We start from the raw sequence: 144,179 nt of genomic DNA on the forward strand, positions 1-144,179 counted from the left end.
GATGCTCCGGATTTGACAGATATGTTCATTCCTTTTCAACAATAAGGGCTCATTAGTTGTGTTAGTAACCCTGATGACATTACCAACCGAGGACACCTCCTGTACATGTGGCCATGCCATTCCCAGTTTCAACCTCATGTTGCAGGGGGAATCGAATCGTGGCTCAAGTGCCCATGATGCATCTTGCTGGAGCACGTTGGGAGTAACAAGTTCCACATAATCCCCAGGTAGCACTGATGTGGGGGACCGCGTAGAGCATAAGCCTGGGCTCGTCTTGCTGTGACATTACTGCAAGGTTGTTGTCCATAGTAGACGGTAGTTTTACCACCAATTACAATCTATTTCTTAGCAGGGCGAGTTGCAATGTCATTACTATCGAGGAAAGGGTTCCCGGCTAATACGTCGACATCTAGTTGCTTCACGACCAGAGCATCAGACTGAAATGTGTCGTCGTTCCTGGTCAACTGACAGTGAACTTCCCCCACTACATCCAAGGGTGTTATGCCATCTGCTTGACGAGCCATCTGCGAAGCCGGGCGTGTTGGAAGTTTGATAGCCTGGGCAACGGAAGCCCTGACCATGTTTGTTGTAGCACCTGTATCTAGAGTCAGCCTTACAGGGCGTTCGTGATAGAATGTATTGAGGAATGGTGACTGGATGACGTCGACACGACCAATAACAGGTAGGTCAAGCAGGACACAGTGGTCCTGGTCGTCGCTATCAGAAGTCCCCTCACCATGTACTGTGTCACCCTGCTCAGGGTTATCAACATCCACAAGACGAGAGCGACCATACATCTGTCGTCTGTCAATTTCAGGTACATATCTGCAGTACTTTAAGCAATGAGTGTTGTATGCTGGTCTGCCTGCTGTCTTGCACAAGATACAGGCTTTCTGTTGACGAGTCTTGAAATGGTTACTTCTAGGTTTGTCACTAGAAATAGCCGCGGCTCTCATAGCTTTCGTGTCCTGAATGCTATGAAGCTCATCCATCAATGAAAGATAGCCTGGGAGATTTCTGGTTTCAAAGATGCAAGCGTCTGATTCCTCAATTCAGCACCATATTTTTGCCTCACTAGTTGGGGGAGTTGAGGATGGATAAGCTGGAGCCATAACACAACAACCATGTTTTCTAGTGTCGGGGTCAGGTCTTCATCTTGGTCAATTTCTTCACCATGGTGAGTGATCTCAGAACGATTGGTAAGTAAGTTATCTTCTATAAAAGCCATCAGACGCTGATAGAGATCTTCATAGCGCTCATTAGGCTGCATCTTGATGTCAACAAGGTTGAGAAAATTAGCTCCAGTTGATTGGAATCCGTAGTGGAGTCTAATCTTTTGCCAGATATCTCGTACAGATGTTGAATTCTTGATTATTGAGTTCCTACTGATGACTGTACAGTAATTAGCTATCTGCCCAAGCATAAGTTCGAGGTGTATGTTTTTCTGTTCAGCCGTTTTGCGCCGGTTTTCCTGTACATCATCACCATCAGACTGCAATCCTCTCAATGGGTTAGTTGCAGTTTTCTTCAGCCAAGTGCCGCCGTCAGCGAGAAAGGGAGCAAAATTTGCATCTAAGGATAAGATATACACTAACTTCTGCCTCCAGTTTTCAAACGAGTTAATTGTCTCATTCCTTGTGAGTTGCCACTGCTTCGGGGCTCGGACGTTAGCCATGTCACTGAGATTTTATGAGCGCTTCTGTAAGTGAGGCTACACGTGACTTGAAGAAGCGATGCTTTGTTAACGGATAAATTCGAGGTTGACGCAACTGTACCTGATATGAGAGGGTAAGCGAACTTGTATCGTGATCTCTGGGTATTGAAATCCACACTAGCGTAGGTTAAAACCACTGCCACCACGCCAATCAGGACAAGATCCCTTTCTCTTTCAACGTGCGATTTTATTGCCACGAATTTACCTCCCGAAAACCAGAACCGGAACAACCGGGTAATACAATAATAGAACTGAAACAGCGAAACGAAACCCATATAATGGCGCTAAATCAATGTTAGATAATTGTAACACACTTAACACAAATTGTCTTTGTTCTTGATAATAATATCGTCTTAGAAGTTTCATGACATAAGAGTACACACAGTAACAAAATGTATCCATCCATGAAACTTCGTGTGCCTGATTCATTTCATGAAATCTATACGGGATGATGACATTCGTATTTTAATATTTTAGCCTGTAATCAAGTGACTTTCGGCATCAACTGTAGCAACTCCTGCCACTGTGACGGGGAGATGTGTGACCACGTGACTGGTGTCTGTCCCAGTGGAGTGTGTCTACCTGGTTGGCAAGCAGAAACGTGTGACATGGGCATGTTGTCGATAAAATACTGGAATTGTGCAATTATCTGCGTTTTATTTGAATCCCTTGATGAAATGAAATATATGTCTGTAGTTGTACAAGCACGTATGTAATAGTATTCATGTTTGATATTTCAGCCTGTGACCCCGGTACTTTTGGCACCAACTGCAGCAACTTCTGCCACTGTGACGGGGTGATGTGTGCAAATAGAAAGTGCAAGGGCGAAAACTCTAGCTGTGACCATGTGACAAGGATGTGTGTTCAGGGCTTTAAGACAGGATGGGATGGAACAGACTGTACACAGGGTAAGGCACGCTGAACAAATGGTTAAGTACAATTCGTAACTGTTTCCAGAATTTCTTCACATTCTGTAGTACAAAACACACATGCGTCATTTACAAACAGGTATAAAAGCATGGTTAGCTGTTGACATAGTTGTCGCTGATCTATGATACTGTTTCTTTGACGTCGATCATAATATTAAAATTAATGAGTAACGGCCGTCTTGAGAAACACGGCGTTCTGGAGAGAATAGTGGATGAAGAGCGTAAGTGGTGCTTCTGCTACACCTTTCCAAGTAGGGTTTTGTAGCTTGGTCAGGTCGATTTTGCGTGATAATGGCCATTTGTCTTAGGACATTAACGACCTCTAAGTGATGTAGACAGGACAACAGTAGGAAATAATTTCGATGTGCCTTTGGGATAGCATTACAATTGAAACCCCCAAAGCACAACATGTTTGAATCACTGTGTGACACTAACAACGTCCTGTACGTTAATAGACAACTATTTCATGCACAACATTGCAGCCAGGACAGAGTGGGGTCCATTTAAATGTTTCCACCTTTTTTTAAATTCTGAAAATCGCTCAGTCCTTTCCATGGAAGTTAGGATCAGTTTGAGAGCTGAACGGCTTTGAGCAGTATTCAAAATAAACGAGAGAAAGCATACGCTCTCCCCTCTGAAAGCCTTTAAAGCAAAGATTTTTACGAATGTCGACTGTTGATCAGAAGAATTTACTATTGATGTAATGTTACATATTGCCGTGTATTTTTCTAGCTAATGATGAACTGATACTGTTAAGGGTAACACTTTGTCGGGACAAAAGGTGTAGTACATCCCCTCAGAAACGGCAACATATAACACAGACAAGTCTAAAAGATTAAAAAAAATGTATTGAGCATAGAAGAGCAAAATAGAATGACATACAACAGAGGTTTCTAGTACAATGCAGCTGAGTCAAATCTAAAGTAATGGGTCACAAATACAATATCAACTCAACAAAGTCTTGGTTTTCAGTGAGAAACAGTTCTACTAAATTTTTCACTGCAAGCGATCTGTTTTGGATGTAGGTCAATGTTGATAATCAGACGAAGAGGCAGACAGATGTCGATAGGCCGAATGATGATACAACTCCTGCATTACATCCGAGTGAGTGTGTCAACACAACAAAATGTGTGATATATACACAGTCACTTATTCTTGAGCATTCCAGCAAAGTATTGAAGCTTCTTGATTGGGCCCGTGTTTACAAACACTCAAAACACAACAAAGGGAGGCAACACTAAAGCACTACCTTGAAGGCGTGCCATTAAAACACTATTACTATTGATACGAAATGTGGCCCATCACCTAATCGATGATAATTCAAATTTCAGAAAACATACTCTGGTAACAATTCCATTAGAACCTATGATTCATAGCGGGACAACGCAAAGACTATACCCCGCCAAAGTGATGGTGCTTAGAAACGCTGTGCCAAACCTAAAACAGTCTCAAAACCAAAGCCTGTATGTTGTGGAATTTTAAACAAAGTTGATAATCTTGTCAGAAATAAAAAAAGGTTTCCAAAAAACTACATTTCAAATTTCAGGAACCACCAACGTCCATTTCCTGTTAGGTACAACATTTAGTCCAAATTGTTAAGCAAAACACATGTGGTAGCTTATGATGCAGATTAATATATCTGAAGAGACACGTCATACTGCAACTAACTGTGTGATTGAATTACAGAATAACTCGCCTGTTATTGAGCACAACATGAGGATATATCTCGAAATATATCCCGATAAATGGATAAAAAGAGACATGCTGAAGTTTATCATGTTATGCAACATATAGATATGAATTCGCAAGAATATTCAGTATTCAGTACTATTGGTGATACTGGAATACTTCGATTAACATAAACTTTCCTGTATGGAAACAATAGGCCAGAGTGAAAACGAAGAATGAAATCTGCCCCAAACTATGCATCATGTTAGACATGAACACAAATCATACGGGCTAGGGACACACATGTAAACATTTGTAAACTTTTTGCTGACTGTAATTGTCCTGAAATATATTTATTCTAATGTACACCGTGCTGAAATTGTATGCTGTCACTATTTCACTTGACATAGAATGAAACCGTCGTATGACCGCATCATGTCTGATGATCCTAAAGGGTTATATTTCCGCGATCATAATATATTTGTTATTACATTTAGTAAAGGCACTTCATGTCTTTTTGTCGATTATTATGCCACACCGAGCATGCAGTAGGTAAATGGCACGCGCATATCAATAACAGAATTAAAGAAGTTCCTACACCATCAGTCTTGTTATTGGTGTTGGAGTCGTCCTGACACTGTTGCTGGCGGTTGAGGTACTTCTGTACCTGCTCAGGACAGGAAGGTAAGTATGAACTATATAAATTATAAGTGATTCCTTGACATTTGTGTGGTAAACAAAGTAATTTTATGATCCTTCTTAACCCTGCACTCATCAATATTCCAGCCACATGGTGGTTATCTGTACTTAATGGAGTCTACATGAGATAATCCAGTGATCAGCATCATGAGCATATATCTCAATTGGGATACGTAAGACACATCGGATTTTCTTTCTCTCGCTTCCTTCATTTCTTCCACATGATGATTTAATTATGAGTGGACATAGACCATCCCAAGAAAGATGCAAGGTTTGTTTTGTAAACATATTTCAATTTTCAACATGGTAAATAGAACTAAAGTTTCCATATAACGGTTTTCGTCTCTTACATAGTTTGAATAATACCTGTTGTGCTTTTTAGAACACCAACCCCTCTTTGAGCATTTTGTTACAAACATGTCATTTTTTCTCGAGTTTCTCGACCATATTAAACCCTAAAGAAACGTAGCTGGAACGGTCGCAAATCTTCATGGCGCCATTTTATGTATGTCACTCCCTGACCTACAAAGGTCACTCCAACCACAGCACAAGGCAAAAGGTACACAATTTCCGTACATATTCTGAACACTAAACGTCGGACAAAAGTCTTTGAGGCTTTGAGTGCCATTAAACATAAACAAGGTATCTCTAAGCTCCTAGAATGATTTCCAGCTATTCGCTGACATCAACATTCTGATAATGAACTGTGGGCTGTAACGTCTCATATTGCTCTTTGTGGATCCTGTCCAGCTTGGTGTAGTCATGTTCAGGCAACACATCATATATTGGGACTTCTCCCTGTGGAGTGACGCTGGTCTCAGGGGTGCCAGATTCCGGTGATGACGTCTTTGCCATCCTGATTTCAAAACGACGAAACCTAATGTGGAGTATGATTGTATACATCAGGCTTAAACAGTTACTGAGAATATCGTGGTCACAGGTACCGAGAATATCATCATCATTCGTATTCAAATATCTTGCACATCTGTAGTACCTGGTGAGAACTCGTGGAGAAAATACCAAAGTAAGTTTAATAAATCACACTGTGAACATTTAATAACTGAAAGAGAGTGTACCTGAAATCTCCTTTCTTCCATAAACACACCACACCAATCACAACCGTCAACATTATCAGCATTGCAAAGGCGCCAATAAATCCTGCTGCCAAGTGGGATATTGGCCCCGTTCCGTTCCCAAACAAACTCTTCACAGCTTAAAAGAGAAACAAGAATAGAATTATATTCTCAAAAAGACACTGTTGTCAACTTTTCTTCTATGGAGATGCAAAACCAAATCAGTGGATATTATTTTGGAAATTATGTCTCTCCCTTTCTGTATATGTTACAGAATTCTGTATATGTTAGCCTAAATCACTTCATGCGATTGGCCTCGTAATTAATTGATTGCGTACCTCCCTGGATTGAGCTCAATGTTCTCTTTTAAGTATCCTCGTAATGTGAGATGTCATGACTAGCAGCAAAGCCTGTCATTAAATTAAAGCCTTCCGAAAAGATATATAACGCGCCTGTATTAGTGTTACGCGACCACGAGGGGTCAATACGTTTATCAAAAGGTCTAACTTTGTGTGCAGGTGTGGTCAGTCCAGCCGTCACTGCATCCATCTGGACAGGCACCGCTGACATGATGGCAGGTCTTGGAGTCACGACACTGTCAACATTTCCCAGCACAGTTGGCATCAGATGTTCCAATACCACACACTGTACACACATACTTAGATATTAGTGCCTATATATCCTATTTGAAATGTAGTACTGTGCTTATGATTACACAACAAACAAACCTGTAGTACAGCCTTCTCCCTTCCATCCTGCCTGGCATCCATCAGCACACGGCCCTGTATCCTGGGAACAGATGCTCGTATCTCCCTGGCACATCCGGGTACTGCAAGTTTTAACGCACCCAACTCCATATTCCACACCGACGGCACATACTGTAGGAATATTCACACAGAAAATGCTTATACTTATTGGTTAAATCAAATCCTCTTGGACTGCATACCAACCTCAACTGCTTCTGCCATCCACACGCTATTGTCTCATTCCAGCTCCACAATCTTCAATGTCTGCTACATTACATTTAGTAATTTAGATTGATATTTTTAGATGATTTTCTAGTCTGACTTCTAGTCAGGCTAACCTGTACTGCAGTCTTCCGGCTTCAACCCGGCCTGACATCCATCTGTACACCGTCCTGTATCTCGGGGACAGGTGTTCGCATCTCCCTGGCACATCCGGGTACTGCAAGTTGTGAGACACCCAACCCCGTAATCCGTACCTTGGACACAAGCTGTACACAAACAAAACTGTGAGTGTCTAATGTCTGTTGTGTATATCTGAAAATGGTTTATTATTTTCTTTGAGAATTTCTCCACGGATGACTCATTCTGAAGTTTCAATGCTATGCCACGGAAAAAAACACACCATAAGAAATCTCTTACACGTTGTGTATTGTGAAGCTGCGAATATGAACCTTCTGTTCTTATTACCTTGAGTGCAGTCATCTCCCTTCCACCCAGACTGACATCCTAACTCACACCGACCGGTATCCTGGGGACAAGTGCCCAGACCTCCCTCACACATCCGGGCAATGCAGTTACCCGAACAGTTAGCTCCATACTCAACGCCCAGGATACATGCTGTCATTGAAAGAAGTACAAGCTGTGCACATAAACAAGATAATACACAGAAAAGTTGTTCATTAAAGACACTTGGTATTGTATAAGAAGCAGTTCCACCATTTAGAAGCGTCTGCAATGACCCTGCTAGAGTTACTTCATTTCAATGTCTCTAATATCCACATATATTCTGCTCCATATTCAACACCCTGGCCACCGCCTGTACGCGGTAATATGAACATGTGTTACCCACTATGTGTATGTTTGAGGAGCATTATTGTTATAACGGATGATCTAAAGTCTGACCTTCTGTGCAGTCAACATTCTTCCATCCGGGTACGCAGCCGCGTTCACACTTCCCGGTCACGTGATTACAAGACGAGATTCCATCACACTTCCTGGAGGAACACTGGTAAGCGCGGCCTTCTCCGTATGAGTTTCTACATTCTGAAGTAAGGACATGGCATCTAAACGTAGTGTGATGTGTGATGGATAGAGTCGCGTTATCTCTTATACTTCATCCACATAAAGTTCCTCCTTTACGATTCACTGTCTCGAACTGTATGAACAATTGCTTGTGAAAGTTATAGACTTAATCTGTGCCTAGACTGACATACTGCAGCTTGGACGTCCTCGTGTATTAAACAGAGAGGTATATAAAATTTTAAGTGACTGGCCATGTCACTGACTTCTAACCACAACAGGTTCACGTTAGAACCATACCCTGACGTTGAACGTGCCGACCATGTTGTATTGGCACATTGTCACAATAGCTGACTTACAGATAAACATGTCATTCTTGACAGGTATTTCTCATCAACAACGGTAACGTAAATTCTGTTCTCAAAGTTAAAAAGACATATTTGACTAAAATGTTGTTTCCCAATACACCTGTTTGTTGTTTAAGTGTCCGTTCAAACTGCATGTCTACTAATTGGAATAATGTGTGTATATGTGGCAGATGCAACTTTGTACATAGGGATTTATTATTTTAATGTTTTCTGTGTATATCTGTATATCTGTAGGGTAGTTAAAATATAGGCCATGTGCTCCTCAAGCCCTTAAGAAACCCAAGCTATGACTTGATCAACTGATTGGCCAAACGGAACCTCCAACTTAAAGCCTTTGTCTAACAGCCTGCACTCACTCTGCATGAAGTCACCTCATAGACAAGTCGACAGAAACATTTTGCAGATCGGGTTAGTTTGATATATCTCTGTATATTCATATCATTGCACTTATATGTTGCGATACATTAAACATTTCTATTAATTAGATAAACTAAGTGTCTGATAATGTCTAAATATCATCCATTATCTGTTTACATAAATATGCTAAACCAGACTAATCAGTTGTAAGTTTTTGTATTTACTAACAGCTTTTCTATATCTTTACTCTTGTGTGCATGAGATAGGAGTCTGAATGTGTTGTAGCATAGTCAAATTTAAATTCTGTTATGTTTAGGTATGTACATACAATATTCGGCATATATCATTTCACATAGTACATAAATTTTAAAGCGTGTTACTCTTAGTTACGAGAGAAATTATATTTAATTCAAATACATTCTGAATTCTGTTGCTGGTAAGCTCATTGTTTGTATATTGAATTTCAGATGTGTATAATGATCACATGTGTCATACTGTTTGTTCCATTAACTATTTCCATGTCATTAACGATTGTAATATAGATCGGTTAACCTCAAACCTCTATCTAAGTATGATTTGTAAACACGTTCATAAAATTATTGACATTAGAATATTTATACGTCTTGCTATATGCTTGGCAAGATTGGTTGTAACCTCACTGTGTATTTTACATTATCTAGTCTGTTTACAACTGCTCTCAAGAACTCTTGCGGATCGATAATTTTATTATGTGTACCATTAACGTATCATTATTTCTGTAAATGTTTCAGGGTAAATTAAATAAATAAATATTCCTCACACAATAGCTCACACCTGTAGCATGTGTTTGTAGTCATTTGCATTCACTGGCCTGCTGCATATATGCCTCGAGGTACAAGCCAGGAGAGAATATCGCACAAAAATAATCCGATTCTGATTACATGCCATCCTACCTTACAGTCGCCAACACACTGCCTTGTCACGTGGCCACAGCTAGAGTTGTCGCCCTTGCAGTGTCTCTCTGAGCAGTTTTCACCATACCTGCCAACACCACACTCTGAAACAAACATGTTTTGCTTTAGAAGATATATTTTACTGCTGTGTGATTATTATTTGTTCTTTATACAAATACTCAACCACGGAACTTTGGCATCAGCAGCTGACACACCTGTGGAACAGCATGTTCATAGTTTGTATTTTAAAGTAGGTAGATAATTCAGGTAAGTATGGAAACTGCTCTTTACACTAGCCCCAGAAGTCTTTACTAATCACCAGATAGTTATGTAGGGATTCCATTTGCCTTCTATATGAGCCCGCTGATGGTTCAACAGCGACTGTATTTCAGTTGTTTTTGGAGCGTCTGACCAGTTCAGAGTGTTATGTTTTCTAGAATTTCTCTTCTTTGTTCACCCGCTGCCATCTTAACTCTTCAGCATTGTTAACTATTATATATTTTAGATGTATATGTGTAAAAACAGTTTGCAGTAGCCACATGTGTAGTAGTATAGGGAATGATAGTTTTAAAACACTTTCAAGAAATGTCTCTACAAAGCCTTATTTAGTAAATAAGGCTTTGGTTGGGACCTTAGCTCTTGCTATTATTACCCCTACTATAAAAAAGTTGGCGTGCCTATGTCACGTTTATATCGATGAAACAGTTTAACGTGAACCGCCTACGATCTCTTTGGTGTTCATAATAAAGGCTTGCTGGGCTTTTTGTATCCCCTGTGCTATGTACTTTTTTTTCTCGTCCTCGCTGATAGCAGACTTACGAGACTTGGATCGAATATCTTGTTTCATTCCGTTATATTTTGTGAGTTCAGAGAGGATTGAACGAAACTCCTCTTCTGAGATCTTACTATCAGAGAGTGCCGTGGAAATACGCTCACTCACTGTGTTGAGCTTTGCTTCGGCCAGAACCCTGATCTCGTCGTGTTTCAATGCCTTACGATGCAGTCTGCGTGATACTAACTTAAGCGCCAACCCTAACACCCCTGCCACCCCTGCCGTTATTTCAAACCCTAGCACTATAGGTGCGGCCACGATGGTAGCCAACAACCCAACGCCTGCCGCCCCTAGTCCCATGCTGGTTGCCATAAGGGTAGTGTCAGCCCCGTCCACGATATTGAAAGCTCTATTGTACTTCTTACATAGTGCTTTTCGCGTGTCACGGTCTTGTTCTAGTTGACGTTTTACATCACATAACTGCCTCAAGCGGAACCCATCTACGGTTTCCAGCGTCTTCGCTACTTCCTCTACGACTGGGTACAGACCCATCCTATAATATATATTTTGAAAGATATTTTAATTGGGTTTCAGTTAAAAATCTATTAATGAATTTGAAGTCTACAAGATCTAGACTATTAGTCAGGGTAATAGGTGAGAGTCTAATAGAATTTCCTGTTGTAATAAAAACCCCACTGAGGCTTATTAAGCGGTTTATAGGGTCCTCGTAGGTATCCTGTTGTATAACAATACGACAATATTGGTCTAGGTGTTCGTCAAACCAGTGTATTGACACCCCGGGTAAAATTTGGTGTACTCTTGAGGTGTTTTCATTACCTAAATAAGAAAAGAAGACTTCTATGATGAGTGTGAAAGGGAGGAATATTCTATCAAGATATCTGCTATAAATATTTTTGCTAAATGTTAATTTATTTTTTGCTACAGACTTTAACATATTTTTTTCGACACCAAGAGTTATCATACGTAATTCACTCTCCGGAATGAAATCCCCGGGCCAGATACCGTTATTCCTAATCTTAGAGACCAACTCCACCCCATCTTTTAATGTGATATAAGGTGAGGCGAGTGTTAAGTTGATCAGCCATTTGGGCTCTTTAAAATCTGATAACGACACCCGTCTGTACACGTTGTCTTTGAAGTGCAGGATGTATAATTCATCTTCCTCACCAGGCTGATCGAATCCCTCCGTATCTCCCAGGTCGTTAAGCGTAGTGTTGGGATGATGACTGGTCATTATTATACTATTATGATATAATTTCCAACTGGTTTTTTGATAATAGTTCAGGGGTGAACTTCATACCCATGAAGTGTATGTTGGCAGGCAGGAAGATATTGGTTAGTGATATCTTGTTTTCCACGGTCACGTTGACCCCCTGCAGACTGGTGTTGGAGCCGACACCCACCCGCACGTAAACGTTGCAAACTTGATACTGGTGTCGTTTCCCCCACCCGAGTTTGATCCCCTTCACGATCTCGACATCATTCCCCGATGGTTCTCCTAAGTAGACTTTGATGATCAGTGTTGAGTTTGCCGGCAGACTCTCTAGTATACTGACCACGCCTTCGAATTCAGACACCAACTGCAATTTCACGTTTTGTATGGTTGGTTTACTCGATAGCATATGAGCTGCCATAGTGTCGAGTGGGCTGATGACTATGCTACGTCTCTGAGTTGGGACGTAAGCCACGAGTATGGTTCCATTGTTCACGACTTTGTTTAGGTGGTTGTCTTTGTTATCCGTGAACACGTAGGGAGAGACGAGTCTAATATTGAGAAACCAGTCGTCGTTATCGGGTAACAACACCCACTTGTCATCTTCGGTGAAGACGAGCATATATGGCTTGTTTCGGGCGACGGTAGTGCTCTCAACATCGTCTAAGTCGAACAGTTTACCCCCGAATGATGGGTATATTATCCAGTTATTATCACCGGTGTTGACAAGGGAGTACTTAGTGTTGACTGTTGCTCTTGTGGTATCTATCATATCACTTAGGGCTCCACCGGAGGGGATTTCAACGCGTTTGTAAATGTTGTTTTTCAGTTGCAAGGCGTACGATGTACCATCTACTCCGGGAGCGTCGAAACCGCGTGTGTCTCCTAGGTCGGAGATCCCGATATTGACGCATTTTTTCACTCCGGGTCCTTGTGCGCTGGTCATTTTACATGAAGCGTTAAGCTGAGGTATCCTATATTTACAGGATTATGATTTATATCTAACACCGATATTGTCAGCTCAGGTATGTTGCCCTGGGTTAATCTCTTATACTGCCGTGGTGAAAACGACTCGGTTCTACCGTCGTTGAATTTCTCAGTTTTCACCGGCACTGCTCTCAGTATAGTGGAAGGGTGACCTCCTTGAATGTTGTACGTTGTGCTCACCTGACCGAGATGAATGCACAGCTCTCGGTACGGTACTAGATCGGGTAACTTCGTGCCTGTGACGGTTGTTGTTGGTTTTATCTCGTCAGGAGACATACCGAGTATCCTCGCTAATGGCCGGCCTAGCCTCAAGGGGTTTCTTCCGTTGTTGATTAACACCACTGTACCGTTTGAGTCGTTCATCTTGAGTTCGGCTCCCAGGGGTTTGAAGACCTCGTCGTTTAGAGAGCACACGCTGTAGTAGCCGTCAGTTATCTGGCTGCGAGTTCCACTGACGAACAGCTTATTGTTGCTGACGTTGATGTTAGTCCATTGCGGTAGGTAGGTGATATCGCAGAGTGCGACTTCGAGTTGACCTGACGTGTTATCGATCGCGTGCGTCAGCTGAACGGCCTCACCGCTCGTTATTCCTGGAAGTGTTATGTACATATTATAATATATAATTCATATATTATAATATGGATTTAGCACACTTGAAAATCGTGGTGAATGCAGATGGCACGGGTTTTAAAACAACCTTTATTAATATCTTTGAAAACTATGTCGTGTCCGTTAATAACGCGCAGGCGGTGGTAAACTGGAATCAAAACCCAATGCAGTTTTGGCAGAACCAACTCAACTTTGCTGTGTGGTGTGCGACGACAGGGTCGGGTGTGACACCAGACTACGGTACAGACGAACTGAGTAAGGCAGTCATTTTGTTTCGTATTTATTATCAAACGAGACGAATATTGAAGGAAATAAGTGCTCCTCTTCCCCAAGATAAAGCGTGGAGTATGACGAATAACCCCTATGATAAACGCGCTTATGAACGTGTTTGTGGGGAGTTTGAGATTCCAACGAATAAAGACTTTCGCCTTCCTGGTGTGAACCATGGTCTCGGTATAGTTCTCGTGTACTTCTACAGGTCCGGAACATATCAAGCCGGTTCTAAAGATGGTTCATACAACCCACACCGTCATACATTTACAGGCCCCACAACGAATGAACAGATCCATGTCAGCTGTATAAAGCAAACCAATCCTGATGCAGCCACAGCCTGGACTAAAATGATCTCAAAAACATCGAAAGAATTCACTCGTGCTGGTACAATACGCTTGAACGACTCGATTCGAACGTACGTGTGGGCGCTGTTGGGTGCGCAGTCTATGACGCGTTCCAACATCCTCGGTAAGGGAACTGCTTACGACGCTCAGAAACAATTCGTTTCCAACGTTGAGGATGCTATCAATTCTCCAGTTGATCTCCCGCGGGCCATCGAACGCTACCAAAACGTGTTAGAATACGCCAGATCGAAAGTCAATTACGTGTTCGGCGTGGGGTTGTACATGGCTCCGAGTGATATGCAACTGAGAGTAAAAAAAGTGGTGGGTTATAACAACAAAATAGTCATAGCCACGAAGGATCAAAAGTTGGGTATCAACCCCGATATTAACACCACCTATATCCCACACATCCCACCACGTGAAACGGGTATAGTGGCGCCACCCCCGGAGCCTAAAGTTCATGTGCCCCCCACACACCCCCATATTCATGTGCGCCCCACACACCCTAATATGTATGTGGGGGTACCCCCCTATCAGCAGCATATTGATAGTAAAACGGCCCTGGTGGTTGGTGGGGTAGCTTTGGGACTTATTTGGTTAAAGATTTTTTAGCCGCTACTTACACCAGACCCGCCACGGCGACGATGGCTGCCCACAGGTTTTGACTGAGCCACATGGCAGTTTTAGACAGAGCGCTCAACAACCACGAGACGATGCTACCCAGGATGCCGGGAAGGGCTTCGGCGGCTTTACCAGCCAGTTTAGCTAGGCCTTCCCCGAGTTTTTTTATCCAGTCTTTAACACCTCCATCGCCACTTGGAGTTCCCCCGCCGGCAGGTGTGGGGGTTCCCCCTACCAGTGACACCACCAGGGTTGATATGATGAAACCCAATGCAGTCAGAATGCTGGCGATGGTGATCCCTTGCTCCCGGAACAATATCCGAATCCTGTCTGCTAACGTGGTGTCTCGGTAGCACAGCAAAAATAACCTGGTTTCCGCAGTGCGGAAACCTGATGGAAAGTGGACTGAAACTTAAGTTTCCACCAAGAATCCAGTGAGTTTCCGTTCTTTTACACTGAGTTTCCGCAATGACGGAAACTTTCAATTACCCACTTTCTAAGGGTTTCCGCACGATATCCGTTACCCATGCTCCAACAAGTTTCCGTTGAGTTTCAGTTAAGTTAGAGATCCATCAGGTTTCCGCAGGGTTTCAGTCACCAAGACTCCATCAGGTTTCCGCAGAGTTTCAGTTATCAGGACTCCATCAGGTTTCCGCAGAGTTTCAGTTACAAACTGACCTACATAGTTTCCGCAGAGTATCTGTTGCCAGAAAACTTTCCACAGCATTTCATTTACTCGGGTCACAGGAGTCATTCAATGTGTGTCATTGCATAAAACATTCTTGTTACTCCTGGTTGGCAAAGACAATATAAGGAGTTTGTGTACAATCATCGAGTATACAGAAAGAAAAACAAAAGATACAATAAGATTCACTGTTTTATTTTCAGACAAATATGGATCAAACATATATCTAATAAATAATAAAAAGATATAGCACTAGATAACAGATCAACATTTGTAACTTATGACAACAATATTTCTAAAAACATGCTATAACAGTTGCATCCCTTGACTCCTCCTGCACCTCCTCACGCTGACACAGAAAAACACACCCCAGTCAGTCAATGCTAAACATATAATAACACACACCATGCAGTACAATACAACAATGAAATGAAATGCAATAAAGAACTTAGGTTAGTACAAAAAATGTATTTAAAGTAAATAAAGGTCTCTTTGAAAATAGATAAAAATTAAGATTGAATAAAATTGTATTAATTGAAATACAATCAGAATATCAAAACTATTAAAGTTTTACATTGAGAATAATTCAAATTTAATTGATCACAGATAAAATTGCGTTCATGTGATCGATTAGCTATTTACTAGCCCACTTGGGCATCCTTGAGCGGATATCTCTGTCATTCTGGTTGGATGCCGCATCCTGGTCTTAGCTTGTTGGCCTTAGCTTTGGTGGTGGCGTTGAAAATTGTGACTGAGTCCAGTGCAGACGTCTTGAGTTAGGTAAAGGGGTAAGAGAGCAATAAATTGGCATCTTCTTCATCACTCACAACTAGTGAAGTCATTTCCAAGGTAAGTATAGTTGAAACCCTTTCCTTTCGTCGATCTGGCCAGTCAATAGTTTTCAGGCTTTTCATGCGCAGTGCAATTTTCTGAAAATTAAACAAAAATCAATCAACAGATAAACCATAATGCCAAGATGGATTGCAAATTATTAAAAAGGAAGTGTCGTGAAAAATCATTTACTTTATTAATCACCCCAACACAAGTTAAGCAGTTCATCACATTTAATGGCATATCCTATTTTCTTATGGACACACAATCTGTTGCTCTGAAGTGGCATGTAGTCACTGACTTAGAATCTGTCATCAGACATTGTAATGAGAAGAGTTTCTACATGTTAATATTCGAATAGATATACTTACGGATTTTTGGGTTTTTTTTTTTTGTTTTGTTTTTTTGCTGCTGCTGTTCTGTGTGACACTTTCTTTCCGGTTTCTTGTCTACTGAGATCATCACGCCTGTTCCGCCACACTCTACAAAGCGCTTCTGAAAATAAATGTTTAAAGTACTATACAGCATGTTTCACACATTTTAGTTCATCTGTTAGGCAAAGGTATTTATATATGCCATGCTGGCTGGGTTACTGAAGTTAACACCCATAAATCTGTCTTTACACTGTTAATTAAATCATTAGCTATTTATAATGACAGGCAGGTGAGTAAAAATTACCTTCACAAGATCCTATTGACCATCCTTGATCGTGATATAGTCACTTGTTTCTTTGACTACTATATTCATAGAGTCCTCGTCATCGGCTTTACTGAAATAAAAACAAATGCCATTTCCTTGCACTTCATTCAATCATGCATCCAACACAATGTCTAATTAAAATTAAAGATCGTCAGTGAAAATTATACAACCAAGTAAACTACAGATTTGAATACATATATTGTTCTGAAAGTTTACCATTTTGTAGTTAAATGATTTAAAATAACCTCCAAAAAGGCTAACCATCCTTTGTGTTATTTCATGCAAATTCTATGTACATCCTGTTTGCCAAAGTTATGCAACCGGTAAGTGAACAACTGACATAAAGATCATGATAAAAGAAGTTTAGTTATATCACATGACATAACCTTGCAGCAATTAAGCATTGTAAAATCAAGGGGTCAGTTTGATGGCAATTTCACACAGGTGTAATGTTAAACTGATTTAGTTTACCGGCTATTCAAATCCATTTGCAAATGATACTTTCATGTTTTTTTTACATTTTGAGAAAACGTACGTAGGGAAGTGAATTAATGAAATATTCAAAGTGAAATTACCTAGTAACATGAGCACATACCTTCGATAGACAAGGGTGATCGTCCAGGAGCAGTCGTGTCAAGATTTTTCTCACAACTACCTGAAAGATTAAATCAAATACGTTAAATATAACAGGTATATATATAACAGGTATATATATGATTAAGCTCAACACATATGTATTGAATTACTGAAAAATTACATGAAATTTCAAATGTATCCTACGCAAAGCTAACAGTTTCTTATATGAATTTAGTGTTTGCCTCAAATAGTTCAGAAACACATCTGACCCCTCTGAGCGAATTTGGGGGTAAACAATTTCATTTCACTGATGATCCAGGATTGCATTTAAGAAACTACACCGAAATGTTGCATTGTAAAAGCCCATCATTTTTATCATTCTTTAAAATATATCTGAATTGGTGAAATATATCTTGCAATAGCCAGTAAACTCATGAGTGAACCACTACATATGGCGGATCTTTGTGATGCAGATCGTAATTCATCCCCACCCCCCCCCCCCCACACACACACACCTTTTGTACAAGTAGTAACCGAGTTGCAACGCTAAAATTTGCAAACTATTAACAGGAGCACCAAAATCAAAAGTCTGCCCCTTTAAACTTAAATAAATACTTGTGGTTAGTACTAAGATAGTTACTTACAAATACAAGCTTGGTGTATTCTATACCATGTCGATCTATTGAAATGGAATATAAAAAAACTTATTTTTCAGGCCTATTTTACTTAGATTTTACGATAACATTTAAAAATAATACGAGCGAAAATATGCATTCGCGGGATAAACTTTAGAATCTATCCGGATTTCTGTCATTGACGCAATAATTCTTTAAACGTTATTTGACAATAAAAAAAACCCTCGGTCTTACCTGACACATCCGAGGTACTCCGAGTTCCTCGCATCCGTTCTCTGCTTTCTTCTCCAAGTCGCGAATTCTTTCGTCGAGTGCTTTTGGGGAAAGTGAGGTGGCCGTGGCAAAGTTTACACGACGCAGCCATCTTATGCTTAAAGTTTTGAAAATAATTGCTAGGAAAACAAATTTGTTCCTACCCGCCAAACAAGATGGCGTCTCGCTAACACTCACGGGAAATACACAGTTTTGTCATTGTTTTTTTTAAAATAAATCTAATGTGACCATTTGACAGTAGATTTCCGCGTTCTACAACAAAAGAGGAGGGTACGCCCTGTTGTGAGTTGTTTTTGTAACAATTAGATAGTCTCGCGTGGACGTGATCCTGTCGCCATTCGTTTATTTGTTTACATTGCCGACATCAAAGGGAATTGAATGTAAGTACTCAAAGTGACAACAGTGGGCAGTTATGGTTTTAGCAGTCTTTTCAGTTTTTTAGCGTCACTGATTGTTTTTTCTCAGTGTCAAGCATCAATATGTAGGCCTTGTGATTAGTAACAGTGATTAATTGTGAAAACGTGTTCACCATCCTTTAACAGGCCCGAGTCCTACTGATTTAGCACTCATGGGAAACTTTATTGTGGCAAATAAGTTATTTTCTAAGATCCTGTCAGGAGAAGGTAGTATCCGGATATATTTCTGCTGGATGGACCCCCTCTCCCCACGTACCATGTAAGTAATCTACGCACAGTGCTCACGGGGGTTAGAAATATTAACATAGTTTGCTCTTTTCAGTTATACACCCAGATCTACTATCCCTATCTACCCTTTACGTTAACTTGATGAATACCTTTACTACTATTACTAATATAATTTGGTGATGTGTCACAATTTCTTTCAAACCTTAATTCATTTGTCAATGTGAATGAAGAATAAAGTACAATCCCACTGACCCTTTGGCTATGATTTGTACATGCATAATTTCTGTAGACTATTCGTGGCACTTTCTGCTGCAGGGACACAGTTCTTTGTGGACATTGCGACAAGTAATTGTCAAGAAAGACAGCCTAAAATCACGAGAAATAAGTTTCTGAAATATGGTTGGTTTCTACAATGTTTGTTTTAACATGGGTACCCAGAGATATTCCGTATATATGTCTTCGTTATATCTATTCATATAATCTGTACTCCAGAAATATTTCAACCATGTCACATCATACATTTATTAGTTCATCAAATTATCTAGTATCTTATGTGACAGTTCTGTGTATCCAGTTGTCCCAGTTAATCAGTTTGATTTGATATTTGTTTTATAACCATTAAAACCTTGTCCATCAGTACATGTTGCATGTGTTAGCCCTACAATGCATTGACATTATCATCACACCTCAAGTTTCATATTTCTGAAGGAATCATTGTGTCAGTTATTTGATTTACAGATATGGATTGTGGACCAACAAACTCGGAGAATGACAAGACGCCTTCATTGGTATTTATAATTCACGCTATATTATCTGTTATATGCCCGGTAAGGGAATCTCTATTATAACAATATTATTCATATAGCTTTATAATGAAGAAGCAGACACTATGTAAGTGCATACAACAAACCTTTTTGACCTCACTCAAAGTGTAAAGCGTAATATATACATATATTTTAAATTCCAGGAGAAATACGGCTTTTTTGTCCTCACTGCCACACGTCTGTTTCAAGAAAAACACGTTATCTCCATCTCCGTAACGACAAGATGTTTGTTAGTTTGTAAAGATTTTTCGGGTGAATGACAAATGTTTCATCAGGTAAGTCATCCAAGAATTTTTAGATTTCACTAAAAATCGAGTTTGCACTGTCACTTTGCTATCCATGTTTAATATATTTAATGTATGTATCATACATGTAACTGTAATAACTGAAAGTGAGCAAATGGTAATACGTATTTAATATTTGTAATACATGTTATCTGCATTATCATATATATTGCTGTTTCATTCATTGAAAATGTTACGATTTTACAAGCTTTTCTTCAGTGAATTGTCTTTCAGTTGAACTGATGGTTCAAACTGAATGTCCTTTTCCTTTCCAGACACTGACAGTGACCAAGATACAAACATCTACAGAAGAACAAAGCACTTTGTGTAGTGACTAGCTCGTCTTCATTCAGTGTGCCAACTTCCTGAGCAATGCTTGTGTGGAGAGAATTCTGTTACTCTTCTCTGAGCGCGCCAGTTTCTTAATACAGCGAATTGTGTACTACTGCAACTGCCCTGTTGCATTAAAATGTGACCTTTTCTAAGAAATGAAACAGTTGAATCATAACATTTCCAGAGTTTGTTTTTTGTTCAAATAAACATGTAATAAATATAACAAGATAATACAACATATTTCAGCTTTCTAAACTAACCGAACTCTCATTGTCATCTTCCTTGTACAAAAACCTAGCGGGAACCTACATTACCCAAGATCCACAAGGTTTCCGCAAGACCAGAAACTTACTCACTCCAGCTATAAAGGTTTCAGTAAACTGAAACTAAAGGGAAACTTCCAACTACAGTTTCAGTGGACGGAAACATGACGGAAACTAAGACTTGTTAGTTTCAGTTGTGGAAACTATGCGGAAACTCTCATTGCGCGTTTCCTGAAACTGAAACCCAGCGGAAACCTACATTACCCAGTATCCATCAGGTTTCCGCAAGAACGGAAACCAAGTTATTTTTGCTGTGTAGAGGACTTGATTGATGGTTTCCCGCACACGGTTGACCTGGGATCGAAGCTTTTCTTTGTAGCCGGACGCTGTCTCCAACCAGACCTACCTTTCATCTTCCAAATTACGTATTCGTTCCTCGATGGTGGCTTTCATAGACTCGTCCTCAGTTTCACCGAGTTTTTCCTTTTCACGGGCGATGTGGTCGTCTATCTCACTCACTTTGGCCGTGATTTTCCAGAGCTGGCCACGAATGGTTTGCATCAACAGGTCCAACCCCTTCAGTTCCCGAAAGGTAATTTCGAGGCCCGGGAAGGGCTTGTTCTCGTAATCAGCCAACACCTTTTCAATATCATAAGTCATGTTTTGAACCGATGTGGCGTCCCTGATGACTTCCAGATCTTGATGGGCCTTCGGGGGAATCTCAGGTCGCGCGCGACCATACTCTGTGAAACCTAGTTCCTTGCGGACAAAGTTAATCTTATGGTCTCTTCTCAGTGTTGATAAAGCAAGCGGTTCTCTCGTTGTTTGATGAAAGAGATCGATCTCCGGGTGATCCTTCAAACGCAGCGTGCCATTGTCATCGATGGTAAACTTGGTATAGTCTCGCCCCAACGGCTTGATTTTGTCTCTTTCTTCAACTGCGTTGTAATAAGCGTCGACGGCGCCCCTCACGAGTGTGGTCCTTGGTGAGAGCTCGACAGCCGGCTGTAGGTTGAATGAGGTCTCCTGGTCATCATTGAATGCCTGGGCACTATCGTCCCACATATCATTCATAGGTATGTCTTCATCCATTATTTAGTATTAAAAATATATTTCGTTTATATATAATAATGTACGGCAGAAAATTAGATCCTTTCAGAAGATTGAGAGAGCCATTAGGAGCCAGAGCCGTGCGTCAGTCGGTGACCATCACCAACAATCCCAGCAAGATAGACCAGAATCAAACTCTGCTGGTTAGATTTCCAAACCTTGGTGAAGAATGACCTCATTGTACCAGGCACTGTTCGACTGGCGTCAATATCACGTTGACCTCCGACAACGACAAACGCGAGCTAGTGCGGAACGTGGGGCGAGCTATCATCAAGAAAACGACCGTCAAGATCAGCGGTAACGAGGTGCTGAGCATCGACGACAGCGACGTGTTTCACTGCTACGGGGATCTCTGGAAAAGCGAGAGAGAACGAGTCAATGATGTGTACCAGGGTATCAGCAAATCAACCCGGTCGCGCATAGGGTATGCCTTCACGCCAGACCAGCTAGACAAGCTATCGGACGGTGAAAAGGCCATCGCTCGAGCATACGGGAGTCGATTCTGCGTGCCGCTCGACTTTGAGTTGCTCACGGGACACGCGCCGTTTTACCAGGCCGCGCTGGGTGATAGGCTCGAATACGAGCTCACGTTTAACGACTATAGCAAAGTAGTGCGTACGCCGAACGGTGATGAGGCCAGTTATGCTATAGACAACATCTCTCTGGAGTTCGACATGGTCACTAGCCCGGAGCTGGCCAGGCAGGTTCGAAGTCAGTACTCTGGGAAGATGGCTATCCTGTACGATCGCGTACTGAGGCATAGATCAGTCGTGCGAGATAAGAGCGACACTGTGTGGAATATCAACCTGAACGTGCCGGCGCGATCGATGAAAGGTATCCTGGTCGTCCCAGTGGAGGATTACGATCCATTCCGGAGGGACAGCGAGAAGTTTTTCAACCCCGAGATTGAAAAGGTGGAAGTGACCATCGAGGGCGTGCCCAACCAGCTGTTCAGTCATGGTATGAGACCACACCAGCAGTGGGATGAGATAAAAAAGCTACCAGTGGGGGATTATATAACAAAGGACCTGGACCTCGGCTCCGTGCAGATCGGTGAATACCTGACCACCAAGTACGCCCTATGGTTGGACATGCGATCCACGGATGATGATAAACTGCACGGTAGCGGGCGTCGTATAGATGATGGCAGCGAAGGGATAACCATCCAGATTACTAAGAAGGCTCAAACCGCTGGTAAGTTGAAATTATATCTGTACGTTATTATGGATGCGCAACTTAATATAGACAATGGGAGATTCGTGCAAGCCATCTATTGACCTCCCCACTGACCCACACTGCGCTATCATATGCGGGCAGACTGGCTGTGGGAAGACCGTTTTCGTGTTGGATATGTTGGAGGGTTACTACAAGGATGTGTTCGATAACATCGTTATCATGTGCCCTACTCTGAGCATGAATAAAACGTACGCGCGACCTTGGGTGATGACGGACCCGGACGTACACAAAATCGACCCTGGGACACGCCTGCAGGACTGGTTAAAAGCTCTTCACGAGAAATTTAAAGGGGAACCGACGCTGTTCATACTGGACGACTGCAGCGCTAATCGCGAGATAACAAAAAAGAGAGACATGCTATCGTACCTGGCCTTCTCCGGCCGGCATGCAAATCACAGCGTCTGGGTGCTAACGCAGAAGTTCAACTCGGTGTTGAAAGACCTCAGGGAGCAGACGCGATGGGTGGCCTTATTTCACTGCAAGGACAGGGATTCGTTCGAGGAGTGTTTGAGAGAGAACGATGTGATGAGCAAATTAGAACGGGAACGGGTGAAGAAACAGCTCGCTGAAACTAAACACGCTAAGCTCGTGCTCAAAACCGACCAACCCGTGGCTTATATAGTATGCTAAAGCTAAGCAAAGCTAAGCAAAGCTAAGCAAAGCTAAGCAAAGCTAAGCAAAGCTAAGCTAAAGCTAAGCTAAAGCTAAGCTAAAGCTAAACAAAGCTAAGCATATAGCTATGATATTCGAAGTGTTTGTCGTGTGCAACTTAACCTTCATTTCTCTGTGTTTTGTCTGCATCGGGTATTATATAGTTAAAACTAAATCTTGCTTATTATATTATAAGATGGAGTGTGAGGAATTGCTCGAACAGTTGGGGGGTACCCCCACGCCGCCGGCAGGCCCCACTGATGACAAGCGAGAGAAACTGGTGGCGTTGGCTGTTGGCGGCAAAGCCAAACATTACTTTGGAGACTACACTCCGGATAAAATTCACAAAATGTCAGCCGAAGAAATCGATAAGCTGTACGCTAGATACGAGTCCCGGCTAGGAGCAGAAATGACAAAGACAATAGGATAGGCTATGACCCAGATATACACCGGTATTGTGTCATACTTCCTTCCCATTCCACCAGAGCGCCGACTTTACCTGTGGGAGGACCTAGATAAAGACCCTTTTATCGAACACGCCGTGAGCTCTATCAGCTGCGAGCTGTACCACAGATATGGTATGTTGTTGGCTCCAGTGACGGCGGCGATTATCACGGCAAAACATTGTCAATTTGAGAGAAAGAATAATAATAATAGTATAGATGGATGCTGCACAGGAACCAGTGGAAACAGTGACGGTGGAGACCCCTTCAGTGGGGGAAACCCCAGTGGTGGTACCCCCCACACCCCCAACAGTGAGGGAAACAGTAACCAGACAGAAGAATCCTAAGAGAGTAGCTGCCGGTAAAAAACGGTGGTGTAACCAACATAAAGTGACCAACCCAACCCGACTGTTGTTGGCTGTAGGTGTAACCGCTGCCTTGGCTATCTCGTGGTTATACGTAGGGGTACCCTCCAACAGTGAGCCACCACCCACCCACAACAGTGGGGGTGTGGGGGTATCCCCCACGGTAGACCCGCATATCATGTTATAATTTAAATATTTTTATATCATATACATAATGTCTGAGGGGAAAACGTTCGTCAACGACGCATACCACGCCACAGTGGTCGCCAGTCTAGCCGTAGGGTACGCTCGGTTGACTAAAATGGTACTTAAACAACCAACTATCAAGCTAGATTTCAACCTGCAGGATATGGGTATGCTCATAATGAACCTTGGTATGGCGATGGCCACAAAAGACATCCTAGTAAAACAAGGAATAATACCTGATAATATAATGAAATAAATATAGGGATGGCCACGATAGCTATGATGGTCGGTGGGGCGTTAGTGAATGCCCTGGCATTTTCCGGGAGTAATTTCCTCTTCTCGAAACTACGAGATGATCACGCGGCTGAAATACAGGAAGAAAGGAAGCGGCACGATCTCGCTACTGAGAAATTACAAAGGGCACAGGCCGAGTATGCTAAAAAACGCCTCCAGAGGATCGATTTTATTAACGAACAACTCACGCGTGAAAACCATGCCGTTCAAACATTCAACGATGTTGATGAAGCAATGAAAGAATACTACCTACTAACTGGTAAACAATTGGAACCGCTCAATAAACCCACACTCGCTCAGTACTACACACCATCCAAGGGACAAATGAATCGTGAACTGGTCTTCATAGTGTTGGGTATAGCAGCTACTGCGTTGGTTGCGAAGCAATTAAATTAAAATACCTATATAAGTAAACATGAGACCCGCTCCATACCGATGCGAATACATACTTATGGGGAAGACCGAGGCCTGTGGTAGGAAATGCAGGAATCAGGGGTTCTGTTGTTTCCATATGGGAAGTCCTAACTACACGTGTTCTGTGTGTGGTATCGGGGTTAAAGGACACTACTGTCTATGTAAAGCTCACGGAGCGAACGTAGTCAGACATCAACTCATCTACGAGAATAAAAAAGGCTACATAAAAGAACGTAGGCGACTGCTCAAGATAGACTCCAATTAGAGATTATACACACCTACGTATAGCTATGTCTGCGGAAAGTGAGATCGAATCTCTAGTTAAAAACATATTCAAATATGAACTGGCCTTATGGGGAAGCTTCAGATTTAAGGTAATAGTGGACGTGGTATGGATTAAAGAGGGTGTTAAGTATACTCGCCCCTTCGAATGGGAGCGGGATATCGCGACTCAATACCATATAGAACGTTTCTCAAGTCTAAGTGAATACAAGGAATACTATAACCAAGGCGAGTGCTGGATTGAAACAGCCACACTATATATTTTACCAGGTACGTGGGACGATTTGACAGAATTACTAGAATTGGACCCGGCTGCCCGAGTTTGGCCTCTTCTGGATTGAAATATTTTTTATTAAGGGTTACCTCCCTTTACTGTGAACCAATTAGACATTGGTTCTCTTAGGTGTAAACACTATGTCTACTGTACGCGAGCTGAAGCAGGTCGCAAATCAGAGAGGTGTGATCGGGTATTCTCGAATGCGGAAGTCAGCATTGTTGAGATTACTAGGTTTAGAAGCCCCTCCTACGGTAACACAATTAAAAGCTCAAGCAAAACAGCTTGGATACACGGGTTATTCAAACTTGGGGAGAGCCGGGTTAACCGCATTGTTATCACATGCCCCCGTAGCAAAACCTCCCACTGTAAAACAACTGAAAGCCGAGGCACACGATTTGGGTTTAGGCGGGTATTCCCGTATGAGAAAACCACAACTTGTAGAATTATTACGACAGAATAGAGCTATTGACCTACAGTTCGTGCGCACTGAGCACGCTGTAGGCAACTATTTGAGAGGTTGGCGCATGCACGTTGATAGAAACATAGACATTACAGATATCAAGCCTCTGATAGCTGATAAGGTCAACCAGGAACTAAATAACCTAGGAAGTATCAAGTTTCAGATCACAGTGAAAATGTCGCTCGATAAGCAGGTTGGGAGTACCACTGAACATGTTCAGCCTTACTTCCGAGGTCAACAAGAGGTTGTCACACATACAGAGACCATTGACGCATCAATCGATACCAGTTTTCAGCAGATACGAGAATACCTAGAACGCTACACACACTTGGGGTCCGGGTGGGCTGTAGATAAAATCGATAATGTCTATCTAGACATAGCTAACTACGTGCCGTTCAGAGGCGGGTCATACCTAGCCTTGCCTCCCTACTATAGGAACAAACATGCCATAGTAAACGTTAAGAATAGAGGAAACGATTGCCTGAGGTTAGCTATCAGGTCAGCCTTATTTCCAGCTGACACTAATCCAAACAGGCCTTCTAATTATCCTCAGGATGATGGGCTCAACTGGGATGGTATAGATGAACCCACCCCAATATCCCAGATCACTAAAGTAGAAAAACAGAATAATCTGGCTATAAATGTCTTTGGGCACGAAGGTAACACAACAATAGTACACAGGGTCAGCCCGGTGAAGGATCGCCAAGTTATCAATATATTCATGATCCAGCGAGGTGAAAAGTATCACTACACGTGGATAAAACATCTCAGCCGGTTGTTGCACGACCAGTCGAAACACGTTGGGGAAAAACACTTTTGTGTACGATGCCTACACGGTTTCAGTCGAGCTGATTTATTAGAATCCCACCGGGAGGATTGCCAAGGTGTGGGGCAGACGGCCATACGAGTCGACATGCCTAAGGAAGGTGATAATATCCTAAAATTCGGTAACCACAAGAACCAAATGTCTGTGCCTTATATCATATACGCCGACTTCGAAGCCTTAGTTGTGGGTGGGGATTCCCCCAGTGGTGCCTTCACCCACAAAACACAAGAGCATAAAGCCTGTGGGTTTGGATACATTGTCGTCCGTTGTGACGGGGAAACGAAAGCTCCGGTAGTGTATAGGGGCCCTGACGCGGCTGAAACGTTTCTAAAGTGTTTGCAGGAGGAGGAAAAAATTATTAGGAATGCATTGTATAAAATCGCCCCCATGCGTATGACCCGAGTCGACAGGCTAGCTCACGCTAGTAGCACTAACTGTCACGTGTGTGATTCACCACTTAACGGTGATTCGGTGAGAGATCACTGCCACATAACTGGTAAGTATAGAGGCGCCGCTCACAGCGCGTGCAACCTCAAGCTTAAAATCAACCCTAGGACAATAAACATCCCCGTTGTCTTTCACAACTTGAGAGGGTACGACTCACACTTGATCATGCAGGCCATCGCGAAAATCGATGGTAATATAACGTGCATCCCCAACAACATGGAGAGATACATCTCCTTCAGCTTAAACGGACTTAGGTTCATTGACTCGTTTCAGTTCCTCCTGTCGTCACTCGACAGTCTGGTCAAGGCCAACAATACCTTCCCTATCACCGATCGATACACAGACGCCGAGACTAGACCCCTGCTTATGAGGAAGGGTGTGTACCCCTATGAGTACATGGATAGTTTGCCAAGTTCACCGAGACCAGACTACCCCCTATTGACTGCTTTTATAGCAAGCTGAATGAGGCGTCCATCTCACGAGATGATTTCTCGCACGCGACTAACGTATGGAATAAACTGGGTTGTAAGAACCTGGGTGATTATCACGACCTGTACTTGAGGACAGATGTACTGCTGTTAGCCGACGTGTTTGAGACGTTTAGGCGGACATGTTTCAAGCAGTATAAACTCGACCCCGCATGGTATTACACCAGCCCAGGTCTGTCGTGGGACGCCTTGCTTAAAAAGACCGGAGTTAATTTGGAATTGCTCACAGATTACGACATGCACCTATTCATTGAGAAAGGCTTGCGAGGTGGGATTTCCATGGCATCCAAACGATACGCTAAAGCAAATAATCAATACGTGAAAGGTTACGATCCTAACAAACCAACCAATCACATTCTATACCTCGACGCAAACAACCTGTACGGCTGGGCCATGAGCCAGTATCTACCTACAGGGGGATTCGAATGGGTACCACACGTTGATGTTATGGGGGTCGCACCAGATTCGAACAAAGGGTATATCCTCGAGGTTGACTTAGAGTATCCCAAGGAATTACACACATCACACAACAGCTACCCCCTGGCCCCTGAACGTATGAGGGTTAACCCAGACTGGATGTCTGAGTACCAACATAACTTGTCAGGTGGGCGTGTGACAGACGTTGAAAAACTCGTGCCTAACTTAATGAATAAGACCAAGTACATCGTTCACTATCGCAACCTACAGCTGTACCTGTCGTTGGGTATGAGGCTGACCAAAATACACAGGGTGCTCATGTTCGACCAGAGCCCATGGATGGAGCCCTACATCAGAATGAACACAGACCTACGAAAAAAAGCCACCAGTGATTTTGAGAAAAATCTCTACAAGCTCATGAACAACTCGGTGTTTGGTAAGACTATGGAGAACCTGAGGAAACGCGTGACCGTGAAGCTGGTTCGGTCGAGTGAGGAAGACAAGCTCAGGAGATTGATAGCCAGTCCGGCATTCAACCGTAGTAAGATATTCACAGACAACCTGGTTGCCCTACACATAAAGAAAAGCCACATAAAATTCAACCGGCCTGTTTACGTGGGGATGAGCATCCTCGATTTATCCAAACACCTGATGTACGACTTTTACTACAACGAGCTCAAGAAACAGTACGGCGACAGGTGTGAAGTGCTGTACACTGACACGGATTCCCTGCTGATGGAGATTCGAACCGAGGACGTGTACGAGGACATGAAAAAACACCTCGATTTATACGACACCAGCGACTACCCTAAGACCCATGCCCTACACAGTACGGTAAATAAAAAGGTCCTAGGTAAGATGAAGGACGAGTGTGCTGGCACGCCCATAGCCGAGTACATAGGTTTGAGACCTAAGATGTACTCCATACTGAAAGCCGACAATAGTGAGATCCGGAAGGCTAAGGGGGTTAAGAAGTATGTGGTGAAACAACACATCAAACACGCCAGATTCAAGGAAGCCCTGTTCAAGACCCGTACCTTTAGGCATAAAATGAACACACTTAGAAGTGATGGACATAAGATATACGGACTGACTATAAACAAGACGTCCCTGACGCCTATGGACACGAAACGTTGGATAGCTATTGATGGGATAAACACATACGCATATGGACATGAAAAAATTTGAGGCTATTTACTACAGCCCGCGTGGGTACTGGAAAGGAGCTAGCGCAGTAGATAAGCTAGCTAAACTAGCGCGAGTACCCCCGGAGGAAGCCAAAGTGTGGCTTGAAAAACAAGCCCTGTGGCAGATCTATTTACCGACACCACGCTACGTGCCTAGAAGGAGGTTCGGTATTAACATACCTAATAGCATTCACCAGGCAGACCTACTGTTCCTACCCCACGATAAGAGGTACAAGTATGCCTTAACCGTAGTGGATGTAGCCAGTCGTTACAAGGAAGCCGAACCCTTGACCACGAAAGATTCGGCCCAGGTAGCCAGAGGATTTGAACGCATATACAAACGCAGCCCACTGACGTGGCCAACAGAGCTGCAAGTTGACCCCGGACGGGAGTTCATGGGTGCCATGTCACAACTGCTAGCCAAACACGATACAAAGGTCAGGCGTGGCACGGCCGGAGCCCATCGCAGCCAAGCCATAGTTGAGAGATTTAATAGGACTTTGGCTGAGCGCTTGTTCGGCCATCAGTATGCTAGGGAGATGGCCACCCCTGGAAAACGATCGACTGAATGGGTCACTAGGTTACTCAAGGTGGTGTCGGCAATCAACCATGAAGTCACCCGTCTCACCGGTAAGAAACCGGCAGACGCTATCAAACTAAAATCAATAGTTGCAGAGTCGGCTGCTCCATTGCGTGGGAAGGAGAAACAGATACCAGATAGGGCCCTAGTGAGGTATCTATACCAGCCGGGGGAACACGAGGGTGATAGCCGTAAGCGGGCCACCGATCCTATATGGTCAGTCAAAACTTACAACATAGATAAAGTGGATATGAAAGCCGACGAACCTAACTTATACTACTTGAGGGATGGGCCGGGTAGGGGGTTTGTAAGAGAAGAATTATTGATCGTACCGTACGGCACAGTGTTACCTCCTACCAACACACGGTAATAGTAGCAAGTCACGTTTGTAGTAGGGGTAATAGTAGCAAGAGCTAAGGTCCCAACCAAAGCCTTATTTACTAAATAAGGCTTTGTAGAGACATTTCTTGAAAGTGTTTTAAAACTATCATTCCCTATACTACTCACAGTGTTACCTTTATTTCACGTAATGTTATCGATACTGTACATAGTTTTACCTATATTTCACGTAATGGTATCGATACTGCACACAGTGTTACCTTTATTTCACGCAATGTTATCGATACTGTACACAGTGTTACCTTTATTTCACGCAATGTTATCGATACTGTACACAGTTTTACCTATATTTCACGTAATGTTATCGATACTGCACACAGTGTTACCTTTATTTCACGCAATGTTATCGATAGTGTACACAGTGTTACCTTTATTTCACGCAATATCATCGATACTGTACACAGTGTTACCTTTATTTCACGCAATGTTATCGATACTGTACACAGTGTTACCTATACTACACACAATGCTATCGATACTGTACACAGTGTTACCTTTATTTCACGCAATGTTATCGATACTGTACACAGTGTTACCTTTATTTCACGTAATGTTATCGATACTGTACACAGTTTTACCTTTATTTCACGTAATGGTATCGATACTGCACACAGTGTTACCTTTATTTCACGCAATGTTATCGATACTGCACACAGTGTTACCTTTATTTCACGCAACGTTATCGATACTGTACACAGTTTTACCTATATTTCACGTAATGTTATCGATACTGTACACAGTGTTACCTTTATTTCACGTAATGTTATTGACACTGTGCACAGTTTTACCTATATTTCACGCAATGTTATTGATACTGTACACAGTGTTACCTTTATTTCACGCAATGTTATCGATACTGTACACAGTGTAACCTATACTACACACAATGCTATCGATACTGTACACAGTGTTACCTTTATTTCACCCAATGTTATCGATACTGTACACAGTTTTACCTATATTTCACGTAATGTTTTCGATACTGCACACAGTGTTACCTTTATTTCACGCAATGTTATCGATAGTGTACACAGTGTTACCTTTATTTCACGCAATATCATCGATACTGTACACAGTGTTACCTTTATTTCACGCAATGTTATCGATACTGTACACAGTGTTACCTTTATTTCACGCAATGTTATTGATACTCTTCACAGTTTTACCTTTATTTCACGCAATGTTATCGATACTGTACACAGTGTAACCTATACTACACACAATGCTATCGATACTGTACACAGTGTTACCTTTATTTCACGCAACGTTATCGATACTGTACACAGTTTTACCTATATTTCACGTAATGTTATCGATACTGTACACAGTTTTACCTATATTTCACGTAATGTTTTCGATACTGCACACAGTGTTACGTATATTTCACGCAATGTTATCGATACTGTACACAGTGTTAACTTTATTTCACGCAATGCTATCGATAGTGTACACAGTGTTACCTTTATTTCACGCAATGTTATCGATACTGTACACAGTGTTACCTTTATTTCACGCAATGTTATCGATACTGTACACAGTGTTACCTATACTACACACAATGCTATCGATACTGCACACAATGTTACCTATAGTACAGTGTTACCTGTGTTACCTTGGTTTGGTTGCTTTGATTTTATTTCATTATTTTCATGCTTAACTTTAGGCATGTTTCTTGCGTGTGAATAGACTATATGAATATGATATACCTTTAGAGAGGAGCTTAAATCGGGGAATTGTACCAAAACATGACACACAAATGACCTATCAACTAATTTAACTAAGGGAATAATTAATTATTGTGTAACGAAAATGGCGAATACTAGACTATATAATAGTTCCCAAATACGAAGTCTGTCGAGCAGACAAAGGGTGTATATGTGAACATTTGACAAAACACAATATCAACAAAGACACCATGGTCAGCTATGACGTCACTGAACGCTTTACCAAGTTTTGATGTCCTCCAGACCAAGCTCCAAAGCAGAACTGACAACCTAGACACCAAACCCACCATAGACACCATCCCCAACCTCGCCCTCACTTGCTCAAACGTTACCGTCAACGATAAGAACTACAAGCAAATGCATGGACTGCCGATGCGATCTTGTCTTCACCCATCAATGAAATCTTCATGGCATCTTATCAGCACAACATCATCCCACTGCATGGTACATACGCCCACCAGTGTCACTGTCTGTCTCTGATGTAATACTTCTGTTACAACAGTTTCTTGTAAAATTATTTACAGTTAAGAGCATGATTATTAGATATATCCTTCGGCTCAGGTCTAAGATTGGCCATGTTTACTTATGTCCTTATCTGTCAACCATCATTATGGTAGAGGGGAAGGTAAAATAATTTCGTTAGGTTTTGTGACTTTGATAGGTACGATAATGATTGTGGTCCTTTTACTTTATTCACCAGTTTGTCCATGTAGTGCATACATCGGATACCTGTTTTGTAAAGCCTCTCGTATAGTATGGACACAAGTAAACGGAACCATATATGTTACTATTAAATGGGGACATCATTGAATATCTGATGAAAAGATAAGCAAGGGAAAGACATTCAGTATTGTTCCATTATGAAGAAATGTAGCCATCTGCTTTTCACTCTCTCTTCTTTATCGCTGCATTGAGGATACCTAAGTTACTTGCGTTCACTCAGTGCCTTGTGAAAGTCAACTCAGAGGCAACTCAGTGTGAAAGGAGGCCCAGATCATGTTCACTTCAAAGTGGTCCTCCAACTGTAACTGTAGTAGAGCAAATCTACATTTTCTTGAGGCTCAGAGTCAACTCAGTGGGGATCCTTTTCTAATTTAAATGTCTGTTGGTTTATATCAGAATTATATATTTTCAATGTCTGACGTCATTTATTCACAGAGTGCCTACGTTCCTACGGCGACGGCTCATCCAAGTATTGCTTTGACAGGAAGTGCGCCTTGTCCTCATCCGACAACTGTGATCACCTGACCTGGAGGTGTGAAGATGGTTGCAGTGGCTACTGGAAGGGTACTGACTGTACAGGTCACTTTTTTGTTTCAGTATTTTTGTTGTTGTTGTCTTTTATTTGAATAATATCCATATATATTTAATAATTGGCAGTGCTTGTTTTCCTATCCACAGCATGTATCCAAGGTGTTGAGTATGGTACTAACTGTGGGGATTACTACAGTGCCCGGGTGAGTGTGGGAGAGTCTGGCACCTGTCCCCGGGATGCAGCTCGACGTGAGACGGGATGTAAATCAGGGTGGGCTGGAGAAGACTGAACTCAAGGAGTGAGTGAGTGAGTGAGTGAGTGAGTGAGTGAGTGAGTTATAAGCCTACATCTTATCGGTGATATCACAACTATATCGCGATAAAAAACAAACTTAAGTAATTAATTAAAAATAGATGCTGACAACGGACAGTAAAACCAACACATGCATGTTAAAGCTATTATTGAAATCTAAAATGCTTGAACTATAGAAGACGATAGAATATACCATAGACCGCCAACTCAAAGTAAGGAAGAAAATGTGTAATCTTAAGCATACTGACGTGCTGCAGCTGCAGGTATGCGACTTGTCGGCAGTATCCTGCCCCGTCATGAACATACGCAATGTTTAGTCAGTTGTTCACCGAAACAAATCTCGAACGTGTGGTGCAAGGGGATGGGGAATTGTGTTGGACGTCATAACTGTCACTGATGCATGAAATTTGGAATTATCCTCCACATGTCCACTAAAACAGTGTACAGATTACTGAATCCGTGATTGTTGTAGACTTGGGCACGAGTGGTAGTGAAGAGCTTTCAGATACGTTCTTCGACTACTAAGTCCTTCCTTGATAAGGGTGTGTCTTGGAGGAGGAAAATAAAGTAAAATACATCACTGTCTATAAAGCCTACATTAAGCGTTGCATCAGCTGTAAGGCATGTTCTTACAACATTCTAACAACAGTTCTTATACATTTCCAGTAGAAGAATCTCCTGACATGTTTTGACCTAACAAGTTTAAGAAAACATCGTTTCACAATTGTAATTTACTAATGTATTACTAACATCTGATAACAATTTCAAACAATTGGTATCAGACACTTTCCACTCGAGTTATAACACGCCACTCCAGGCAGTCGTAAACATTTATTTCGTGGGAGCGGCGAAAATCACAAATCCACACCGAGTGGAAACTCGACGGTGTCTTCACCTTCACCAACTACAAAAGTTTCTGTGTCTTTTAGTGGCATTTACAAGACTTAGTTGTTAGGTATGAAAAATATGTTATGTATTAAACTTCTCTTTAATTCTTCAAACATAAAGTTTAGAGGTCTTTACCAGATCCCCTCATCAGGTGAACTAACAATTCATACAAAAGTTGATTGGTCATACAAAAGTGTCTCACTACGATGTCATATGGACAAGTCAGTACGCCACGCTGGATGGCCTGTCACCGGACATGTGTGAGTCACTGAGCGTCTCAGGTGTATATTCCAATAGCCAGGCTCACATCTAAAGCTACACAAGACACAGCTGAGGAAGGATGATGTGGCAGCAATACCCACGTAGGGAATAATGAGCGAATGTTGACACACAAATGTGATGTGTGATAATAAAACTGTAAAACATTGGCGTTGTTTTGAGCCAAGTTGATTAATATTCCGTTTCTAGAAGAGAATGTTTCAAGTGCATAGTTACTGATCACAATGGCACTCGTTATTAATTATTCAAACATTAATAGACCAAAACCATAAAAGAACAGTGTGTGGATTAAGGACTTGTGAAGAAATTATTTTGTAAAGGCGCGTGTTAAAGACTTTTCTCAGAATATTGAGCTCATACCTTAATGTAAGCAATGGGTTTCTTTCAGATTTCCTTTAGGTTTCCCTTTGTCGTTTACGGAAAACATTCCTGCATAGATGTATGCATAGATCATACCCAGAGCATTTTGTAATAGTGATTCTTTCGTAATAACACATTTCGACAGATGCATCACACCTAGGGTGTTCAGGATCAGAAGTAAATGATTGTAACTTTGTGTTTTTCCTTGTTTTCACAAATATTTATCAATAATACCTATGTGTTTAAAGTTCATTATATAGATCTGAGTTAATTTTCAGTATTTATGTCTAATGATCGTAAAAATGTTCTGTGATTGTTATATTTACATGTCCTTTATTTCAGAAGTCGCGTTTTAATAATAAATATAGCTTTTCTTCATAACATATTATAGTTTTATTGGGAAAAATGAAACGTTTGTTTTAGGAAAATTTATACTGCCTCTCCCTTTGTCGAGAATATTCACGTTTTGGAGGCAGTAAACGGATGCTAGTATGTTCATAATGACAGAAAATTTTAATCCATTTTGACTCAATTCGACTAATTTAGAGCGTTATTAAAAAATCTCGAATTTCACTCAGAACTCAGTATCAAATACAAGACCACAATGGACAATATATATATGCTAACATTTATATTGTCAGACAGTCTGGTGTTGCTATTGAACCTGTGTGAAAAATTGGCTTGGAGGTAGGTTGGAGAGCCATAGAAAATGGTGTCGATGTCCGCTTGGTGTTCTAGGAATCTGTTGGTTTGGTGGGATGTCTTGAGGAAGATGATTCTAATGGAGGTGGACTCTAGCTAAGTGAGCTTGAGTTTGTCATAGAGCGGGGATAGATTGTCCTCTTGACTAGGTTAGTGGGATACTTGTTGCGGTTGGTGAAGACATGTTGTAGGTCGTTAAGTTTATGTTCTAGGTCATCGCTGCTGGAGCAAACATTCTTGTCAGAATGTCAAGTTTCAGATAACACAGGCGGTGGTTGGCGTAAAATGAATGCAGCGGTTGGAATGGTCGGGCTTTCTGTAGACTGTAGTTTGGATCTTGTTGCATAGGTCTCTTGACCGACGTCCACAAAGCGGCCTTGGCGAGGCTGATACTCATATACCCAGATCTAGCCCTAAGATCGCTTGTGCTGGTGGGCCTTGAATCTGTCGCCGTTTTAGACCCATAGTAATGATAATACTATTACCGTATTCTCGGAGAATGGAGAATACTCATTTAGAACTAATAACGCCCCCGTGGTGTTTATGATGACACAACAATAAGCTTCCTGGTCTGTTCACTCGCAACATGGAGGCCTACGTGCTCGGGATGCTACTCTGTGTCTCAATGCTGGACATGGTGTCAGGTTATGTCTCTACATGTGTCGACTTCTGGTTTGTTCGCTTGGCAACATGGAGGTCTCGGTGCCCTGGGTCCTGCTCTGTGTCTCCATGCTGGACATTGTGTCAGGTAATGTCTCTACTGTGACTGCGCTTGGGTGGAAGAACAGCGTGGCAAGCATGACATGTCATTCTATCTCTGTCGTTTAAAGTATGTGTTTTCTGATGTCTTCTAAAATAATCTGAATGAATAAAATATTTTAAGCAAAATTCACATTGAAACTGTTGGGAGAAGTTCTTTTGATGGAGAACTGAATTGTGTCGTAATGTTGGTTGCAAAGCTCACAGGTGAATACTGAACCTGTAGAAGAAGACGACGCTATTTGAAAATTTAGAATACATAAAACACAATAACAACAGAATTGGATCTAGGTATAATGAAAAATAGAAATACATTCATGTTTACACCATAGTCCTCTGAACTGAATAATGACTATAGGTACAGATGACACTATGATCTGAGCAATTATCCATTAAAATATATGTAAAACAGATTTAGATCTTTCCTTTTTAAATTGCATTTTAGACACGTACAGAATTAACATGTAATCCGGTAACATAATCATGTGTGAATTAAAAAATCTCTTAAAATTCCACGTTTTCCATAATGTTGATTGTAATCAATACGGTATACCATTGTATACAGGCAAAAACAGACATTTAATATACCCCTTGCTGGGCTGAGTCACATTTGAACGCATTGCCTGAATAAATTGTGCACTTGTAATGACGTTTGGGGCATAGTTATAAAGTGTTACGATCACATTCATTTAGGGTGGTCACCCCGTAGCTCCAATCAAGTCGAGAAACTGGAACTCTCACGATGCATATTTTCTGCTTACTCGGCAGCAGCTCCTTAACTTTATGTAACTGACCCCAAAAAGCAAAATATTATTATAACACTCACTGAAAGTTTACTACGCGAAATCGTGATCTTTGTTCTGGTACGCATCGCCGTCTCCGTGTTAAAGTGCAGCCTGTTGTTTGCACAAACAATCCCCAAATATAATCGGGTCACTTATATATCATGTGGTTGCAATGGTGTTGGTTTTATTTACATCACGTGGTCTTCACCACGTGACCACGGGTGGAGCATTTGAAGCCGAAGAGGTCAATTTTCATCCACGCAATTTGCACCGGTGGGCCCTGGATTGTAAAAGGGTCAGAGTTGCAGGACCATAATAATGTCAGCTGATAACATCTTTGTCATGTTTAAGAGGATACAAAAATAAGTTTCCTGTTTAGTTCACTCGGCAACATGGAGGTCTCCGTGCACGGGGTGCTGCTCTCTGTCTCCATGCTGGGCATGGTGTCAGGTAATGTCTCTACATGAATCTACTTCCTGGTTTCTTCCCTGGGCAACATTGGATGTCTCCATGCTTTAGGTGCTGCTCTGTGTCTCCATGCTGGACGTGGTGTCAAGTAATGTCGCTGAATTGATTCATGACCATATTGTAACAGAACAGTCTCCAATGACGTTAGAATGTACTTGGTGTTTCCCTGCCTGGTAATCTGCGTCAGATTTTGTTCTGTGTACTGTGATTGGGTAGGATGGCGTGGCCATCGTCCGGACGAAAGAAGCATGGACGTCCCAGTGCATGTGTAATGTTTTCATGTTACCTCAATATCAATTCAAATGTGCTGTTTAAAGCGTGTATACTCAAAAAAGGTAAGAAATGTACTTGTAGTAGGACGGCCATTTTAATCTGTGGGGTGGTGCCAGTCTGGACCAGTAGAAGCAAGTATTCTTAACACAGCTCCGAAAGAAATGGGGTATCCTAGTGCTGAAACTGTCCGCTCGTGATGCTGAAGTCCCGAGCTCGACATACCCATGTTTAGAATGTGTGAAATTATTTATGAAACAACCAAGAGGCAGCTGGGACCCCAATCATACGTATATTGGGAGTATTTTAGTCGAAAATACATGATTGTTCATGTTATTTTTCTCAAAGAAGCAGTTCGCGTTATCAACAAACGAGTCAATGTTTGTAACATTAAGAGTGCTTATCGGTGTGGTGATTTATCGCTCAATACATGCCTCGTCTACTTCACCTCTTTTAAATACAGACAGCCATTTTGGTGATGTGACATGCTGCAACAATGTCGGCCTAGGAAAAATACGAAAACATTATGTGATATTTTGAAATACTTTCACCATCACATCAACAGATGTAAACACCCAAATGATGCATGTTCGGTCAATATTTGTTCATAATATCATATCCAGGTTTACTGTTTCACCGTTGTGCCAGTTGTACAAGTTTGCGAGATTTTTCTCTTGTTACTTCCACTATAGTTTCGCATTTACCATGCTTAACCTCTGTGATCTGGTGGAAAGGGACCATGAAACAACGACTGGTCAGTACACTGCGTGGGAGTAGACTGATACAACAACGACTGGTCAGCACACTGTGTACGAGCAGACTGATACAACGACGACTGGTCAGTACACTGTGTGGGAGTACACTGATACAACGACTGATCAGTACACTGTGTGGGAGTAGGCTGATACAACAACGACTGGTCAGTACACTGTGTGGGAGTAGACTGATACAACGACGACTGGTCAGTACACTGTGTGGAAGTAGACTGATACAACAACGACTGACCAGTACACTGTGTGGGAGTAGACTGATACAACAATGACTGACCAGTACACTGTATGGGAGTAGACTGATACAAGAACGACTGGTCGGTACACTGTGTGGGAGTAGACTGATACAACGACGACTGGTCAGTACACTGTGTGGAAGTAGACTGATACAAGAACGACTGGTCAGTACACTGTGTGGGAGTAGGCTGATACAACAACGACTGACCAGTACACTGTATGGAAGTAGACTGATACAACGACTGACCAGTACACTGTGTGGGAGTAGACTGATACAAGGACGACTGACCAGTACACTGTGTGGGAGTAGACTGATAGAACAATGACTGACCAGTACACTGTATGGGAGTAGACTGATACAAGGACGACTGGTCGGTACACTGTGTGGGAGTAGACTGATAGAACGACGACTGGTCAGTACACTGTGTGGAAGTAGACTGATACAAGAACGACTGGTCAGTACACTGTGTGTGAGTAAACTGATACAACAACGACTGACCAGTACACTGTGTGGGAGTAGGCTGATACAAGGACGACTGACCAGTACACTGTATGGGAGTAGACTGATACAAGGACGACTGGTCAGTACACTGTGTGGGAGTAGACTGATACAACGACGACTGGTCAGTACACTGTGTGTGAGTAAACTGATACAACAACGACTGGTCAGTACACTGTATGGGAGTAGACTGATACAACAACGACTGGTCAGTACACTGTGTGGGAGTAGGCTGATACAACAACGACTGACCAGTACACTGTATGGAAGTAGACTGATACAACGACTGACCAGTACACTGTGTGGGAGTAGACTGATACAACAACGACTGACCAGTACACTGTGTGGGAGTAGGCTGATACAACAACGACTGGTCAGTACACTGTGTGGAAGTAGGCTGATACAACAAGGACTGACCAGTACACTGTATGGGAGTAGACTGATACAAGGACGACTGGTCGGTACACTGTGTGGGAGTAGACTGATAGAACGACGACTGGTCAGTACACTGTGTGGAAGTAGACTGATACAAGAACGACTGGTCAGTACACTGTGTGTGAGTAAACTGATACAACAACGACTGACCAGTACACTGTGTGGGAGTAGGCTGATACAAAAACGACTGACCAGTACACTGTATGGAAGTAGACTGATACAACGACTGACCAGTACACTGTCTGGGAGTACACTGATACAACAACGACTCACCAGTACACTGTGTGGGAGTAGACTGATACAACGATGACTGGTCAGTACACTGTGTGGGAGTAGACTGACACAACAAGGACTGACCAGTACACTGTTTGAGAGTAGGCTGATACAAGGACGACTGGTCAGTACACTGTGTGGGAGTAGACTGACACAACGACGACTGGTCAGTACACTGTGTGTGAGTAAACTGATACAACAACGACTGACCAGTACACTGTATGGGAGTAGACTGATACAACAAGGACTGGTCAGTACACTGTAACGGAGTAGACTGATACAACAACGACTGACCAGTACACTGTGTGGGAGTAGACTGATACAACGATGACTGGTCAGTACACTGTATGGAAGTAGGCTGATACAACGACTGACCAGTACACTGTATGGGAGTAGACTGATACAACGATGACTGGTCAGTACACTGTGTGGGAGTAGACTGACACAACAAGGACTGACCAGTACACTGTTTGAGAGTAGACTGATACAAGGACGACTGGTCAGTACACAGTGTGGAAGTAGGCTGATACAACAACGACTGACCAGTACACTGTATGGGAGTAAACTGATACAAGGACGACTGGTCAGTACACTGTGTGGGAGTAGACTGATACAAGGACGACTGGTCAGTACACTGTGTGCGAGTAGGCTGATACAACAATGACTGGTCAGTACACTGTGTGGGAGTAGGCTGATACAACAACGACTGACCAGTACACTGTATGGGAGTAGACTGATACAACAAGGACTGACCAGTACACTGTAACGGAGTAGACTGATACAACAACGACTGACCAGTACACTGTGTGGGAGTAGACTGATACAACGATGACTGGTCAGTACACTGTATGGAAGTAGGCTGATACAACGACTGACCAGTACACTGTATGGGAGTAGACTGATACAACGATGACTGGTCAGTACACTGTGTGGGAGTAGACTGACACAACAAGGACTGACCAGTACACTGTTTGAGAGTAGACTGATACAAGGACGACTGGTCAGTACACAGTGTGGAAGTAGGCTGATACAACAACGACTGACCAGTACACTGTATGGGAGTAAACTGATACAAGGACGACTGGTCAGTACACTGTGTGGGAGTAGACTGATACAAGGACGACTGGTCAGTACACTGTGTGCGAGTAGGCTGATACAACAACGACTGGTCAGTACACTGTGTGGAAGTAGGCTGATACAAAAACGGCTTGTCCTTACACTGTGTCAGGGTAGACTGATGCAACAACGACTGACCAATTCACTGTGTCAGGGTAGTACGTCCATAGTAAACCGCAGGATGACCGTGTTGTAACTGAACACTCTCAAAAGACACTAAATTCTTGTCCTGCCTGATAATCGGAGTGTTGACATGATAGTGTGTTTGGTTAGGATGTCTATGTTAAATTGTGGGATGTCGCCAGTCTGTACAGTATTGAGTCCTTGAGAACCAGACATACACATATTCATAGACGTCGTTATGTAATTGTGTTATTACCCTACGCCACTGTCACTTTAAGTATGCTGGTGTTGATAGCGTGTTTACTCATACCAAAGCTCCAGAAGAAATGAGATGATGGGGTAGCCCAGTGGTGAAAGCGTTCACTCCTCACACTGACTGGTCGGTACAAAGTGTGAAGGCCATTTCTGGTGTGCCCCGCCTGGATATTGCTACAAGGATAGGATAGGAAAGGATATAGGATATTTATATAGCACACATATCCTTGTACTAGTGCATGCTCAAGGCATAAAAAATTTACGTCATCAAACAAACAAAACAAAAATTACATGTTTCCCAAGTGGCGTGTGCAACACATTCCTTGTGACATATTTGTCAGAAGACATCAGTCCTGACAATGGTCTCCCGAAAGAGCTACAACTTGAACCATGGTGAGGTCCTGTTACCATGAAACCTCCTCGAAGGTTATCATCTTTCATCAGGAATTTCTTGTTTCTCTCCTTACGCGTTTCTTCGGTCAGGCATGAAACAACCGAGAAGCAAGAGACTTTGATTCCTTGCACGCAGAGGACACGTTTGTTATTTTGACCCCATTACACGTCTACTAGGAATGTTTCAGCCGCAAATGCATATTCATGACATGTTTTTGTGAATGTAGCGGTAACAAGCGAACTCTATTTGTAATCTTAAGGGAGTGCAAGTTATGATGTTATGATTTATAGTTGAATACATGTCTGACCTAGCTGACATCGTTGACATACAGTCAGCTATTATGTCAACTTGACACATTGCAGCGATAATATCAAATGTATGTGTGGTTTCGTCTTACCTATATTACGTAGCCCCACGGTCCCTAGTACGGTGATCAACCTTCATTTGATGCATGGCCCGTTTCCTATCTTTGTGATAGCGTACTAGTTTACAATTAGGGGCTGTGTTAATCAAGTATTTTTACTGTCCTTCGATGACAAGTGTTTACGGTAAATTTATTGATTTTGCTAGTAGTGTTAATTAAATTGTAATGATCGTAATGATATGATTGTCGAGGTGTTACACTTACTTACTATGTAATATAGGATTTCGAATACTGTAATCGGTGTTACCTATGCTACAAGCAACGATGCACAAATTTATCCTTACAAGTTGGATAAACAACGTCTCTGTTGTAAGTCATCAGGCACCAACCACTTCCGTTCATACACCAGAGGATGTATATACTAGGTCCCCTTCGACTGAGGGGTCCTGTACATTGCCGAAACCCTTACACCCCCAAACAACGAGACTATGTTTTTACAATTGTCTTTATTCATGTGAATGTAGGCCACTGGCCCGTGATTGAAAGCTATACATTAACAACTTTCAAGCTGCAGCGACGATGATTTTCAGCATAGAAGATGACTAAAATCACTAGACCAGATATCCACCATCGGCAAGAACCAAGTGTCCAGCCCAGTGCTTGAGACTTGTTTATTTAAGCATCTGTGACATCTGTCTTGCTGGCTTCCACGTTATCATAATCCCCCTGGCTCCACTTTCTCTACTTGTCTAAGATATTTTCTTCTTTTTAACGTCCACTTACACTCAAGCCACTCTCACAAAACATTGCAACAACTTACATACACATCTAATACAGGCAGCTGTTCTGGTGGTAGACTGGGTTAAGCGCGTCACTTTTTGCCCATCGCATGTCATCAGGGTCCGACAACTGTCCTCACTGTACATGTTCTTGTTAATACGAAGTATGACTCAACTGTTTGTAACGGGTTGTACTCATATAGGCCTTTTAAGGCATAAAACGTTACCTACCATATCTTTGCTGCCCGCTTCTAGTAGAACATTTAAACACATGTTACAGGAATCTGCCATGAAGGAACATACGGCTATGAGTGCGGTTACCAGTGTCACTGTCCTTTAGACAAGTGTAATGTTACCAGTGGCTGCAGTCCTGGATATTGTGACACGGGTTGGTCTGGACTAACATGCAATAAAGGTAAGTACTATCGAACATCGGAACCTTTACCACATTTATTCTTCTCAAACAGCAACATTTTATTTTTAACTTTTAAGCCCGTAAAGAATTCAGCAACCCATGCTTGTCTCAAGAGGCGAGCCAAAGGATAGGTTGTCAGGCTTGCTGACTTGGCTAACACATCTCCTCGTACCTCAGTTTCGTAGATCAGTGCCTATGTTGTTGGTCACCGGATTGTCTGACCCAGATTCGGTTATTTACAGATCAAAGCCATATAGATAGACTATTGCTGAGTACGGCAATACAAAAGAGAACCAACAAACAAAACATTTTTACAATTACTGACATGACGACTGGATGTACAGTGTTCCCAGAAATTAATGAGAAAATCTTTGGGTTTTTTTCTAATGATGCTAAGATTGGAAAAAAGGGCTTTCACTATGCACTAAGCATACTAAATAAGGGAGACAACTCTTGAAGGCTTAGAAGGCAGCTCATTACGTCAAGAGTTATCTCCCTTGTCTGAGCAGACGGCTTCCTGTGCTGACATGGCAGAATTTACAGCAAGAGAGAAGGGAAAGCCCATTCTAGATGATTTTGAAAGGGGTGAGGCTGATGCTAAAGTGTTAGCTTGTAGACATGGTATTCCTCTGTCTACAGTATACAGAACTTTGAAGAACATTCAAACAGGAACCGGGATAGAGCACAAAGCAGGGGCAGGTCGGCCTAGGAAATTCAGTGTTGTGGATCGCCGAAGACTTGGGCAGATTGTGAGTAGGGGCAAATTGAAAAGTGTTGAGAACATCAGAAATGAAATGATTAGCAGAGGAAGTCCTCAGGTATGCAATGAAACAGTTAGTCAGGAATTACAGAGACTTAATTGGGTGAAAAAACGTGGAATTCCCACGTCGTTGATGAAAGATGCACAAAAGGAAAAACGTTTAAACTGGTGTCGGGCTCATGAAAATCAAGATTGGGATAATGTTTTCTTTTTGGATGAAAGTTCTGTTTGGCTTTTCCCTAATTGTGTGAAAATTTGGACCAAAGATACTGTCAAACCTATCTACCAGCGACCAAAACATAGCCCGAAGTTTCACATGTGGGTTGGCATATCGGCTCGCGGAGTGACGCCATTGTGTGTTTTCACGGGAAACCTGACAAAAGATAGATACGTTGACATTCTAAATGGTCACCTTCTTCCGACAGCACAAACATTGTATGAAGATGACTGGATTTTCCAGCATGATAATGACCCAAAACACACTGCGCGCTACACAAAACAGTCGTTGTCGGGCGAAAATGTTCAAGTTTTAGACTGGCCCAGTTACAGCCCAGACCTAAACCCAATTGAGAATGTGTGGGGAGTCATGATGAACAGAATAAACCAAAAGAGACTGAGAAATATTGAAGATATGAAGGCCGAGGTGGTCCAATATTGGGATACCCTGTCACACGATTACCTACAAACTTTGATGGGTAGTGTGCCTAGGCGTATTCAGGCATGCATTGCTGAGAGAGGAGGTCTAACAAAGTACTAAAACAAGACTGTGACTGTAAAAGGATGATGTTTTAACATGTTTATGTAAGTAAAACGCCAGAAGTTAATAAACGTACTGAGTTACATGACGCAACATGATTCTCAATAATTTCTGGGAATACTATAGGCTTCATAGATTAGTAAATATATTAGCTACCTTCAGTTCAGATTAGAAATGACCATGTTCACGTGTAAACTTACGCCTTCAGTCAACCGTCAATATGTTAAAATGTCACGGTGAAGTGATTTCATTTGCTTGATTCCTTTGGAATTGTTTCTTAGCATGGCATCATTCTCATAAGTGATCTGTGTAACGATAATGCATCTCAACTTTACATGAACAACTAAAACACATGTCACTAACGTATAAAATCAACTTTATCGTTTGGTTTAAATGATGATAACTGAAATAAATATTTGCCCTCTTGTCAGTCAGAACCTGAAAGCCCCAACGTGTATTAATAAAATGTAATATTGCACAGGGATTTTAGAGAAAATTTTATTAATCTTAGATATTGTATAAGTATAATACAGAATGAACTATCCATTTATTGTCTTGTTAATGTCGTCAAGGATGTGGACAAAGTAGAAAGAATTATTGCTTGTAATAAAAATGTTTTGTCTAAATATCATTCCAAATGGAAACCTCTGAGCAATGTATTATAAACTAACGGACAAAAGAAAGTTATCACCAACTTGGCTCAACAGTAAAAACAGTAGCGTACATGAGATTTCTGATAACTAATGTGTTGACAGAAGTCATTTTCTGATAATTAGAATGAAAATTCATCGTCATGTTATTTTGCAATCTCCCACAATTCACGAAGAAAGAAACAAGGGGTCCAAATTAAAAATTACACAAATCACAGTTCTTTCAAAAAGATCATAAAGGGTCATTCTATGGGACAGAAGTCAGGAAACACTTCATCAATAGCGAGTGTGACCCCCTGGGCGTCAATACACGCCAACACACGCCTCCTCATTGACGTGGTCAGACGGCGGATAGCGTCAACAGGAATCCTGTTCCATAGGTTCAATAGAGTCTGTTCGAGTTCCTGTCGGTTCACTGGAGATGGAACATGCTGTCTCAACTGACGATAAAGGCGATCCCCCAGATGTTCAATGGGGTTAATGTCTTGAGAACACGCTGGCCAAGGCAATACGTTGACGTTAACATTGTTGAGGTACTCTCGAACAATCTTGGCGGTGTGAGGCCTTGCGTTGTCATCCTGCAAAAGTAATCCTCTTGGCTGCTGTTGAATAAAGGGCACCACATGAGGTCTCAACACTTCGTCCCTGTATCGCTGACCGGTCACATTTCCACGGATGATAACCAATGGTGTTGTCACCTGGCCACAAATGCCACCCCATACCATGACACCGCTACCTCCAAATGGTTGAACTTCTCTGACGCAGTTCGGTGCCAATCGCTCGCCCTTCGTCGAAAAACTCTAACCCTGCCATCGTTCCTGAAGAGACAGAACCGACTTTCATCTGTAAAGAGCACCCTTTCCTAGTCGTGTCCCTGCCACCGACGCACAGTTCGTGCCCATCGAAGTCTGCGTTCACGGTGTTGACGGGTCAAAGCCATTCCACGGAAGGGTCGGTAAGCTCGTATCCCGGCTACACGAAGTCGCCGAAGGACAGTTCGCCTGCTAATGGCATGCCCTAGTGTCGTCGCCACCGTTGACGTCGCCGTTACGAATCTGTTCCGGAGGTGAATCTGTCGGACGTAGCGGTCTTCGACTGGTGTTGTCACTCTCGGTCTTCACGATCTTGGTGGGTCTTGAGTCTGTCCTGTCTGCCGGTAGCGGTTTAGCGACTTGCTGATGGTGGCCTGGCTGCAGTTGAAGGTTCTTGCCAGGTGACGTTGAGAAGCCCCCATATTCGCCATACCAATCGCTCTGTCTCGTTGCGCTTGTGGAATATTGTTGATGAGTTTTTGCTAACTGTATGCTTGCTCTGTCCAACGTCGGTATTCATGGTACAATCTTGCACGTGCATTTCGACCAATGTCCAGAAGACACGTGTTTCACGTTTTGCAAAATGCATGATTTGGAAAGCTGCGTTCGGGAAGCTGTGTTGTTCTTGGGAAAATTTGCATTTGGGCGAAAATTTTCGACGTGCGATGAAACCTGTTTCCATCTTTGTGTTTTTATACAACTAATTTAAAAGTGATAACTTTCTTTTGCCCGGTAGTTTAGATAATATCATACACTTGACATGTCCACCACTTAATGAACGCTTCATTTTATGTGCTCTACATTGGCAAATGTAATCATCTGTACACCCACTAAACGGAAATGTTCTAGTGCCACAGTCTGAATTTTTTTATCTCCTAATTATGACTTAATATCGTCTAATTAGGACATAGTATCTCCTAATTAGGACTTAATATCTTCTAATTAGGACTTAGTATCTCTTAATTAGGACTTTTTAAAGTTTAGAGCTTTTGACTGGATCTGGGCAAGATGGTTGTCTTAACCTTGATAGGGGCAGCATTTTAATTGTCATTGCTTTTCATTTGTCTGCGTCATCACTGTTTGGGGGATTCTTGAGAGGCATTTAGATGTTGCTGAATATAATAAGACGAGTATACTGATGACAACTTCTGTTTATTGTCTTACACGACTTCTCGGTTCTATTTCTTGCCCCTTCTTCAGGTGATAGAGACAGGAGTACAAGGCATATTATATTTACCAGTATTCACAGGAAGAAGATAAGTACATGTATATACAAACAAATCACAGAGGACGGCGGATCAAATGCAGTTATAAAAACAATGATAACATGGATTAAGTGAAGCCAGTTAACAAATGTGTACACAGCAGAGTGATGTACACATAATTAGATTTACAGGAAGCCTGATGTGTGCATGTGTATACAATCAATGAGGTAGATGACATAGACGTTATATAAACAATGATGATGGGGAGATGTAAACACAGCAGAGTGATGATTAAATGACATCAGGAGTGGCTTTTGTGATGTTCGAGGTACTGGGGATATATACAATGTCACCCTCAACGACAAGATTAAGCAGCGTAAAAAAGTTCAGCAATCTCGAACAACAAGCGGTAGTCAACACCTCCCGTGGTGGCACTACCATCGTCAACCGTGGAACTTACAACCAAAAGACAGTCGTCAACCTCAGCTCCAAAGTCCTGTCACCAGCCCAGACCTCCCTTCTGTCGGAGGGCCTAAAATTCACCCCAACCTGCAGAATCACCCCATCAGATGAATTCATCACTAGCCTTCAAAAATTAGCTCCCAATGGCATTAATGTCTACCTGGGACATCAGATAGCTTATCTTATTAGAAAACCCATTCAACAGCGCAGCAACCTCTCCAACCTCGAAAATTCATCAAAGAACTCCGTGAAGACAAAACCATAACCATAGCCGAAGCAGACAAAAGCAAAGCAGCAGTAGTAATGGACACCCACGACCAAGATCCTGGTCACGTGATCATGTGTTGTATACCAGTTGCTCATTCCCTCTGTCTTTGTTGTCACTCGAGGCATGTTCCTGCTTTCAGTCCTGTAGTATGATGACAGGGAAGAAATCTAGTCAGGTTAACGTTGTGCATAATTCATTTTCTTCTGTGCGAACTCATTTAACTCACCAATAATCAAAGTCTCGTGCACATGTTTACTGGGAACAGATAGGCTGTTCTGAAGAGAATGTCGGTTACATTAGTTCATAATTTTGGATATGTGAAAAACAATAGCCAAAACACACCTTTTCAAGAAACACGAACATCGCATCAAAACGCAACCGTCACGTCTCGTGCATTTTGAGTTTTTTGGATTGCAGAGTCGTGTATATGCGTTTTGGACGGCAAGATGTAGGGTCGAAAAGTAGAGTGTGGGTCTGCACTGTTGTGAATTATGACAAATAGTTGCCATATTCGGGCATTGTTCATATTCGAAACAGTTGTGTAAATTCAAATAACTTATCTAGTCAACTTAGTTTGGTGGACAGTCATAAAAGGTGTCAATATTTAGTTTGGTGGACGGAGTGGAAAAAGGTGTCATTTTAGTTTGGTGGTCGGAGTGGCAATATCATTGTTTAGTTACCATTTTAGTTGAGCACATTTCGCTTTTTCATATTTAGTACTTACAAAATTTGTTTAACAATTCCACTACGCAACATAGGCTGTGTTCGAGGAATGTGTTTCCAGCCGTTTTTGAACAGACAGGCAATTATTTTCACAATTTATGATACTTTTTATTTTGGTGCCGTTTGTTAAATGGATTTGTTTCTAACGTAGCCTTCAGAATTCGTTAATGCAGCATACAACTGATTTAAGCCCATATAAGATAATATTTACATTTTCTCCGGTATATATCAGAACTTTAAAATTTTCATCAACTGCCCGTCAAGGACTAAATCCTTGTCTTTTGTCACAGGAAATATAGCACTCAACAAACCCACATCATCCAGCTCAGTCTATCAGAATCCTGGCAATGCTGTAAATGGTGACAACAGCGCTAATAACTATCACCAGTGCTTTTATTCGGACTGGCGAGACAACTCTATAACAGAGGCATGGTGGAGGGTTGATCTGGGGGATATGGCCAGAATACGTCATGTCACAATATACTTCAGGAGAGACTGTGAGTACAAAGAGAAACCATTTGGCTTCATTTTATACTGTACACGTTCCTGTTTCATGTTTTGCAAACACAAACGGCAGCGAAAATAATGATAATGCAGATGCAAGAGTATATACAGCTACAGACAGGTAACGTCCATGCATTAGTGTCAATGGTGCCTGTGTGGCACATGGCTGTACACATCTTCTCCAACCATTACCTATGTTGTACCCAAAACTGGGTTTTCCAGAACCAAGGCCCTTTTTTGGTTCATGTCCCAGTTTTTATGGAGAATATCTTCATAGCTGTCAGGTAATTTTAAAAGAACAATACAGTTATTATTCCGACATGTGTAAGAAGTATACTGTAGTCAAGTTGTTTGTGTGGAGTAGTCTATATATGATGTTCTGTAATATTTGTGCACATATGCACTGATAATGTTGAATTCTATAAATGCTGATCAGATAAAGTTCGTCGGAATGGTATCCAGATCTACATAGCTGACACTGCCGCCTCCCCAACTGATGGAGTCAACTGCCACAACGTGACAGGGAACAGAGACGGGACAGACATACCTGATGTTTTGACGGCCACGTGTTTGGGTGAAGGGCGCTACCTGGTCCTGTACACAGTAACTGTCAACAACGAACTTAACAATGTGAACGTACCTATGATGGATTTCTGTGAAGTGGAGGTTGATGGTAAAAAGTATTTTATCATCTGCATTGTGAACATTGCATGAGTGAGTGAGTGAGTACAGTACATTCTCGTTAATCCCCCGTTTATCCGACAATCCTGACCTAACGTTGTTTTGGTAACAAAGTGAATAAACGTAATTTAGTCTAAATTATTTAGTATGACATCCTCGTCACTCCGAAAATTTGCTGTTTAACTGATGGTGTCCGATTAACGAGACTTTAGTGCAGTAAGTATTTCGGTGGACACGCAAGTGAAGGTTGTTTAGAAAGTATACATCCTTAATGCATTTAATTGTGATGGAAGGAAATCAGAATGAACTAATATGATCTTTACCAGATATATGTGTGAATTGATGACACGAAAGCGTCATTTTCAGACAAAATAGGCTAGTGTTGGTACATTACGACAACATGCCATGACAGACAGTCAAGATTAGTATTTATCTATGATCTCAGCTGAGATCACTTAGTGATCTTCTGGCAAGTTCGTAATTATTTCAAATAGAAGACAATTTGACTTAGGGGTATCTAGATGCATTGATTATCTGTGAGGATGTCGTGATTAAGGCTGACAGGATCTAGTTTGTAACAGTATCGACCTGTCCATCAGTGACCAGATGTTGACCTGATGCATATGTTTCATATGTATTGACAGTTTAATTGTTCATCTTCTACATGGGGCAGGAAACAGCTATCGTAATTGTGGATTTTCCAGTAGTTTCTTCAGACTCCATGCCGTTCTGAAAACCACGCCAAACTCAGATGGCGATTTACAAGTAGACGGACTTTGATGACCCTTCTGAACGTAATTCCTGTTGCTTTCAAGCGGTCTTCCAAGTTCCCGTTGAACAGACGTCGATAGGGCAAGATACGTTGACAATGGTGGTTGATGTCCAACTAATAGAATTCTTTTCGGAGACATATCTGTCATGGTTAACGCCAAACAACCAAGAGCCAAGGATATTTCATTTCATTATCAGGATACAATTTTGGCTACAATTTCTTACAATCGCCAGCGGCTGAGGGGATGGTATAAATCCAACTAGGGTCCATGCAGGTAGCAAGGGTACTGTAAGTCCCCATGGTCCTTAGTGTGGTGATCTACCTTCTGTTGCTGGCGATCTATAGCCTGTTTTTATACTGTATTGTCCATATAATGATATCAGTTTTACCTTTCCACACTAGTTTTAATGCTAATTGTGATATCCTAGTTGTTTTACTGTCCTTCGTTGACAGGTTTTATAATGGACACAATAGTCGTTCTTATTGCTGAATGTTCTCGTCACGATATGGCTGAAATAGTGCTGATGTGACGTTAAATCGTAACTCACTCACTCACTCACTCATTATCAGGATACCGTGTTTCACCATGCCTACGTACCCTTACTACTGCAAATTATTATTTTTTGTATCAACAGTATGTAGCAGTGGTACTTTTGGCGATGACTGTGACAACTACTGCCACTGTGACGGCGAGGTGTGCGACTACGTGGACGGCATCTGCCCCAGTGGAGTGTGTCTGCCTGGATGGACAACAGAAAAGTGTGATACAGGTCCGTGCTGGGTGACTGTCTCAGCTGAAGAGTTATCTCTTTGTTAGTGTCTACAAATCCTGGCCTTACAATAGCCTGTTCATTAGAAATGTAATTTAGTCAGGAATTTCACAATTTAAAGTGTCACATTATTGTCAGATATTCAATTTTCTTTCAGTATGTGAATTTGGCTACTATGGTGCTAACTGTAGAATGGCTTGTCCAAACAGAAATTGTAAGGGAGACAACTCTAGCTGTGACCGTGTGACGGGAAAGTGTGATGGAGATTGTGAAGCAGGTTGGAATGGAACGGACTGTACCCTCAGTAAGACACACTTTCTGTACACTAATATAATAAATTATACACAAACACTGTACGAACACCCTAAGATGTGATAGTAATATGTAAACGTAAATGTGGTGAGGTCATTTATGCTCTCAGGTAAATGCAACTTTGTGTGTGCTTAATGGGCACTTTAACGACATGTTATAAGTGAGTGAGTGAGTTATTATTTAACGTCACGTCGGCAATATTACAGCAATATCGTGACGAGAACATGTTAAAGATTGAAATAGAAGATGTGTATATAATAAAAACCTGTCGACAAAGGACAGTAAAACAAGTAGAATATCACAGTGAGAGTTAAAACTAGCCTTGAAAGTGAAACCTAATATCATCATATAATTTCGACAAATGCAGTATAAAATCGGCTCTAGATCGCCAACAACAGAAGGTAGATCACCATACTAGAGACCATGGGAACTTCCAGTACCTCTGCTACTTGCATGGAGACATGTTATAACATGCAGTAAAGCAACTTATTCAATTTTCGTTGAGTTTGACTGAAATTAAACATTGCCAAAAAGCAGTGAACAAGGGCGCTGAAACACAGCAGCAACATGTATGATTCATATACTCAAACACAACAGCCTAGTACTGTGGAAGACATACTTCCCATGCAGCTTGTGGACACATTTCATTTAAAAGAAGCTACAGACAGTATTGAAGCCCCACAACTTCTTCACCATGTCACAACGCAGGCCGTTAAGCGTCCACGACAGAAACAAGTCCATTGCATGGGTACAGGATGGTGACGCCATAAGAAGTGTTGCTCACCCTCTTCCGTTGTCTCGGAGTAAAGGACAGACCTCGCTCTGTAACACACAGAAAAAAATCCATCAAGAGCAGATGACCCATATGTTGTGCGACAAGCCCTTCGGAATCCATTCACAAATGCCAGTGCCCAGGTGCCACAAGCTGGAATGGAAGTCTGTCTTCCATATGCTCTAGACTGTTGTGTTTAGGCGCTTTTATTAAAATTGGTACCGGTGTGTTTCACCATCCTGATTTTCGCTGTTTTGGACACATTTCATTGTTTCATTTCAACTCTTGTATAATATTGTAAACATACACACGCGTTTCGACACATGTGACTGAGTTTAAAGTATAGCAGCGCGTGTCATTTATTCACAGAATGTCTTCGTTCCTACGGCGACGGCTGTTCCAAATATTGCTCTGACAGGAAGTGCGCCGAGTCCTCGTCAGACAGTTGTGATCATGTGAGCGGGATGTGTGAAAATGGTTGCAGTAGCGGTTGGAAGGGTATTGACTGTACAGAAGGTTTGTTGTCAGTCCTGATGTTTGCTGTGTTGTGATTGTGACGTATAGAACTATGTTAAAAACCACAATTACGTATGGTTCAATTCTATACTTTTCAGCTTGTATCCAGGGTATTGAGTACGGAGCTAACTGTTTGGGCAACTGCAGAGCCCGGAAGTGCGAAGAAGGGGTGGATGTCTGTCCGCGGGATACGGGAATATGTGAATCAGGCTGTCAGTCAGGGTGGAAAGGACAAGACTGCACTCAAAGTAGGAAACAAAAAACAATGTGAAAATCTGAGAACATGCTCATGAAACCGTAAAGTATTACATGTACTCTAAAATAGATAAACCCAAATACAAGTATGACATACGTGCAGGCTGTAACCTGATATACCAGATATTAGCACATGGATTGAAATTATTATTCTTAACCGTTTAGTGTTACTTCATGTTAAAAGATGGGAGATTATTCACATTTAATAAAAAATATTGTGTTTGTTATAGTTGTTATGAAGTAGTATGTAAATCCTTGAAGATAAGGGGAATTAAATGTTAACTGTTGACGTTCTGTATCTTTTCCTGTTAAATGTATATTTGTTTTCTTTCAGTTGTTTGTTACTTGAAGCCACAATCATCAATATTTCAGTTGTATGACTGCAGCATATAAACAGTCTGGAATAGACAGTTGGGAGTTTTAACATCATGTTCGACGCTGCGTTTGGGGTACAATGATTTGCATCAACCATGCCAGCCTGCACAAACTCCTGTTAACCACAACTTGGTCTGCTATTCAATCCCGGATACCCAAGGGTCATAATTTAGGAAATCAATAATCTATACAACGGTGCAAAGACTTAGACATTATATATATATTTACAGGTTAACATTCAACCCCTTATATAACATTCTGCCTACAAATGATACACTGAGAGTGAACCGACGCCATTGTCAAGAGATATATGAAGAAAAAATGAAGAGAAAATGTGTGTCTTTTCCGAAGTATAGGAAATTTGATATAAAATATTACCTTAAAGAAAGACATACTCATCCAGTAGTGACCAGCAGATTATGGACATTGAATGCAGAGTTGTGTACTTGTAGCGATTTCCAAGATGCAATGAAGGATTACAATGTTCAGTGGAAGTCCTCATTCCCCGATCTTTACTAGCCTTTGCATATATGACTGGTGAATGTCACAATGCAGTCACAATGTTATTTTCAACAAAGATTTCCGTATAGAAGTGTTTTATTTTGACGTTCCATTAGGACAACGGTTTATAAAGGACCTCTCATCTGTTACAGGTGCCCCAGATGACAACAATATAGCACATGTTATCTGTTACACGGATCCTAGATGACAACAGTATAACACATCTTATCTGTTACAGGGGCCCTAGATGACAACGGTATAACACATCTGTCTGCGGGCTTGTTGGGAGCGCTATCAATGCTGGTATTCATGGCTTTAGTGATGGGCGCGGTGTGTCTATGGAGGAAGAAGACAGACGTCAAGTAAAGTGCATTGTTATATGTGAATATTGGTGTTCGGTATACAAGCAATACAATTGATGTTGCAATTGATGTTGCATTTGAGGCAGATGTGTGACTAGATATTAACAACTCTGGAGCTGTGTCATTATACAGAAACAATTGTTTCACAGAGAGCACTGTTAAGTTAATACATTACTCAAAATTTCCGAGGCTTAGTGCTCTAAAATAATAACGTAGATGTATTAATCTAAAATAATACATCTACCTGTATTTGTTTCAAATGCCAGGGGCGACAATGAGAGAAGACATGTTGAATGAACAAGGGCCCGATGCAAGTGCTGCACAGTGCCAACTTGCAGCATGTGTTCAGCCACTAAAATGTCTGAACCAGAAATGTTCAAAACAAAGTCCCCACGAGATCAACTTCACAAATTCACGAATTCGAACGTATTTGATCCATGTGATGCATGGCACTGCGGTTTAATGATCTCAGAAAATGACTGCATGGCTGGCGACTGAAGACTGATCAACTCTATAGTAAGTGCATTGCCGAGTTGCTATATGCGACAAGGCGTCTTTCAAGGATCATGAACAACTGGTGGCACATATATCACTGAGGTATTGCCACCGAGCTGGCCACCCATGCAGGTATCCTGCATCACCGACTCTGCCAAAGTGAGTTCGTGCAGTATCGTCCATGAATGTACAGTCTAGTCACAATGAACCAATGTATGTTCTATTGTGCAATAACATCCCTTTATAGCAAACTCACGATCGTTCCAATATCTAGTAGTACGTGGAAAACAAACACGTTAAAGTCTTCTCTATAGTGGCCGAGAAAGCTTCCATCCTTTCTTGCACGCATGGCTGTAGATGTATAACTAACTTTCTTGGCACTTCATGCACATCGTCTCCATGACTGCATGCTCTGATCGTGCATCGATAAAGTCAGATCCTATACGTCCCACACAAACATTGAGTTACGGAATATTTCAGTTTTGGGCAAGTAATCCTTATATTGTTCGTCTCCAAACTTTGAGTACTATATGAAAGTCATCTGTTCTTGTCTCGTTTAAAAACATTTTCTGATAATAAACATACAATCAATGTCATACACATTCATTTAAACGGATCTGTGCTACTATGTGTATGTCAGATTGGTAATTGATATCACTCACTGAACAGATTTATGCACAACCACGCAGAAACAACCAGGCACATTTCTTTTGCAGGAATGGAGAGAACAAGTCCAGCACAAGTGAAAGCGCGGCGGGTTTGCAACTTTCTGCGCCTAAGACAGCGGAGAATCGTGAATACGATGCCATATCGGGAAGTCAGTATGCCACGCTGGACGGACGGTCACCGGACATGTATGAGTCACTGAGTCTCAGAGGTGTATATTCCAACAGCCAGGCTCACATCTAAAACTACACAAGACACAGCTGAGGAAGGATGGAGTGGCAGCAGTGCCCACGTCGGAAATAATGACCACATGTTGACACTCAAATGTGATGTGTGATAATAAAACTATAAAACATTGGCATTGTTGTCAGCCAAGTAGTTTAATATTACGTTTCGAAAAGAACACTGTTTAGATTTGCTACAAAGGACATTATTTAGGAGCAGAATACCATTAGTGATCATTTATTAATACAGTAATTACCACAAACGTTTACATGGACAGCATGCTGTATCATTCATGATGTGTCGACCATTAAGGGAATTGTGAAGAAACGACTCTGGGGAAATTACTTGTGTTTTTTAACACCTACATGTTAAGGATTGTTTCTAAACGCAGACTATTAATGTTGAGGTCATGCCTAAATGTCAACTATAGATATCTTTCAGGTTTCCGTTTGTCTCTGACACCAACTGGTCCTCGATAGTTGTATGTAGAGACAGTATCAAGAGTAGAGTCTGGCTCTGTCGTAATGACACCTTTACATACACGTCAGATATTTGATGGGCTCAGAATCAGAAGCGAGGCATTTTAATTTTACGGTGCTCTTTTCTGTTGTTTTTATATAGACGTATCAAGTACATGCTTACTAAAACTACTCAGTTGTAGGCAGGGCCTAGGTTTATTTTCAGTATAATGGATACATACATATATATTTCTTATGATTGTAGAAATGTTCTTTTAATCATTACATTACAAGGAACAGGAGCAGTTTTGCTTAATAAATACATCTTTTTCCTTACTGGTTGTAGTTATATTTTGTTTTCAATGAGGACTTCATTCAGACAAATTAAGTTCTTCTCCCACAACTCCGCCATGGGGACCTCCCAGTCACCCGGACAGTCGGAATTTGCTGACATTAAATGTTTTCTCAGAATAAATACTGATGATGAATGCAGTAGTTTCTTCATGGGCACTTACAGACCGGCAGAAATCTATCTTTGAAAATACCGCGGACATTTCTTAACGCACTTTGAGCAATAAACGACACAAAACATGACGTGCCACTTCAAACACTTATGGGGCACATCCATTCCTCTCTTAATTCACTCCTAATCCTGAAATTTATTGATTTATTACGATATATGGATAATAACATGAAGCTGATAGTAACTTCTGGTAAATGACATACAGCTGTCTTCCAGGAATGGTCACCGCCATATGCAGACTTCTGTTTCTGCTATTCCAAAGGACCTTGTGACACCACCACCAACAGCAACAAAACAGTATTTGAGCTAAACGACACAAGCAGACAGGTGACCTTTGCACTTTAACCAAATCAGCATACATTCGAGGACGAGAATAGAGAAGAACTAACCATCTTCCTTACACAGCTGAACTCTCTTCGTTGACCCCAGACACCATGATGCCTGAGAGCAAAAGGAGCAGCTGTGTGATCCTGAAGACCTAAGACAAAAACCTCAACAAAGCTGACAAATGCATTATATTTATAGCTAGTGCATTTTGACAACCAAATAACCGTGCACATACATTAGCACGCTGTCATTACAACGATAACGGGTTAATTACGACACTTCATGAGTCGTCTTGTTATCCTAAACTTTTCATAATAATACTTTCTCTTATACTATTTATTAGGGGCAGTAGGGATGGCCGAGTTCTTAAAGCATTCACTGGTTACGCGGAGGACCCGGGTTCCATTCCCCATAAGGGTACGATGGGTGAAGGCCATTTCTTGTGTGCCTAGCCGTGATATTGTTGGAATACTGATAAAAGCAGTGTAAAATGTAGCTCACTAGCTCACATCTATTTAGCCAGAACTAAACACTTGCTGCAGATCTGTCACTATATTTCACCACATCATCTTATCAACTCACATACTGCATGTAACTAAAGTTCCCAATACATGATATTAACTGACTAAAGTAGTAATGTACACCTTACGTCACATATATAGATGTACAGCTGTTTTGTACGACATAGTTCATAGCCATGTGGTTGTTTCCCTTCTGTAGATGAAAGCTAACTTGTTTCCCTTTTGTAGATGATAGCTAACTTGTTTCCCCTTTGTAGATGGTAGCTGACTTGTTTCCCTTTTGTAGATGGTAGCTAACTTGTTTCCCTTTTGTAGATGGTAGCTAACTTGTTTCCCTTTTGTAGATGGTAGCTGACTTGTTTCTCTTTTGTAGATGGTAGCTGACTTGTTTCCCTTTTGTAGATGGTAGCTAACTTGTTTCCCTTTTGTAGATGGTAGCTGACTTGTTTCTCTTTTGTAGATGGTAGCTGACTTGTTTCTCTTTTGTAGATGATAGCTAACTTGTTTCCCTTTTGTAGATGAAAGCTAACTTGTTTCCTTTTGTAGATTGTAGTTAACTTGTTTCCCTTTTGTAGATGATAGCTAATTAGTTTCCCTTTGTAGATGGTAGCTAACTTGTTTCCCTTTTGTAGATGATAGCTAACTTGTTTCCCTTTTGTAGATGATAGCTAACTTGTTTCGTTTTGTTTTAAAATTCACTGTCCCATATTGATCACACGGCTCAATTTTCATGACTTGTGTCAGCTGTTCAAATCTAAAAATACGCGGCGCGCGTTGAAAGCTTTCCACAGAAACTGCCTGCACATTCGCTGCACTTTGTCATAGAGCTATACGGATGAGGGAGATGATCACTGACTCCCTGAATGTCACGTGCATGTCTGTATAATACAGTGTATCAGGGCGTGGAACCATCCCACAGATGGCATCATTACCTTGTCAGTTTGCTGACGGGGTTAACCTCTTTGGTCATGTGGACAAGGCGTCCGACTTCGGATCGGAATGTCTGTGGTTCGAATCCCAGCACGGGACTCGGAAATATTGTGGCCGCTACAACAGCATAAAATACTCCCGATAGTTCGAACATGCCCAAAACAACATCACCACAAACCAGTACGCTTGGTGGCATTTGTGATTTTGACAATTTTAATCTCTGTATTTTTGACATCAGAAGACCTTGCGTATTATGCGATTGAGATTTCTTGATCTTCAATACTTGTGTACAAGAAGTGTGTCGGCGTTGGCATGTAGATGTCATCATAATGTGGCCAATACATTGTCGTTTACAGTCCTTTGCAAATCATGCCAGATTATCCACAAGAGAACGCAGATGACTGATCCATAACAAGGTTCGTTAAACCCCATCGTTGAAAGGGGAATTGCATGTTGTTTCCTACCTCATCGTACGAGTGCACGACATCTTTCGTGCAACCAAAAGTTCGTTACTTCATTTTGCAGCGGAATAATGGCTGCCCACGTGTTTGACGTGACGTTACTGGCAGCATTCCTTTTCCTTTTGTGGACTGTCGTGGCTGGCTGTTTGTTTTGGTACCTGTCATAACTGTGACGGGACGACTAAGATAGGATCAGAACGAATCCGTAACGCAGGATCGGTTGTTTGGTTAGCCCGGTGCCGTCAGTAGCGAGGACCCGGGTTCGCATCCCCACCTGGGTACAATGTGTTAACCATTTCTGGCAACCCTTGTCGTGATATTGACAAACAAAATACATTGCTAAAAACTGCGTAAAACTAAAACACATTCAGTCACTGCTTTTAATCCCCAGAAAATGGCAGTATATCGCCAATGGAGACTGGTGTTCTGGGAGCACTGACGACGATACTAGTCGTGACTGTAGTGACAGGCGTGGTGTATCTCTGGAGGAGGACCATGCAGTAAGTACAGTCCTTCAAGTTGTGACAAAGCAGTTGATGTATAGTTGACTCCTTCAATCACTGCGTAGCGTGTCGGGGTAGTTCTTGCTTCAATATATATGTTAAAAGATAAGTAAGGTTATATAATTTTATTCGATATGGTGAGTTAAACTAATATAATTAAAAAGCAATTCTGCTAGAAGAGTTGTTTCTGCATGTGTCTGTAATGTGTGTTATTCGTAATTAAAATACGCTCCGGTTTTCGTGAACATGTATCATCGATACTTAATAACTGTTACAGTTACAGTTCATCTGTAAATGGCACAAAGTAGTTGTTCCTACTGAGAAAGCAACAAAGAAAACATCACTTCATCAAAACAACTACTAGCATCAACAGTGTCACAGTTAAAGTCACTGTGTTAAAAAAGTAAACATAGAAATTCATTGATTAAAAATTCTTTGCATGTAATGTCAAACCTCTAATAAAACTAGTAAAAATAGACATATATTGCTGCGGCCAGCAAATGTACCACCAAATCCATGTCTCAGAGATCAAGTCTTTCTTATTTTCGCAGACGAAATGTTCTATATATTGGTATTCAAACAAATGAGCCTGGAAGTGTGAAAGCATGACGCTTTTTACGTAAAATAACATCCCAGAGACGATGCAAGGGTGTGTTTTGACTTTTCTACTCGGTAAATAAATATTCCACGCATGAAACGTTTTCTATAGATATAGAAAAGTTTTTGATCCTTATGGTTTAGAAAAAGTATAGTGACCATGAGCTCTCTAAACATCATTCTGTTACTGAGATGTCGCTCGTCCTCGCGTTTAATGAGCTGCTCTCCCATCATATAAAGATCCTAAAGGGACCTCTAAGCAGTCAGTTCCTGGCACGGTCGCCGATCTTCATGGCACCATTTCCTTCATATCACCCCCTTGACCAGAAAACGCCACTCCAACCGCAGCATAGGACAAAGGGGACACAGACTCTGTACATTTTGCGGACATCACTGTTCTATTAATGAACTTTAGACTGTAATGTCTCATAATGCTCTGTGTCCAGCTCGGTGTAGTCATGTTCAGGCAGAACATTACATGTTGGGATTTCTACAGGTGGGCCAGGGCTTGTCTTCGGGGTGCCAGCTTCATTTGATGCCGTCTTTGCCATCCTGATTTGAAAATGTGGAATATATTGCTGAACATGAGACTCAAACTGAGAATATCGCGGTCATTCGTATTTAAATACTTTACATATCTATGGTTTCGGCAGAAACAAGTGGACAAATACTGTAATAAGTTTAATTACCCATTAAAGAGCTATAGTGAAAATGGACCCCAGCGAAAAAGGCCACAATAAAATTCGGCGAAAATGGCTACCATTACTAGGGAGAACGGCTTCTGGGTTTAGAGAAAACGAACATTCTATAAAACAGTAAACTGCATGTATTTTATATATCATAGTGCTTTGTTGTTTACATAGCTTCTTGTTATTGATAATAGATGCGGTGATACGTATACTAAGGAGACACCTAGAATAGATAAGAATCCTATCTATCAAATAACAATCTTTTAGTTCTTTCTTAAAACGAGATAAATGGGCGCCGTCTGGCTGATCAGGGTCAAACATTTCTGTCATCAGCTTCTCAACAATAACGACAGCCGCTAGGAAAGGACTATTTCGGGTTTTCGCCTTCACCTGTCACCAATTAAAAAATTAGTCAGTAAACACACTGAAGAACATGTTATCATTACTCAGCAGTCAGCTGTGAAAGTATTTTTCGCTCTCTCACGACTGTCAGCACACAAGGAGTAGCGGGGTGTATCGTCATCAGTCACATGGCATTTTTCCTTTACAGCCTGGCACCTTCATGGAATCGTGCAATTCTTGCTCACTTAACGTCTGCTCCATAAGTGTAACGAGAAATTCAGTATCTATATATAATCTGTTCTGGTATGGGAGATGAACTTTCCTCTTTCATCTATTAGTTACCTCATAAAACAGCCTCCTTTTCTAGTATGTTCCAGTTACTACCTTACTGACGGGACGTAACTCATCTTAACTACTGCTACAAACTACTTACTCTACAAACATTCTCAGTGCCTAATTGATCCAGGAGAAAATTAGTTACCACCTTACTGACGAACCTTAATTGATTGTAATTGGTCACATAAGTTGTCCCAATTTTGGCAGTGACATGCAACACCTGCATTTCTCTTGGTTCAGAGACCGTTCTCTCCTGCACGGTGGCCGTTTTCTTCATTTTTGAGGGGTCTGTTTTCGGGGGGGATGTTTTCTCCGTATCCGCATTTAATAACTAAATGGAAGCGTACCTGAAATCTCCTTTCCTCCATATACACACTGTAACTGCCACAACAGCCAACACCACAAGCATGGCAACGGCTCCCATAAATCCCGCTGCTAAAGGAGATATGTTTCCCGAGTCGATTCCAGGTAAACTCTTCACCACTTAAATGAGAAATTCAAACAATAAAAGATTTTGATTCTGAACAGTTGTCAAGTTTGGATGTATCACATTATTGGATGCTATTTTGTAAATAATGACTCTCCCCTATAATCCTCCGTGGTATGTTAGTCTAGTTATGTTCGTCCCAATGTTCTCCTTACCAATAGTGTTCGTTTATGTTAGCAGTTTGGTATTTCAGCCATAAACGAAAAATCTCCCAAAAATTGTTAAATACTCAAACTCACTCCATTCGTTCCCTGATTTAACTGAAGGTCCACCGAATTGGATCATGATCATTGTGACAAAACAAGTTCTGGTCGGGTGGCCATGCTGAAAAATAGTGTGTGACTATCAGGAACATCTATTTATATCTGGGGAACTTCAGTGCATGACTTAAAACATCCCCTTGCTGCACCCCTTGTGGAAGTTAAGACCATATTTACCATGAGACCATACAACTGATATTGATCGTAGGATGGTCTTTGGACATGGTATCTTTGAAAGAAACAACCACAGCACTAAGATTACCTTAAGTCAATGTCAAGCAATGGGAGTTATGGTCCCCCTAGCGCCATGGTAGCATTGCACAACGGCGCATAGGTCTGTATGCCATCGTTTTGTGTTGGTAACTCTAAACTGTAATCAGGGGTTACGTCAGGTAACTTAACCTCACTTATCGTAGAGTGTGTCTAATTGTTGTTTAGACTCAAATCAATATCTGCCAAAAGCAGCTCAATTGTTCAGAGGTCAACAATATGCGAGGTATTAGTAGAACCGCGGTATGTTGCCAACAGTTCGGAATACCGTAATACTATCCAAACTCTGCGATTCGGTATTTTCGGTTGTTCATCATTTTATGAACCTAAGCGTTTTCCGAATGTCGAAGGAAAAAATCACTACACTCCGTCATGTTGAAAGGACAGTGGGGTGTAGCCGTCGAATGTTTATGATTTACAGGTTCGACTGGAAGAGACTGGAACCACTGCAGACTGCCCAAGGCCAGGTCGACCACGTGTGACATTACAAAGGAGAACTTCAAAATGTGCTTTGTCACCACCGTAACCGTTTTTTTTGTGTGGCTACAGGATCCAGAAGGGGTCGACTGTTTAGGTGTCGACTGTTGGCGCAAACCACTCGAAACCAGCTGCGAGCTGCTAACCTTCGTGTTTACCAGCAATATCGGGGAACCATTTTGACGCCATCACATCGACGTTTGCTTTTGCTGCGGGCCCGGCGACATCTCCAACTCGAGACTGGAATCAAGTTGTCTTCAGTAATGAATTAACATTTACCCTCAGATTCGCTAGTGGTAGGATGGAGGTATGGAGGCGACGCCGTGAACGTCATGCTGAGTGTCGTGTACAGGAAGTTGACAGATTTGTGGGCGGAAGTCATAGTGTTTTCTGTTGGATTGCCCATAACCGCTGCTGCAGGGTACCATGATCAGGTGCTAATCCCCGAACCTATTCCATTCATGGCAGCACACAGTCCAGGTCTGCACTTTCAACATTACAGATTACACTGTTCTATTAATGAACTTTAGACTGTAATGTCTCATAATGCTCTGTGTCCAGCTCGGTGTAGTCATGTTCAGGCAGAACATTACATGTTGGGATTTCTACAGGTGGGCCAGGGCTTGTCTTCGGGGTGCCAGCTTCATTTGATGCCGTCTTTGCCATCCTGATTTGAAAATGTGGAATATATTGCTGAACATGAGACTCAAACTGAGAATATCGCGGTCATTCGTATTTAAATACTTTACATATCTATGGTTTCGGCAGAAACAAGTGGACAAATACTGTAATAAGTTTAATTACCCATTAAAGAGCTATAGTGAAAATGGACCCCAGCGAAAAAGGCCACAATAAAATTCGGCGAAAATGGCTACCATTACTAGGGAGAACGGCTTCTGGGTTTAGAGAAAACGAACATTCTATAAAACAGTAAACTGCATGTATTTTATATATCATAGTGCTTTGTTGTTTACATAGCTTCTTGTTATTGATAATAGATGCGGTGATACGTATACTAAGGAGACACCTAGAATAGATAAGAATCCTATCTATCAAATAACAATCTTTTAGTTCTTTCTTAAAACGAGATAAATGGGCGCCGTCTGGCTGATCAGGGTCAAACATTTCTGTCATCAGCTTCTCAACAATAACGGCAGCCGCTAGGAAAGGACTATTTCGGGTTTTCGCCTTCACCTGTCACCAATTAAAAAATTAGTCAGTAAACACACTGAAGAACATGTTATCATTACTCAGCAGTCAGCTGTGAAAGTATTTTTCGCTCTCTCACGACTGTCAGCACACAAGGAGTAGCGGGGTGTATCGTCATCAGTCACATGGCATTTTTCCTTTACAGCCTGGCACCTTCATGGAATCGTGCAATTCTTGCTCACTTAACGTCTGCTCCATAAGTGTAACGAGAAATTCAGTATCTATATATAATCTGTTCTGGTATGGGAGATGAACTTTCCTCTTTCATCTATTAGTTACCTCATAAAACAGCCTCCTTTTCTAGTATGTTCCAGTTACTACCTTACTGACGGGACGTAACTCATCTTAACTACTGCTACAAACTACTTACTCTACAAACATTCTCAGTGCCTAATTGATCCAGGAGAAAATTAGTTACCACCTTACTGACGAACCTTAATTGATTGTAATTGGTCACATAAGTTGTCCCAATTTTGGCAGTGACATGCAACACCTGCATTTCTCTTGGTTCAGAGACCGTTCTCTCCTGCACGGTGGCCGTTTTCTTCATTTTTGAGGGGTCTGTTTTCGGGGGGGATGTTTTCTCCGTATCCGCATTTAATAACTAAATGGAAGCGTACCTGAAATCTCCTTTCCTCCATATACACACTGTAACTGCCACAACAGCCAACACCACAAGCATGGCAACGGCTCCCATAAATCCCGCTGCTAAAGGAGATATGTTTCCCGAGTCGATTCCAGGTAAACTCTTCACCACTTAAATGAGAAATTCAAACAATAAAAGATTTTGATTCTGAACAGTTGTCAAGTTTGGATGTATCACATTATTGGATGCTATTTTGTAAATAATGACTCTCCCCTATAATCCTCCGTGGTATGTTAGTCTAGTTATGTTCGTCCCAATGTTCTCCTTACCAATAGTGTTCGTTTATGTTAGCAGTTTGGTATTTCAGCCATAAACGAAAAATCTCCCAAAAATTGTTAAATACTCAAACTCACTCCATTCGTTCCCTGATTTAACTGAAGGTCCACCGAATTGGATCATGATCATTGTGACAAAACAAGTTCTGGTCGGGTGGCCATGCTGAAAAATAGTGTGTGACTATCAGAAACATCTATTTATATCTGGGGAACTTCAGTGCATGACTTAAAACATCCCCTTGCTGCACCCCTTGTGGAAGTTAAGACCATATTTACCATGAGACCATACAACTGATATTGATCGTAGGATGGTCTTTGGACATGGTATCTTTGAAAGAAACAACCACAGCACTAAGATTACCTTAAGTCAATGTCAAGCAATGGGAGTTATGGTCCCCCTAGCGCCATGGTAGCATTGCACAACGGCGCATAGGTCTGTATGCCATCGTTTTGTGTTGGTAACTCTAAACTGTAATCAGGGGTTACGTCAGGTAACTTAACCTCACTTATCGTAGAGTGTGTCTAATTGTTGTTTAGACTCAAATCAATATCTGCCAAAAGCAGCTCAATTGTTCAGAGGTCAACAATATGCGAGGTATTAGTAGAACCGCGGTATGTTGCCAACAGTTCGGAATACCGTAATACTATCCAAACTCTGCGATTCGGTATTTTCGGTTGTTCATCATTTTATGAACCTAAGCGTTTTCCGAATGTCGAAGGAAAAAATCACTACACTCCGTCATGTTGAAAGGACAGTGGGGTGTAGCCGTCGAATGTTTATGATTTACAGGTTCGACTGGAAGAGACTGGAACCACTGCAGACTGCCCAAGGCCAGGTCGACCACGTGTGACATTACAAAGGAGAACTTCAAAATGTGCTTTGTCACCACCGTAACCGTTTTTTTTGTGTGGCTACAGGATCCAGAAGGGGTCGACTGTTTAGGTGTCGACTGTTGGCGCAAACCACTCGAAACCAGCTGCGAGCTGCTAACCTTCGTGTTTACCAGCAATATCGGGGAACCATTTTGACGCCATCACATCGACGTTTGCTTTTGCTGCGGGCCCGGCGACATCTCCAACTCGAGACTGGAATCAAGTTGTCTTCAGTAATGAATTAACATTTACCCTCAGATTCGCTAGTGGTAGGATGGAGGTATGGAGGCGACGCCGTGAACGTCATGCTGAGTGTCGTGTACAGGAAGTTGACAGATTTGTGGGCGGAAGTCATAGTGCTTTCTGTTGGATTGCCCATAACCGCTGCTGCAGGGTACCATGATCAGGTGCTAATCCCCGAACCTATTCCATTCATGGCAGCACACAGTCCAGGTCTGCACTTTCAACATTACAGATCCTAATGACAGATCCTATACAGGGAGGGGGACAGCAGAAAGGAGTTTCATACATTGCACCCAATTCAATCGAGCCTTGGTTCTTTCGGCCCAAGCACCAAGCCAAGACACAACCCTAGTTTGAATAACAGAGGGCTAGATTATTGGGAGTGAGTTAGTGAGTTAATATTTAACGTCACATCGGCAATATCCCAGCCATACCGTGAAGAAAACAATTTACACAAAAATGAAACCACGAGGGAGAGTAAAATCTGTCAACGATGGCCAGTAAACACTAAATATAAAACTATCAGGGGGAATTAAAATATTTCATTTAAAGCAAACAATACAATATAAAACATGGGCTAGACATCGCCAACAACTAAAAGTAGATCATTATGCCAAGGGCCATGGAGACCCACATTACTTTTGCTACCTGCATAGACCCTGGTTGGATTTACACCATCCCTTCAGCCGCTGTCGATGGTACGAAAATTTAGCCGAAATATAAAAGAACAAATATACTACCATTAAGAAGTATGGTGGAACAAACTTGACTTTGAAAGTTTTGGGGACGCTCTCAGGAGGACAATAGTTTTATGCTACATCAACCCCCCGAGACGATACAGTCACAACAATTTAAGTTCATAATCTGAACTGCCAGGTATAAATCTTCATTTATGTGTTTGCTTCAGCTGTGAAAATAGAAAGTTATCCGGTAGTCCAGAAGATATTGTTCTGGATCCAAGCCACAGTGGCAAAATCCACTGCTCCACCGTCCTCATACCCATCTGTACATAAGGATTTGTAATTGCTATATTTACTTTTTAATTGATTATAGTTTTGTTTATATTGTAAAATATATTCATAAGTTTCTATTTTTTTAAATGATGTCAGTGTTAGGTCAACTTGTAACCTAACCAACTGTCAAGGAGGAGAAGAAAGAAGACCGAAAGGGGTTATATTTTCCAGCTCAATGCCGGCCGAAGAAATATATGGCTTAATTCTGTGCCATGGAAGCGGAACACATCCTCATAAAGGGGATTGAAGAAACACACACAAACACACACACACACACACACACACACACACACACACTCACTCACTCACTCACTCACTCACTCACTCACTCACTCACTCTCACACACACACACACACACACATATATATATATATATATATATATACACACATATATATATATATATGTGTATATATATATAGCGTTAGATTCATTAGAGTATAAATTAGTAATGTAGTCTAAAGACAATTTTATACGTCGTTGTGTAAGGGATGGATGGAGACTGTCAGTAGGTGAAGCTCTGAAAGATCCAAGACAAAGTCTTAAACCGTGGTGGTGGACAGAATCAAGGAGTTTAAGGTTGTTATTGCAGGCCCCACCATATACGATGAACGGACCAGTGATCGATTTAAGTGTAAGAGGACAGCTTGATCCCCTGTCCACTTTGAGTTTTAAAAAATCTTTCCACAAATCATGCGGCAAAAAAGTTAAATGGGAATCGAAAATTAGACCCAAGAACTTGGCCTCCTTTACATGTAAAGATAAGTCTGGGGCCTTTTAAGGCTTATATTTTCTACAAATACGTATACATTCATTTTGGATTTAGAAAATTTAAAGCCATTTTCAAGACACCATTTATTTTGTATAAGCATAACTACGGTTGCCGTTCAATGGTATGCATATTTTTCTCACGTCAAGAAAGTTTTGACTTTTCCTGTTGTTTCTGATATTTCTGAAACTCAGGGACATAAGTAAGATGGTGATTTGAACCTTTGCCTTTAATTCTTTAAATCATGTTCTATACCTTGAACATTGGCCTACGTGAATTAAGGTTGGAGACACAGTTTCAGCAAGATTACCATTTGTTTTGTTTTAAGGTACGATGTGCCTTCGCTTTTAGTACTTTAAAGTAATTTAAGATTGGACAGTTGGGTGATGGCGACTCGGGTTAATTTCTAAGATAGTTGGAAAGTGGTCACTTCCACAAAGGTCACTGTGGACCGGGCAATTAAGTTCATTAAGTAAACCAGAATAGAGAAACAAATCTAGAGAAGAGTAGGTGCCTGTTGCAGGATGCAGATAAGTGCTTGAATCGTCATGGTGTATAAACAAATCGTTATTGGAGATAAAATCATCTAGTATTTGACCTTTTGAGTTAGTGATTGTACCACCCCAAATGTGGTTATGGTCACTGAGATCACGCATTATAATACAAGGTTTAGAAAGTTGGTCATAGAGAGTTTCATGATCAGACTATTGGAGTGTTAAAGAAGGCGGAATATACAGAGAGCATAGTGGAAAGGTACCATGAAGAGAAAGTCTCACTGCAAAAACTTGGAGATTAGTTGTGATTGTTATAGGACTATGGATAACATCCTGCCTAACAAGTATTGAAGATCCTCCAATAATGAACCAGGCCCATTCCACCAACCGTCTAGGTGAAGTCAAGGCCAAAGTGTTGGGCAATAGGAACACGTTTCCAGGCCCTCAACCACCAGGATCCCTTTCTCCGTTGACACAGTGACGCAACCCAAGGCAAACGGGTGGATGGAAGAAATATCCCCCCGGGTCCTTAACGGGGTGTTGGCGAGGTCTTACGGTTAACCGGCACCCGCCATGGGGAGATGGCTCGGACATAGAGGAGGCAGATAAGATGTAGACATTGTTTGACCGAATAATGTGTAAAGCATGAAACTGACCTTGCAGCCGAGTACGACTTATTCAAACATTTGAAAATGTGAAATAATGCTTGTGACTCTTGATATACCAACATTTAGATTCCAATATCAAAACTTAAATGCCCGTAATGATATGTTCTGAATTTAAGTTCATATATCCAAATGTGTTGTAGCAAGGTCTGCACGGTTATTACGTGAATATTTGATATGATCAGACGGACTAGAAAACTGAATTTCAGTTAACAAAAATCAGTCTAGGTCTATGGACGAAACTACATGCAGCAATGTGTGGTAAGAATACATGCTTCTCTGGACATGAATCATGGGGAAATATCATTCAGTGAAGCATGATACTTTCTGATGTCTGTTACCTGTAGTGCAGTCCTCCCCCTCCCATCCTGTCTGACATCCATCTGTACACCGTCCTGTATCCTGGGGACAGGTGCTCGCATCTCCGTGGCACATCCGGTTACCGCAGGTTTTGGTGCATCCTGTCCCATATTCCACACCTTGGACACAAGCTGTACACAAAAGAAAATGATGAGTGTCCACTGTGTTTCCAAACAGGAGCCCCTTTAGAATCCCTCACCATAATTTGGACGGAAGTAACCATCATCCAGCCTGCTGTGACGCCACTTTCACTCACGGGCTCTTTCACTGAAAGTCTTGTTTCTTCTTCAGTGAGGTTTCGAACTCGCAAAGTCACCAATTTGGAGTCACTATTGCGCATGATTAAGCTGCTGAGGCCTCGACAAGTTGATGTTCACATTCTCGGGTCAAACTTGCGAGCCAGAAGTTGGTTTGCTAATAGTAATATTAACATGATGGACTGCTTGAAATTGAAAATGACTTATCATTGGAGTCGGAATCGTACTCAAAACTCAAATGGACGCCCAGACTGAGTATGGTTTTTCAACTTGTTTTTAAAAAACTTGTGCCTGTTACAACGTTTGTAGAGTCAAGCAGGCATGGACAGTTTGGAGCTCCAAAATTTAAAATGACAACATAAAAATAATTTCTATGGCTCCGTTTAAAAGAGTACAAGCCGCTAAAGCACCCCTTAACAAATTGAAATGACAGTTTTAAAAAATAACCGATTAACTAACTAACTAAATAAATAGAAAAAATATATAAACAAAACAAATTAAGAAAATAGAAATAAAGATGACAGTATAGAAACAATCTCTTTGTTTCCGTAATGTAAACACTGCACTGAAGACTTGCAAACCCGTAACAAAAGGATGCGAGTACGACCAAGGGATTGGGTGTATTGCACTTGTACAACAATATTGACACGTCCCAGTTAAGCACAGGACAGGTGGGAAATTGCAACAAAACCGAAAAAAAGATACAATTATGTTTTACATCACACGTACCTATTTGGTGAGAGATTCAAAAGGGAGGTCTTCAAATGTAGTTAATAGACTTTTCCATAGGAATATCTGCATGTTTCGACCCATTCTGCAGTCTAAAGGTGTGACACAGAATGCTAACAGGCAACACACACTTAACGTGTAATAGACACTTTTGTCTAACTGTTTGAGGACACTTAGAAACAAGTCTATGAAAAATGTGTGAACATCAAATGTATCGTCCAAGTGGTTTCGAGGTGACTATGGAGTTACCGTATGACAGAAACCAGATCGATTCTGTATGGTCATTCCCTCAGGACGAATGACGACCAGTGATCTTCTACGATTGATACAAGAATGTTTCTCGGTCAAATTAACACTTGGCATTGACCTTTGCAGCTGTTTATACCCGAATTGTTAGCTCGGCCCTGGCCACATGCTGGACATGTTAAAGAAAAACAACTTATGGCCTGTTGAAGATGTGTATTCTTGAGTGGCAGAAATGTTACAAGGAATGATCTGAGGACTGACCTTCTGTGCAGTCAACATTCTTCCATCCGACTACGCAGCCACGTTCACACTTCCCTGTCACGTGATTACAAGACGAGATGCCATTACACTTCCTGGAGGAACACTGGTAAGCAGTCTTCTCCATATGAGTTTATACATTCTAAAGTGAGGACATGGGATGCATAATTAGTGTGATATGTGAAGAATACGGCTGTTGTCTCCCTTATGATTTGTCTACATAAAATTAACGACTCACTGTCTCGAAATGAATGGAAACTTGCTCATGGAAGCTATGGATAGCGGTATAGGAATGTTTAAGTCACTGGCCATGCGCTAACTCACAACCACAACCGGTTCACTTCGGAACCATACCCTGACGTTGAAAGCGTAGATCACTTTGTGTTACAATATAACGTCCCAGTAGTTTCGATCATTTTGTGTTACAACATAATGTCACAGTAGTTTCGATCATTTTGTGTTACAACATAATGTCACAGTAGTTTCGATCATTTTGTGTTACAACATAATGTCACAGTAGTTTCGATCATTTTGTGTTACAACATAATGTCACAGTAGTTTCGATCATTTTGTGTTACAGCATAATGTCACAGTAGTTGACTTACAGGGGAACCTGTATTTCCCGTCAATAATGGTTGTGAGTATTATGCTGTTCCCAAACTGATAAATACACATTTGAACAATCAATTGTGGTTTTGACTAAAATGTTGTTTCTTACTACACCTATTTGTTGTTTAAGTGTCACTTTAAACTGTACCTAGACGGGTGGTAGAATCGGCCCGATTCTATCAATCGGCTGGTCACGCCAAGCCCTGTGTATGGACTTACGTTTTTGTCAATATACTAATCTTTTTGGAAAATGTGTTACTTTTGGTCTTGGCAGAATTGTTCTCTAAACATGTTTATGATTTTGATGTATTATGTTTTGCACTTTGCCTAGAGTCTTATGCCAGAAGGCGGTGGCTCATGGGCCAATCTGGTAGATGTGTTATTAATAACTCTTCTGCTGGAGTATATCATCCGAGTATCCTTGGTGCTGCAAGTTGGAGACCCACTTGTTTTTAGCATTGTCCTTGTGATACTCCGTGGTGGGTGGGGAGCTCGGATGACGAACTATTAGAAATTAACCATGGCTTATGAAAACCCTCCTAAAAAAACCAAACGACAACTAGACACTGATCCAATTGAAACTGATCAAAGACTGCCCACGTCAATTGAATACTGGCCACGATTTCTTGTAATTGAAACTGTTGACAAGACTCCATTAAAGTTGAACCCTTTTGCCACATCCAAGGGTATACAGGGCCTTGCAGGTGATGTCAAGAATATTAGACGTTTGCGTTCCGGTGCTTTGTTGGTTGAATGTGGGAAAAGGCAACAAGCCACAAACCTTATGAACACAGAATTGTTTGTCGGCGTTCCAGTCACGGTTACGGCTCATAAAACACTGAATACGAGCAAGGGAATCATCAGAGATCGTGACCGATTGTTTGCGGATATGACAGAGCTTGACATCATCTCTGAAATGAAAGATCAGGGTGTACTCAATGTAAAACGTTTCACAATCCGGAAGAATGATGTTGTAACTAACACCAATACTTACCTGTTCTCCTTTTCCTCACCAGCTGCTCCAAAATCTCTTAAAGCAGGTTATTGTAACATCAATGTGGACATGTACATTCCAAACCCTTTGCGGTGTTTTAAATGTCAAAAGTTCGGTCATGGCGTCAATACTTGCACATTGTCTGTTGTATGTGCTCACTGTGGCGAAAAGACACATACAGCAGAAGATTGTGACAGTAATGTTAAAAAATGTACAAACTGTGCGGGTGACCACTCCTCCAACTCTAAAAGTTGTCCTGTTTGGAAACATCAAATGGAGATAAATAGGATAAAATCTCAAAACGTTAGTTTGGCGGAAGCTAAAAAGCTAGTTCAAAGCTCAGAGCATAAGGAAAGCTATGCTTCTATCACCAGAACATCGTCAGAAACAGTAACCGCTAAAACAACAACGTCATCTGTATGCTGTCAGACAAACCTGACCTGGGTTAAAACGGAATCTCCTCTGATATTCTCACCTGCAATATCGACCCAAACAACAGAATCAGTTCCTAGTACATCTCAAAGCCAATGTGAAACATCCTCTGATCTTAACGCATCATCTCAGCCTACAAAGTCTAAACAACTCTCTAAGGGCAAAGGTACAAAGCCAGATTCTTTGAAAAAACTTAGTGGTAGAGCACCCAAAGGGTCAGACAATAAAATCAATTTATACAACAAATATGGATCCCTTGAGGACATGGACGTGACTGAAAACGTCCGCTCCAGGGCACACAGCTTGTCGCCCGCCAAAAAGGTACGGGGAAGATCCCCAATAAATCCTCCCAAACGATAGATTATCATAATCCTATGATACAGTGGAACTGTAGGGGACTAAGGAATAATTTCCATGAATTACAACTTTTAATCCAAGATTTATCGCCCTCAGCGTTTTGTCTGCAGGAGACATATTTGAAAGAGACAGATGTTCTTAACCTACGTTCGTTCAGTGCATACCATTGTTTTTCGCCTAAGGGTGACAGGGCCACTGGAGGGTCTTCCATTCTAGTTAAACAGAACGTTATCCATAGCCCAGTTACACTTACTACTAATCTTCAGGCTGTTGCAGTGCGACTAACTTTGCACGTTGCGTTTACATTATGTTCTCTGTATGTTTCTCCGTCTTCAACGTTTCACAAACTCGATCTTCAAGCTCTATATGATCAACTCCCAAAACCCTGCATTATTATGGGAGATTTAAATGGACACAACCCACTCTGGGGTAGTGCAACAATTAATGGTAAAGGTAAAGTACTGGAGGAATTTTGTTCAGATAATGATTTATGTATTTATAATGATGGCTCCAATACATATTTACATCCTGGTACAGGAACTTATTCTGCTCTCGACTTGTCAGTCACAAATTCAGAACTACTAAATGAATTCGAATGGTCAGTGCACGATGACCTCTGTGGAAGTGACCATTTTCCTACTATACTAAAATCTGTAACTCCATCTGATGTTCCTCCATCATCAAGGCGGAATTTTAAAAAGGCTAACTGGGCTTTATATGAAACACTGTGTGCTGAAAAACTTAAACCTGAACTTTTTATTGACGTTCCAGATGCTATTAAATGCTTTTCTGATGAACTGAACTCCATAGCTGATGAATGTATACCAAATTCCTCTGCAGTTCCACATATACGGAAACCATGGTTCAGTGATGAATGCAAACAAGCTAGGAAGGCAAGGAAAAAAGCAGAACATTATTTCCGTCGCCATCCTATGGTTCATAATTTAAATAAATTTAAAATTTTAAATGCTAAAGCACGGCGTACTTTTAAACAGAACAAACGCCAATCTTGGCAAAATTATGTATCCAAAATAAATTCTCGGACACCCATGTCCAAGGTATGGAACATGGTCCAGAAAATTAAGGGTAAAGGTACTAAATCTACTGTCCATCATCTTAGACATGGAAACCAATTGCTTACTGATAAATCAGATATTGCTAATAAACTAGGTGAAACCCTCGCTAAACACTCTTCCTCTTCTAATTATGTACCTAAATTCCAAACGTATCAAAGACAACAAGAAAAAAGAAGTATTAATTTCAACCCAGATAATGGGGAAGATTATAATGAAACATTTTCTATTCATGAACTCCATTCTGCTCTTGATCAAGCTCATGACACTGCTACTGGAGCTGATAACATCCATTATCAGCTCCTGAAGCACTTACCGGAGTCCTGTTTGGAGGCACTCTTATCTATTTTTGACGATATTTGGACTTCAGGTAAATTTCCGTCTTCATGGCGTGACGCTATAGTAGTACCAATACCTAAACCTGGACGTGATCATACTGATACGTCTAATTATCGACCTATTTCACTGACTAGCTGTGTTTGCAAGACCATGGAACACATGATAAATAATCGACTTGTTTGGTACTTGGAAACTAATAACCTTATCACTGATATACAATGTGGTTTCCGTAAAAATAGAAGTACTGTCGATCACCTAGTGCGTTTGGAATCATTTGTTAAAAACGCACTAATTAAAAAACAACACGCCGTGTCTATCTTTTTTGATTTAGAAAAAGCATTTGACACAACTTGGAAACATGGTATTTTAAGAGACTTACATGACTTCGGTTTGCGAGGTCGTTTGCCGCAATTCATAGCCAACTTTTTAAATGATAGACAATTTCAGGTCCGCGTGGGTTCTACCCTGTCTGATCATTACAATCAGGATCAGGGTGTTCCACAAGGCAGTATTTTATCTGTCACACTTTTTAGTATAAAGATAAATAGTTTATGGAAAGTTTTAAATGATTCTATTGATGGTTCGTTATTTGTGGATGATTTTAATATTTCTTGTCGTGGTAAAAATATGAATACCATAGAGCGGCAGTTGCAGTTGTGCTTAAACAAAGTGGATAAATGGTGTCTTGAAAACGGCTTTAAATTTTCTAAATCGAAAACTAATTGCATACATTTTTGTCGTAAATATAAACCACATAAAGACCCTGAACTATCTCTAGATGGCACTCCCATTACAGTTGTCGAGGAGGCCAAGTTCTTGGGATTAATTTTTGACTCACACCTAACGTTTCTGCCTCATATTAAATCTCTGAAAACTAAATGCCTGAAAGCACTTGATTTGTTGAAAGTGGTATCAAATTCTAAATGGGGAGGTGATCAAGCTACCCTCCTCCATCTATATCGATCACTTGTCCGTTCTAAACTTGATTATGGCTCCATCGTATATGGTGGAGCCTGCAACAGCAACTTAAAATTATTAGATTCTGTTCATCATCAAGGTCTAAGACTTTGTCTTGGGTTCTTTAGAACCTCTCCTGTTGACAGTCTGTATGTTGAAGCCGATGAACCATCTCTAGCACAACGCCGTATAAAATTATCTTTACAATATATAACAAAGCTATACTCTAACGAATCTAACCCTGCATATAACTGTGTTTTCAATCCTCTCTACGAGGACTTGTACAACAAAAAGTCTTCTCTTGTTCCACCTCTTGGGCACAGAATTAAACCCTTTCTTTCTTCGGCTGGCATTGAGCTGGAAAACATAGCTCCTTCCTGTCTTCTTTCTTCTCCTCCTTGGCAGATGGTTAGGCCACAAGTCGACCTAACATTAACTACATTTAAAAAATCAGAAACTAATGAATTACAATACAAACAAGAATATCATCAATTGAAACATAAATATAGCAATTATAAATCCTTATTTACAGATGGGTCCGAGGACGGTGGCTCAGTTGCTTGTGCTACTGTCATTGGATCCAGAACAATATCTTCTAGATTACCAGATAATAGTTCTATTTTTACAGCTGAAGCAAACGCCATATTAACAGCTCTTAAATATATTCATAGACATCCGAAACATAAACAATATATAATCTATTCTGATTCTCTTTCTTGCCTTCAAGCTATTAAACATCTAGCATGTAAACATCCACTTTTAATAGAAATTATTGAACTTTATAACTATCTTGCGACTGGCCAATACGACATCGTCTTCTGTTGGTTACCCAGCCATGTTGGAATCTCTGGTAACACTTTGGCTGACCTTGCTGCTAAGGCAGCGCTCAAGAAATCTGTGACACCACTTCATATTCCCTATACTGATTATAAAGCTAAAATTAGATCTTACATCCGTGATCTGATGCAGAAGAAGTGGGGCACCCAAGTAGGTATCAATAAATTACATGCAATAAAACCATATGTTGGTTACACCTACTTGGGTTGTCGGTCCAGATTTGAAGAGGTCATACTACGACGATGTCGTCGTATTGGCCACACTAGGTATACGCATGAATATCTTTTGAAAGGTGAGGCTCCTCCGTTCTGCATCCCTTGTGATGAAATCATCACGGTCAAGCATGTCTTACTTGACTGTGTTGAATATTCCATCACAAGGGACAATTATTTTAAATCAAGAACTATGAAGGACCTTTTTAGTAACGTACGTTCTCATATAATTATTGCATTTTAAAAAGAATTGAATATATTGACTGACATGTAAATAAAGAAGTATTTTATGATTGGAAATTCAATTAGCAGCTAAGATTGTTAGTGGCTGTATCCTCGAAGGGGGTTGAAGTACCGTAAAATTATTGTCCTCCTGAGAGGGTACGTAAGTCCCAAAACGGTTTAAGTCAGATTGAATCTTCCACCTTTTTTTAATCGTAGAATAGGTGTCATTTTAATTTGTGGCTAATCTTGCATACAGTCGCCAACAGCTGAGGGGATGGTGTAAATCCTGTCAGGGATCATGCGGGTAGCAGAGGTACTGTAAGTCCCCATGGTCCCTGGTATGGTGATCTACCCTTTGTTGTTGGCGATCTATAGCCTGTTTTTATATTGTACTGTTCAAATAGTGATACTATCATTTTTTAAGTTTCCACGCTAGTTTTAATACTAACTGTGATAATCTAGTGGTTTTACTGTCCTTCGTAGACAGGTTCTTCATAATATCCATATGTATTATTTTTTGTGATATTTGTTCTCGTCACGATATGGCTGCGATATTGCCGATGTGACGTTAAATATTAACTCACTCACTCACTTTAAACTGTATGTCATGCTAACTAACATGTGTACTTTCCTCGAAATAAAAAATCGAAAAGATATTTATATTATTGTTTGAACGAATCGGTCTTAAGATTCCGAAGAGTCCGTCTATAGTTTATTAGAATAATAACCTTATTCCGTTTTCGTTAATTAGTAGATTGTTCAGAGAGATAGTTTCAGAATCATCACGGCATTTCTCCTACTCTCAGTACAGTCTGTTCCATCCCATCCTGCCGCACAGCCGCCAACACACGTCCCTGTCACGTGGTCATAGCTAGAGTTGTCGCCCTTGCAGTGTCTGTCTGTGCACAACTTGATACAGTTTGTGCCAGAACTGCCAACAGTGCAAACTGGAACGAAATTGTTTGCTTTAGGAGATAGATAATTTAGTAAACATGGATATTGTAATTTAAACTACACCAAACACGCACTAATCGCTTAATCGTTATGCAAGTTGGTTCTATTTGCGGTTTTATTCTTCGTCAGTCTCCAGTCTAACCACAACTATTATTTCTGTAGCCGGTGACCAAATCCGGAGATTTTTTAGTCGTCCATTTGTCTTTTCTGGTCACTGCTGCCTTCTCAACTCTGTTGTCCAGTTAACTATATATTTTTGATCTTAGTTGTATGTGTGTATAATAGTTCACAGTATGAAATGTAATGTAAACATTTAATATGTAGTGACCATGAACTTGTAATAAGTATGTGTGTATCATTTAGTGTTTTTGAGAACACTAAATCTTGTGTGCTTGAAGAATTATTAGTGCATACCAGGTAGTGCGGGCATGTATAAGTGCGTCTGCTCAAGACATAAGAGTATGAGTGCGTCTGCCTGTCTGTACGTCGATATTATGCATAAAACTTGGTTGTGATATTAATAGTCAGATTTTGATAATCGCTGCCTCCCTGAGAGGTTCTCATGTGCCAAAGTTTATTCGTATGAGTAATATTATAGATGCGTATTTCCCTTTAAATATGTGATTTTTATCTGTGACAGAATACAAGTACGCCATATGTGGGATTGTAATATGCACGCAGAAAAAATAATTCTCATGGCACACAACAATTTTCTACATGTAACAATCTTATGGTACGTTTGTTAGGTTACAGATGCCTGTAACTGTTTATTAGTAATTCAACCTTGCTTATGTTTTCTGCTAGAGTATATCTACTGTGAGAGACCATCTTGTCCCAGACTGATAGTTCATCCCATGAAACCCCCAGCTATCTGTCTTTATTCATCTGAAGATGTAATACCTCTGTTACATCTGTAACTACAAACCTGTGTAACACATGTCTGTTTGCTAGCCTGGTAGACACATTCCACTTGGACAGACGCCGGTTACGTAGTTGCACACATCACTGTCACAGTAGAAGTAGTTGTCACAATCAGCGTCGAAAGTACCAGGACCACACACTTAGATGGAAATACAACATGCTATAAACGTCATTGACATTGTTGAAAAGAGTTAGAACAAAGTAAAATAGTTCATATGGTATGTTTCCAGAAATACAATTTTTGCCTTAACGAACGTATTCAGTAAACGTTACGTCGATATCGATACCATGACAATTACGTTGTTGAGAAAACTGTGATGTGAATTGCTGTATCATTCATTCTCACTGATGGTTTACTCCGCCTTGTTCTCGAGCATTCCGATAGCTGTTGATGGAGTTTCCGTTTCATGTAACTTTGATTTAGTAACAAGAATTATTATGCAAATGGATATTGCAATGCAATATTTATGTAGTTCAGAAAACGTCATCAAATGACAGAAGTTGCCAAATAATATTTCCGGCTTATTTCCATCAACTTCCACTTCACAGAAATCCATGATAGGTACGGTTATGCCTGTTGTTTCATTGTTGACAGTTGTTGTGTACAAGACCAGGGCCCTTCACAGAACACGTGGCATTCAAAAACATCAGCTATGCCTGTCCCGTCTCTGTTCCCCGCCACGTTGTAGCAGTTGACTCCATCAGTTGGGGAGGCGGCAGTGTCAGCTATGATCTGAATACCATTCCGACGAACTTTATCTGTTACATGTAAACAAATGGGGATCGGAATTGACACAATGAAACAAATTCTCGCAGAAAATGGTCAAGATGACATCATTATCCAAGTGTCAGTAGTTTTAATCATGGTAACACGTCTCGAATGCGTGTGTCCCAATGCAGATGGGTAAGATCAAGAACTTGAAGAAACAAAACTGTTCACACTTGCCAGCAAATATTATTCTGCAATCCACTTTGCATACATTAACGACCTAGTTTCAAGGGTTGATTTGATTCAACGTGTTTTATTTGGGGTCATGAGTAGTTTCCAATAAACACTCATAGAATCCAGTAACAAGCTCACTGAAGTGAGTCTTTAAAGCTGTTAAAACATTCCTTTGTTTCAGAATTGAGATAGAAAATACCCAGATGACCTTACTCGAGGTTGAGTGAGTGAGTAAAGATTAACAGCAACATCGGCAATATCGTCATATCTATGACAGGAGGTACATGACCTAAATCTGCCGCGTTAGCAGTTACGTTTTTGTATACAACCGAAACTATGTAGGTGATAATTAAACACCTATCGTAATACTCACAACTAATCCTGAAGTATATGATGACGTCATGACAAGTGTGGTATGTCCAAGATCCACCCTCCACCAGGCAGAGGTTATATTGGCGTCTTGAAAGGCAGAATGAAAACATCCGGTTTCATCAACCCCACTCGTGTCGCCATTGACGGCGTTGGATGTTGGGTAATAGTTATTACTGGATGATGTTGTTTTGTTGAGGGCTACAGTTTCTGTAATATACACTACAGGGGTAGCAAACAAATCATTAATATCATGTTATCACATCACTGATATCATGTTATGGTAATGTAAAAAGTAGCTATTGCTACGGACAATGCTTGCATGTGGGTAATGTTTTCAACAGAGTAACATGCCAACATAATTATTCTGGTGAGTTCCAGATCAACGCTCCACTCAAGCCGAATGAAAACATCTGTTTACATCAATTCCCTGTATCCATTTACAGCGTTGAATGGATGGGAGAGGACACTACTAGATGTTTATGTTGCATTGCTTAGGGCTACATTTTCTGCAATGTAGAATACTAGAGAGGACAACGCTTGTATGGGTAACGTTTTTCAAGAGAGGATCATGCCATATGTTCAAGATGAACACTCCACTCAGATTACTACCACGTAGACTCAGGACGTCTGTATACCCAGATGCTCTTCATGTACCTAGTAGCAAATTTACCTGTAGCAAGTGCAGAGAACCAATCAGATCCTCATTTTTACCTTTCTGAAATTTAAACTTATCAGACGTTTTCAACATAGTTTTGAGTTTTAATTGTAGATTAATTTTCCTACAATCGCCAGCGACTGAAGGGATGTAAATCCAGCTAGTGTCCATGCAGGTAGCAAAGGTACTGTAATTCCTCGTGGTCCCTAGTATGGTAATCTACCTTCTGTTGTTGGCGATATACAGCCTGTATGTACATTGTACTATCCCAAATAGTGTTGATAGTCCTTTTTGTGACTGGTTATGTAAGTACTTGTGTTTACTGTGTATGTAAAACATTTCTCTTCACTGCATGTCTGAAATATTGCCGAGAGGACGTTAAATATTAATTCACTCAGTCACTTTACCTTAAAGTTATATGCTGATCTACCCAGGTGTGTATTGTTGTCTCATGCAGGTGTCGCCCACAGCGAAATGGGGACAGCAACTCCTCCCGCACAATTCTTTATTTGACTAAAATGTCACCATAACTTTACTCTGAACCAAGGTCGTTTCAAAACTCTACTGGATATCCTCCTCAGTGACATATTAATATGCCTATTTTGAGTGCACATCAGCTGTTCAGTGACATCTTCAAAGGGTTTCCCAGTATACTATCCAAAACATCAATGCACAAGCCATATAATTTCACGGTTGCAGTGTCGGGTAGGTAGAGTCGACTCGCTTTGTGTTGAAGTAGTGCGGTCATGTTATCGTTATACATGCCTACTGTATACAACACTCTCTATACAGACTGAATCAGTGACTTCAGGAACGTGTACGTTTCAAAACACGCGACACACCAACCAGGTAACTGTCATACAGCTGATATTTGTCTTTATCACAGTCATGTTTTCAATCTCTTCAGTTGTGAAAATAACGCTATGTTCATTACATGATTTACACATTAGTATTCTCTCTGTGGGACGGAAAGGGTGCAGAGTAATTCTGACATACAATCACCGAGGAACAGAAAATACATCAGAAAAACATTTATCAATTTTCAAAGAATTTCAAATCAAAGTATTAAGACTAACTAGCCAGGATGCATTCTCCTCACTCTATACTCATACGAATCAGTTATAGTAACTGAATGGCTGTGAGACTCCAGTTCAACAAAGTCACTTTTGTCTGTCATACATATATGTACAGATAAGCTTGTTTCTGTTGTTTTTATATATGAAGGTAGGCTTGTGTTACTTTGACGTAACGCCACGTACCAACATTTAATGCGGTTAGAAATGTCACGTGATCACACACCCGAAGTAGAAAAGTGTACATGTAAGGAATGTACACACCTGCCATGGCAGTCACGGTGACCTACAGCAATACCTCACTCGCCCACACCGCCATCGTCACATTCTCCAGCACAGACCAGGAAGTATTTACTGTCCTCTCTAAATATATTTACTGTGTGTGTAAAACTCCTGTTAGCATATGTTCCCTGTGTGCAGTAAGTGGGTGAGTGAGTGAGTGAGTGAGTGAGTGAGTTACATGATATCAACGTCACATCGGCGTAATGTCAGCACAACCGTGACGATATAAGAATTTCTATGTCATAACAAATAAAATTCAACTGTAAAAAACCGTCATCAATGGATGTTGAAACTAATAGAATATGACAGATAATGAGCAGCATGTTTTCAAAACACGACATCACCATGGAGTACACTGTGAAAATGGTCCACAGATAACCAGGAACTCAAGCCAGATCACCATAGCAAGTACGTACAGTACCTTTAACGATTCGCACCTGACTGTCGAATATTTTATCGAACACACACTCAGACTGTCGAAAAGCAGTGGAGCGTCGCAAAGCTCAACCCTGTTCTGATTAGTCAGTGTCGACTGAACGTGAACCTGCGAATAGCAGAAAGACCACGTTAATCCGCTCTACTCTGTTTAACGAGAGAGAAGACATGAGTACTAGTGTTGTTGAAATGAAACAAGAGTTCGAGTTTGAGTTAACTAGATTTGTCATATTTCCTTCTCTATGACACAGATACAGGCTGAAGTACACAACAGCTGTTGTTGAAATGAAACAAGAGTTCGAGTATGAGTTAACTAGATTTGTCACATTTCCTTCTCTATGACACAGATACAGGCTGAAGTACACAACAGCTGTTGTTGAAATGAAACAAGAGTTCGAGTTTGAGTTAACTAGATTTGTCACATTTCCTTCTCTATGATACAGATACAGGCTGAAGTACACAACAGCTGTTGTTGAAATGAAACAAGAGTTTGAGTATGAGTTAACTAGATTTGTCACATTTCCTTCTCTATGACACAGATACAGGCTGAAGTACACAACAGCTGTTATTGAAATGAGACAAGAGTTTGAGTTTGAGTTAACTAGATTTGTCACATTTCCTTCTCTATGATACAGAAACAGGTGGAAGTACACAACAGCTGTTGTTGAAATGAGACAAGAGTTCGAGTATGAGTTAACTAGATTTGTCACATTTCCTTCTCTATGATACAGATACAGGTGGAAGTACACAACAGCTGTTGTTGAAATGAGACAAGAGTTTGAGTATGAGTTAACTAGATTTGTCACATTTCCTTCTCTATGACACAGATACAGGCTGAAGTACACAACAGCTGTTATTGAAATGAGACAAGAGTTTGAGTTTGAGTTAACTAGATTTGTCACATTTCCTTCTCTATGATACAGATACAGGTGGAAGTACACAACAGCTGTTGTTGAAATGAGACAAGAGTTTGAGTATGAGTTAACTAGATTTGTCACATTTCCTTCTCTATGATACAGATACAGGTGGATGTACACGACAGCTGTTGTTGAAATGAGACAAGAGTTCGAGTTTGAGTTAACTAGATTTGTCACATTTCCTTCTCGATGATACAGATACAGGCGGAAGTACACAGCAGCTGTTGTTGAAATGAGAAACGTTAATTAGGTTTGTATCAGAATTGTCACATTTTCTCAATGATACGTATGTTACTATATAAGTTAGGTAAGTAAACGCCGTCAATATGGCAAATACGCAGGTTCAGGTTACATTCATAGAGAATGTGTACGGTCACAGAGGCTACAAGTACAAGAAGAACAAGGAAAGAATGATGTCACATACTGGCACTGTGGAGAAACGTGCAAGGTTACCCTCCAGCCAAGAGCTGACGTCATATCCAGTTTCGGAAACCATCTTCACAACCAGTCATTCTGCTTCACGTCAACCAAATGAAGTCTACACTCATTCCCCGGTCCAAGACAACAACCATCAACGCGATCTTCGATGTGAGTGGCAGACTGAGGTCGGAGAAGAGCTCCTCATCGCTGATGATGGAGACAACAGTCGCATTCGTGTCTTCGCTACCAATCTTGAGCTCCTAGGATATTATCTATGCTGATATCTATCCTCTCGTGTACTTCCTTCTACCTGACCATAGACAGGAGACATATGGCCGCACATTCCGCCTACCGAAAGCAACAGCAGCACGACGTGGCTTCAAGCTTTCTCCAAACAGCATTCAGGTGGAGTTTGAGAAAGCTGACTGTGTTTCCTATGTCACCGCTACATGGATGTTACTTTCACTACTCTTGGAGTGTTTGGAGATGTATCCAGAGTCTTAGCCCAGTGACTGAGAGAGTGATGACTTGCGACGGCCTGTACGACGTACCTTTTCACTTGCTTTGGTGCCTGTTGATCAAGTTGATGTCTGGCTCCAGGCCACTGTCGATGCTCCCCAGGGCGCTGGTATCACAGAGACGTGGGTGGATGGACCAAATCAGCGGAAGAAGGAGCTGTGGAACCAGTTCCTGAATAATGGCCGTCGCACGAACAATACTCTAGAAGGTTGGTATCATCGTTTGAACAACATCAGTGGGATATGTCATCCCAGCATGTTCGTTTGTTGAAGGGAGGGCAGTCCATTGTGGAGGCCAGCCTTGTTCACCTGTATTGCCACAGACGTGCACCAGTAAGGAAGCGCTGCTACCGCGAACTAGAGACAAGGCTTCAGCGTCTCAAGGACTAGCTTCAGAGAGATTACTATTGTGAACTATGCTGAACAGACTGGCTACCGTTCTCACTTGGTATGACTATGGATATGATGTGTCCGCAGTACAAAGTATCCACAATAAATAATATACTGTATGAAGTATTTTATTTTGCCCGGAGCGTCGAACGCCATAGTGTTAACCCTAACTCCTTAAGTAATACTCGAAACATCGAATGTATACAAGTTTTCGACAGTTCGGGTGGACACCCCTTTAACAGCTGCATGGATCCCAGATGGATTTACATCATTCCTTCAGGTAAATGTAGTCAATCATTGAAAGAATACATATTTTACTATTAAAATGGCGTCACATTCAAAATACTTTGAACGGTGTAGTCTTACACGCCTTATCGGGTGAACAATATTATTCCGGTTCTTCAACTCCAGTCGAGGGAACAGACACAGCCAATATTAGTCTCAGTTAATAACAAAAAAATAACTCATTTATCAAATAAATTTATGCATCACATCTATGAATGATATCTGTTTATTGTGAAAACTTACAAATGTAATAGAGATGAACTTCACAGAAGGGGCTGACCTTTAAATAGTTTTCCCTTAAAATGGAAAAATCAACAAAATCAATGCTTTTGCGACTGTGTTACAAAAAGTTCCAACATGAGTGACTACCAAAAAACGAGGTCGTATTGCCAAGTACGAATATCATACAATAATTAAATAATTCCAATTAAAAGTGGATGTTCGACTTATTATTATTTGATTCCATGAATAAAAGAAAAAAAAATAAGGTTTCTTTCAAAACAAAATTAAAGAATAGAATATTCGGGATTTCTTTATTGTGCTAATCTCTTCAATCGCATACTTTTAATATTTAAACATACAAGTGCTTTAAACATATTTTCGTCTTAGATCTGGTACGGTAAACAAGCTTATCTGGTTTGATTCTACCAACGCCTCACCAGTACGTTTAAACAATATACACAATAACCTGATACACAAAACGACAAATTAAATCATAAATGTGCACTGTAGGTGCTTAGAAACTTGCAGTTGCAATCTGCAGTCACACCTCTTTATTTGCTTACATATAATTGTCTAGAATAAATATCAAACCGTTTAGTCTTAAAGATGTATTAATGCAGGGACTGTGTTATGTTTGTATTGACATCGTTGTTAGCTGGAGGTATTCCGTATAACACAGTCTGGAGATCGTTGTCATTTGTATAACAGCAGGTATTATTTCCAATAGCAGAGTATAATTTACGTGTAAAAAGATAATGAACTGTGTCTTCATTGGTGTCCACAAGCGCGTTCCGGAAATGCGTCTGTTTACTTTATCCCCTTTCAAATCACTACAGCTGAGGTTAAGTCGATATGACAGAATTCGATCTGACAGAATCGATTTTATCGATTGAGTTAGGGAATACGAACTTAATGAATTCAGGTAATGAATGCCATATTTTATTGTGTCAGGTAGAAATAATTGTTCATAATCATACAATTTCTTGTTTGTAGTTAATACGTATTACGGAAATTCTATTGATGACTACATGGTGATTCTCTCGAAAGGTCATATTTAGGATTTGGTATCACAACAATGATGCGTTGATACGCGGGCACACCGTCATATTTCATTCTGCCAGTATTACCTCAGTCGCTGAGCACTTTCCATCACTATCTGTATTCAATGATAGTCTTTTTAACAATATCCGGTTTCATTAAATTCTTAGCTAAGACAGAGTATGTGGGTTTTCACATAATGTGAGTAGTAATAAACTAAACTTTTAAATAAGAAGTAACTTTTATACGAAGTAATTTCGTTATTCTAAAAAGTGACTAAACAGATCAGTTGCTACCAGCGACTGAGTGAATAGTGAGTGAGTGAGTGAGTGAGTTAATATTTAAAGTCACATCGGCAATATTAAATTTAAATTGTATCTGTAATATTCTAGTTATTTTTCCGTCCATCAATGACACTCAGGCTTCTCAACACTGAATCTGAAAGTTGAAAACGGTACCAGTACACTGAATATCATTCAGCGTCAAACTATAAAATGGCACGAAGTTCCCACCATAGCATGGTATTTCACGATCATGCAGGAAGTTATGCACTCCTCCACTCTGCCCAATCAACTGTATAAACTACTCTCTGCCCCTTTCTCAACTCACTGACTCTGTCAGCGTACTGACTGGCCAGTTATGTTAATTATGCTTTAAATTTGTTGTTTATTACAGGCACTATATACACTTTCCCTCAACTTCATGCTACACTACATCATAACAGCGTTACAGGAATCTCCATCGACACGCCACACGACATGAAAGAAGTTTCTTATATGGTTTGCCAATATTGTCTTTTTGACCTATTCCGGAATATTTCATTCACACCTGTGTATCAACATTTTTTCCATAACAATAACTGATTGCAATACGCTAACCAGGTTACTTTCTGTAGGAGTGTCGGGGTAGGCCACTGGTTGAGGAACACCCAAGTTCGATTTCCCACAATGATTTGTAAAGCCCATTTCTCCCCCGCCATAATATTGCAGATGTGTTGTGGCGTAAAACTAAACTCACTCACTAGTGTGTACAGCTATTCTTACAAGGAAGTACGCAATAACTATAACACCGAGACTCCCTGGGTAACACAATACTTCAAACACCGATCACTTGCTTCGGTGGCCATTTGTACAATGGCTGAATGTCTGAAATCTGCTCTTAAAATGACGAAACGACTCCACTGTGGAAAAAAAACTGATTTATTTTGCCTTCTTTGATAATCCGGAAAGATGTACATATACAACACAGACACACAGACACAGACACATGTTGTCAAATATACTTTTCTTTAATCCACTTTGCTATTCAGTCAGATATGAACAGTCATATTTCAGCTCACCGATTTCTTGTTCGTGACAGAACATTAGCGATAATGCTGTAAGGTGTATATAGGATTTATCCTATGTGCTAAAAACAGGTATAAGAGCACGAAGGAAACCCCTTTGTCTGATGCACGGTTGCACACAATAAACATATTTTGAGAGGAAAGTAAACACTTCCTGGTCTGTGATATAGTATGTGACGATGGCGGTGTGGCCGAGTGGGGTGTTGCTGTTTGTCACCGTGATTGTACATGTCGTTGCAGGTGAGTACGTTTCTTACATATAACTGTTTCAGTGCCAGATGTGAAAGTATCGCTGACCGGTAACTTAACAAACAGTTGCTAGGTGGCGGTACGTACAAGCAACACAACTGTACCTGTACACAGCAGACAACATACGTGTACCTGTACACAACAGACAACACACGTGCACCTGTAATTGTTTTCTATGATACAAGGGACAGGGAAAACATGTTATCAGTTTTCTAAATTTGATTAGGAACGTTTAACAGAAAGGTGGGCATGTTACAATAGTCTATATTTGATGTGTGTCTGTGTAACGCTAAGTGTTCTTCTCCCGTGTGGACCCGGGGCAGAATGTGTCCACAGCACCCCATTGCTTGTCGTAAGAGGCGACTAAATTGGGCAACCTGTTTGCCGTGGGTTGCGTCCCGTGTCGGTGGAGGACGGGATCCTGGTGGTTGAGGGCATTTGGACTTTTAACTGCGTTCCATTGCCCAACACACCACTTTGGCCCTTACTTCACCTAGACGGGTGGTTGAATGGGCCCGATTCAACCAATCGGCTGGTCATGCCAAGCCCTGTGCATGGACTGTATATGTGTCATTGCACAAATTTGATTTGAAATTGTTTTGAGTTTCGGCTTTGGCACTAATTGTGATCTTTGTGAATTGATTGTGAATTCTAATATGAACTTTGCCTAGAGTCTTATGCCAGAAGGCGATGGCTCATGGGCCAATCTGGTAGTTTAATTATTTATAATTCTTCTACTGGAGTATATCATCCGAGTATCCTTGGTGCTGCAAGCTGGAGGCCCGCTTGCTTTAGCATTGTCCTTGTGATACTCCGTGGTGGGTGGGGAGCTCGGATGATGAACCATATGACACCAATCATGGCTTATGAAATACCCCCCAAAAAAACCAAACGTCCACTTGAAATTGATCCCGTTGATACTTCTCATAGACCGTCTCTATCGATTGAGTATTGGCCACGTTTCCTCGTTATTGAGACTACTGACATGACACCACTGAAGTTGAACGCTTTCGCAGTATCTAAGGGCATTCAAGGTATTGCTGGGGATGTTAAGAACATTAGACGCTTACGTTCGGGTGCACTGCTAATTGAGTGTGGCAAGAAACAGCAAGCAACAAATCTGATGAGCATTGAATCTTTTGTGGGCATTCCGGTCACGGTCTCTGCTCACAAGACCTTGAACACAAGTAAAGGTATCGTCAGAGATCGTGATCGGTTGTTTGCTGACATGTCCGAACTTGATATAGCATGCGAAATGAAGGATCAAGGCGTGCTGTATGTGAAGCGCTTTTCCACCCGAAAAAACAATGAAACATTTCAAACGAATACCTATCTGTTTTCGTTTTCATCGCCGAATGCTCCCAAATCAGTAAAGGCAGGTTTTTGCAATATCCAAGTTGAAACCTACATCCCCAACCCGCTCAGGTGTTTTAAATGCCAGAAATATGGACACGGTGTATCTACCTGCACATTGTCTGTTGTGTGTGCTCACTGTGGTGAGAAGACACACACAACAGAAGATTGTGACAGTGACTTTAAAAAATGCACTAACTGCTCAGGCGACCATTCATCTTCGTCAAAACAGTGTCCAGTATGGAAAGAGCAAATGGCGATTAACAAAATAAAGTTCACCCAAAATATCTCTTTTTCTGAGGCAAAGAAACTGGTGAAGAGGTCTGACCTTCTAGAAAGTTATGCTACAGTAGCAAAATCATCATCTGAATCCAGCTCTAGAATAACAAAATCATCCACAGGATGCCAAACTACCTTGACTTGGGTCAGTTCCGACTCCCCACAGGTTTTATACCCTGCTATATCATCCCAGACTGAGGAATCACTTCCTACTACATCAAAGTCCTCTGATCATAAGTCATCTTCACAGTCACGCTCTGAGTCTCATTCAACACCTGATAGACAACAAATTGTTAAAACTAAACCCAAACCTAAGTCTGATGCTTCAAAACAAGAAAGTGGCAGAGCTCCTAAGGGGTCCCAAAATAAAATTCAACTGTTTAATAAATATGGGTCTCTTGAAGATATGGACGTTTCTGAAAACGTCCATTCTAGGGCACATAGCTCCAAAAGAGTGCGGGGTAGATCCCCAATAAATCCCCCCAAAAGATAGTTTATTCCAATACTATTGTTAAGTGGAACTGCAGAGGATTGAGGACTAATTTACATGAATTACAGCTATTAGTCCAAGATTTCATGCCTTCAGCGTTATGTCTCCAGGAGACATATTTAAAACAAACAGATACATTTGACCTTCGTCATTTTAATGCATATCATTGTTTTTCACCTCCGGGTGATAGGGCCACTGGTGGATCATCCATTCTAGTGAAACAAAACGTATTCAAAGCCCTGTTTCACTTAATACTAATATGCAGGCTGTTGCAGTGAGAATTACTTTACATGTAGCGTTTACGCTATGCTCTCTTTATATTTCACCATCTTCGGCTTTTGCCAAAACCGATTTTCAAGCTCTATATGATCAGCTCCCGAAGCCCTGTATTATAATGGGAGATTTAAATGGCCACAACCCACTCTGGGGTAGTGTAAATACAAACACTAAAGGTAAATTGTTGGAGGACTTTTGTTCTGACAATGATTTATGTATTTATAATGATGGTTCCAGCACATATTTACACCCTGGGGCAGGGACCTATTCTGCTCTTGACTTGTCATTGACAAATTCAGAACTACTAAATGAATTTGAATGGTCAGTCCACGATGACCTCTGTGGAAGTGACCATTTTCCTACTGTATTAAAATCTGTAACTCCATCCGATGTTCCTCCATCATCAAGACGAAATTTTAAAAAGGCTAACTGGGCTTTATATGAAACACTGTGTGCTGAAAAACTTAAACCTGAACGTTTTATTGACGTTCCTGATGCTATTAAAAGTGTTTCTGAAGAACTTAACTCCATAGCTGATGAGTGTATACCAAAGTCCTCTGGAGTTCCACACATAAGAAAACCATGGTTCAACGATGAGTGCAAACAAGCTAGGAAGGCAAGGAAAAAAGCAGAACATTTTTTCCGTCGCCATCCTATGGTGCATAATTTCAATAAATTTAAGATTTTAAATGCTAAACCACGGCGTACTTTTAAACAGAACAAACGCCAATCTTGGCAAAATTATGTATCCAAAATAAATTCTCGGACACCCATGTCCAAGGTATGGAACATGGTCCAGAAAATCAAAGGTAAAGGTACTAAATCTACTGTCCATCATCTTAAACATGGAGATCAATTGCTTACTGATAAATCAGATATTGCTAATAAACTAGGTGAAACCCTTGCTAAACATTCTTCCTCTTCAAATTATGTACCAAAATTCCAGCAATGTCAAAAACAACAAGAAAAGAAAACTATTAATTTCAACTCAGATAATGGGGAAGATTATAATGAAATGTTTTCTATTCATGAACTCCATACTGCTCTTGATCAAGCTCATGACACTGCTAGTGGAGCTGATAACATACATTATCAACTCCTGAAGCACTTACCGGAGTCCTGTTTAGAGACGCTCTTATCAATTTTTGATGATATTTGGACTTCAGGTAAATTTCCTTCTTCATGGCGTGACGCTATAGTAGTACCAATACCTAAACCTGGACGTGATCATACGGATCCATCCAATTATCGTCCGATTTCTTTAACTAGCTGTGTTTGCAAGACCAATGAACGCATGATAAATAATCGACTTGTTTGGTACTTGGAAACAAATAACCTTCTAACTGATATACAATGTGGTTTCCGCAAAAACGGAAGTACTGTCGATCACTTAGTGCGTTTAGAATCATTTGTTAAAAACGCACTAATTAATAAAAAACATACTGTGTCTATCTTTTTTGATCTCGAAAAAGCATATGACACAACCTGGAAATATGGTACTTTACGAGACTTACATGACTTCGGCTTGCGAGGTCGTTTACCTCAATTTATAGCCAACTTTTTAAATGACAGACAGTTTCAAGTTCGAGTGGGTTCTACCCTGTCTGATCATTACAATCAGGATCAGGGTGTTCCACAAGGCAGTATTCTGTCTGTCACACTTTTTAGCATCAAGATAAATAGTTTATCAAAAGTTTTAAACGATTCAATTGATGGATCGTTATTTGTGGATGATTTTAATATTTCTTGTCGTGGTAAAAATATGCATAATATTGAACGGCAACTGCAGCTTTGTTTAAACAAGATTAATAAATGGTGTCTTGAAAACGGCTTTAAATTTTCTAAATCCAAAACTAATTGTATACATTTTTGCAGAAAATATAAGCCACATAAGGACTCTGAACTATCTCTAGATGGCACTCCCATCAAAGTTGTACAGGAGGCCAAGTTCTTGGGCCTAATCTTTGACTCCCACTTAACATTTCTGCCTCATATTAAATCTCTTAAAACTAAATGCCTGAAGGCTCTTGACTTGTTGAAAGTTGTTTCCAACTCAAAGTGGGGAGGGGATCAGGCTACCCTCTTACACCTATATCGATCACTGGTCCGTTCGAAACTCGATTATGGCTCCATCGTATATGGTGGAGCCTGCAAAAGCAACCTTAAACTTCTTGATTCTGTCCACCATCAAGGTCTAAGACTTTGTCTTGGGTCTTTCAGAACTTCACCTATTGATAGTCTTTACGTTGAGGCCGATGAACCATCTCTTACTCAACGTCGTATAAAATTGTGTTTACAATACATTACTAAATTATATTCTAACGAATCTAACCCTGCCTATAACTGTGTGTTCAATCCGCTTTATCAGGATTTGTATAACAAAAAGTCGTCTCTTGTTCCCCCTCTTGGGCACAGAATTAAACCATTTATTTCTTCTGCCGGCATTGAGCTGGAAAGTATATCGCCTTTCCGTCTTCTTTCTTCTCCTCCTTAGCAATTGGTTAGACCACAAGTTGACCTAATCTTAACATCATTTAAAAAGTCAGAAACAAACAACTTACAATATAAACAAGAATATCATCAATTAAAACATCAATATAGCAATTATAAATCCTTATTTACAGATGGGTCCAAGGACGGTGCCGCAGTTGCTTGTGCCACTGTCATTGGATCCAAAACAATATCTTCTAGATTACCAGACAATAGTTCTATTTTTACTGCTGAAGCTAATGCCATATTAACAGCCCTCAAATATATTCAAAGACACCCGAAACGTAAACAGTATATAATATATTCCGACTCTCTTTCGTGCCTTCAGGCTATTAAAAATATGTCTTGTAAACATCCACTTTTAATTGAAATTATTGAATTGTATAATGATCTTGCAACTGGCCAATACGACATCGTCTTCTGTTGGTTACCCAGCCATGTAGGGATCTCTGGTAACACATTGGCTGACCTTGCTGCTAAAGCAGCACTCAACAAATCTGTGACACCACTGCCTATTCCTTACAGTGATTACAAAGCTAGCATTAGAACTTACATCCGTGATCTGATGCAGAAGAAGTGGGACACCCAAGTAGGTATAAATAAATTGCATGAAATCAAACCATATATTGGTTACACGTACTTGGGTTGTCAATCCAGATTTGAAGAGGTTATTTTAAGACGATGTCGTATTGGCCATACACGATATACTCATGTATACTTGTTAAAAAGTGAGGATCCTCCTTTTTGTATCCCTTGTGATGAGAGAATCACGGTCAAGCATATCCTGCTTGACTGTATTGAATTCTCCATCACAAGGGATAAATATTTCAATGTCAAAACTGTCAAGGATCTTTTTAACACTGTTAATTCTCATTTAATCATTGTTTTTTGAAAGAAATTGATTTCTTGGTTGAATTATGATTAGTATGTGCTGTAAATAGATGTATTTTAATGATTGGTAGTTTATATTAGTAACTTGCATTGTTAGTGGCTGTACCCTCAAGGGAGGTTGAAGTATTGTAAAATTATTGTCCTCCTGAGAGGGTACGTAAGTCCAAAAACATTCACAGTAAATTTAAATCTACCAGGTTTTTAATTGTAGTATTCTTGTTGTTTTAATTTTGACTAACCTTTCGTACAATCGCCAGCAGCTGAGGGGATGATGTAAATCCAACTAGGGTTCATGTAGGTAGCAAAGGTACTGTAAGTCCCCATGGTCCCTAGTGTGGTGATCTACCTTCAGTTGTTGGCGATCTATAATCTGTTTTTATATTGTATTGTCTAAATAGTGCTATTAGTTTTAACTTTCCATACTAGTTTTAATTAAAATTGTGATATGCTAGTTGTTTTACTGTCCTTCGTTGACAGAATTTTACAATATGCATATATTTCGTTTGAGTGTTCATTCAAGTGTTCTCGTCACGATATGGCTGAGATATTGCCGACGTGACGTTAAATTCTGACTCACTCACTCACTCACTAATGCAGAAGAAGTGGGACACTCAAGCAGGTATCAATAAATTACATGAAATAAAACCGTATATTGGCTACACGTACTTGGGTTGTCAGTCCAGATTTGAAGAGGTAATCATGCGGCGATGTCGTATTGGCCACACAAGATATACACTGTGACATAAATATTTGCTTAAAGGTGAGGATCCTCCGTTTTGTATCCTTTGTGATGGAAGAATCACAGTCAAGCATATCCTGCTTGACTGTGTTGAGTATTCCATCACAAGGGATCAATATTTTAATTCACGAACTCTGAAGGATCTTTTTAATAACACAAGCTCTCATTTAATCATTGCATTTTTAAAAGAATTAGATTTATTGATCGAATTGTAAATAGATAAATATTTTATTATTGGAAGTTTAAATTCATAACTGTGCTTGTTAGTGGCTGTATCCTCAAAGGGGGTTGAAGTACTGTAAAGCTATTGTCCTCCTGAGAGGGTACGTAAGTCCACAAACATTCAAAGTAAATTCTAAATTTCCAGGTTTTTAATCGTAGTATAAGTGTTTTCTTATTGTATGGCTAGATTTCCGAAATTGCTGACGGCTGAGGGGATGATTTAAATCCAGCTAGGGTCCATGCAGGTAGCCAAGGTACTGTAAGTCCCCATGGTCCCTAGTATGGTGATCTACCTTCAGTTGCTAGCAATCTATAGCCCAGTTTTATATTGTATTGTCCTCTATAGATAACTTGTTTTAGGTATAGTTACTAGTTTTATATTCTCATCTGTGATATTCTAGTTGTTTTACTGTCCTTCGTTGACAGGTTTCATAATAGATATATATACTTCATTTCAGTATTAAATGTTCTCGTCACGATATGGCTGAGATATTGCCGATGTGACGTTAAATAATAACTCACTCACTCACTCAACTCCAGGAGGTCATCTGTAACTCAAGTAATGCACGGGGACTATGTTCAGAACTGAACTAGACACGTGACGGTGATATCGGGTGTCTATTTGATGTTTTCAAACATATATAAATATTCGTTCCTGAAGGCTCCAACGCAACTACTCTGTATGGGGCGTTGTGTCCAGCACGTAGATAAAGCGAGATCATAGTATCACCTGAACAATAGCTGAATGTTTTCAGCATTCAGCTTGTAGTGGGACGAGTCGTCTCGCTACCTGACACAACAACGGTGGAATCATAGGGAGTGAAAATCCACTGTGATAGAGGGAAAACTCTTTAAAACACTCACTGAAAAACTCAGCTGGACTTCAAATGAACCTTTTATTACATGTCTGAATGAGACATACAAGTAAAGTTTTGAAATGGCTTTGGTTCCGGGACACGTGTGTGAAGTTTCTGATAAGGTGTCCTCAATGTGTTGGCCAAAGAAATATAACTGTCCCCATTTCGTTAAGGGTGATACCCCTTTGCAGACTATAGTGTATCGTATTCACAAATGTTTGCACAAATTCAATAAAATGCTAGCCTTGTTGGATGAGTGTGTGAAAGTAAGTGCTACAAAGTTATAGTACTATGGTTCCGTTTTTGTTAACACTGTGATGAATACATCGAACATCATTGCTGAAACTCTCAGTTGTGCGATTTCGTGTATATTTGCATACCTAACATCAAGTTGGTCACATTTATCATGTACGTTAGAAGGTCAAGCACCAATTCTAAAACATCGACTCCACCGCAAGAAAGAATTTGTAACCTCTGTCACCTCAGTGTAACCTCTGTGATGTCGACAAAACATAAGTCTTTCATAAAAAAACTAGTATGTGCCTAATTGCGCAGATTGTTGTTCATGCTTTAATCACTGGCCTGTCTAGACCAGACTCGATTATTTACATGTAGACAACTGTCTCCCAACTGTATATTTGGACGTCTTGTGCCTCGTGTCGGGTCTAGAGCCTAATAAAAGTCACTACAAAAACGACTTGGTTTCCAGAAACCTGGAAACCATCCGTAATGTGGGTAATTGCGGAATCCAGTTGGTTTCCTGAAACTAACTAACTGAGTTTCCAACTAGATTCCATTTTGGAAATGTGATTTTGGTATTTCTGTAAATGGAAACCAAAATAAAACTAAGTTCGGGGGTTTCTTGTTGGTTTCCATACCTGGAATTTGCAACTCTCAGATCTCACTAAATGGAAACCAACATAAAAGTAGAAAATGTAGTTTCATGTTGGTTTCCATTGCGCTGTTTTGAACTAAGTAACATAAAATGAGTAATTGTTTACCATCCTGACATCCAGTTGGCATCCATTCAGTAAAACTGGGTTTCCTAGTTTCCAAATAGAATCCATAATGGATACTCTAAGCTCCGGTGATGGAAACTGACACGTCATGTGTTGGTTTCCATTCGTCCTGACTGAAACTTAGCTTTCACGAGGTGTTATAAGTTGTGTACGGGCTTGTATTCCTTTCAGTAAATATATTGTATAAAAATAAATAAAATCAAAGCCACTTTAGCAATAGTTCAGATATATATTAATAATTAAAAGGTAAATGATGCAATATATATATATATATATATATATATATATATATATATATATATATATATGTATATATATATATATATATATGTATATATATATATATATATATAAACAGGCTATAGACTGCCAACTCCTGGGAATGTGCAAGAGTATAAGCATTTAGGAAGATTAGTATAAGTCATTAAAACAATTGTCATTTCGGTACTTACATGATGATATTTATGCAGAATATACGTGAATTATACAATAAACTGAGACAGTGCGTAGCGTTAAAAGCATTTATAGTTGGCATACTTTGACATGTAGACAACTGTCTACCCAACTGTATATTTGGACGTCTTGTGCCTCGTGTCGGGTCTAGAGCCTAATAAAATTTTCTGTTCTGTTCAGTTCTGATGACTCAGATACATTTTGTCAATTTGCGATAAAAAGACATTGGCTTCCGATGGCCAGTCCACAGCAGGTAATGCGACAAAGCACGACATCAAATGAAGACCTTCACATGGAACCTTTGCCGTATTTTTCGTTTCTTTCTTCAGTCGTTTGGATTTAGATTCTCACACCGTTAGTTCTTTGATCACGTTCATTTTCATGAAACCTTTAATCTGTGATCACTTACACATCTTTGTGTCCGTGAAGACATATAACTGTGTACTGTCTTAGAATGTCGTCATATATATGTACCTGACGGCTGACGTGCATATCAACAACCACACAGATACCACAGATCACAAGACGACAATACAGAACATCGCTCATGGCAAGGAAACATTGCACTCTATAACATTACACTCTATATCATTGCACTCTATAACATTGCACTTACGATCGCCTAAGAGCTTTGTGAAAGGATGCCCAGGGGCCCCTTTCACAAAACTCTCGTAAGCCTAAGGTCTCGTAACTTTTCTCGTAGCACTCCTACTTCGAATTCCTATGTTACAGTATAGGAGGTACGAATGCTACGAGAAAAGTTACGAGACCTTAGGCTTACGAGAGTTTTGTGAAACGGGGCCCCGGACAGCTTACTTTCATTTGGGACATATCTTTCTGTTTTGCCATTCTAAAGTTGCATGCTCATTGTCAAGCATAAATGCAGATCAGATGAACGTCAGTGGCGTAAGACTCGTCTCGTGGTGCATAGATGTATTTCCTTGTAGCTAGGCATGAACTTCACAAGGTGCTACTCCTTGTTAAATCTGAGTCCTGTAAATCCAAGATATAAGTCCATGACCTGTCTGAGAACCCAAGAAAACTCCACAGCTTCATGAGCACACTTCTTGGCAGGCAGAATAGTTCATCATTGCCTAAGCATGACAATAGGCCCTAGCTGATTCATTTTCTTCTTACTTTGTCAACAAAATGGAGGCAATCGTGGATAAACAGGCTATAGACTGCCAACTCCTGGGAATGTGCAAGAGTATAAGCATTTAGGAAGATTAGTATAAGTCATTAAAACAATTGTCATTTCGGTACTTACATGATGATATTTATGCAGAATATACGTGAATTATACAATAAACTGAGACAGTGCGTAGCGTTAAAAGCATTTATATTTGGCATACTTTGACATGTAGACAACTGTCTACCCAACTGTATATTTGGACGTCTTGTGCCTCGTGTCGGGTCTAGAGCCTAATAAAATTTTCTGTTCTGTTCAGTTCTGATGGCTCAGATACATTTTGTCAATTTGCGATAAAAAGACAATGGCTTCCGATGGCCAGTCCACAGCAGGTAATGCGACAAAGCACGACATCAAATGAAGACCTTCACATGGAACCTTTGCCGTATTTTTCGTTTCTTTCTTCAGTCGTTTGGATTTAGATTCTCACACCGTTAGTTCTTTGATCACGTTCATTTTCATGAAACCTTTAATCTGTGATCACTTACACATCTTTGTGTCCGTGAAGACATATAACTGTGTACTGTCTTAGAATGTCGTCATATATATGTACCTGCAGCTGACGGTTGACGTGCATATCAACAACCACACAGATACCACAGATCACAAGACGACAATACAGAACATCGCTCATGGCAAGGAAACATTGCACTCTATAACATTACACTCTATATCATTGCACTCTATAACATTGCACTTACGATCGCCTAAGAGCTTTGTGAAAGGATGCCCAGGGGCCCCTTTCACAAAACTCTCGTAAGCCTAAGGTCTCGTAACTTTTCTCGTAGCACTCCTACTTCGAATTCCTATGTTACAGTATAGGAGGTACGAATGCTACGAGAAAAGTTACGAGACCTTAGGCTTACGAGAGTTTTGTGAAACGGGGCCCCGGACAGCTTACTTTCATTTGGGACATATCTTTCTGTTTTGCCATTCTAAAGTTGCATGCTCATTGTCAAGCATAAACGCAGATCAGATGAACGTCAGTGGCGTAAGACTCGTCTCGTGGTGCATAGATGTATTTCCTTGTAGCTAGGCATGAACTTCACAAGGTGCTACTCCTTGTTAAATCTGAGTCCTGTAAATCCAAGATATAGGTCCATGACTTGTCTGAGAACCCAAGAAAACTCCACAGCTTCATGAGCACACTTCTTGGCAGGCAGAATAGTTCATCATTGCCTAAGCATGACAATAGGCCCTAGCTGACTCATTTTCTTCTTACTTTGTCAACAAAATGGAGGCAATCGTGGATAATCTCCCCAGAGTCCAAGGCCCCCATTTGTTCATGTATCACTCACCTCTGCTCTGGACTTGAAACCTTCATGATGTACTACAAGAAAAACGCTGGTTTCCGGAACACTGAAACTGAGAAGAAACGTCACGGAAACCATTTCCAGTTGGTATCCAGTGAGTTTCCTATAGTTTCATTGTAGTTTCCATGCAACTGAAACTGCACCATTTCTGGATGGTTTCCAGTTCGTTTCATTACCCACTCTTCCAAGCGGGATCCAGTTGGTTTCCGTGTTTTAAATTTACTATTGGTTTCCATGAAACCTGAAACTGGATTTTGCAGTATTTCAGGATGATTTCCAGTTCGTTTCATTACTCACTCCTCCAAGCAGGATCCAGTTGGTTTCCATGGGTTTTTTTTTTGTTTACTGTAGGTTTCCATGAAAACTGAAACTGAATTTTGCTCCATTTCCAGCTTGTTTCCAGAGCGATTCATTACCCACTCCTCCAAGCAGGATCCAGCTGGTTTCCATGTATGGGTTTATTGAAGGTTTCAACCTGGTTTCCATGTATGAGTTTATCGTAGGTTTCAACCCAGTTTCCAGTCTAGTTTCAAGCTAGTTTCAACGTAGTTTCCAATCTAGTTTCCAATCTAGTTTCCATGAACTGAATCTTGCTCATGAAGGTCCTTTACCCGCTCCTCCTCATCAGTCTGAAGACACATTTCAAAATTGTCATATCCACCGAATGATGCGTCAACAATTTACTTATGCCTTGTTCATCTAAGCAATTATATGGATCTGCTATTCCTTCCCCAGGCATATTCAGATTGAATTATAAGACCTCGTGAATATTCTATGTTAATCTTCAAAACTAAGTTTCAGTCAGGAATGGAAAGCAACAGTACACACATGACCATAGCTTCTTCTTCGTTTCCATCTCCGGAGCTTAGGGCATCCATTATGGATTCTACTTGAAAACTAGGTCACCAGGTTTCACTGAATGGAAACCAACTGAATGTCAGGATGGCAAACAATTACACATTACGCAAAACAGCACAATGGAAACCAACATGAAACTACATTTTCTGCTTTAATTCCATTTAATGAGATCTTCCAAATGCAAATTCCAGATATGGAAGCCAAAGAGAAACCCCCTGAACTTAGTTCCTTTTTGGTTTCCATTTACAGAAATACCAAAATCACAGAAGCCCAAATGGAATCTAGTTGGAAACTCAGTTAGTGAGTTTCAGCGAATGGAAACCAACTGGATTCCACAATTACCCACATTGTGGATGGTTTCCAGAAACCTGGAAACCAGGTCATTTTTGCAGTGCAGAATTTCTAGAATTGCTGAAAAAGGTAAAGGTGCAAACATAAGATTGAAAAAATCACACCTATCTGACAATAGTTTACTGGATGACTTCCAGTCAGCATGCCGAGCACACCAGAGCACGGTGACGGGTCTGCTGCGAGTCGTGAATGAGTTGCAGTCTAAAGTAAATAGAGGATTATGTTTTATTCTTCTTGACCTGTCTAGATCTGTGGCTTTTCATACTGTTAATCATATGCAGCTCATCAACACCCTTAGGGCTATGAGGTAGCCCAGTGGTTAAAGCGTTCGCTCGAAGACCCGGGTTTGATTCCCCACATGGGTACAATGTGTTAAGACCATTTTCTGGTGCCCCCCGCCGTGATATTGCTGGAATATTGCCAAAGGCGGCATGGAACTAAACTTAGGCACTCACTCATGATCATTCATCAACGTTCTTGCGGTTGATATGAATATAGGAGGGACTGCTCTACAGTTCTTTCAGCCATATCTCAAGGGAAGGCAACACGTCATCAAAATCGTCGAAGAGCAATCGGATCCCATTAGACTAACCTCTGGTGTTCCATAGGGTTCTGTCCTTGGCCCTGTGCTGTTTGTCATCTACATAAACAATCTTGATCATGTCATGGATCACCATGGGATGAAACACCAGTGTTTGGCTGATGACTCACAGCTCATCGATAGTTTTCACCCAGGTAACATAAGTCAAGCATTGGATTGCACAACAGTATGTATATCAGATATAAAGGCTTGGAAGCTCAAACTTATTGACGACATGTTTTAGGCTGCTGTGGTAGGGTCTAAGCGTCAACTTCAGTCAGCGGATTAGGCTTGTGTTAGTATTGGACAAGCTGAAATCCACTTCTCGGACGAGGTTAAGAGTCTTGGTGTGTAGTTAGACTCACAACACACATTGGAGAAGCAGTTAGACAGTCTATGTAGGACATGTTACTTTCACTTAAGATGCTTCAGCCAAATCCACCACCATCTAACCACTGAAGCCACTAAAAAGAATGGGAATCAAGAAATCATTACTACAAAGGTTACAGAAAGTACAGAACACTGCAGCACGGATGTATCCTAATTCAATCACTACACTGACTTTCTGTTGAAGCCAGACTGAATTTCTGTGTCTGACATACAAGTATTACCATGGATTGGCTACCTATCCTGTCTACTCATGTACCACCAGTCCCAACGTTCACTGCTCTCAGATAATCTCTAACTCCTGTCTATTCCCCAGTACAACTTCAGAAGCTTTGGTGATAAATCATTCTGTGTCCACGCCCAAGACTCTGGAACACGCAGTCTTTAAACATTAAACTCCCTCGTTCATTCGACTCTTTCAGAGGCCAACTAAAGACCTTCCTATTCAGTGAAAACTATGACTTTCAAAACTACATATATTTTACAGATTAAGGTAGAAATGCAGTAGAGAGGGTTCTGGTCAGGCTAGTAAAGCTCATCATCAGCTCAGGGCCCTCAAACCCCTCTACACGCAGCCCAGACAGCGAATGTGACTTCTCCCAGGAAACACTGCCTGGTCGAACCCACCAACAACGTTTCAGAGACTATGGAGGCTCCCCAACACTGCAGCCTTCTGCAATACCAAAATTGACAGAAGGGCTGTGCTCCCGGGGGAGAACCTGGGCATTCTCCTGGTTTGCACCAAGAGATCAGGAGGTACCAAGCCAAGGGCACAAAGAACAGTGGGGAGCCTGACGGCAGTGTACTTGGGATGCAAGCAAGACATTTCAATGACATGGAAGGCGGGGTCTGTTATCAGACATGATCCTTCTGGTCAGGCGGTCATGATTCTGGAAGTCCAGTCAACTACTCCAAAGGAATAGGAGAGGACTGGCACAGCAAAAGTATCGGTGGTTTTGGTCTTGTTTCGAGCATTTAGCTCTGAACTGCAGATTTTCTTTAAATGAGATTTATATTCGGCCCGAGGCACCCGTGGCGAGCCACCTCCTCGTGGTGGGTGCTGGGTAACGCCAAGAGCTCGCCGACACCCCCGTAGTGGACCCGGGGGGATATTTGGTCCACCAACCCGTTAGCCGTGGGTTGCGGCCCTGTGTCGGCGGAGGAAGGGATCCTGGTGGTTGAGGGCAATAGGAGCTTGCAACCGTGTTCCTGTTGCTCAATACACCACTTTGGCCCTTACTTCGCCTAGACGGGTGGTCGAATGGGCCCGGTTCGACCAATCGGCTGGTCATGCCAAGCCCTGTGCATGGGGTATGATTATATTTATCAATGCACATACACCATTTGGAATTGTTGTAAATTTGGACTTGGCTTTATAATCTAAAACATTTTTGAATTTAAAATATGTTGCTCTGTATTTTGCCTAGAGTCCTATGCCAGAAGGCGATGGCTCACGGGCCAATCTGGTAGAATTATTAATCTTTTAATTCTTCTGCTGGAGTATGTCATCCGGGTATCCTTGGTGCTGCAAGCTGGAGGCCCGCTTGCTTTAGCATTGTCCTTGTGATACTCCGTGGTGGGTGGGGAGCTCGGATGCCGAACCATATTACCTTAACCATGGCCTACGAAATACCACTTAAAAAAACAAAACGTCCACTTGATATTGACCCTGTTGATACTGACCTGAGACCATCTGCATCGATTGAATATTGGCCACGATTCATTGTGATTGAGACACCTGACAAGACACCGTTAAAACTGAACCCCTTTGCTGTGTCCAAGGCCTAGGGTATTCAGGGTATTGCAGGGGAGGTGAAAAACATTAGACGCTTGCGTTCGGGTGCCCTGCTAGTTGAATGCGGGAAAAAACAACAAGCAACGAACCTCATGAACATAAAATCTTTCGTGGGCATTCCGGTCACGGTCTCTGCTCACAAGACCTTGAATACAAGTAAAGGTATTGTGAGAGATCGTGATCGATTGTTGGATGATATGTCGGAACTTGATATAGGATCTGAAATGAAGGATCAAGGTGTGCTCTATGTCAAGCGCTTTTCAACGCGGAGAAACAACGAAACCATCAAAACGAATACGTACCTGTTTACTTTTTCATCTCCAAATGCACCCAAATCAGTGAAGGCAGGCTACTGTAACATTCCAGTTGATACGTACATCCCCAACCCGCTCAGGTGTTTTAAATGCCAGAAATATGGACACGGTGTGAATACTTGCACATTGTCTGTTGTGTGTGCTCACTGTGGTGAGAAGACACACACAACAGAAGATTGTGACAGTGATTATAAAAAATGTACCAATTGCTCAGGCGACCATTCGTCCTTTTCTAAACAGTGTCCTATTTGGAAAGAGCAAATGGAGATCAATAAAATAAAATTTACACAAAATATCTCCTTTTCTGAGGCCAAAAAACTGGTAAAGAGATCTGAACTTTCAGAAAGTTATGCTACAGTAGCAAAAACATCATTGGGGTCTAGTTCTAAAACAACGTCAACCACAGGCTGTCAAACTACCTTGACTTGGGTCAATTGCGACTCTCCACAACATTTGTGCACTGCTATATCATCACAGACTGAGGAATCACTTCCTAATACCTCAAAGATTTCGTCTGATCATAAATCAGCATCTCAGTCACACTCAAAGTCTCAATCTACAGCTGAGAGTCAACAAACGGTGAAAAGTAAACCGAAGCCAAAGCCTGATGCTTCAAAACAACAAAGTGGCAGAGCTCCTAAAGGATCACAAAATAAAATTCAATTGTACAATAAATATGGGTCTCTTGAAGAAATGGACGTTTCTGAAAATGTCCATTCTAGGGCACATAGCTTGTCGCCCTCCAAAAGAGTGCGGGGTAGATCCCCAATAAATCCCCCTAAAAGATAGTTTATTCCAATAATATTGTACAGTGGAACTGCAGAGGATTGAGGACTAATTTACATGAATTACAGCTATTAGTCCAAGATTTTACACCTTCAGCGATATGTCTCCAAGAGACATATTTAAAACAAACAGATACATTTAATTTTCGTCAGTTTAACACATATCATTGTTTTGCACCTCCGGGTGATCGGGCCACTGGCGGATCATCCATTCTAGTCAGACAAAACGTTATTCAAAGCCCTGTTTCACTTAATACTAATATGCAGGCTGTTGCAGTGAGAATTACGTTACATGTAGCGTTTACGCTATGCTCTCTTTATATTTCTCCGTCTTCGACGTTTGCTAAAACTGATCTTCAAGCTCTATATGATCAACTCCCGAAGCCCTGTATTATAATGGGAGATTTAAATGGGCACAACCCACTCTGGGGTAGTATAACTACTAACATTAAGGGAAATTGTTGGAGGACTTTTGTTCTGACAATGATTTGTGTATTTATAATGATGGTTCCAGCACATATTTACATCCTGGTACAGGGACCTATTCTGCTCTTGACTTGTCTCTGACAACTTCCGAACTACTAAACGAATTCGAATGGTCAGTCCACGATGACCTCTGTGGAAGTGACCATTTTCCTACTATGTTAAAAGCTGTAACTCCATCCGATGTTCCTCCGTCATCAAGACGAAATTTTAAAAAGGCTAACTGGGCTTTATATGAAACACTGTGTGCTGAAAAACTTAAACCTGAACGTTTTATTGACGTTCGTGATGCTATTAAATGCTTTTCGGATGAACTGAATTCCATAGCTGATGAGTGTATACCAAAGTCCTCTGTAGTTCCACACATAAGAAAACCATGGTTCAACGATGACTGCAAACAAGCTAGGAAGGCAAGGAAAAAAGCAGAACATTATTTCCGTCGCCATCCTATGGTGCATAATTTAAATAAATTTAAAATTTTAAATGCTAAAGCACGGCGTACTTTTAAACAGAACAAACGCCAATCTTGGCAAAATTATGTATCCAAAATAAATTCTCGGACACCCATGTCCAAGGTATGGAACATGGTCCAGAAAATCAAAGGTAAAGGTGCTAAATCTACTGTCCATCATCTTAAAGATGGAGATCAATTACTTACTGATAAATCAGATATCGCAAATAAATTGGGCGAAACACTCGCTAAACACTCTTCCTCTTCTAATTATTTACCTAAATTCCAGCAGTATCAAAAACAACAAGAAAAGAAAACTATTAATTTCAATTCTGATAATGGGGAAGATTATAATGAAACGTTTTCTATTCATGAACTCCATACTGCTCTTGATCAGGCTCATGACACTGCTACTGGAGCTGATAACATACATTATCAACTCCTGAAGCACTTACCAGAATCCTGCCTAGAAACTCTCCTAAATATTTTTGATGATATTTGGACATTGGGTAACTTTCCTCCGTCATGGCGTGATGCCATAGTAGTACCAATACCTAAACCTGGACGTGATCATACGGATCCATCCAATTATCGTCCGATTTCATTAACAAGCTGTGTTTGCAAGACCATGGAACGCATGATAAATAATCGACTTGTTTGGTACTTGGAAACTAATAACCTTATCACAGATATACAATGTTGTTTCCGCAAAAACAGAAGTACTGTCGATCACTTAGTGCGTTTAGAATCATTTGTTAAAAATGCACTGATTAACAAACAACACGCTGTGTCTATCTTTTTTGATCTTGAAAAAGCATATGACACTACTTGGAAATATGGCATTTTACGAGATTTACATGACTTCGGGTTGCGAGGTCGTTTGCCTAAATTTATTGCCAAGTTTTTAAATAACAGACAATTCCAGGTCCGCGTGGGTTCTACCCTGTCTGATCATTACAATCAGGATCAGGGTGTTCCACAAGGCAGTATTTTGTCAGTCACTCTTTTTAGCATCAAGATCAACAGTTTATCTAAAGTTTTAAACGATTCAATTGATGGGTCGTTATTTGTGGATGATTTTAATATTTCTTGTCGTGGTAAAAATATGCATACCATTGAACGGCAATTGCAGTTGTGTTTAAACAGGATTAATAAATGGTGTCTAGACAACGGCTTTAAATTTTCTAAATCAAAAACTAACTGCATACATTTTTGTCGAAAATACAAACCACATAAAGACCCTGAACTGTCTCTAGATGGGACGCCCATTAAGGTTGTGAAGGAAGCCAAGTTCTTGGGTCTAATCTTTGATTCACACTTAACGTTTTTACCACATATTAAATCACTTAAAACTAAATGCCTGAAAGCTCTTGACTTGTTGAAAGTGGTTTCAAATTCAAAATGGGAAGGGGATCAAGCTACCCTTCTCCATTTATATCGATCGCTCGTTCGTTCTAAACTTGATTATGGCTCCATCGTCTATGGTGGAGCCTGCAAAAGCAATCTTAAACTTCTTGATCCTGTCCATCACCAAGGTCTAAGACTTTGTCTTGGGTCCTTCAGAACTTCACCTATTGACAGTCTTTACGTTGAGGCCGATGAGCCATCTCTTGCACAACGCCGTATCAAATTATCTTTACAATATATCATAAAACTATACTCTAACGAATCTAACCCTGCATATAACTGTGTCTTCAATCCCCTTTATGAGGATTTGTATAGCAAAAAGTCTTCTCTTGTTCCACCTCTTGGGCTCAGAATAAAGCCGTTTATTGCTGCTGCTGGTATTGAGCTGAACAATATAGCTCCTTCCTGTCTTCTTTCCTCTCCCCCATGGCAGTTGGTTAGGCCACAGGTTGACCTAACATTAACTACATTTAAAAAATCAGAAACTAATGAATTACAGTATAAACAAGAATATAATCAATTGAAACATACATATAACAATTACAAATCCTTATTTACAGATGGGTCCAAGGACGGTGGAGCAGTAGCTTGTGCTACTGTCATTGGATCCAGAACAATATCTTCTAGATTACCAGATAATAGTTCTATTTTTACAGCAGAAGCTAACGCCATATTAACAGCTCTTAAATATATTCAAAGACACCCTAAACGTAAACAGTATATAATATATTCCGACTCTCTTTCTTGTCTTCAGGCTATTAAAAACATTTCTTGTAAACATCCGCTTTTAATTGAAATTATTGAATTGTATAATACTCTTGCTACTGGCCAATACGACATCGTCTTTTGTTGGTTACCCAGTCACGTAGGTATTTCTGGGAATGTGATGGCCGATCTTGCTGCCAAGGCAGCACTCAACAAATCTGTGACACCACTTCTTATTCCATACTCTGATTATAAAGCCAGCATTAGAACTTACATCCGTGATCTGATGCAGAAGAAGTGGGACACCCAAGTGGGCATAAATAAATTACATGCAATAAAACCCTATATTGGTTACACCTACTTGGGTTGTCAGTCCAGATTTGAAGAGGTCATCATGCGACGATGTCGTATTGGCCACACACGATACACACATGAATATTTGCTTAAAGGTGAAGATCCTCCGTTTTGTATCCCTTGTGATGAAAGAATCACAGTCAAGCATGTCTTGCTTGACTGTGTGGAATATTCCATCACAAGGGATAACTTTTTTAAATCAAGAACTATGAAGGATCTTTTTAGTAATGTTAGTGCTCATTTAATCATTGCATTTTTAAAAGAATTAGAACTGTTACATGACTTGTAAATAGATTACCATTTTATAATTGGAAGTTGAATTATCAACTTAAGATTGTTAGTGGCTGTATCCTCGAAGGGGGTTGAAGTACCGTAAAATTATTGTCCTCCTGAGAGGGTACGTAAGTCCAAAAACAGTATAAGTCAGATTTAATCTTCCACTTTTTAATCGTAGAATATATGTCATTTTAAATTGTGGCTAATCTTGAATACAGTCGCCAGCAGCTGAGGGGATGGTGTAAACCCAGCTAGGGACCATGCAGGTAGCAAACGTACTGTAAGTCCCCATGGCCCCTAGTATGGTGATCTACCTTCAGTTGTTGGCGATCTATAGCCTGTTTTTATGTTGTCTTGTCCGAATAGTGATATTAGTTTTATCTTTCCACACTAGTTTTAATCCCAACTGTGATATTCTAGTTGTTTTACTGTCCGTCGTTGACAGGTTTTTATAGTATCCATATATTTCATTTCAGTATTTAACGTTCTCGTCACGATATGGCTGAGATATTGCCGATGTGACGTTAAATATTAACTCACTCACTCACTATATTCGGCCCGAAGTTTGTCTTGAATCGGGGCATTCTGGAGCTTGTCTCGAACGTGCATTCAAAGATAGGTGTAGGCCTGATCTTCCACAAGATACTCAATATCTCGTCCCCCTTCTAACCTGACCGATCCATCATTCGTTACCTTGCCACGTTCCAAAAGAAGAGTATTACATTTATTACATTCGTCGAGTCCAAAAAGAATTCGACAAAGGGAACCTGTTCTTTCCAATTGGTATCTCCTTTGGCAAGATGTCATCCATGTAGAGTAAGAGGTGTTGGGGATCTGTGCTGAGGAGATCCGGGATGGTAACCCTTTCTATTGAGCAGACAACTCAAAGGAGTTAGAGACAGAAAAGAGAAGAGGACTGAAGGAGTCCCTACGCCCTATTCTCCTTCTGATTGAAATAGATTCTGAAATCTGCACCTGCCCTTACGAGTACATATCAAGTTGAGTCGACCAGCAACTCATTAAAGACTTGAGTAAATCAAGAAGTCACTCAGGGAGGTCAATACACTGAAGAGACTTCAGAATCCATTCGTGAGGGACATGAGTCATCTGCTTTTTTGTAATCAATCCAGCACATGGAGAGGTTGTGATGATACGTTTTATCCTGTTCCCTTTCTCCCCTCCCCTCCACACACACACACACACACACACACACACACACACACACACACACACACACACACAAACACACACACACACAAACACACACAAACACACACACACACCCTGCTGCTTTCTGTAAATTATGTCACTGGGAGAGCAGTAAGATGACATGAGGTTTGTAATACACCCTGTGAATAATTTGTGTTATATATTCAAACATGTGTTAGGGCGGAAGTTTTGGGGATCAGTCAAGCCTCAACACACCACTTTGGCCCTGACTTCACCTAGACGGGTGGTTGATTAGGTTGGCTAAACCAATCGCCGGGTGATGCCAAGCCCTGTGCATGGCTTTTATGTAAGTGCACAAAACATGATTTGGAATTATTTGAAGTTTTGTCTTGGCGTCTTCGGTTCATAGAAGATAATTTGATATGAACTTTGTTTGCATGAACTTTGCCTAGAGTCTTATGCCCCGAAGGTGGTGGCTCATGGACCAATCTGGTGGAAGAATGAATCCTTTAGTTTTTCTGCTGGGGTATATCTTCCGAGTGTTCTTGGTGCTGCAAGCTGGAGATTGACTTGTGTTTAGTATTGCCTTCATGATACTCCATGGTGGGTGGGGACCTCGTATGTTAAAACGTTAAACACTAAGCATGGCTTACGAAACTCCCCTAAAGAAAACAAAACGTAATCTCGACACTGATCCAAAATCAACTGGTCACTGGCCACGTTTTTTAGTAATGGAGATAGTAATAAAGATGACACATGACTGAAGTTGAAGTTTTACAGTGCAAAAAGGCATACAAGGCAAAGCTGGTGATGTGAAAAACATTAAACTTTTGCGTTCAGGTTCATTGCTCATTGAGTGCAGCAACAAGCAACTAACTTGATGTCTACTGAAACGTCCGTGGGCATTACGGTGTCAGTCACTCCAGAGCCTTACAGATCACTTAACACCAGTAAAGGACTCATAGGAGACTGAGATGAAAAATCAAGGAGTCATTTACGTCAAGCATTTTGCAGCATGCAAAAACCAGGAAACCATTCAGACGAACACTTACCTGTCCTCATTTTCTTCTCCCAATTCCCCCAGATCAATAAAGGCAGGATATTGTAACATGACTGTTGACACCTACATATCAAATCCTCAGAGGTGTTTTAAATGCCAGAAATTTGATCATAGTGTTAGTACATTGTCTGTAGCATGTGCTTACTGTTGTGAGGAGATTACGAGAGTACTATTAAGAAATATACCAACTGCTCGGGTACTCACTCATCATTTTCCAAAGATTGTCCGATCTGGAAACAGCATATGGAGATCAAATTTACTCAAAACATTAGTTTCTCTGATGCAAAAAGCTTGTCATAGGTTCTGAGATCAAGGAAACGTATGTTTCAATTGCATAAACATCGTCTGATAAAACCCCTACAGTAACCACCTCATCTGCAAGCTGTGAAACGAATTTGACTTTGCTTAAAATCGAATCTCCTGCGATGTAACCGCCTGTAATATCTATACAAACCGTGGAACCACTTCCTGGGACGCCCCAGACCCAATCGGAACCATCTTCTGCTTGTGATACATCTTTTCAGGCATCCCAGATGACTGAGTCCAACAGGAACATTCAATCAATTGTCAAAAGCAAAACCAAACCGAAACCATTTTCTTTGAAAAAAAGACCCCAAAGTGGCAGAGCCCCAAAATGGTCAGAGGATGACATTAAATTATTTAATAGATATGGATCACTTGAGGACATGGGCATTCTAGGGCACGTAGCTTGTCGTCCTCGAAAAAGGTATGGGGTAGTTCCCCTATTACTCCACATAAAAGATAGGTCCATCTCAACATATTGTGCAGTGGAAGTGTAGACTACGAATAAATGTTATTGAAATACAGTTGTTAATCCAGGATTTAGCACCATCAGCGGTCTGTCTGCAAGAGACATATCTGAAACAGACAGATAATTTTAGTTTATGTCAGTTTGAAGTGTATCATTATTTTCCCCCTCCAGGTGATATGGCCACTGGAGGTTCTACTATCCTTATATGACGGGTTTTTCACAGACCTGTTACACTTATAACTAATCTTCAAGCTATTGCTGTGTGACTGACTCTGGGAGTAGCATATACACTATCCTCTCTGTATATTCCATCTTCTTCGAAACTACAACAGACTGATCTTCAATCACTCTGTGACCAACTCCCGAAGCCGTGTGTTATTATGGGAGACCTAAAAGGTCACAACCCACCATGGGCCAGTACTAACATTAATACTAAAGGCAAAATACTCGAAGATTCCATTTCAAACAATGATCTGTGCATATTTAATGATCATTCAAGCACCTATCTCCACCCTGCAACTGGCACTTATTCTTCTCTAGATTTGTCACTCGCAAATTCTAACGTCCTCAATGAATTTGACTGGTCTGTTCATAATGACCTTTGTGGATGTGAACACTTTCCAACTATCCCCTCAGAAATTACTCCATCTGATTCTCCATCGTTTACAAGATGGAACTTTTCGAAGGCTAACAGGTTTTTATATTAAACTATGCGTGAATCAAAACTGCGACCTGAATGTTTCAGTGATATAACTGATCCCATTCAAACTTTTGCTGACCCTTTAAATGAAATAGCTGATGAGGTCTCTGCGACTCAACATGTATGAAGATGCAGATTGTTGACAGGCCAAAAAAAGTGAGGAAAAGGCAAAACATTATTTTCGCTGTCATCCAACGGTCCATAACGTTAATAAAGTCAAAATACTTAATGCAAAACCATGTTGTACCTTCAAGAAAAACAAACGGCAATCTTGGATAAATATGTCTCCAAACTCAGTTCATGCACACCAATGTCAAAGGTATGGAACACGGTTCAAAGCATTAAAGGCAATGGCCGGGATCATACAGATCCATCAAACTACAGACCAATATCTCTAACTAGCTGTGTCCGTAAAACCATGGAACGTATGGTGAATAATATATTAACTTGGTGTCTTGAAACCAATAACCTAATAACCAATATTCAGTGTGGTTTCAGGAAAATCGTTGTACCGTTGATCATTTGGTACAATTACAATCTTTTGTTAAAAACGCTATAGTAAATAAACAACAATCTGTATCAATTTTCTTTGATTTTAAGAAAGCTTATGATACAACCTGGAAGCATGACAATTTGAAGGATTTACATGATTTTTGTTTGGAAGGCCGTTTGCCTCTTTTGATATCACAGTTTTTAAAAGACGGGCAATTTCATGTCTGAGTGGGTTTTACCCTGTCTGATCATTACAATCAGCATCACGGTGCCCCTCAAGGCAGTATTTTGTCTGTCACACTGTTTAGCATCAAATTCAATAGTGTATCCAATGTTTTAAATGATTCAACTGATGGATCATTATGGCGGATGATTTTAATATTTCCTTTCGTGGTAAAAATATGCATACAATTGAACGGCACCTGCAGCTATGTTTAAACAAAATAAATAAATGGTGTCTTGAAAATGACTTTGACTTTTCTACAAAACGAAATGTATACATTTTTGTAGAAAATATAAGCCTCTTAAGGACCTAGAAGTGACGGCACACCCATCAAAGTCGTAAAGGAGACCCAGTTTTGGGGTTTTGTCATTAAACTTTCTTACCACACGTTAAATCCTTTAAAGCTAAATGCCTAAAGGCACTAGATTTGTTAAAAGTTGTTTCAAATTCAAAGTGGGGAGGCGATCAAGCTACCCTCCTTCACTTATACAGATCATAAGTACGATCTAAACTTGATTATGGCTCCATCGCATATGGTGGAGTTTGCAAAAGCAACCTTAAAATTCACGATTCTATCCACGACCAAGGTCTAAGACTTTGTCTTGGGACTTTCAGAACCTAACCTGTTGACAGTCTCTACGTTGAGGCTGATGAACCATCTCTTACACAACGCCGTATAAAATTGTCTTTACTACATATTACCAAATTACACGCTAATGAGTTAAACCTTGCCTGTAATTGTGTGTTCAGTCTCCTTCATGAAGATTTATACAACAAGAAATCTCTTGTTCCGCATCTCGGATACCAAAGTAAATAATTTCTGCTGCTGGCATTGAGCTGGAACATATAGTTCCTTCCCTGTACTCCTCCATGGAAGTTGGTTAGGCCACAAGTTGACCTAGCATTAGCTACATTTAAAAAGTCAGGAAACCAATGAATTACAATATAAACAAGAATATAATCAGTTAAACCTAAATGTAGCAACTACAAATCCTTATTTACAGATGGGTGAAAGGACGATGGCAAAATGAGTGTCTACTAGAATACCAGATAACAGCTCTATATTGACCACAGAAGCAAAAGCCATATTACAGGTTCTTAAATATATTCAAAGACAACCTAAATATAGACAATATATCATATTTTCAGATTCTCGTTCATGCCTTCAGGCTATCAAATATCCACTTTTAATCGAAATTATTGTATTATCTAATGATCTTGCTACTGGCCAATACGACCTCGTATTTTGTTGGTTACCCAGCCTCGTTGGCATTTCTGGTAACACAGTCGCTGATCTTGCTGCCAAAGCAGCACTCAACAAATCTGTGAGTTTAGTTTTACGCCGCACTCAGCAATATTCCAGCTCCATGGCGGCGGTCTGTAAATAATCGAGTCTGGACCAGACAATCCAGTGATCAACAACATGAACATCGATCTGCGCAATTGGGAACTGATGACATGTCCCTACCAAGTCAGCAGGTCTGACCACCCGATCCCGTTGGTCGCCTCTTACGACAAGCATAGTCGCCTTTTATGGGAAGCATGGGTTGCTGAAGGCCCATTCTACCCCGGGACCTTCACGGGTATTCCATATGTGATGCTTATGAAACTACCATTGGATCTTACATCCGTGATCTGATGCAGAATTGGGACACTTATGAATAACTATTGAAAGGTGAGGATGCTCACATCTGTTCCATTTCAGTGTTAAATGTTCTCGTCGCGATATGGTTGAAATATTGCCGATGTGACTTTAAATATGAACTCACTCGCTCACTTCTCCTTTTTGGGGAAGGCGTATTGTGCGATGGAGGCCACAGCACCTGTGTCCACAAGAGGATTAAAACAGTGGAACAAGGGACCAATTTTCAAGAACATATCGAGCACTCCAAACTGTACCAGTTTGTCGACCACCTGTTCTACGAACTGTGTAGCGTGCACTAAAGTACTTTAGGTGATTCTTCCTCAGAGCATCAGAGTATCTGTTTCCATCTTCAAGGTAACCAGAACCAGTAGCGTCAAGAGCATAAGATCGAACGTTCTCTCTGGCGACTGAAGTCGGAATGACATAGAGGACTTTTTGGGGAGCTTATATTACTCAACCAAGTGTAAAAAATAGTCGTAGTCTAAATATAACCTATTATCTATCACAGGCGGTTGCTCAGGGAGTAAATACGGCTACGGTTGCAGATACCAGTGTCACTGTCCACTAGACAATTGCAATTCTACTTCCGGTTGTCAGTCTGCAAGTTGTTCCAGAGGATGGTCCGGGCCGACCTGTCAGAAAGGTAAGAAATGAGAATTAGTTACGGTCACTGCGTTTGCTACAGGTAACAGTTGCTAGTAGGGACATTAAGAACATGTGAGTATACATTCGTCCAGAGTCTACATGTATGCACTTTGAGTGGAGTGTTGATCCGTAGCTCAACAGAAGCCCCATCTTTCTTTTAGTCTGGTACAAGGAAATGAACATTCTCCACACAAAACTAAGGTACAATACAAGTCCGCTAAATTACGATGAATTCAGAATTAATTTAAGACCAGAGGCTTCTTGTACTTGTGGTTGTTCTTGTGAAAACTCATGGCATTACTATACTATACAACTAGATATTTGTCGATATCCAGTTGGTTCAAGTGCTCAAAGGAGCTTGTGTTTTCTTCGATCAATGGATGTCCATCACAAGGGCACATAGTATTTTCAATTTCACCTCCCTGGAGATCATACAAGCCTATCCTACAGCCTACCAGGCGCACTGAGTTAATGCGGCTTTCCCATCCCTACAAAGTATCCATTCACAGCTGGGTGGACATGGACAGATAGTCACGGTACTTTGTCCATGTTTACTGCACGTTGCTGTACCCGCAACTAGGTGTATGCACGTGTTCATGTGGCCACCATCTGGTCATATACCAACGGATTTGTGGGTTCTTTCGAGTGCACGGTTGTGTACTGCACACTAGGGGCTGTGACAACACTGAGAGAGTCTGCACACAAAGTTGACGCCAAGGTTTTTTACACCCGGTCACAGGTGGGCTCGATCCCGGCATCTCCAAGCTCGCTGTATTAGTAACCTGGTGCCTTCGCCAAATCGCCCACCGCGCCCCCATTTTTTTGTATACAATGCACCGTAAAGAAACATCACATACCATTTAATTTAGATCTATTGTTGTTTGATCATGCTACTCTGTCACTTCATGAAAAGGAATTATTATTTGAACATGTACAACATAGAACATAGATGTATTAAGCTAAATAAAAGATTTTTGTAGTTTTATCTTCTATATATTATTGACACAAATCCCTGTTGTCAATGTTTTTATATTGTAAAAATGACATGTGCAACTTCGTGGGCGTTACTAAGCTGGATAACTTGTGTTCAACCAATTTCATTTTCAAATAATATATGTTTAAAACAACAACTCAACAGAACATCGTAGCCGACATGGTACTCTGTTCAAAACATGTTACTCTGTCCACTTACAAACTTTGTCCACTCTAAGAGCTACCTATTACTATACCACAGCATGATATTAATGATTATACGGACTCTTCTATTATATCACAGAAAATGTAGCCTTCAACAAAACAACATCATCCAGTAGTGCCCACTTCCAACCATCCAACGCCGTCAATGGCGACAAGAGAGGGAATGATGTGAACAGATGTTTTCATTCTGCTTTTAATGACAACTCTATAACATTTGCCTGGTGGAGAGTGGATCTTGGGAATATCACACTAGTACATGACGTCATCATTCACTTCAGAACTGACTGTGAGTATTATGCGAAGCATGTATAAATCCCTTGACTCTCTTGTTTACTAGCCTTTAACCAACCCCTAGCAGCATCTTGGATTGCCTTGGCTGCTGTAGATAGTTTTTGATGTTTGGAAATATATTTATTATAAAATTAATTCATATTGGTCTCTTTAATGCAGTTGAGTGACATTAAATGATTTCATCCAGTCTTGGGGGATGTAGGAGCCGACCGGGGGTAAAAACCCTTAAAAACAGTTCCTGTTGAAACCCCATTGACTATACTGCTGTATGGATGGTTCCTATTCCATGATTGAGAGAGTGAGATAATATTTGAAGTCATATCGTAACTAAGAATCCCATTTCCATGAAGAAGGTGTTATGAATGATATCTGTCTGCTACATACACGTAGAGTACACAGTTTTATTATTTTCAAACTGGCAACAGGAAATGAAATTCCGATTCCCATTTTTCACATGAACCAGATAAAGTTCGTCGGAATGGTATCCAGATCTACATAGCTGACACTGCCGCCTCCCCAACTGATGGAGTCCATTGCTACAACGTGACAGGGAACAGACACGGGACAGGCATACCTGATGTTTTGACGGCCACGTGTTCTGGTGAAGGGCGCTACCTGGTCCTGTACACAAGAACTGTCAACAACGACACTGTGAATGTGCCTGTGATGGATTTCTGTGAAGTGGAGGTTGAGGGTAGGAATGCTGATGACAGTTTCTGTTCTTGATTCTGTAGACTTAAATACATTGTTCACATTAGTTCATGCGGTACAAGCAGAATTCACTACTGCGCATGGATACGGATTTCTCATGTGGTTTATGTTAAACCACAGGGTTGTTGTGTGTGTTATGACACATTCATGTTGTGCTCCTGGATTCAGTAAAACCATCATATCATCAGACGCATGTTATCCATATGAATTACTTCACTGCCATATTTATTAGATTCAGTGAGAGCAATATGCATAAACATAATTCAATGTGACGACTATGTTGCATATGGTTTGGATAATAACTCCATTGTAACACCATTTTAGTGTGTGCTCCTGGTACTTTCGGCAATGACTGTGACAACTACTGTCACTGTGAGGGTGATGCGTGTAACTACGTGAACGGCACATGTCCGAGTGGCGTGTGTCTACCAGGCTGGCAAACGTACAGGTGTGACAAAGGTTTGTAGTTTGTAGTTTGATAGAAGTATTGCATCTTCGGATACCTTGGAGTACATGGAATGAAATGTCTGCACTTATTTGCAATATGATAGCACTGTAACACGTAGCAGCTTTTTGAGATCCTTGAATATTACCTTATCTGAGCATAAATTACAAACATAACCCCCCTGTATTCTGGTACAGATAAAACTCCCACCTCAGTATGGCAGGTGCTCCCAATGCCTAATTATAAATGAGACCACTAAGTATAGTAGGACACACACACATACACATATACACACATACACACATAACACATACACACACACTCATACACACACATACGCACACGCATTCGTATTCGCATTAAACCAGACGCACGCATGCTTGTCCGCAGTATAATGTATACCTAATATGCACTGACTCAGTACACCTTATATTATCCAAACATTTCATGGAACAATGTACACAATGTAAATTCACTAAATCATACTGTACTGAAGGTGTACTAAACATACTAGTAACAGGTACCTGTAATTACTAGTTTCACAATGCATGCCAATATATCATTTCATAGGTATACTAAATACTTACAGCATCGCATGCCATGCAGCTATTACAAACTGTTCTGTACATATATACATGTAAAGCAGATATACACTACTGAAAACTGAATATGCGGGTGGGGGTGAACTGAAAAGGAAAAATCTGGAGTAAATAGAACTCAAGAACTGATCTCAAACTCCAGAAACAACAGAAATAGAATAACTGATCAAGCCGACAAGACAAGATGGAAAAAGTCAAAAGAGAATCCCAACAAGGAGAACCCCATGCTAACTATCTGGCCATTAGTGGTTATGACTTCTTGGGCTAGTGTGAAGAGCGGTTTCCATACTTAATTAAATTATCTACCTGCTTAAAATACAGACTATTTACACTCTGTTCCACAGATGTGTCAGTAGAGCTGAGTCAGCTAGAGCAGTAAATGCGTAATCAATCTTCTAAAGCAAACCATGCTTGTTACAGAGTGTGATGTTGACAGATATGGTACAAACTGTATCAAGCTCTGCTCAGACAGACACTGTAAGGGCGACAACTCTAGCTGTGACCACGTGACAGGGCAGTGTGTTGGTGGTTGTAAGACAGGATGGAATGGATCAGACTGTACTGAGAGTAAGAGAAATGCTAGATGATTCTCGAAGTATGTCTCCGAACAATGTGCTAATTAACGAAAACGGAATAAGTGCTATTTCCCCAGACAGAAACAGAAAAGAAAAAAAGGAAAAAAACAGAAAGAAAACATACAAGGATTTTTCTTGAGGTCTTTTTTTTAAGCATTAAGATATATTTCCTGTTTAGTATATTGTATACCTGTCGAGAACTACGTGTTTATCTGTGGGCCAGCTATTGTGACAGTGTGGCAATACAACATGTACGGCACGTTCAACGTCAGGGTCTGGTTCTGACCTGTTGTGGTCAGGAGTTGGCACATATCCTTTCACTTAAACATTGAGGTACCGCTCTGCTAAATACATGTGGACGTCCACCCTGCAGTATGTATATTATACACGGATCAAGTCTATGACTTTCACGGGCAACCCTTCATTCATTTCGAGACAGTGGGTCGTAAAGAAGATGCGTAATGTAGATGGTCATAACAGACAACACGACCCTATTCATCACAGTTCACACTACCTTTTACATGACTGTCATATCCTCACTCCAGAATGCATAAACTCATATGGAGCAGGCTGTGCTTATCAGTCTTCCTCCAGGAAGTGTAATGGAATATCGTCTTCCAATCACGTGACCGGAAAGTGTGAAAATGGCTGCGTACCCGGAAGGAAGAATGTAGATTGCACAGAAGGTCAGATTTCAGATCGTCCGTTTTTACAATACTGCTCCTCAAACACACTCATCATTCGTAACACATGTTCATATTACCGCGTATTGGGTGTTGAATATAGACTTGAATATGTTTGGGTATTAGAGACATTAGAATGAAGTAAATCTAGCAAGTGCATTGCGCATGCTTCTAAGTGGTAGGGCTATTTGAAGCAGTATTAACTGTGTCATGAGCAAAAATGACAACGCGGCTACGGGTGTCATTCGATTTAATGATGACTATCCTCATTAGTTACACCCCGAAATACAAACGAAGGTATGAATAACATAGGCATTTTATATATCATTACATGAAGATAATATATGTATATGGTCGTTGTATTTCATTACAATACTGGCCATGAAACAGTCCAGCATCTGGCTACACAATCCTGACATTAGTAATGACAACAACCTGAATTACAGTTGTTCAGATATGTTTGAAAGGATACAATATGAAGCATGCACACATCTTACAGTGTGTGACACATAATACAACAGAAAAATGTAAATATGTATATGTAATGACAACATACCAGAGGTATTGTCCCTAGGTGTAGGTCACATTCCGTCACATTCGAAAGGACATGGTGGACTCCAACAGTATCTACAATATGCAAACAATTAAAAAAAAGCTAACGTCCCTTCACAATGTTGTTACACATGTAAACAGTATGATCAAACCAGAGCACATATTTACAGACCTTGCATAACACACAACAAATATTGAACACCTTAATACTTTCGAAAATGCACATACATTCACAACACATACATTATAAAAGCTTCATAAACGTATTCAAATACCTGACTGTCTAGATTTTACCATTTACTAAATCTATCACAAATATTGAAAATACCTTATTTAGCATACGTAATAAAATGTTTATATAATCTTATCTATGTAACATATACACATATGTTTATGTATACAATATAAAACAAACATACCTTGGCAGTATGAAGAATACGTGTTTGAAACTTGCTGAAGTTTGTCAGTGACTTGTCTGTCCGGTGACTGAGGTGCAAGTGAGAGTTAAAAAGCATGTAAGCTGATAACAATAGGGTGAGCCCTCAACCAGAACATTTGCTCTGTTTTTAACAAACGAAGCTAGTAGTGTGGTGACTGACCCAAGCACAGCTAAGTTAAAATGTTTAAAGTGTAATATAACCTCTTAATTAAAATCCTTTTCACCCATATTACAAACTAATATCAAATGCTTATATTAATAGTAATATATAGGTTAGGTTAGGTAGTGGAGCATGCCTCTGGCGTCGTGGCCCTTGCATGTACCCTCTCGTTTCTCCTCTTGATTATATTGATGAATTGAGCCCATTCATTATTTCTGTTTTCAAGGGCTTCTTTAAGATTGTTGTTGGCTGTTGACCTGATTTCATCATATTCGGGGCATCTGAATAAGATGTGCTCAAGATCTTCCTCTTCTTGATTACAAAATGTGCAAATGGGGTCAGTTGCCAGATGATATTTGGCTAGATAGCTCTGACAGGGAAAGTGGTTCAGTCGGATTCTAGAGATGGTAACTTGATCCGTTCTTTTGATATTTTTGTAGAAAATTCTGTTGGGTTTTTCCTGCAGTTCAAAGTACTTTCGACCTTTGCTGTTATTGAGCCAGATATTTGACCATTTATCACTAGAGGTTTCCTTCACTCTGCATTTCAAACTAGGTAGAGATGACATAGGTTTTAGCAGAGGGCCACACTCAGATGCTTGCTTGGCAAGTTCGTCAGCCTTTTCGTTCCCAATAATCCCTACATGGCTTGGGATCCATTGTAGGCAGATGACAGTTTTCAGGGTTTGTAGCAGACTGTTGATGGCTTTGGTTTGACGGTAGTACTCAGTAGGTTTGTATGACAACAGAGTGTGCAGGGATGATAAAGAGTCCGTCAGGATGGTGTAAGGACCGGAGTTGGAAAGATCTTTAATTTCCAGCAAGGCTCTTTCTATTGCTGTAAGTTCTGCACTGAGGATTGAGCAGGGGGTGAGTGGAATGATGACACTACTCTCATCGTCTTGGAGATATCTGCCTGCCCCAGCTTTTCCATTGGTTGGATCCAGGGAGCCGTCAGTGTAGATCTTTCTGTATTCTGAATATTTAGTCTGGATTAACTCCAAGGCTAGCATCTTCAAGTTGACTGGGTTTTCTGACTTATTGGCTTGTTCTGGAATTGATGTTACTATGGTTGGAGGTTTCCATTGCCATGGTGGTATATCATTCATGATTGCTGTTGGAGAGAAGTTGGGGTCTGACCTAGAAGGGAGATAGATGTTTCTTTCCTTGAGTAGCCTGCTGGATCTTGCATAGAAGGAGTTCTTTGCTTTGTTTTTCTTGAGATGCCCTGGAGAATCTTTTGGAAGGAAGTGATTTTTAATCCTTCTGTTCAGGATAACTGATTCCGAATGGATCTGAAGTGGAGGGATGTTTGCTTCTATCTCAAGTGACCCAACTGGCGTGGTTTTCAGAGCACCAACTATGAGACGGAGAGCACAATTTTGTAAGGTTGAAAGTCTTTTCATTCTCGTTGGGCAGCATGATGACCAGATTTCCATGGCATATGACATCTTACTCCTGATATATGTCAGATAGAATGTTCTTAGGGTGGTAAACTCGGCCCCCCAAGCTTTTGATGAAATGACCTTCATGAGGTTCAGCCTCTTTAGACAGTCATGATGTAACCGGTCAATATGGGCATTCCATGTGAGTTTAGGGTCGAGTGTTAGCCCTAGTATTTTCGGATTTTTGTTGTAGCCTATTGACCGACCAGAGATTTGTATACCAAGTTTGTCAAGTGGCAATACATGTTTTCGTTTTCTGGTGATGACTGTGTATTCTGTCTTATCTTGGGATATCTTTAATTTCCACTTGGTTGCCCAATTGTTTATTGCTTCCATACATTCATTGGCATGCGTCACAATGTGGTTGAGATCTTTGTGAGTGATATATATGGAGCCATCATCAGCATATGTGACTTGTCCCAGTGGCTTTGAAACTACAGATGGTAGATCCTGCATCATGATGTTAAAAAGGATTGGGCTGATTATTGAACCCTGGGGTGTTCCAGTGTTGATGCTGATTAAGTCTGAATACTCATTACCTACTTTGGTTTGGATGTGTCTTTCGCTGAGGAAGCTTCTGATGAATTTAAGAAGTCTGCCACTTATTCCCAGTTCAGCTGCCTTTAAGGTGACTCCATCCCACCACACCTTATCAAATGCACCTTCTAGATCGATCAGGATTATAACCGTGTATTCATTCCTGCTTAATCCTTGATGACATTGTTCAGTTAGCTGCATGAGTGCATCTATGGTACCTGATTTTGGGCGGAAGCCACACTGAGATTTGTGAAAGATCTTTTCTGTCTCCAATTTCCATGTTAATCGTCTGGTGATCATCTTTTCCATGAGTTTACCTAGGCAGGAGGTGAGGGCAATAGGACGGTATGATTTAATGGCTAGTTTATCTTTGTTTGGTTTTAGAAGAGGAATTATTTGGCTAGTCTTCCATGCTGATGGATAAGTGCCAGAGTCCCAAATCTCATTAAACAGATTGAGTATGATGTCTTTTGCATTTGGTGGTAGGTCCATCAGCATCTGGTTGTGAATTTTATCAGGACCAGCAGCTTTTAGTGTCAGTTCTTTTATGGCAAGGTCCATTTCATGTCTCGTGAAAGGTTGGTCCTCCTCAGCCTCAGAAGAATACAGCAAATCTAGGTTGTCAGCAATATGTTGTTCACTATCAGAAAAGGTACTTTTGTTGAAATCCGTGTCAATGGAGGAACACTTGTTGGCATAGTGATTTCCAAATAACTGCGCCTTTTCTTTCGTGTCAGTGATCATTACACCATCATGGAATAGGGCTGGATGACTTGAGTTGGTGTTGCCGTTGATTGCTTTTATTTTCCTCCAGATAGTATGGGAAGGAGTGGCTCTTGTAAGAGTTGAGATGAAATTTCTCCAACTAGTGGTTTTGGCGATCTTGATATCCCTCTTTACTTTGGCTTCTAGACATTTGTATGCTATTTTGTCCCTCAAGTTGCGGGTGCGTTTCCAAGTTCTTCTGGCTCTTCTTCTAGCCTTTCTGTCCTTGCTTATACTTTCATTCCACCAAGGTGCAGGTGGTCTCTTGTGAAGTTTGGTTGAAGGATAAGTTTCTTCTGCCACATCAACAATACACTTGGTAATTGATTCCACCTTCTGTTCAACAGATGAGTGTGTTATGATGGCTTGTGTTTCCTCAATCAGGCGTGCTAGTAGAGATGTGAATCCTTCTCTGTTAGCTTTTTTGATGTTGAATCTCACTTCTTTGGTGGTGTTTTGTGGGGAACCGGGAAGTTCTATCTCTGTGATGATTGGGAAGTGATCGCTGCCGAGAGTATCATCCACGGTTTTCCATGACTTTATTTGAGGGGCAAGATTTGGGCTAACAATTGTTACATCGATGGAGTCAGTATGCCCCGTTGAGTGGCTTTGATGAGTGTGCTCAGTACCATTGATTGGCAGGAGGTTGCTGTCAGTTATCCATGCTGAGAGTCTTGCACCAGATGAGTTGGTTTGGGTGCTGTTCCATTGGGTGCTTTTAGCATTGAAATCACCGGCTAGATATGAGTTGGTACCCTGACTGATATCATCTAGTTCGTTGGTCAGCCTGCTACATCCTTCCCTGGCATAGATGGATGAGGCACAGAATGTGAAGTTTTTACAGACTGTGAGATCTGCACTGATGTACTCTATGATCTCAGAGTAGTAGGTCTTTACTTCTGACACTCCTAGATGACTTTTTGTCAATAGTGCTACACCTCCGCCCTCCTTGTTTGGCCTTGGGGAGTTATATAGGCAGTAGCCTTTGAACTTGTCTTGCCAGTTCTCATGTTCTGTTATTCTTGTTTCACTGAGCAGTGCTATGTCAATGTTTTTCTCCTGTAGGAGTAGCTTGAATTCACTAACTTTGTTCTTCAGTGACTGGGCATTCCACTGTAGTACTTTTAGAGCTTTAGTTTCATCATTTACAGCTTCTGAGTCTTGAGGTAGGTCTATGGTATTTACTTCAGATATAGAGGTTGTGTCATCTCGATAGTGGCGTGATTTTCTTTGGAGGTAATTGCAACCCAAACTACAAAACTGCCTCCATTTGTTTTCATGACATTTTTGTCGAATTTGTTGAAAAAGCGATTCCGCTGATTGTCTATCCATACACCACATTTCGATTCTTTTGTTTCTCTTGACACCTCTTATCACCATTGGTATGTTGTTGCTTATCCCAAACTTACTTCGAGTAAGTTTGATGATTGTTTTTCCATGTTTCTTGTCTGGAACAGCTCTCCATAACAACACTTTCAGTCTGTCAGGGTGTCCATGCTTTCCCACCTTAGGTGGTTTTGAGGTATGAGTATGTTGACCCCTGGCTTGTATGATAGGTTGGACAGTTTGAGTATCATTGACATTGTTCTCTTTCATGCAGTTCTCTGTATGTTTCTGATAACTCTTTTGGTAGACATACTCCTTGTTGCAATATTTGCATTTGTAGGTGTTACTTTTCTTTGCAACTTCTTTGTTCTGGCAACTGGCCTGATGTTGTAGGAGGTGTTTTGTCCTAACATACTGTTTGCCACATTTGGCACAGCAGTTGTTGGTGGTAGCTGATTTGTCGCTGGGAGTCCCACTACACTCCCGGCGCGGACCTTGTTGTTCCGGGCGACGTCCGATCCGGCATGAACATTTGTTTACTTTGATCATCATTATCAAGGGGAATTAGAGAGGGACTTGGATAAACCAAGCTTCTCAGGTGAAACACCTATTGGTGACACTTGACCATTGGACTCCTGTAGAATCTCCTTTGCTCAGAGAAAGTGTCCTTCTCACCATTTACCCATGGCTGGGGCATGGTTGGATCAATACCAGGGCATGTCCACTTGCCGGTGGGCCTGCATATTGAACCTCTGGGGCCCATGCTGCTCCGAGATCCCCTGTAGTTTAGCCTGGAGCCGCAAGGTGTCCAGTTACCGTGTGTTGCCACTAGGAGGCACTACAAGAGTCTAGTCTATGGAGAGGTTATGTACTGGCAGGAAAGACTTACGCACTCGGCTTTCCTTTCACCTTTTACGGCTAGCCAGCGGTATAGCAGTAGAGCTGAAGAGACGTTAAAGCAAAAGCAAAAAAGCCACCACCAACTACCACTACACACTAGACACATCACACAGACTTGTGCATACAACCCACCAACACACAATAGTAATATATATAACTAATACTAATATATATAGCTGATACCAATACTAATAATTAATACTAATACCACTACTAATACTGTATATACTATAAACTAATAACTAGTACTAATACTAACACTAAAACTAATAACTAGTACTAATACTAACACTAAAACTAATAACTAGTGCTAATACTAACAATAAAACTAATAACTAGTACTAATACTAATACGACTAATAATTACACTATACAAAGTTTACAGCCATATGAATATATGTGACTGCCACATATTGCTTATACAATACGGTCTGTGGGAGGTCTGGGCACCCGTTCCCAGGATACCGGTGGATGTGAGTCTGGATGTTAGTCTTAGTGGTAGGGAGACTACTGCACCCAAGGTAATAAGAATGGAAAGTGTATACTTCTTGTTCATCGGTCTTCAAACTTGAGATCAGCTGATTTTGATCGCGTGTTTTTTCTTTTCTTCGACGTAAACTTCTTCCCTACTTTCATATAGGGATCGATGGAAAGCCCTTTACAGTGGAAATCCTTTTACTGCTCACCTACATGCTTATGAACGGCAGATTCTTCCAAAACATATGCACATTCACCGCCCTTAACACAGCTAACCGAATTAAACAGCAAATATATTAGTATATGCCGGAATATTACCACACGATCTTCCTCAGTTCGATGACTAAATGCCTTCACCAAGTAAATTATCGACTTTCAGTCCACTCAAAAGTTTCTTCAAGTGTCAGATCCTGCTTTTGTACGTAGTACATTGTCCTGAGGTGCAGCAATAAAAATGTGACCTGATGCATTCAACTATTGATTGTATAGGTCCCAAAAGAGAATCATATTAAAAATGATCCCTGGTAAAAAATCAAAGAAGCAAACCTCAACGTCTTGTATTATTCGGCAGTCTGGATGTCATTTTATAAAATGTCTGTGCTTGTTGTTTCTTTCACGTTTTATACACGGCTTGTTTCTTATATCGCAGTTTGCGAACAATGTTTTGAATCTGGCGCTAACTGTTCGGGTGCTACTGAGCGTTGCGATGCTGCATTTCACTGAAGCATTCTTTGTGCAATGGGAGGTGAAATGAAGTTCTGCCTTGTCTGCAATTGGTTTGGCTTCACTGTATGTAAACAACTTGTACTTCTTTCAATGGCAGCTTGTACAAAAGGGTTGGAATATGGAGCCAACTGTACGGGTAATTGCAGTACCCGGATGTGTGAGGCAGCGAATGAGACATGTCCTCCGGATTCAGGCCGTTGTGAGAATGGATGCCAACCTGGGTTTAAGGGAGAAGACTGCACTACTGGTAAGACCAATCATAAGTCTTTAGAATATTTACTGTGTGTGTATCATTCTTTAGGAAATTGGACCAAAGCGTACGTCAAGTTGCAGGTGCATGTTTCCTACTGTGCATTTAGATGCTGCATTTCACTGAAGCATTCTTTGTGCAATGGGAGGTGAAATGAAGTTCTGCCTTGTCTGCAATTGGTTTGGCTTCACTGTATGTAAACAACTTGTACTTCTTTCAATGGCAGCTTGTACAAAAGGGTTGGAATATGGAGCCAACTGTACGGGTAATTGCAGTACCCGGATGTGTGAGGCAGCGAATGAGACATGTCCTCCGGATTCAGGCCGTTGTGAGAATGGATGCCAACCTGGGTTTAAGGGAGAAGACTGCACTACTGGTAAGACCAATCATAAGTCTTTAGAATATTTACTGTGTGTGTATCATTCTTTAGGAAATTGGACCAACGTGTACGTCAAGTTGCAGGTGCATGTTTCCTACTGTGCATTTAGATGCTGCATTTCACTGAAGCATTCTTTGTGCAATGGGAGGTGAAATGAAGTTCTGCCTTGTCTGCAATTGGTTTGGCTTCACTGTATGTAAACAACTTGTACTTCTTTCAATGGCAGCTTGTACAAAAGGGTTGGAATATGGAGCCAACTGTACGGGTAATTGCAGTACCCGGATGTGTGAGGCAGCGAATGACACATGTCCTCCGGATTCAGGCCGTTGTGAGAATGGATGCCAACCTGGGTTTAAGGGAGAAGACTGCACTACTGGTAAGACCAATCATAAGTTTTTAGAATATTTACTGTGTGTGTATCATTCTTTAGGAAATTGGACCAAAGCGTACGTCAAGTTGCAGGTGCATGTTTCCTACTGTGCATTTAGATGCTGCATTTCACTGAAGCATTCTTTGTGCAATGGGAGGTGAAATGAAGTTCTGCCTTGTCTGCAATTGGTTTGGCTTCACTGTATGTAAACAACTTGTACTTCTTTCAATGGCAGCTTGTACAAAAGGGTTGGAATATGGAGCCAACTGTACGGGTAATTGCAGTACCCGGATGTGTGAGGCAGCGAATGAGACATGTCCTCCGGATTCAGGCCGTTGTGAGAATGGATGCCAACCTGGGTTTAAGGGAGAAGACTGCACTACTGGTAAGACCAATCATAAGTCTTTAGAATATTTACTTACTATCGTTCTTCTCAATTTTGGACCAAACTATACGTTAAGTTGTAGGTGCGTGTTTTGTACCCTACATGCAGATGCTGCTATTCATAGGACCATTCTTCATGCAAAAGGAGATGAATTAAAGTTAGGCCTCGTCTGCGATAGCTTTGGTTTGGTTTCACTTTTTATAAAAACGTGTATATTCTAAAACTTCAGTCAAGGTGCACTGAAAAGGACTGCTCGTAAATTACATCTGGAACGTATCATCCAAGACTTCTTTGAGAAATACTGATACCATCTGATTTCTTCCAGCAAATTTAAAGTTGTCATATACAGTTTCTTTGTCGAACGAGTGGTCAATGGAGTGACACGAAACGACATGAATGACACAGTTGGTGTTGATATATTTTTGTAAAGGTATTCGTGAAATGATCAACACAGCTCCAAAATACTCAACAGTCGGTCCGTGCAGAAATTCTCCATGAAAGTGACAAACTATGAATAGATACGCAACAGACATTAGTTTTGTTTGTGTACAGTTTGTGTCCAAGGTACGGAGTACGGGGTTGGGTGTCTCAAAAACTGCTGTACCAGGATGTGCCAGGAAAATACGAGGACCTGTCCCAGGGATACAGGACGGTGTACAGATGGATGTCTGGCAGGATGGAAATGGAAAGACTGTACTACAGGTAACATGACATAAAGTGAAGTCAGACAAGGCTACCCGCTATTTTTTACATTTAGTATTGTGGAATCCCGATTCAAGAGAGGCATTACATATAGGCATTATGTGTTTATCAAGAAAACCTGGAAATACATTTACTCAACCGATGATAGTATTTCTGGACAGCGGATATTTTGAAGGTATTTGATACACAATGGGGACTAGAAATCAAAAAGAGCAGGATGGAACTAATAGTTTTGGAACAGGCATAGACAAATGAACAGAAATGTGGGAATACAGCAAGAAAGTCCCAAACGTTTCAGCTAACCACAATGATTTAGGCATCCATTGTTTCTCAGTCAGACTAGTTTGGAAAGGCGTGTTGATGGCCTACACGATGGGGGTTCATACACAGTCCCAGAAGAATCGCTCCTCTTGTCAGACAGTAGCCAATAAGAGTAATAACTGTCTTTCTGAATATTCCTACAGCATGTACTGTTGGTGTGGAATATGGAGTCGGGTGCGTTAGTAACTGCAGTACCCGTATGTGCCAGGGAGATACGAGCACCTGTCCCAGAGATACAGGACGGTGTACAGATGGATGTGAGGCGGGGTGGAAGGGGGAAGACTGCACTACAGGTAACGTGCATCAGAAAGTAAAATGCTTCACTGAGTGAATGAAATGTACGTATTGTTTGAATCTGGCCCCACAGTTCATTAGATGAATTACATTCCACGATTGTTACACCATACATATCTGTGAAATCTATTTTCAGAGGAAATGGGGTGAGTTAAGCTCACGTGAACATGAGATCAGATTTTACTCACAACCGTCAAACACCTCAACTAGGATAGACAGAATATCTATATTCATTTCAGTGTGTAGTATTGGAACATATGGTGCCAACTGTTCTGAGAAATGTGGACAGTGTCGTGGCTCCCAGACCTGCCATCATGTCAGCGGTGCCTGTCCAGATGGATGCAGCGACGGCTGGACTAATCACACCTGTACACAAGGTTAGACCCATTGATACACTCATGCATTCAGTATAGTATGTCCGTCTTAGACACTAATACTTTGAGTATAGTCGTATATTATTAATGGTTCTATTTCTATTTCTAATCGTTAATAGATCGTTAATAGATCGTTAATAGAGGTCATAATAAAAACGTCTATTTTGTATATTTTATTGTAGCTTTCGTTTTCCACATTTTTGAAAACTGCATAAAATCAAAACTAATCTTAATATGTGTTAGTATAAAATACACTTTTAGAAACATTCAACCAGGGAAACATCAGTAAATTACCTGTGTTAGGTCAAAATGAGATTCTCCATGTAACTTCTAAAGGAACACGCTGCAGTTGTTTCTTTTAACTGTGCTAACATAGAATAGAGATTCACATGTCACTAATATTTGTATCACTTTTTCTGAAAACAAATGCTTAGATTTCCTATTTCAGGACAACCCAGTCACACATCCAACGATGATACTTTTTAATGCAAACAACTGAAAACTGCAATCCTCGTGTGATCCTTAACTATACTGTGATCATTATTAAAATATTTCCAAGCACTACAGTTCTATATACTTAGTCACAAACTTAGTCAGATATTTATCTTAGTCAAATATTTATCGTAGTTTCCTGACGTGCACGTGTGTAACATTGTTAGTTCAGTTTTCTCACATGTATGGCTATCTCTGTATCAAAATGCACCGGCCTATATTTCCTTAATGCCGATTAACGGTTATAGTGTCCGAATGTTTTTTTCCTCTATTAAGTTTGAACAAAGAGAACAAAAGTTAAGATTTTCAGTTTCTCTCGGGTTGTAATGCATATAAATCACTTGCTTCATTAAACGTGATTCATGTCACAGTCAATGCACCTGAGAGGAATCTATCGGACGCGATGTTCTTTCATATGATGTTTCGTTTTGTCGGAAGCGTTATTTTTGTGTTCATGCTTGGTATTTACATTTGTATTTTACGATTTCTTACTGACTGAAAATATGGAAAAGGGGAAAAAATCTGTTAAAAAGAGTACGTGTTGTTTTGTCATATTCCTTGAAGATGATGTATGTACTGAAGACGTGCAATAGGTGTAGCAGATTTGTTTCTATTTATCACATTTCTCCGTTCTAGAAGTCAGTATGCCGTTGTCCACTAGTCCTGCTGTCATCGCGGGTGTCGTGGTTGCTGCCATTGCTATAGTCGCCATCGGTTTTGTTGTCGTCGTCTTCCTCAGGTGATCAACACTAATACCGCCATATAATCAGTATCTGAACTTGAACACTTACGGAATGGAGGGCTAACGTGGGTGAAACTACGACTGAACAGTATAATATAATATATATAATTATATAACCTGTATAGTATACTCGAGTGTAATGGTACAAGAACACAGCAACTCAATCAAGATGTGTTACAACTGAATGTCCTAGGTTGTACTGCACATTAGCATCTGACAAATGAGTGACAGTTGATGAAGGTGACAAAGCCTATCACAGTCAGTCAGCTGAAGAAATCAGAGATTTTAGCGTAATTAATAATGGATTTAATTAACCAAAACTACATTTTCTTTATCAAAAGGCGAAGGAATCATCGGAAGCAGTCAGACAATCACACCAAAATACACAAAGGTTCGTCCAACCAATCATCCGACGAATTGTTGAATTTCTAAAAGAATGTTTTTCTTTACTTTAGAAAGGATGCATTTAATTGGAATACCCCAACCTGAAATACATAAGGCACTATGTCCATGGACTCTGTTTTAAAACTTTCTATAGTGTCACTAGATACTGTGCGACTATGCAAGAGTACCGAAATGGATATCTGTGTCATATAATAACCAAAATATGTGACACAGGAGCTGTTTTGGATGTGTGAAATGACGGATCTAATTTGAAACATAAAATAAACATTGATGAGACCTTGAATTTTGTAAACTTTATCAAACCTTTGATCAACAACCGTATACGACTCTCTCCAACAACTTTGTGTAAGGATTAATCCTAATTGTTGCACAACACTTGCTACTACAAAAAATGCACACCTAATTAGTTTTACATTTGGAATAGAGGACACAGATGAGACGGGAGTGGACAACCCTGCGCCTGTCCTTGGGGAGGACGAGGACAATGTAGAGGAGGACCACAATGCCACATACTACAACATAGGGGGAGCTCCAGCAGTGACGGTGGTGTCTGTAGATCAGCTGGGGGAACGCATAAAAGAGCTGCAGGTGCCTGCCGGGGGGTTCCAGGCAGAATATCAGGTCAGTGGAATCAGGAATGTATGCATCAGCATTTGCATCACATTTATTTATATTTTCCTCCTTGGGAGTCGTGTCATCAGCCGTATGGTATCTCGTTCAGGGTCATATGTATACACATGCTTCTCATTGATTATCAACCACCCGTAACCAGTGTCAGAGTGACTTGTTACATGATAACCCATGATTCTTTCATTAATCACAGAAACTGCCGACTACCTTCACCCGGCCTTACACCGACTCCCAGCGCGAGGAAAACAAGGGCAAAAACAAATACATAAGTTACTATCCATGTGAGTATGTCAGTATTCTGATCAATGCTTGAATTCACTGTTCTTAATGTGCAAGTCAATTATCAGTGACAAGGGACGTATTTGATTTACGTGACAAGTAATATACTTTTTAGATTTATCTTTCCTTTGCTTCTAGTTGATCCGTCTACGTAATATGAATCTGAACACTTTCAGAAAGTTTTTTTGAGTCCTTAACATTGTAACCTTGATCTAATTACTGAGCAACATGTACAAGGCGCAGTTGGAAATCGCGTGAGCATGTTTAAAAATATTTGTACGTCATATTTGTCGGATATACGTCAGCATAAAGGGAAACTTGATTATTGGAAAACTGAAGTCATCCCTGTTGTCATACGTCCTTAAGGGGGGCACATCCTTCATATTATCCGTATTGTAGAGTTTCCCAGTTGGCAGTCTTCTGTGTTACAGACGATGCCACTAGGGTGGTGTTGAAGGAGCTGCCAGACCAACCTGGTTCCGACTACATCAACGCCAGCTACATCGATGTAAGTTGGATATCTCGTTGGAAATTGCGGATTAAAATTGTTTAAAAACTGATTTCTTTGTTGTTTCCGTTAATCGTCTTTAATTATTGTGCTACACGAAGTAATCGTATAATGTCATGTCTTGATTTCAATAGGGATACTCTCGACCCAAAGCCTACATTGCGGCACAAGGTACGGTTACAAATGCTTACAGCTGTTTAATGATCTGTGCTTTTGCTTACAAAGATCAGTCAAGAGTCTATCCTGGAGCTTGATCAGTCATGAGATATTCTATCCTGGTAAATACATACTTGTCACCGTGTTCCCTCTTACGTACATTATTGTAATGGTCTATTGTTTCTGGTTATACTTTTTTTATGGTCTATTCTAGCAGTGCTTCCAACTTTGTTCTAATCAATCCTATATCCGTATCAATTACACCCATCCTGTGGTGATACTGGTTATATCCAGGGCGATATAGGCGTGTGTGTGTGTGTGTGTGTGTGTGTGTGTGTGTGTGTGTGTGTGTGTGTGTGTGTGTGTGTGTGTGTGTGTGATCTGTAGCCTGTTTACATATTGTATTGTCCAGAGAGTGCTATTAGTTTTAACGTTTCATGCAAATTTTGATTTATATTGTGATATTCTAGTTGTTTTACTGTCCTTCGTAGACAGGTTTTCATAATATACATATATTCCTTTTCGATGTTAGCTATGGTCTCAACACAATATGGTTGAAATATTCCTGATGTCACATCAAATATTAACTCACTAAAGTACAGATTCTAGTACTTTTGTTGGATTCGGTCCCATCCGGGATTCGAACTCACCCTCAGTGTCAGGAACCCAATCTCCAGCACACAAAGTCAGATGCTTAACCCACTCAGCCAATGCAGCTTACACTAAAATGGAAGTCAGATAACTGGTAATCTAGACGTTTTCATACAACAAACCTGGTAATCTAGACGTTTTCATACAACAAACCAGGTAATCAAGAACGTGTTATATGAGCTGCCAGAAAGAAAGGAACAAATCTGTTATACGAATGAGAGTTTGAGAATATAATGCTTTAAGTATTTTTCTACATGTGAATTTTCCCGAATTAAAACTCTTAATCGGCAGTCATGTGGTTAGGAGTGTGCATACACGGGTTTATCTTATAGACGGATGTTCAATTGTAATTATTTACCCACATAATGTCTACAAATAATCAGTTACTAGGCCATGTATATAGTGGCTGTCCACGTCACAGGGATAAACTAAAATCTGTTTAAGTAAGTCTATGTGGATCAGTGATTTCCACAAAATGATACGACTCGTGTTTAACCTACAGCTCCCAACAAGAAGACCCTCATGGACTTCTGGAGGATGATCTGGGAACGGAATTGTACAAGAATCGTCATGCTGACAAACCTGAAGGAGTTGGGAAGGGTACATCTCCGGATAACTATCACTTATCCCTTACATCAGCAATACACACAACCAGAACACTATCCATGTCTCTTCTAAACTTACACGGAGATGATGACACTAGTCTTCTAGTTTGTCAATGTAAGGAATCACAACTGCCACAGGGACCAAGCCATTTGCTTGAGCAACCTTCTCCGTAGATTCTGTTTATGACCAACTGCAAACGTTCCAATGATGTCAACGTTTTCAAAAGCGAAATACAAACCGTTCAGTCTTAATATCATATAAAACGTTGGGATATCTATGTACTAGAGGCCTGTGACCTCTTCAGTAAGGAACAAAGTTTGGTTTGGTTTGATATTTGTGACTATTAACATGATGAGAAGCATATGTTTGCGATCATTTCACTCAAAGACTGCTAATTTTAGTTGAAGTGCGAAGCGTACTGGTCTGACACAACAGACTTGCATGTGGGCGACTTCATCATCACCGTCACAGACTCCAGTATCCGAGCTAACTGGGTCGTCAGGGAACTACAGGTTACTGACAGACAGGTACGTCATCCATTCATTTGACATAGTTGTCGGCAGTAAATATACTGACAGAGACAAACAAGGGGACACATAACTGTACAAGTTCATCTCAATCGCATTTCGTTTCACCGTTTCGACAAAAATCGAGAATAAATAAAGGAACACAGAGAGATGTTCCCTTTCTTGTTTCCCTCAGAATATGTAGGAATTCATCTGAAACATGAAATTATTCGAATGTTTATGGTTAATAAACTCAGTTTCATAGTTCTGTAATTATTGCGTCATTGAAGCACAAAGCTCAGCTGGTAGTGTTTTTAACAACTTCAGACAAACACAAGTCGATGTTTCTATCATTTCCACTTCACAACATGGCCGGATCATGGAACTCCCGAAGAGATGGCCTTGACTGAGTTTTTGTGGCTGGTCAGGACGTCATACAACACACAGGATGACCCTCTCCTGGTTCACTGCAGGTTTACAATGCTCTGTTCAAACCCACACTAAAAACAATGTTCCTTGTTATACTACCCGATGAGAAAATATCCACACACAGCAGTAATAGTCTCTTAACCAACTTCCACGACATTCTGTTGGTTATGCTTAGGCACATCATGACAGAAGGTACATGTGGTTTTGTTTATTTCAACAGCACATTATTTGTTTCATGTTTCAAGTAGTGAACTAAATAATTGAAGTAGTATTGAATTATGAGTGGTATGCGAATCAACATGAAATTGGTTCTCTACATACAGTGCTGGTGTCGGTCGAACAGGAACCTACATCGCCCTGGACTACCTGCTGGACCAGGCTCTGGCTGAAGATGCTGTGGATGTGTTGGGATGTGTGTCTGGGATTAGAGACCAGAGGAAGGGCATGATACAGACCAAGGTGGAAAATGAAACCATTGAAAACTAAACCTGAAACTGTCAAACTACTGATATATAGATGTAGTATAAGTAATACAATTGCATTATTTATCATAAATTTGTCTACAATAGTTTATGATTCTCCAGTCCACAATCATGACTTACCAGTGAATGTTTTATTGCATTAGGAGCAATTCACATGTGTTGAAAGTCACAACCATGTTCAACTATTGAATGTTTTATTGCATTGGGAGCAGTGCAGATGCGTAACAAGTCACAACCATGTTCAACTATTGAATGTTTTATTGTATTAGGAGCAGTACACGTGTCTGTACATGGCCCTGTATGACGCTCTCCAATTTGGCAATACCGCCATCACCATCGACGAATTCAGGAACAACCGAAATGTGAAAGGGACGTTCTCAACATGTCGGATGGCAATCACCAAGTTCATCGAGGTAGCTGCTTTGTCATAAGACAACTCTAATCATATATATTTAGATTCGGTAAGCTAATAATTAAAACAGCGGTTTGATAACGCCCTCAAATGTTCAAAATATTTTGCAGACTCAGAACACCCAACGGGAGAAGCAGTCGAAGGGTGAGCATGAACCGTCTGAGAGGGTGAAATGCGGAGAAAGTTGGTGGTGTCTTTTGGATTTCCTGACGTGCTTTGAATGTTTCTGGTAGTTCTGGACACATCACCTGCTACATATGTAGTCTACAACAGCTACATGTTGTTTCATAAACAAATGTAGAACCTATTGGTATTGAACTGTGATATCATTTAATTTATCAATTCGCCGACATAAATAAAAAATCAGGTGCGGAAAGACGTCATTCAATTCCTGTTTCAGAAACAAGCGTGAAAGGCCAGGTGTGGATAAATGGACGCTCAGACATCCTGGCTATACGCCTGCGGGTACATCAGTTTATTTGTTACATTTGGGAAACGTTTGTAAACAGCGACGTTTTTGTATTTGACTGTATCTGTTACAGGTTATTCAAAGATTAGTAACAGTAAAGTACATATAGTACAATTTGAGAGTTTCGATTTCTATGCATTGAAATTCTTCCGTTGTGTTAACTATCAGCAAATGCTTACGTTCTGGTGTAGAAAGAGAATGGTAGTTTTAATCGCGATGTCTTCACTTCAGTCCCACCTGTCCATGCAAGGTTACCTGTTAACTGAGGCCCCCTCCGTCACCACGTCGTCTCTGTTCTGGAAACTCACAGAGGAACAGGAGTCTTCCACCGTCATTGTCCTGCCAGATTCGCATCAGGTGAGGAATTTCATTCCAATTGTGACATCAATTTCTGCTTATACTCGAAATGCTAGTGTTCCAAACTGGACTCTTTATGTTTCAGTGTCTGTCCAGTTTTGTGCCATCCCCAGGAGACAGTCTGGATCTGGGCCCTGTGACTGTCACATGTTCTACAGAGATCCCCGTCAACACTAACGTCACCCTCCTGAACATAGACAGACAAATGGAGGTAGGTTCCACCTACATTACTGAACACTTACATAAACGATGTATTTTTCAGTTTGAACGGACACAACAATTAGATCAGATTGACAGTCTCTGAGGTAAGCTTGAAGTGAATGACTTATAATATATGTAATCATTTGCCAACAGAACTCTGAACCAACACACGTGCGTGTGTACATCTTGAACATCTTGCCTGCTCAATCCCCTTCGACTTTCTTGGAACTTCTTGAAGAATTGGACCGCCACACAGGAGACGTCAACCCCAACACAGTTACTGTTATGTACAGGTGAGGAAAGTTCTCTAAACAAGGAATCTACATGAAGAAGCTTAACATGTGATGAAACAAAGTGTTCGCATCAGGATGAGCGTTTCCTGTCCTGTCAGTCCCAAACACACGCACAGGCGAAACTATTGGTCACTATGAGAACGACAACACATTGTTTGAGTGAAATTAAAGTATTTCGCATGGAAATATACGAAAGCCTAATGCTGCCACTTTTGTAGCACAAAATATTTTTTCAAAGACAATTCTCGTTACTTCAATTATTTACTCGTTGCTTCGAGTATTTTCTCGTTATTTCAATAATTTTCTCGTAACTTCGTGTATTTTCTCGTTATTTCAAATATTTTTTCGTTGCTTCGATTAATTTCTCGTTACTTCGAGAATTTTCTCGTTACTTCAAGTTTCTTTCAAAAACTTGAAATTTCGAGTATTTTCTCGTTGCTTCAAGTTTCAGTCAAAAACTTGAAATTTCGAGTATTTTCTCGTTGCTTCAAGTTTCAGTCAAAAACTTGAAATTTCGAGTATTTACTCGTTGCTTCAAGTTTCTTTCAAAAACTTGAAATTTCGAGTATTTTCTTGTTGCTTCAAGTTTCAGTCAAAAACTTGAAATTTCGAATATTTTTTCGTTGCTTCAAGTTTCAGTCAAAAACTTGAAATTTCGAGTATTTTCTCGTTGCTGCAAGTTTCAGTCAAAAACTTGAAATTTCGAATATTTACTCGTTGCTTCGATTCCTTTTTCTTAATTTCTAAGTTTAATGGAGGTAGCATGTATATTTTAGATCTGCCCCGAGCAAGATGACATCCTCATAGTGACAGCCTAAGTCACATGTCCATGGATACAGCAAAAAAAAATAAAATTCATATCTGAGTATAACCATCAAATGGCACATCTATGGATCATGCTTGGTACGTGTGCCAAATTTCATGAAGCTAGCATGTATAGTTTAAGGAAATCTTCTCCGAACGACATGACACCCTCATATCCACAGCCTAAGTCACATTTGGGAGGAAACCGCAAAAGGTTCATATCTGGGTTTAAACCCCAAATGGCAAACCTATCTATCATGCTTGATACGTGTTCCTAGTCTGATGAAGTTATCATGAATAGTTTAGGAAATATGCTTGGGACGGTATCGACCCCCCAAAGGACAGACCACTTAAAACAACACATTTTATAGTTGGTTGCACAAGGCTTAATTAAGCTGTGTCGTTGAAAATTGTGGTATGTGTCCTGATGAAAAAGACAACATTAGGTTTAGAAATGGTTATACGACCTCTGGCCATATGAAACTTTAAGTGTTATTGAAATTGTTCATTAAATATTTTCAAGAAAACTGCTTCGCCACATGTTGTATGTGGAGACTGGAAGCAAACCAATTCGTACTGATATTCATACCAAAATGGTATGCTTTTTGAGCAAATTCACTTCAGTCAAATCCTCAAAGTTATCGAATATATGGTATCATTTCACAGTTAAGTCTTATTTGCGGTTCACTCCAAAATGACAGACCTCCTGTAAGATAAATTCAGTTAGTACACTAGTTAGCTCAGCCATGCTCTCCACCCCTATTCCATTAATGAGTTCACTTGGAGTCAGTACATAGTATACAGTCTGTTCAATCTTGGAATTCAAGCAATACTCAATCATCAAAAGGATTTCATTTCACAATGTATGAACTTGAAGTTATTCCAGAACCTTATTTTAAATTAACCTTACAAAGTAGAATTTCACTGAGAAAATTTAGGACAACAAATCATAGGTTACTAATGGAAACAGGGCGCTGTCTGAATGGTTTGAAAGAAAGCCGACTTTGTAATCTTTGTAAACAAGCCATATGTGACGAATTCCATGTTTTACTAATATGCCCACCACTTGTCGAACAACAACGAGTATCATTTTCAACAAAATATTTCAGTGTGAATCCCTCTACCTGTACATGTATTTTTCTCATGAAATGTGATTATCAACCACTCACTCTCAAATTATCCAAATATATGACACACTATGCCTTTTCAAATGATATCAAATTCTGTTTGTTCTTCTACCAGTCACTACAGAGTATAGTAACAACACATTTCCATCTTTCTTAGTTTACTTGTAATTAGAGTGAAAAGTAGTCGAGAACTGAGTTGCTTGAGAAGCTGAGAATGTTCTCAAGCACTTTTAATATAAAAAGTCTTAATATAAAAATCATAATCATGAAAAAATCATGCTAGCTTCATCAAACTTAAAAAATAAGGACAATAAAATCGAAGCAACGAGAAAATACTCGAAATTTCAAGTTTTTGACTGAAACTTGAAGCAACGAGTAAATATTCGAAATTTCAAGTTTTTGAAAGAAACTTGAAGCAACGAGTAAATACTCGAAATTTCAAGTTTTTGACTGAAACTTGAAGCAACGAGAAAATACTCGAAATTTCAAGTTTTTGAAAAAAACTTGAAGCAACGAGTAAATATTCGAAATTTCAAGTTTTTGACTGAAACCTGAAGTAACGAGAAAATACTCGAAATTTCAAGTTTTTGACTGAAAATTCTCGAAGTAACGAGAAATTAATCGAAGCAATGAAAAAAATATTTGAATTAACGAGAAAATACTCGAAGTTACGAGAAAATTATTGAAATAACGAAAAAATACTCGAAGCAACGAGTAAATATTTGAAGTAACGAGAAGTAACTGTCTTTAAAAAAATATTTTGTGCTACAAAAGTGGCAGCACTAGGCTTTCGTAGAAATACTGCTTGGTCACTGGTACGTTAATAAAAAATGGAATGTGTCAGAAGTGTACACCACCGAAAAACAGTTAGTGAGTGTCATCCTGCTTATTGTGTCTTGTCGTCCTGGACCGCGCAACAAATCATTAGGATTTGCCTGGTCTATGATGTTTACTGGCAAGTTACTGCTGCAACGTTCTTGCAGAGACGTGACTCACTCATGCATATGACGTTGCATAAAGTAACAAATATTCATTTCATCGATTTTACCCGCTCTTATTTGTCCACACCTTGTTTGTTACAGCGATGGAGGAAGACAGAATGCAGCCATGTTGTGCATCTTGAGCAACATCGTCCAAGGTCTGAAGTATGACAAACGAGCTGAGATCTACAACAACATTAGGGCGATGGTTCACTGTCTTGACCAGGATATCACACAGGTAGTGCCTTGCAGGTTTCTGTAACCACAGTTAAAACTTTGTATTTCTCACGAAGGGTGACTCAATATAGATTAAATGCTTATAACGACTTATTGAATGTATATGTGTGCCTCCAGTGGAGCGGTCACCTGTCACGAACACCTGGTGTCATCAGAATGTGGTAGTCATTAACAGTCACATTTTTATGATGAAGTCAGACTGTACAATGGACACATAATACCTTTGAGAAAGTTGTCAAATGTGACAGATGATAGTGTGGGATAACAATAACACGGAAACCTGTGTGTTTGGCATCGAGGTATTACGACTAAAGAAATAATTCGTCACTTTATGCATTAAGATCATTACAAAAATGTGTCTGGAGACGATATGGGGTGTTTTCCATCTGAAGTATTTGAATATTTGCTTTTCTGGCAATTTTTAATTCCCCGTCTCTTTAAATACATGTATGATAGTTATACAATACTTTTCAGGATGACGTTGCCCTGTGTTACGACGTGGCCGCAATCTACCTGGAGTCACAGAACATCTACGCCAACCTGTGATGACCAACACTAGGCTTTGTTTAAGAATTGCGCTGGCGGATTCGAAAAGTTTCAAGATATATCTCTGTCTGATGTCTCTTTTGATTAAAAAGCTCCAGTATACCTTTTACTATTCCACATCGAAATCAATGCTGCTAAGGATTCCTTGTCACAATCAGGCTTGACTGAAAACAGTTCGTGTTTTTGATGTATGCAGTGATTGGTTGCTTAATAGGTACTTAAAGGTACTTACTGTTTATGATATCTCCTTAGACTGTTTTCACTTTTCTACCACAAGGGACAAAGATTTAAATTAACAAAATTAGCTATCATTTTGTTTTTGTTAGCCTTAATGTGTTCTACATAGTACGATTATAGTCACAGATAATATATGCACTCTTTATATATACGCTTTAGTGGATGTATCCTTTATGTTGATTGAAGTATTGTAACCATTTACAGATAGCCCTACCTAACATCTTGTGTATTCTATAAAACGGCACAAACACGCGTGCAATCGCTTACACCTAAAGAGATGGTGTTATTCCTGGTGGGGATCCATGCAGAATACAAAAGTATTTTGAGGAATAATTTTTTTTGTTAATGATCACTGTCCACTTTTTCATCTCAAATCGTTAATTGTCTTTTTTAAAATGACCTCCAACCACATGGGTTCCCTGGCGGGCAATATCTTTGTCACGCCGCAGGATCGAATCACCTGTAACACCAGGCATTTCTCCGTGTTGATGTCTTGATTTCTCTTGCATGCAGCTTGTACATTTTTCCTTGTAATTGCAAACAGTTGGAAAAATTTACTCTACATTTAAAAGTGATTTCAATTTTTTGTTCGTGTTTTTGTAGTGACGTTAAGATACAACCTACATCTGTTTGACCCATAGGCAATTTTCTTTAGATGACATCTTTTTGCAATATCGTCTATGTTCGTCTATTTATATACACTTTTTAATTTGCGATTTACAAACACATGTTCCTTCATTTCCCATATTATTGCTGTACCAGGAAGATGGTCTGGCTTTGGTGATTGGTGGCCTATAGCTCGTGTTTTATTGGTATTATTGTAATTGTGATAACATGATAATGTGTTACTGTTCTTTGAGACCGACATTTCTCATAGTTAAACAGAATGTTTCTCGTCACTATATGGCCAAAACATTGCCGAGGTAACCTAAAATTTTAACTCACTCACTCTCGTATTATTCCTGTAACACACATTCCATGCATTTTAAAGAACAAAACAATTTCACATGCGCCACTGTATGCAGTAAATAGATGATGGAATCCTATAACCTCATGCTGTCCAATCTGTCGTTTTGTTTGTTAAAATTAAAAACAAGTTTTCTTTTTACACCTATTTAATTTTGTTTGATTTCATCTAGCCGATTTGTATTGGTCATCTTGCGTCACTCAATGTAGGTATATATGTTCACTGTTCTGAAATGTATGCGGTGTGACTGACATCCCACAGCCCAAATTTTCTTTTTCGTGGTTGTGTATTTTCAATTTCTGAAATATCAACAGAGATCCATCGACGAGTTTCAGAGTGATCAATGTGTTGTATGTGTAAGTCATGACAGTGAGAACATACACAAAATGATGAAAATTCATGTATAAATAAACACATAAATAAACACACGTTAGTAATGATACGGTATTGATATTTTCTATGTTTAATACATGTTCCTTCCCGAA

General features: G+C 40.5%; 2 protein-coding genes and 1 pseudogene across 4 annotated transcripts; 2 read left to right on the forward strand and 1 right to left on the reverse strand.

Moving 5' to 3' along the window:
- Window positions 1-5,682: 5,682 nt before the first annotated feature.
- On the reverse strand, window positions 5,683-83,470 carry LOC137291181 (uncharacterized; annotated as a pseudogene).
- On the forward strand, window positions 37,948-57,773 carry LOC137292182 (scavenger receptor class F member 1-like). Of its 2 annotated transcripts, XM_067823744.1 has the most exons (10): window positions 37,948-38,188; window positions 44,002-44,136; window positions 50,064-50,270; window positions 50,714-50,950; window positions 52,366-52,500; window positions 52,658-52,804; window positions 53,954-54,100; window positions 54,199-54,348; window positions 55,470-55,593; window positions 56,805-57,773. In XM_067823744.1, exons 1-10 carry the CDS (start codon window positions 38,131-38,133, stop codon window positions 56,995-56,997), a joined length of 1,533 nt encoding a protein of 510 aa, XP_067679845.1. In that variant the 5' UTR covers window positions 37,948-38,130; the 3' UTR covers window positions 56,998-57,773. The 2 variants fall into 2 exon arrangements, with proteins under 2 accessions (XP_067679845.1, XP_067679846.1); XM_067823745.1 differs by lacking the exons at window positions 37,948-38,188; window positions 44,002-44,136 and adding an exon at window positions 49,476-49,511.
- A 5,694-nt stretch (window positions 83,471-89,164) lies between the features above and the next one.
- Window positions 89,165-143,835, forward strand: LOC137292169 (receptor-type tyrosine-protein phosphatase alpha-like). 2 transcript variants are annotated; one of them, XM_067823723.1, is made up of 30 exons: window positions 89,165-89,243; window positions 116,140-116,274; window positions 117,553-117,759; window positions 118,228-118,458; window positions 118,800-118,934; window positions 128,201-128,350; window positions 128,580-128,729; window positions 128,959-129,108; window positions 129,338-129,487; window positions 130,040-130,189; window positions 130,654-130,803; window positions 131,044-131,181; window positions 132,307-132,409; window positions 132,754-132,803; window positions 133,242-133,438; window positions 133,641-133,728; window positions 134,158-134,234; window positions 134,369-134,405; window positions 135,544-135,641; window positions 136,049-136,174; window positions 136,481-136,626; window positions 136,906-137,041; window positions 137,334-137,477; window positions 137,587-137,620; window positions 137,877-137,941; window positions 138,177-138,302; window positions 138,388-138,513; window positions 138,657-138,796; window positions 141,810-141,945; window positions 142,419-143,835. In XM_067823723.1, the coding sequence occupies exons 1-30, from the start codon at window positions 89,183-89,185 to the stop codon at window positions 142,488-142,490; spliced, it is 3,708 nt and encodes a 1,235-aa protein (XP_067679824.1). In that variant the 5' UTR covers window positions 89,165-89,182; the 3' UTR covers window positions 142,491-143,835. The 2 variants fall into 2 exon arrangements, with proteins under 2 accessions (XP_067679824.1, XP_067679825.1); XM_067823724.1 differs by lacking the exon at window positions 130,654-130,803.
- The last annotated feature ends 344 nt before the right edge of the window (window positions 143,836-144,179 follow it).

Source organism: Haliotis asinina, chromosome 7 (assembly GCF_037392515.1).
Source record: "Haliotis asinina isolate JCU_RB_2024 chromosome 7, JCU_Hal_asi_v2, whole genome shotgun sequence".
In the NCBI taxonomy this organism is placed as follows: Eukaryota; Metazoa; Mollusca; class Gastropoda; order Lepetellida; family Haliotidae; genus Haliotis; species Haliotis asinina.

Excerpts from the sequence above, each read along its gene's own strand:
- LOC137292182 (XM_067823744.1), top strand. The coding sequence starts at position 38,131 with ATGGAGGTCTCCGTGCACGGGGTGCTGCTCTCTGTCTCCATGCTGGGC. Across the intron at positions 54,101-54,198 it reads GGGTATTGACTGTACAGAAG|CTTGTATCCAGGGTATTGAG; the intron begins GTTTGTTGTCAG and ends TATACTTTTCAG. Across the intron at positions 54,349-55,469 it reads AGGACAAGACTGCACTCAAA|GGGCCCTAGATGACAACGGT; the intron begins GTAGGAAACAAA and ends TATCTGTTACAG.
- LOC137292169 (XM_067823723.1), top strand. The coding sequence starts at position 89,183 with ATGGCGGTGTGGCCGAGTGGGGTGTTGCTGTTTGTCACCGTGATTGTA. Across the intron at positions 118,935-128,200 it reads AACGTACAGGTGTGACAAAG|CTTGTACAAAAGGGTTGGAA; the intron begins GTTTGTAGTTTG and ends TTTCAATGGCAG. Across the intron at positions 138,514-138,656 it reads ACATAGACAGACAAATGGAG|AACTCTGAACCAACACACGT; the intron begins GTAGGTTCCACC and ends ATTTGCCAACAG.